The 144,179-nt window shown below is 39.5% G+C and overlaps 2 protein-coding genes and 1 long non-coding RNA gene across 5 annotated transcripts; 1 reads left to right on the top strand and 2 right to left on the bottom strand.

Annotated features, from left to right (window-relative positions):
- Nucleotides 1-34,708: 34,708 nt before the first annotated feature.
- On the bottom strand, nt 34,709-37,319 carry LOC143100917 (uncharacterized). Its single transcript, XM_076264509.1, has 3 exons — nt 37,299-37,319; nt 37,041-37,204; nt 34,709-34,943 (listed from the first exon to the last, which is right to left on the bottom strand). The coding sequence occupies exons 1-3, from the start codon at nt 37,317-37,319 to the stop codon at nt 34,709-34,711; spliced, it is 420 nt and encodes a 139-aa protein (XP_076120624.1).
- Nucleotides 37,320-44,492: 7,173 nt separating this feature from the next.
- On the top strand, nt 44,493-139,279 carry LOC143100765 (uncharacterized). 3 transcript variants are annotated; one of them, XR_012981935.1, is made up of 13 exons: nt 44,493-44,665; nt 96,386-96,627; nt 103,866-103,980; nt 109,216-109,355; nt 109,880-110,516; nt 111,661-112,037; nt 112,861-112,910; nt 113,086-113,241; nt 117,981-118,110; nt 121,984-122,092; nt 122,204-122,306; nt 135,089-135,161; nt 138,951-139,279. XR_012981935.1 is itself a non-coding variant. In XM_076264223.1 (12 exons), exons 2-12 carry the CDS (start codon nt 96,425-96,427, stop codon nt 135,109-135,111), a joined length of 2,043 nt encoding a protein of 680 aa, XP_076120338.1. In that variant the 5' UTR covers nt 44,493-44,665; nt 96,386-96,424; the 3' UTR covers nt 135,112-138,937. The 3 variants fall into 3 exon arrangements, 2 of the variants coding, with proteins under 2 accessions (XP_076120338.1, XP_076120339.1); XM_076264223.1 differs by lacking the exon at nt 138,951-139,279 and having other exon boundaries at nt 135,089-138,937; XM_076264224.1 differs by lacking the exons at nt 113,086-113,241; nt 138,951-139,279 and having other exon boundaries at nt 135,089-138,937.
- On the bottom strand, nt 69,061-78,680 carry LOC143099769 (uncharacterized). Its single transcript, XR_012981745.1, has 4 exons — nt 78,316-78,680; nt 78,142-78,213; nt 69,321-69,437; nt 69,061-69,210 (listed from the first exon to the last, which is right to left on the bottom strand). It is a non-coding gene; the product is annotated as an uncharacterized LOC143099769 (long non-coding RNA).
- Nucleotides 139,280-144,179: the final 4,900 nt, after the last annotated feature.

The raw sequence follows: 144,179 nt of genomic DNA, 5'->3' as shown, positions 1-144,179 counted from the left end.
AAATGAATGGTCTGAAATTTATCAGGTTAACCCTTAGAACCCTAAGCTGTTTTTAGGGCATTTTCACTACCTTTATTCATAAGGATTTATTCTGGTCATTGTAAGTGCCACACACATATATTATATATTGTTTTTTTCAGGAGAGTTTAGGCTATTCAGATCTCCCATCATTTCATGTATTAATACTAGCATTGATTTTATTTTGATTTTTAAAGAATTAAAATATAAAAAGTGTATTATAAAAATTCTTATATTTCGACATGTATCTCACCACAGCAAGCTCACAGCTCTACATGCATTTCATGTGTGTGTAGGGCAGACTGTCCTGAATCGGGCAATATAATTGCCATGTTGGAGGGATACTCTGGGGCTGAGCAATTTACAGAAATATTTGCTATGTGATTTACGGAAATAAATGCCATTTTTTATTTAGTGATGAAAAATGACCTTTCTGCGCTCCATATCTGTGACACGAACTGATCTGACCTGACTTGACCCGAGGTTGCGTGTTAGCCTGCGTGCCTGTGTGTATGCAGTCATAATAATTCTCAACTCTTTACTGCATTGCCATGAACAAAGTAAAGGCAAAAAAGGAGTTTATTTGTTGAAATTGGGATGCAATGTGAGCCTTGAATTGGATGCCATGCAGGAATTTGCTAGGATCTCAAAACCGGAATATGAACATGCTTTGCCATAGAGAAACACATGATAGCATTGGATTATAAACATGCTTTGCCACAAGAACAGACAAAAACGTGGGGTAAGTCCAGCTATATGAAGTTATTATTTTGCTGTCACTTCGTCTGTTTTATAACCCAGAAGGATGTACTTGGTATCAAATGATAGCTCTGAGTCTCCTCTTTCATCTGACATGCGTGGCATATCTATGCGATCACGGGTCCGCGAGTAATTCAAACGAGAGTAATGAGTGTGCAGCGTTGGTTTGTGTACATGACGTTATTATTTTGCAGTCACTTCGTCTGGTTTTATAAGCCAGAAGGATCGATAAACATGGTACCAATGGATAGCCCTGTGCCCCCTCTTTCATCTGATATGCTTGCCATATCGATGCGATCACGGGTTCGCGAGTAATTCAAACTAGAGTAATGTGTGTGCAGGTGAATGCAGAGAAGTATAGACTGTAAATATGATGCAATTTGATTTAATTTCATGATTTTTTTTAATTTTCATACTTGATCGTACAGACAAGTGTGTAGTCTCGTTGGAAAGCCCCACTTCTGCTCTGTCGTGCAATAAAGGTTTCATCTCGCTGCGATGAACCGTTCCGGAGCAATGTAACAGAGAAGAAAGGGTGTGTTTTTTGACGCACTTTGCGTCAATCGGGTTCTAAGGGTTAATATATATTATGATTATGATGACACCCAATGGGCCTGCCTTGCATTACGCCCCCACCTGGCCAAGCGAGTAAATGTGGCAGAAAATAAAATACAAAAGCAAATAGCCCACGCATCAAATATGTACATTTCACACACGCACCACGTCGGTGCTTTGTTGGATTCCGACATGTCACGGGTTGCGGCCCGCAGGTGCTCGGGCCCGCCATTGCCGCTTGCGGCTATATTTATTATTAGGGCCCGAGCACCGAAGGGCGCAAGGCCCTATTGTTTTTGTAAGGATTATTATTATTATTATTATTATTATTATTATTATTGAGTATTATTATTGTTATTCTACTTTTTTGCTTTCCTGTTTTTGAGGTGGTTAACATGGTCGAAATCTCTTGAAATTTGGCACACACGTCAGGTGTAACACATCGCAGTTAGGTACAAGAGCTTGACCCCGGGCGTGGCCCAGGGCCTCGCTAGCGCCCCCTTAGGTGACTGATCCCGTGGTTGGCAAATATTTTGAGGTGGTTAACATAATCGAAAAGTCTTGAAATTTGGCACACACAGCTAGTGATACAGTGAATAGACAGGGATAAAAGCTTGGCACTGGGCGTTGCCCAGCAACTCCATAGCGCCCCCTTATGTCACTGTGACTTGTGGTTGGCATATAGTTTTAGATACACACACCAAATTTGGGGGGTGTATGTAACTCCCAAAAACAAACAACTTTTGTATTAACATGCCATTAGCCACGCCCACAGGAAGTGAGGTAATTGAGATTTTGTGCGTTGTGGACATGATCAATTTTAACGTACTCCTCCTAGACGGTTGATCCGATTCATGTCAAAGTTGGTATACATGACGCCGAGATGTTGCTGATGATAAATTGTGAAGCGTTTTTTTGATATGTTGTAATTTGACGAAATGGCGAAATTATTAATTTTAATACCCTTCCACATAAACAATAAATGTGTCATAATTCACCATGCATGGCTTGAAATGTTGAAATTTCACAGGTCATGGAAGACCATGTTAATGATAATATTCACATGCCCATAATGCATGTTTGGCATAGCGCCACCAACTGGCAACAGAAAGAATGACAATTATACTGATGTCATATGATCAATTTGAACATACTCCTTCTAGACGGTTTGTCAGATTCATTTGAAATTTGGCAAACATTATGCCAAGATGTCGCTGATGTTAAATTGTGAAGGTATTTTTGAATGTTGTAATATATTTGATATGATTTTAATATCTCACCACATAAACAGGAAATGTGTCATAAATCACAGTGCATTGAATGAATGCTCTGAAACTTCTCAGGTTAATAGATATCATGATTATGATGATATCCAGACACCCAATAGGCCTGCCTGGCATAGCGCCACCACCTGGCCAAGCAGGAAATGTGCCAGAAATGGACAATGCCTTAAGTGATTGATCTGAAACTTTATAACATATCAGATATCATTATTGTGATGATATTCACATTCGTAATTCACAGGCCTAGCATAGCGCCACCATCTGGCCAAGCAGGAAATGTGCCAGAAATGCTCTATGCCTTGAATAAATGGTCTGAAACTTCTCATGTTAATAGATATTATGATTATGATGATATCCAGACACCCAATGGGCCTGCCTGGCATAGCGCCACCACCTGGTCAAGCAGGAAATGTGCCAGGAATGGACAATGCCTTAAGTGATTGATCTGAAAGTTTAGAAAAAAGTTGGATATCATTATTGTGATGATATTCACATGTGTAATTTCCATGCCTAACATAGCGCCACCATCTGGCCATCCAAAAAGTGTATCAGAAATGTTCTTTGCTTAAAATGAATGGTCTGAAATTTCTCAGGTTAATATATATTATGATTATGATGACAACCAATGGGCCTGCCTTGCATTGCGCCCCCACCTGGCCAAGCAAGTACATGTGGCAGAAAATAAAGTACAAAAACAAATAGCACACGTATCAAATATGTACATTTCACAAATGCACCACGTCGGTGCTTTGTTGGATTCCGACATGTAACGGGTTGCGGCCCACAGGTGCTCGGGCCCGCCATTGCCGCTTGCGGCTATATTTAGGGCCCGAGCACCGAAGGGCGCAAGGCCCTATTGTTTTTGTAAGGATTATTATTATTATTATTATTATTATTATTATTATTTATTATTGTTATTCTACTTTTTTGCTTTCCTGTTTTTGAGGTGGTTAACATGGTCGAAAATTCTTGAAATTTGGCACACACCTCAGGTGTCACGCAACGCAGTGAGGTACAAGAGCTTGACCCCGGGCGTGGCCCAGGGACTCGCTAGCGCCCCCTTAGGTGACTGATCCCGTGGTTGACATATATTTTGAGGTGGTTAACATGGTTGAAAAGTCTAGAAATTTGACACACACATCAGGTGTCACAGTGAATAGACAGTGATAAAAGCTTGGCACCGGGCGTTGCCCAGGAACTCCATAGCGCCCCCTTATGTCACTGTGACTTGTGGTTGGCATATAGTTTTAGATACACACACCAAATTTGGTGGGTGTATGTAACTCCCAAAAACAAACAACTTTTGTATTAACATGCCATTAGCCACGCCCACAGGAAGTGAGGTAATTGAGATTTTGTGCGTTGTGGACATGATCAATTTTAACGTACTCCTCCTAGACGGTTGATCCGATTCATGTCAAAGTTGGTATACATGAGGCCGAGATGTTCCTGATTATAAATTGTGAAGCCTTTTTTTGATATGTTGTAATTTGACGAAATGGCGAAATTATTAATTTTAATACCCTTCCACATGAACAATAAATGTGTCATAATTCACCATGCATGGCTTGAAATGTTTTAAATTTCACAGGTCATTAAAGACCATGTTAATGATAATATTCACATGCCCATAATGCATGTTTGGCATAGCGCCACCACCTGGCAACAGAAAGAATGACAATTATACTGATGTCACATGATCAATTTGAACATACTCCTCCTAGACGGTTTGTCAGATTCATTTGAAATTTGGCAAACATTATGCCAAGATGTCGCTGATGTTAAATTGTGAATGGATTTTTGAATGTTGTAATATATTTGATATGATTTTAATATCTCACCACATAAACAGGAAATGTGTCATAAATCACAGTGCATTGAATGAATGGTCTGAAACTTCTCAGGTTAATAGATATCATGATTATGATGATATCCAGACACCCAATGGGCCTGCCTGGCATAGCGCCACCACCTGGCCAAGCAGGAAATGTGCCAGAAATGGACAATGCCTTAAGTGATTGATCTGAAACTTTATAAAATATTGGATATCATTATTGTGATGATATTCACATGCGTAATTCACAGGCCTAGCATAGCGCCACCATCTGGCCAAGCAGGAAATGTGCCAGAAATGCTCTATGCTTTGAATAAATGGTCTGAAACTTTTCAGGTTAATAGATATTATGATTATGATGATATCCAGACACCCAATGGGCCTGCCTGGCATAGCGCCACCACCTGGTCAAGCAGTAAATGTGCCAGGAATGGACAATGCCTTAAGTGATTGCTCTGAAAGTTTACAAACATTTTGGATATCATTATTGTGATGATATTCACATGTGTAATTTTCATGCCTAACATAGCGCCACCATCTGGCCAACCAAAAAGTGTATCAGAAATGTTCTTTGCTTAAAATGAATGGTCTGACATTTTTCAGGTTAATATATATTATGATTATGATGACACCCAATGTCAAAGTTACTATACATGACGCCAAGATGTTTCTGATTCTAAATTGTGAATATTTTTTTAATATGTTGTAATTTAACGAAATGGCAAAATTATTAATTTTAATACCGTTCAAACAATAAATGTGACATAATTCACCATGCATGGCTTGAAATGTTTTGAATTTCACAGGTCATTGAATACCATGTTAATGATAATATTCACATGCCCATAATGCATGTTTGGCATAGCGCCACCAACTGGCAACAGAAAGATCGACAATTACACTGATGTCACATGATCAATTTTAACATACTGCTCCTAGACGGTTTGTCAGATTCATGTGAAATTTGGCAAACATTATGCCAAGATGCTGCTGATGTTAAATTGTGAAGGGATTTTTGATATGCTGAAATATATTATGATTTTCATATCTCACCACATAAACAGGAAATGTATCATAAAGTCAAAGTGCATTGAATGCACAGTCTGAAATATCTCAGGTTAACAGATATTATGATTATGAGAATATCCAGAACCTTTGGCAATATCCAGAGCCTTGCAAAGCGCCACCAGCTGGCCAAGCAGGAAATGAGCCAGAAATGGGCAATGTTTTAACTGATTCCTCTGAAACTTGGTAGTTATCATTATTGTGATGATATTCATATGTAATTTAGATGCCTAGCATAGCGCCACCATCTGGCCAAGCATGAAATGTGCCTGAAATGTTCTATGCTTTCACTGAATGCTCTGAAACTTAACAGGTTAATAGATATGATTACGATGATATCCAGACACCCAATGGGCCTGCCTGGCATAGCGCCACCACCTGGCCAAGCAGGAAACATGCCAGAAATTGGTAATGCCTCAACTGATTCATCTGAAACTTTACAAAACATTAGATATCATTATTGTGATGTTATTAACATGTATCACAAACACACACACAGATATACACACACACTTACAGAATTTGACACACAAAAAAGACATTGTTATTAACATGACCAGTCAAATAACACAGTCTCACTACAAACCACACACACGCTGTTGCTCTCTGTGTCTCACACACTCACACGCACACACACACACATTCACACAGACATACACACAAATACACACACACACACACACAAAGAGACAGACACACATGAACACAACAGTAGAAAAAATACCAAGTTGTTAAAGAGAGAACACAGATGTAGTAGGATTGTCAGTATTCTTGTGAAGTTGGGCAGAGTGGTTCACAGTCACATTTACAGCAAGGACAATGCAGGGAGTTGAACCCTATTCCACTAATGTGGAAGTACCACTACCAGTGCCTTTTGCTTTTTTGTGACTATGGGCATTGGGCAAAACGAAACCATCAATAACAACAGTATGGCATATGCTTAGAATGATGTGAGAAGTGGTTACTTTTGATAGGGAAACTATTTACAACAATGAAGTAGCCATACTGTTGAAATTATGGAAACACAAACCCATTGATGATGTAAGAGTGGTTTAATTCAGCACGGAATACTCTATAGTATCAGTGTTGCTGTCAGTGTCTACATGTCAATGTTTGCCTGCTTGTTGTCCCTGTACTGTCAAGAGTGCCAGAGCTTGGACCGCTCAACAGGCACAGGCAAGGAGGCATGGACATTGACATGGAATATTACACAATCAACTAAATAAAATAGCAATGATCTAAAGCAGCAGACACACAATTTCCCATGATGAAGTAATGGTTTACTTTAGCACAAAATACTCTACACTATCAATGTTGTTGTGAGCAGAACACAACAACAAGATCTACCACCAGTTAACAAGGATAATATCAATTGTAAACTGATACTCCTTGTCTATCCCAGTGTAAAGACCATACTAAGTAGGGTACAAATGCAATGATATCCCTATAGCAGATTACTGTTTGTTAAAAGCATACCAGTTTAGTCCAATTTGTCTTCAAAACTTTTCAGTCATTGTGAACAAAACACAGACCAACACAAAACACAGATCAACAAAGAAAACAGAATATGGGTTAACTGAAACACTAAAGAGTCTTCATGCAGTACCTTGTGTTTCTCTGACCAGAACACCAGTTTCATGGCCAGAGGCACCATTGAGAGCAACCATTGAGAGCATCCTCTCCAGCTGTATCGCTGTGTGGGGCGGAAGCTGCACTGAATACAACAGGAAAGCCCTGCAGCGCATAGTGAACACAGCTGGAAGGATTATTGGTGCTTCACTCCCCTCCCTGAAGGACATTTACACCACCCACCTCACCCGCAAGGCGACCAAAATTGTGAGTGATGCAAGTCACCCCGCTAACAATCTGTTTGATCTACTGCCCTCTGGGAAGAGGTACAGAAGCCTGCGCTCCCGCACTACCAGACTCACCAACAGCTTCATACACCAAGCTGTTAGGATGCTGAACTCTCTCCCTCCTCTCCCCCCTCCACCCTCAGCTACATAACATCCTGGACATTGGACCCACAATGGCCGCCTGCACCACTCCACTTGCACACTTGTACACTTTGCAACTTGTTGCTGTTGTCCTGAAAACACAACACTTCTGCTGCTCTTACATAACTTGCACCACTATGCCACTTTATTTCTTACTACCTCAGCCTCTTATTGGCCTGACTTTGCACTAGTATTTTATTTTATTGACTGTCTATGCACAATTTCAACCAAATTTTGCTGCTCTTATTTTTTCATTATATGTGCCCTCTTATTTACTTATTTACTTACTTTTTTGTTTACTTGAATGTTATGTTTGTCGGTGGACTTAAAATTGGTAAAATATGTCTTGTCTCCACCGTGGGATAGTGAGAAACGTAATTTCGATCTCTTTGTATGTCTGGAACATGTGAAGAAATTGACAATAAAGCTGACTTTGACTTTGACTTTGACTTTGAGTTTAACAGGAATATGTTTAGCTTGAAAATGTGCACAGAATAGCTTCATGTGTACTGAAGTACACTGGCATTACTTTAGCTATTACAGTGTGCATGCATGTATGTTTTACATATACATGGTCTATTAATGTGCCTGCTTCAGTTGTAGGCTCTGAAACGATCTGTGTGAACTGTTTCATTGTCATAAAGTTAATAAGTGAGTTAGACTTCAGGCTATCTTCATTAAAATCCCCCATAACAACTATGTTATCACCCATTTTTGATAACAAATCAAGCAAATTTCCCAAATGATGTTTAAACACTGTCATAGGATATGATGGAGGCCTGTAAATTACCACTAAAGTAATATCCAAATCACTATAGTGGAGTACAGAACATTCTAAATTCAGATTTGGAATGTTTTGCCTACTGTACACTGATCCACATTTGGTGTATACACCAACTCCACCATGCTGCTGTTTGCGTATGACATTTAATTGGCAGTTGTCTTCTGAGTAAGCTAAACTACGTGGGCTGCTGTGAAAATCATAGTTAGGGATATTTACTCTGTCATTGATGAAACTATGAGGTAGCCATGTTTCTGTAACAGCAACACAACTAGGACTCAGAGTTTCAACACAAGTTGTGAGATCTTCTATATGTGCTTGTAAACTTTGAACATTTAGTAAGTATAAGGAGAATGTGTTGGGCATAGTTTTCACCAAATCTGTGTTGCACAAGAACTTTGGCATTTCATTGATTGTGTTCTGAATTTTGTCCTTGCAGTAAATGGATTTCTCATTGAAGTCTTGAATAATTAGTCCTGTTAGAGTTTTGACACGACTCAGAGCTACATAAGCTTGTCCGGCAGCAAACACTTTGTTAAGTGACACAACAGCTTGGTCTATTGTCAGAGATTGTACCTTGTGTACAGTTAGTGCCCACGCCAACTTTAGAGGAAATTGCCTGCGTATTCCACCTTTGTTGTCTACCCTTTCTTCTTCAGGGAATATGGGTGTGGAATTCTGTAAGTTTGCATTTTCATTAACATATTGTTTTCTTTTGTGATTACCCACTTGAGCATCATCAAACTGAACGTACACAGTTAGAGGAAATGGATTTTGTTCGTGTTTAACTATATGCGTTACAGTTCCGCATACACCATTAACTAGACCATCTTCCACGTCAATGTTTTTGATAAGCATGACACGAGCATTGTCAGCCAAGTATAAATGATCTGGTAGACTTGAATTGTGCACTCTACAGTGTTGGCCACTTTTCAGTAACACTTTACCTGTTTTGTGATCCTTTTTATAATCCTGTGCTTTAACACACAGATAGTCATCACAAGATTCAATCAAGCGTTGAGTGTTGTGTTCCTGTACTTGATCGTTAGTGGGAAATATGTGTAAAGCTGAGCTTTGTTCACCTGTTTCGCGTTCTTTCAAAAGAGCAATGTCACTTTGAAGAAGGGGACTTTCTCTGGTGCGTGTTCTCAGACGATTCAGCATATGGGCAAATTCAGTGTCTTTCTGTCTAACTATGGTACACAACTCAACAACTGAAAAGTGGCTTTTCCACAAGTTTATTCCTTGATTATCAACATATAATGGGGTACCTCTTACGGGTCCAAGCTGGAAGTGGTCCCCGACCGCAATTACACTGACATTGCCAAACGAAGAAAAGTTGCCTGTTTGTTTGATTTGTCTGAGTCTACCATGGATATATGCTAGCAATTTGTGGTCAACCATTGAGATTTCATCAATTATCAATATCTGCAAATTCCCTAGTGTTGAGCGCAAAGTGTTGAGCTTTTCCTCACCGAGAGGAGAGTATGGCAGCTTAATGTTAGTTCCTATGCAAAGTGCACTGTGAATTGTAGCAGCTCTCACATTGTGAGCAGCAATACCAGTTGGTGCAGTTAACAGCACACAAAGATCATCTGGGTTATGGCTGGTTCTACACAGAAGTCTATTTGCCTCATACTGTATGGCTTTAATTAAATGACTTTTGCCAGTTCCAGCACCGCCTGTGATAAACACATGAAATGGTGGCGGCCCTTTTCCTTGAATTTTGTGCAAACACCACTGTCTGATTTTGTTAAATACTGACATTTGGGTGACATTTAATGACCTTAGCAAAGCCAAGCCTTCAGCTCTACACATTGAATTTTTTTGCTTCTCTAAATGCAAGTTCTGTTTGTCACCATCTGCCAAATCTGGTATGTTTTCAGCAGGATCATCCACTAACTGAGCCTGTTCAATGCGTACTTGCTCACATTCTAAGCGTTCCAGCTGTTGTTCAGGACAAAGTTGACACCATGCATCTTCCAATATACCGTTATTCACTTCCTGCTCAGCTGCCTGCAATAAATCAGCATCCACCTCAAACCTATTCCTATTCTGGTCCACAATCACTTTAACAGACTGTAAATTTCCATCTGCATAACAAACGTGTCCATTGTTATAAAAGTCTTCAAATCTATCATATCCAGGTGGTTTCAACTGAACATCCATCCTATAGGGCAAAAACAATTGCAACATGCTATGGTAGAAATTCTCTGGGCTTTTTGTTGCGGAAAAACCAGCGTAACGTACAACAGCTGGTGCTGATCGTGTTCTGCGCAAAACAAATCCCATATTATTTTTCAATTGAACTCGATTGCCACTTTTCTCACTGGCTGAAAGGATGCGGAACTCAGACGCAAAAGTGGCCAAACACATCTCATTAAACTCATCTTCATCTGGTCTGTTCTTATACCTGTCAACAGTATTGACCATCCACATGTCATCTGTGGACAGATCTTGGCTTTCAGCCTGCCCTCTAAGGACAGACAATGGCAGGCTCATTTTTACAATGTTATCGCCTGTAGGTATAAACACCACTTTCCGTGAACACTGTTTTAAGTGCATGCTTGTCAATCTATAGACTGCTTCCTGTGCACACACATCTCGATTGTGCAAATACACACTGCCTAATTTTTTCAAAGCACCTTTAGCATCAAGATTTTTTTCTTTAGATGCTTCTTTTTGTGCATTACTTAGAAGTAGTCCCATTTCTCTTTCTGCCTTGGAAATGTATGAAATAATGTAAACAATGCAAGCATATGCATCAACAACATATTGAATATCCATGTTTGCATTCCAACATTTGAGAAGAGGCTTGCTGTACTGATTGACCCATACATCAGCTGGCTGTCTTTTCAACACAATCTGTGTTTTCTTTCCCAGTGTGTCATAGGCCATCTCATAACTTTCTTGGCTAATGCCTAAAGTATCAAACAAGTCTTGTACAGATTCATACAGTTTATCCACATCTGCAATAGCTGTCTTCACCTTACTCAAAATGTCCTCAGCTACATCCTTTCGCATGTTACTCTTCTTGGGTTTGGGACACTCACATACCTGTAATAATGGACACTCGCATTCTTTTTCATCCTCACATGTTTCCTCATCATCACTCTCTTCCTTCTTATGACATATAAATGTTTGGCCAGATGGGGGACGAGGAAAATTGAATCGACAAACTGTGCTTTTCTTTTTGCATGTTTTAGAGTGCCTCTTGCTATGTTGTTGCACAGTTGAGACTATGTCCAATAGAACACTGTCATCAGATGGTGTCTCGCATGTTACATATCTGTCAACAAATTCAACTACTTCTTCATCTGTGTTTTTATCTATCTGAGGAGCATTCTCAACCCAAAATAGACAATGCACGTGTGGTGATCCTCTCTGCTGAAACTCTACTCTGTAAAAGTAATCAACAATCTTACCAATTGGATGAGAAGGAGACATGAGCACGTCCTTCAGAAAACAATGCCACCTAAAATCAAACATGCGTGCTGCAGTGACAGGATTCCGTCGTAACATCTCACACTTGTCAGCCCACTCCAAAGTGTCAACATTTTCATTTCTACCTTCCTGTTGTAAAATGCTGGACAACAAGTTTGTCCAACGCATGTCAGCTGATGAAAACGAACAGAACCAAGTGGGAATGCCCAACTGCCTAATCATAGCAAATAAGTCTTTTTGGACACCCTGCCAAAAAGCAGGACTCCCACGTACAGGTTTCAAAAATCTGTAACCTTCGTCATGTTGAAGTAATTTGGTCAAAGACTCTCTGTCTTTTAGCATGTCAACGTCTACAGCCTTTGCTTTAGCTTGTCCTTTCCCTTTCCTTAAAGCTATGGACACATTTGATACTACCTGATCAATTTCAGACAAATACTGAGCGTAAAAAATGTACTCAACATTCTCAGCAAATCTACCATCTGCATTCAAAATCCGCATGTTGAAATACCTACACAGTGTCAGCCTTTGCTCCCTGGAATCACTATAAGTATTACATCCTTCAGGAAACAACGCAGGAAAACATTTGGCCTCGTTAGATTTATCTAAAAGCATTTTCACAGGAGTGTTTCCCTCAGCTGGAGCAACATTCACAATGCTATCAAAATGATGGTCCAACACTTCTTGCCCAATATCTACTGGCTGAAGACAAGTGTCCATGTACATGCAATGCTGCTGCCTGTCATGTAGAAGCTCATCATCATTGTTGCTGGCACATTGTTCTGTACTATCATTTTCATGAATTAGCTCATCATCATCATCTTTTGAAAAAACATTCAGCCAAGCATCATTAAACTCTATATCTGTGTAGTACTTATTGTTTTTTTTCAGATATGCCAATGCTTGGTGTACATGTTGCATATTCACATATTCATATTTGTAATGCCCTTTGTATGTCAATTTCCTCTTGAGTTTTACACGCAAAAGGGAATGGTCAACATCTGAACGTGGCAAAACATTTGTGGTGTCAACAATGTTTGCAGGTACACACGTCACTGGACCATGAACTCCATTTTGGCCGCCTTTTGGTAATGCCAACATTTTCATAAATGGAATATGTAAAGCAATTAAATGTTCTTCCAAATTATTTAAACAACTCAATTCCATAGGAATGGTTGACAATGACAAATTGTTATGTACACTCTCTGGAGGCATTTGACCTCTATTCAGCTTAGAATGACAAGTATGACAAATCCACAACTGTCTTCTACATGAATTTAACCATTGACACTGATCAGCACACGATTCCCCACACTTATGTAAATAGTCTTCAGTTATGCACTTTTCAGCAAGTGAACGCATATTTGGTGTCTTTGTATATGCACCTTTGCTACAGTGTTTGACTTGATGATTGAAAAACAAGCGATGACACACACAACAGACATAATTGGGGCCATCTTTCACTTTATTTAAAAATGCTGACATAACTGTCTCAAATTGTTTCTGATTTGCCAAATATTGTTGCCTTTTATCTCGATTATGTCTTTTCAGGCGTTTACGGTGTTGGGCATTAGTACTGTACTTTACTTTACTTGCTTTCTTCACAGCTGTTTGGTGCTCAAGATTAGTTTTATATTTTAGAACACTTGCTTTCTGCACAGCCAACCTATGATTCAAATTATTTTTATATTTCAAAACACTCGCTTTCTGCACAGCCAACCTTTGATTCGGATTGTTTTTATATTTCAAAACACTCGCTTTCTTCACAGCCAACCTATGATTCGGATTGTTTTTATATTTCAAAACACTCGCTTTCTTCACAGCCAACCTATGATTCGGATTGTTTTTATATTTCAAAACACTCGCTTTCTTCACAGCCAACCTATGATTCGGATTGTTTTTATATTTCAAAACACTCGCTTTCTGCACAGCCAACCTTTGATTCGGATTGTTTTTATATTTCAAAACACTCGCTTTCTTCACAGCCAACCTATGATTCGGATTGTTTTTATATTTCAAAACACTCGCTTTCTTCACAGCCAACCTATGATTCGGATTGTTTTTATATTTCAAAACACTCGCTTTCTTCACAGCCAACCTATGATTCGGATTGTTTTTATATTTCAAAACATTCGCTTTCTTCACAGCCAAGTTATGATTTGGGTCATTTCTATATTTCCTTTTACTGGCACATTTCATTGCAGATCTGTATTGAAAATCATTTCGATACTTTAGATAACTACTTCGCCTCAAAGCCATTCTGTGTTTGGGATCATTTTGGTACTTTAATTTACTTGCTTCTCTGGCTGCAGATCTATATTGTGTATTTTGTCTATATCTCACCTTGTTGTACTCCTTTTTAGCTAATCTATATTGCTCAGTTTGGTTATATTTCAGCTTACTATTACGTCTCACTGCAGATCTTTGTTGTGCATTCTCATGGTACCTCGCCTTCTTACAGTTTTCCTTTTGTTGTCTATATTCATTGTCTGATTCCATGTGACTACGCTTCCTAGCTCTTTGTCTTGTTTGCACACCTTGCATTTGTGCCAAAGTCTCAATTTTACACCTGCCAATACACTGTTGCATATTAAGATCTTTTACACAAACCACAACATTATAATGTTTTTCATTACAATGATCCAAATATAAGCCTTGTGTTGACTCTGTACTCTCTGCACATCTATATGACAACCATTTGCCACCACTATATGTATGCACATCGACTTCCAAAAGATTGGCCATCATCTGAATTTCAACTTCTGTTGCCCAATTACTAACATATCCCATTCTCGACTTGTCAATATATTCAGAAACACCACTATACTCCTTCCTTAAATATGGCGCACACTGTGCTTGATTACGCTCCATATATTTTACCACGGCAAGCCGAAACAATCTGTGATTTGCTTGTGAACCACTCACAGCATGACTAACAGCTCGAAAAAAACAGTCACCACCTTTATCTATGGGCCTAGTTTGACACACAGCTCCTAATGACATAACACTGTGGACAAATGTATCCTCCTTGTCTTCCATTTCACCTTTATGCTCTACTTTTAATTTCCTACACATTTCCACAGCGCAGGCTTTAGATATAGGATTAAAATATGCCACAGTTGCAGGCAAATCTGCTGTAAACTCCACATCAACATCATGTCCTGAATTGCTAGTAATATCATGTGTAACATTAAAATCCATTTCAACAGAATTTCCATAATTCCTTGTACTTGTACATGTAATTCCACTTTGTCTTGTTTGAATATGTTTTGTTTGTGTAATAACCTGAGCTTTACATTGACCAGAACACTGCATGTCAACATCTTTTACACAAACTACAACATTATAATGATTTCCATTACAGTGATCCAAATATATGCCTCCTGTGCTATCTGTACTATTCATACATTTGTATGACAACCACTTGCCAACACTAAAGGTATGCACATCAACTTGCAAAAAATTGGCCATCATCTGAATTTCGACTTCTGTCGCCCAATTACCAACATATCTCATTCCTGACTTCTTAAGGTATTCAGAAACAGATCTGTACTCCGTCCTTAAATAAGGTTTACACTGCACTCGATTACGTTCCATATATTTCACCAAAGCAAACCGAAACTTTTCATGGCGTTCTTCTGAACCACTCACAGCATGGCTGATTGCTCGAAAAAAACAATTACCATCTCCATTCATGACAATAGGTTGACATGGAGGACCTAATGGTATATCTCTATGGGCCAAGTCATTAGTATCACCTTCAAACTGCACATTCAATTTCTTACACATTTCCACTGCAACTAATTTAGATATAGGATTGAAAAGTTTCACATCTGCAGGCAAATCTGCAGCAAACACCACATCTGAATCACAGTCTTCCACGACACTGTTATGGTTTGCTATAAGCTCCAACTCTCTGTTAAACATTCCTGTGTTTGCATAACTTTCATTCTCTGCAAGATTACAACTATATCGCTCTTCTGATTCAACATCCAATTCCGGCGCTACACCTACACCTGAATCCATCTCTTTCTCTTCATCACTACTAATAACCGTTATGCCAAGGTTGGAGTCAGACATTTCTGTGTTTGAATTAGAGTCACCATGTGCAAAAGTAAGTAGTTGCTGTGGATCAACACTGAACTTGTTCAATGTGTTTACACTCTGTGGTAGACCACCTACTCTCAACAAATTCACACCACAAAGCTCAAATTGCCTGTTCTTAGTCATCAAACAAAAGCCAAGGCGCAGAATATGTGTGCACAGATCAGAAAAGCAACTGAAATACAAAACAACGCTCACACCAAAAGAGCTTGGAATGCCTTCAGAATTGCGCGCATGTGAATCAACAAAAGCAAACTGCTCTCTGTCCTTAATTATAGCACAAGTGGTCTCACACATAGTCAGAAAGCATTTGTCATATTTTTCAAAAATGAACTGCAAGCCATCCTGTAAAGACATATGAACACCTACCTTGATGTTCTGCCCATCATCAACGCCAATTTCCCCTGAAACAAAATCATTGCCATACTCACACCGAAATGGACATTGCTTGATCTCAATATGTGCTGGCATGTCTGGTACACAAAGATACTCCCTTTCACCTTGATCAGTGATACAACCAGAGTCTCTTAAACTGCTGTACAGTGCACTGCCTAACACAACAACTTCATTTAGCTGCTCTGAATTCCAAGAAAATACACTACTTAAATTATCAACTGCCATAGCTACAAGACTTACAGCCATGCACTGACTACCACCATTTTCAAAACGTGCATCTCCTTGATGAAAACTGCCACATACAACACCCATGTTACTCACACCTGTATCAGAACCTCTGGTACAATCCATATCAAGTTCGCTCACGTGTGTATCACAACGTCTACCACTATCCACAGCAAGATCACTCACACTTGCATCAGAACCCCTGACACAATCCACAGCAAACTCACTCACACTTGTATCAGAACCTCTGGCACAATCCACATCAAACTGGTTCACAGCTGTATCAGTACTGCTGCCAATCATTGCATCATTGCTATCATCATCAACTCTAACAGGCAAATCTACCTCAACTGCGATACCAACAACACTGTAGCGCTTAGCCTTCAATGATAAAGTCAAGTTATTAATGTGTAACATCAAATCATTCAAGTTGGTGTTAAACACAACTACACTTCTGCCCACATCAGACGCTAATCCCATGGCATCACGCGTGTTTGGATCTACAACCACAAAGTATTCCTTATGATGTATGATCACACACACCTCACCATCAAGGTTAAGCAAACATGCTCCATAACTCAACAACTCTTGTTGTAGAAGTTCGTCCAATGGAGGCCAACCATGAAAAGACTCAAAACTTCCATCGTAAACCACTTTGCCAACAGAAACATTGCAGTTTCTATTAAACAGATTATGTTCACCAGTAAACAAGCTCAAATCTTGTACTTTTGATCGCAGTGTGTTCCTAATGCTACTCAGCTTGTGACTTTCAACACATATGTCATCTACCACCTTGCTGTTCCATGCACAAACAGAATCGATGTGATTTCTAGCAACAGCCACAACACCACAAGCTAAAGCATCCCTAAAGCTTTTCTTTACCTTGTTTACTCTCACTACTCCCCCATGCACAACTCCAGCTGGAGATTGTTCAGAACAAACACACAGCAAGACAGAAGAACCGCTATTCTTAAAAGAACCACTGTTCTTACCTTTGTTGTTTGATGGCGTACGCCGCATTCGGTGTTTCTTTAACCTCGGCATCTAGAATTAAAACAATACATATTAACATGATGGCAAATTAAATTATGCACCTACAAATAATTTTACAAATCAAAATACACACACCTACATTTACATTATTTCATTTGACAAATGCATTCATCCAAAGTATCTTATAGAACAACATGTAACTTACAGTTTAACAATTAAACTACAAATAACTACAATAGAATAGAATAGATTAAAATAACATCTAAGCTACAGTGCAAAAAAGACTTAGCTACCAATTACCAAACATCTCTCAGTACTATTACTTAATGTTAAACATATTAAGTAGGCCTACAACTCAAAAGATGGTATAAAAATAACTTGTCAAAGGAAAGGATGGGGATGTTAAAGAAGAATGATATTATATTAAAGAGAGCAGAGAGGGAAAAGTGTAATAAATGCAGTTGTATTTTTGAAAAAATAAATGTATTTTCAAGGACCTACATAACTATAACACAAATCAAATACATATTCCATGTTTATCATGTTTTTGAAAGTATGTACCAACATTTACACTTTTTCTTATTTCCTCCTTAATTAAATATGATTAAAATTATTCTCAGCTTCACGCAAGCACATGCTAAAATTGCAATGATTGTTAGCCTAGCTTACTTTTTCTGATTTTCTCGTTAATTAAATATGATTAATATTATTCTCAGCTTCATGCAAGCACATGCTAAAATTGAAATGATTGTTAGCCTAGCTTATGGTAGCTCATTTATAAGTCAAAACAAACTATCCTGTACCTCCAAAAAATGACAACAAATCAAAACATTGTCCCAATTATATGTTTAAAAAACTGTAAATACATATAGAATATAAATACCAATTTAAATTGAAACATTGCAATTGTACAGTATCATAATTAGAACTATGCCTTAGTTCAGACAAAGCACCGCTACCTGGGCAAAATGAAACATAACTTAACAATTTCAGCAATAAGCCTATTTCACTCAAATGACAATGTTGGTCCAAGCATGCTAAAACATGTTTGAGAATAAGAGAATCTTCATTAAAATATACACATTTTTATTAAACTAAACATTTTTATTAAACTAAAACTTAAGCCTAGCCTAAATGCTAAACCACCATGAAATCCAACAATAACAACCAAAGCTCAAAACCACATAACCTAACTATTGCCAATATAAATAATAGTAACCTACAAATAAGCAGTCAACAAACAATATTTCTACCACTCCAAGTCATGCCCACTGAAGATAACAGACACAGGATATATAGGCTTTGCAATCTATAGGCTTTGCATATTAAGCTAGTTCTGACAAAATACATGCATCTCCTCAAGTAACATGTTAGCTAACCTACAAACAAAAAGTTATACTAAACTTACTCAGGCTTACTGACTAAACTTAACTTCTCCAAACCCCCACAAATTTACCAGGGCATCAACACCACCAAAAAATCATATTCCACCATAGCATTGTTAGGCAACTAGGCATACTCTGTACAATGGATACCTGCATTGTGGCTTGATGACCACCACACTGATGTTAATGAGATACACATTATAGCTGTGACCAACTACTAGCGTAGCGTATCATAAAGTACAGGTTAAATAGGCCACTCTATGGAATGTCACACCTGCATTGTGACTTAACAACCTGCAAAATGCCAATACTATCAATGTGCCATATCGTTAAACCCGCTATTCAAACACAAATGGCTTCACCAGAAACATACCAGATATCCTTAATTAGCCTACCAACTAGACTACTTCTCTTTAAAATGACCAATAAATAAACACAGCATATTACAACCACAAAATATAGACTACCTCCGTTTATCTGCATGGTCAATCAATCAGTGTAGGCTATTATGATAACACAACTAATTTCAAACAAAACTCCAAACTATGATAGCCTAGCCTAGCATAGACCTAACTGCCCACTAACAAAACAGTGATTCAAAACGTTAGACAGGGACTCCTATAAATAAAAAAAATACACCTTCAACAAAATGGTAGGCTAACCTACACAACAAATACCTTAACCTCACAATGCAGCATGCATTAACAACCAACACTTGATAATACAGTAGGCTATCAAAACCTACATTGCTAACAAAACTATTCAAAATAAACTCCATTTACTGTCTATTTATCTGTAATGTTTTAAAGAATTCAACTAAAAACATACACTGACTAATATAACCATTGAAACATCATCACCCCAGGCACTACCCTAACTCTCTCCCCCCCACACACCTCTAATTCTCCCTTCACACAAAGAAAAGCATACAATATCAAAGACAATGCACTACTGTAAATTCATACAAATTCACCTCACTAAAATTCCACTTTACATACAAAACCTACACCTACTTACAAGAAACATCTAAAAGTAACTCATTATATCCACTTAACAAATATATAATTAATCAAATGCAACTATCCTCAACCCTAACCCAACCCTATTTTTCACACAATCCCTCTCTCCACTCACACACAAACAAATATTTGAAAATTTCTGTATTTCTGTGCTAAAATAAACTGAACATACAAAACTCTATGGCAATCAACTTTAAATACTTATAAATCCAAAAAGTTTTGCCTTAATTCCTTAAAATACAAGACAACAAAATAACTCTTACTAACAGCACTTTAAACATATATAGGCTTAAAACTAGTTTCAGTAAAACCCCTACTTTGAAACCACAAGCAACAACAAAATACCAGCAGACTTACCTTAACGTTGCAGAGAAACTAAAAGATCCATCTGATTATCCCTGCTTTTATACATCTATTCCAACATTACTATGCACGCCCATCACAGCCGTACTCCACCTCTTTTTAACACCTTTAATTGTCTTTCCTGTCTTCCTTCCCACAGACCACACCCTATTTCCCTTACCACACCCCTAGAAATACTATACCATGGATACTGCCACTTATGAATAAAGTATCAAAACACTAAAACCATTACAAACCAAATTAACAAAAATAACACAACTAATTTATTAAGCTTTATCTCTTGGATTAAGCCTTTTTGAAGTGGTTTCCATTCCAAAAACTCATGACATTTGGCACAGACAGTGAGAGAGAAATACAGACAGACAGACACACAAACAAAAAGAGAAATACACAAATACACACACAAACACACACACACACAGACATAAACACACACACACACATAATAACACTGACCTACCTATACATTGTAAAAGATCTGCACACATACACATGCATGCACACACACACACACATGCACCTAACACATGTACACACACACACACACACACACAGAGAGAGAAAGAAAGACACACACTCACCCTTATGTATACACACACACACACATACACCGTGAGAGGCACACAGACAGACAGAAATACACACAGAGAGACACACACACAAAGAGAGAGATAGATAAACACACACACACCAACACACACAAAGAAAGAGAGAGAGAGACAGAGAGAGAGAGAGAGAGAGACAGAGACACAAACATATATATTATAATTATGAGGTCTGCCTTATAATAATGACCCTGCCTTGCATTGCGCCCCCACCTGACCAGGCAAGCAAGTGTGCCAGAAAATAACATACACTCTAATTATCCCGCACATCAGATTTGTACATTCCACAAACGCACCACAACAGTGCTTTGTTGGCTTCCGAAATGTCACGGGTTGCGGACCGGAGGTGCTCGGGCCCGTCATTGCCGCTTGCGGCTATATTTTATTATTGTTATTCTACTTTTTTGCTTTCCTGTTTTTGAGGTAGTTAACATGGTCGAAAACTCTTGAAATTTGGCACACACGTCAGGTGTCACGCAACGCAGTTAGGTACAAGAGCGTGACCCCGGGCGTGGCCCAGGGACTCGCTATCGCCCCCTTAGGTGACTGATCCCGTGGTTGGCAAATATTTTGAGGTGGTTAACATGGTGGAAAAGTCTTGAAATTTGGCACACACATCAGGTGTCACACAAAGCAGCTAGGTAAAAAAGCTTGGCCCCGGGCGTGGCCCAGAGACTCGCTAGCGCCCCCTTATGTCACTGTGACTTGTGGTTGGCATATAGTTTTAGATACACACAGCAAATTTGGTAGGTGTATGTAACTCCCAAAAACAAACAACTTTTGCATTAACATGCCATTAGCCACGCCCACAGGAAGTGAGGTAATTGAGAATTTGTGGGTTGTGGACATGATCAATTTTAACGTACTCCTCCTAGACGGTTGATCCGATTCATGTCAAAGTTGGTATACATGACGCTGAGATGTTCCTGATTCTAAATTGTGAAGCCTTTTTTTGATATGTTGTAATTTGACAAAATGGCGAAATTGTTAATTTTAATACCGTTCCACACAAACAATAAATGTGTCATAATTCACCATGCATGGCTTGAAATGTTTTAAATTTCACAGGTCATTAAAGACCATGTTAATGATAATATTCACATGCCCATAATGCATGTTTGGCATAGCGCCACCAACTGGCAACAGAAAGAATGGCAATTATGCTGATTTCACATGATCAATTTGAACATACTCCTCCTAGACGGTTTGTCAGATTCATTTGAAATTTGGTAAACATTATGCCAAGATGTCGCTGATGTTAAATTGTGAATGGATTTTTGAATGTTGTAATGTATTTGATATGATTTTAATATCTCACCACATAAAAAGGAAATTTGTCATAAATCACAGTGCATTGAATGAATTATCTGAAACTTTTCAGGTTAATAGATATCATGATTATGATGATATCCAGACACCCAATGGGCCTGCCTGGCATAGCGCCACCACCTGGCCAAGCAGGAAATGTGCCAGAAATGGACAATGCCTTAAGTGATTGATCTGAAACTTTATAACATATCAGATATCATTATTGTGATGATATTCACATGCGTAATTCACAGGCCTAGCATAGCGCCACCATCTGGCCAAGCAGGAAATGTGCCAGAAATGCTCTATGCTTTGAATAAATGGTCTGAAACTTCTCATGTTAATAGATATTATGATTATGATGATATCCAGACACCCAATGGGCCTGCCTGGCATAGCACCACCACCTGGTCAAGCAGGAAATGTGCCAGAAATGGACAATGCCTTAAGTGATTGATCTGAAACTTGGCAAAATATTGGATATCATTATTGTGATGATATTCACATGTGTAATTTTCATGCCTAACATAGCGCCACCATCTGGCCAACCAAAAAGTGTATCAGAAAAGTTCTTTGCTTAAAATGAATGGTCTGAAATTTCTCAGGTTAATATATATTATGATTATGATGACACTCAATGGGCCTGCCTTGCATTACGCCCCCACCTGGCCAAGCGAGTAAATGTGGCAGAAAATAAAATACAAAACCAAATAACCCACGCATCAAAAATGTACATTTCACAAACGCACCACGTCGGTGCTTTGTTGGATTCCGACATGTCACGGGTTGCGGCCCGCAGGTGCTCGGGCCCGCCATTGCCGCTTGCGGCTATATTTCATTATTGTTATTCTACTTTTTTGCTTTCCTGTTTTTGAGGTGGTTAACATGGTCGAAAACGCTTGAAATTTGGCACACACGTCAGGTGTCACGCATCGCAGTTAGGTACAAGTGCTTGACCCTGGGCGTGGCCCAGGGACTCGCTAGCGCCCCCTTAGGTGACTGATCCCGTGGTTGGCAAATATTTAGAGGTGGTTAACATAATCGAAAAGTCTTGAAATTTGGCACACACATCAGGTGTCACACAAAGTAGCTAGGTAAAAAAGTTTGGCCCCGGGTATGGCCCATAGACTCGCTAGCGCCCCCTTACGCCCCCTTAGATGACTGATCCCGTGGTGGGCATATACTTTCAGTTACAAACACCAAATTTGGTAGGTGTGTGTATCTCCCCAAGATGAACAACTTTCGTATGTACAATGCATTAGCCACGCCCACAGGAAGTGAGGTAATTGAGATTTTGTGCGTTGTGGACATGATAAATTTTAACGTACTCCTCCTAGACGGTTGATCCGATTCATGTCAAAGTTGGTATACATGACGCCGAGATGTTCCTGATTCTAAATTGTGAAGCTTTTTTTTGATATGTTGTAATTTGATGAAATGGTGAAATTATTAAATTTAATCCCGTTTCACATAAACAATAAATGTGTCATAATTCACCATGCATGGCTTGAAATGTTTTAAATTTCACAGGTCATTGAAGGCCATGTTAATGATTATAGTCACATGGCAATAATGCATGTTTGGCATGGCGCCACCAACTGGCAACAGAAAGAATGACAATTACACTGATGTGACATGATCAATTTTAACATACTGCTCCTAGACGGTTTGTCAGATTCATGTGAAATTTGGCAAAGATTATGCCAAGATGTCGCTGATGTTAAATTGTGAAGGGATTTTTGATATGTTATATATTTGATATGATTTTAATATCTCACCACATAAAGAGGAAATGTGTCATAAATCACAGTGCATTGAATGAATGGTCTGAAACTTCTCAGGTTAATAGATATCATGATTATGATGATATCCAGACACCCAATGGGCCTGCCTGGCATAGCGCCACCACCTGGCCAAGCAGGAAATGTGCCAGAAATGGACAATGCCTTAAGTTATTGATCTAAAACTTTATAAAATATTGGATGTCATTATTGTGATGATATTCACATGCATAATTCACAGGCCTAGCATAGCGCCACCATCTGGCCAAGCCGGAAATATGCCAGAAATGCTCTATGTTTTGAATGAATGGTCTGAAACTTCTCAGGTTAATAGATATTATAATTATGATGATATCCAGAGACCCTATGGACCTGCTTGGCCAGGTTTTTTTTTGATATGTTGTAATTTGACGAAATGGTGAAATTATTAAATTTAATCCCCTTTCACATAAACAATAAATGTGTCATAATTCACCATGCATGGCTTGAAATGTTTTAAATTTCACAGGTCATTGAAGGCCATGTTAATGATAATAGTCACATGGCAATAATGCATGTTTGGCATGGCGCCACCAACTGGCAACAGAAAGAATGACAATTACACTGATGTGACATGATCAATTTTAACATACTGCTCCTAGACGGTTTGTCAGATTCATGTGAAATTTGGCAAAGATTATGCCAAGATGTCGCTGATGTTAAATTGTGAAGGGATTTTTGATATGTTATATATTTGATATGATTTTAATATCTCACCACATAAAGAGGAAATGTGTCATAAATCACAGTGCATTGAATGAATGGTCTGAAACTTCTCAGGTTAATAGATATCATGATTATGATGATATCCAGACACCCAATGGGCCTGCCTGGCATAGCGCCACCACCTGGCCAAGCAGGAAATGTGCCAGAAATGGACAATGCCTTAAGTTATTGATCTAAAACTTTATAAAATATTGGATGTCATTATTGTGATGATATTCACATGCATAATTCACAGGCCTAGCATAGCGCCACCATCTGGCCAAGCCGGAAATATGCCAGAAATGCTCTATGTTTTGAATGAATGGTCTGAAACTTCTCAGGTTAATAGATATTATAATTATGATGATATCCAGAGACCCTATGGACCTGCTTGGCCAGGTTTTTTTTTGATATGTTGTAATTTGACGAAATGGTGAAATTATTAAATTTAATCCCCTTTCACATAAACAATAAATGTGTCATAATTCACCATGCATGGCTTGAAATGTTTTAAATTTCACAGGTCATTGAAGGCCATGTTAATGATAATAGTCACATGGCAATAATGCATGTTTGGCATGGCGCCACCAACTGGCAACAGAAAGAATGACAATTACACTGATGTGACATGATCAATTTTAACATACTGCTCCTAGACGGTTTGTCAGATTCATGTGAAATTTGGCAAAGATTATGCCAAGATGTCGCTGATGTTAAATTGTGAAGGGATTTTTGATATGTTATATATTTGATATGATTTTAATATCTCACCACATAAAGAGGAAATGTGTCATAAATCACAGTGCATTGAATGAATGGTCTGAAACTTCTCAGGTTAATAGATATCATGATTATGATGATATCCAGACACCCAATGGGCCTGCCTGGCATAGCGCCACCACCTGGCCAAGCAGGAAATGTGCCAGAAATGGACAATGCCTTAAGTTATTGATCTAAAACTTTATAAAATATTGGATGTCATTATTGTGATGATATTCACATGCATAATTCACAGGCCTAGCATAGCGCCACCATCTGGCCAAGCCGGAAATATGCCAGAAATGCTCTATGCTTTGAATGAATGGTCTGAAACTTCTCAGGTTAATAGATATTATAATTATGATGATATCCAGAGACCCTATGGACCTGCCTGGCATAGCACCACCACCTGGCCAAGCAGGAAAATGTGCCAGAAATTGGTAATATTGGTTGATCTGAAACTTTGCAAAATATTGGATATCATTATTGTGATGATATTCACATGTGTAATTCAAATGCCTAATATAGCGCCACTATCTGGCCAAAAAGTGTATCAGAAATTTTCTTTCATTCGCAAATAAATGTGCCCTAAAATAACATGCAAAAACAAATAGCACACACATCAAATATGTACATTTTACAAATGCACCACGTCGGTGCTTTGTTGGATTCTGACATGTCACGGGTTGCGGCCCGCAGGTGCTCGGGCCCGCCATTGCCGCTTGCGGCTATATTTCATTATTGTTATTCTACTTTTTTGCTTTCCTGTTTTTGAGGTGGTTAACATGGTCGGAAACGCTTGAAATTTGGCACACACGTCAGGTGTCACGCATCGCAGTTAGGTACAAGAGCTTGACCCCGGGCGTGGCCCAGGGACTCGCTAGCGCCCCCTTAGGTGACTGATCGATCCCGTGGTTGGCAAATATTTAGAGGTGGTTAACATAATCGAAAAGTCTTGAAATTTGGCACACACATCAGGTGTCACACAAAGCAGCTAGGTAAAAAAGCTTGGCCCCGGGTATGGCCCATAGACTCGCTAGCGCCCCCTTACGCCCCCTTAGATGACAGATCCCGTGGTGGGCATATACTTTCAGTTACAAACACCAAATTTGGTAAGTGTGTGTATTTCCCCAAGATGAACAACTTTCGTATGTACAATGCATTAGCCACGCCCACAGGAAGTGAGGTAATTGAGAATTTGTGCGTTGTGGACATGATCGATCCATTTTAACATACTCCTCCTAGACGGTTGATCCGATTCATGTCAAAGTTGGTATACATGACGCCGAGATGTTCCTGATTCTAAATTGTGAAGCCTTTTTTTGATATGTTGTAATTTGACAAAATTGCGAAATTGTTAATTTTAATACCGTTCCACACAAACAATAAATGTGTCATAATTCACCATGCATGGCTTGAAATGTTTTAAATTTCACAGGTCATTAAAGACCATGTTAATGATAATATTCACATGCCCATAATGCATGTTTGGCATAGCGCCACCAACTGGCAACAGAAAGAATGGCAATTATGCTGATTTCACATGATCAATTTGAACATACTCCTCCTAGACGGTTTGTCAGATTCATTTGAAATTTGGCAAACATTATGCCAAGATGTCGCTGATGTTAAATTGTGAAGGGATTTTTGAATGTTGTAATGTATTTGATATGATTTTAATATCTCACCACATAAACAGGAAATGTGTCATAAATCACAGTGCATTGAATGAATGGTCTGAAACTTCTCAGGTTAATAGATATCATGATTATGATGATGTCCAGATACCCAATGGGCCTGCCTGGCATAGCGCCACCACCTGGCCAAGCAGGAAATGTGCCTGAAATGTGCAATGCCTTAAGTGATTGATCTGAAACTTTATAAAATATTGGATATCATTATTGTGATGATATTCACATTCTTTATTCACAAGCCTAGCATAGCGCCACCATCTGGCCAAGCAGGAAATGTGCCAGAAATGCTCTATGCTTTGAATAAATGTGCTGAAACTTCTCAGATTAATAGATATTATGATTATGATGATATCCAGACACCCAATGGGCCTGCCTGGCATAGCGCCACCACCTGGTCAAGCAGGAAATGTGCCAGAAATGGACAATGCCTTAAGTGATTGATCTGAAAGTTTATAAAAATGATGGATATCATTATTGTGATGATATTCACATGTGTAATTTTCATGCCTAATATAACGCCACCATCTGGCCAACCAAAAAGTGTATCAGAAATGTTCTTTGCTTAAAATGAATGATCTGAAATTTCTCAGGTTAATATATATTATGATTATGATGACACCCAATGGGCCTGCCTTACATTGCGCCCCCACCTGGCCAAGCAAGTAAATGTGGCAGAAAATAAAATACAAAAACAAATAGCACACACATCAAATATATGTACATTTCACAAACGCACCATGTTGGTGCTTTGTTGGATTCCGACATGTCACGGGTTGCGGCCCGCAGGTGCTCGGGCCCGCCATTGCCGCTTGCGGCTATATTTTACATTTGTGATTGTATGATGTAGAATAATAATAAAATGCAGCTTAAATTGGATAGACTGGAGTTAGATTTAGCTAGTAGTAGCTGCTAGCTTGCTATGCAGCTTTAAAGTTTGATAGCTTGCTAGCTAAACAGACGTGTTTGTGTTTTATTTTTGCAGGCGAGATGTCATTGGACTCTAGTAGTCCTGATTTTGTGCCATCTGTGTTTACATACACAAAACAAAGCCAGAACCCAGGTGCAAAGATGGACAGGTAGGATTAGAGTTGCCCTCCTCGGTCGTTTTTTGTATTGTTTGTTTTCCCCTAAGCCATACCTGTCAACCCTGTGACTTAACCTCGAATTCCCTTCAGTTAACTGATGTGTCCGAAGTAGAAACGCTAGATAATCTTCCAATCTTTTGCTTTGTTCATGGTGCATTCACCGACTGATTTGGCGACTTCTGGATTAGCGAAAACATTTGTAACGTTAGATCTAGCTTTGCTGCTCCACCTCGTTTAGGTGCTGCATTTTGTTTTTAATAAGCTTACAGCTGCTGTTTTGAGACATGTGGCTGAGTCTACCTGTATATTTCTGCTGTTACTGTAGGTACCATAGGAAAAGGAGGAGAGAAGACGGACCTAGTACTGCAGCAAACCAACGTGCTCCTTCTGAAACTCCAGAACCTCCAGAACAAGAATGCAGCATGGATCATTGTCCTGGTATGAATATATTAATTATCATCTTACAATTAACTGATTGATTGTCACAGTTCCCACCCTCACTGAAAGAGTCAGTTTGCTCCTAGTGTGTGTGTGTGTGTGTGTGTGTGTGTGTGTGTGTGTGTGTGTGTGTGAGCGTGCGCGTGCTCCTGCAAGGCCCACTGTCCCCTGGATGGGTTAAATGCAGAGGAGAAATCTCTCCCTGGGATCAATAATGTATCTTCTTTTTACCAATTACTTTTTCTACATGGATCCTCACACGAGAAAGTTGTCTAGTTCTGTCCACTTCCTGTGCAGAAAGCGGCTTCTTTCCTTTTGTGAAATGAGGGATACGTTGCACCATAGGCCGCAAGCTCGTCTCTGATGAGAAATCAATAATGTATCTTCTTTTCTGTCATGTTTGGAAAATTCATTGTGTGGAACTGTGAAATACCCTGGATTGTGAACTTGTTTTCATTGGTTACCGCACATGTTAATTTTTCATTTTTCTATATTAAAGCTGAAGAGGACATCCCAGTTCCAAGGAGAGAATATGATGATCTGAACCTGAAATACTGTCAACTTCAGGAGGACTATGTCAACCTGCGACAGGAATTGGAGACACTACGAGCAGAAAATGTAAAGCTGAAAGAGGATCTACACAAATCTACATTCTCCTACACCACTGTTAAATGCAACATTACACAATTGCTTTTTCTCACAGGACTGACCTCTGTGGTCTTTGAGTGGCTGATTACAAAAATAATGGGCAGCGTAGAGAGAATTCACAACAAACTTACAGTAGAGGACCACCTATTGATTATATTGATGAAATTAAGGTTGGGCCTATGCAATACTGACTTGGCTTATAGATTTCAGGTATCAAAAACCACCATATCAAATATTTTGCGGAGCTGGGTCCCTGCTATGGCTTTCATCCTCAAGCCACTCATTAAATGGCCAAGTAAGGGTGCAATACTGAAAAATATGCCAAAAATATTCAAGCGCAACTTTAAAAGATGCAGGTGCATAATAGATTGCACCGAAATTTTCATAGCTAGACCTAGTAGTCTGACTGCCAGGGCCCAGACATGGTCAAACTATAAACACAACAACACCATTAAATATTTGATCGCCATCAGTCCAGCTGGTGCAATTTCATTTCTGTCTCCTGGGTGGGGAGGAAGGGTCTCAGACAAGCAGATCACTAATGAGTCAGGTTTCCTCAAACTTTTGGAGCCTAGGGATGAGGTTTTAGCTGACAGAGGATTTCTCATCAGAGACGAGCTTGCGGCCTATGGTGCAACCCTACGTATCCCTCATTTCACAAAAGGAAAGAAGCAGCTTTCTGCACAGGAAGTGGACACAGCTAGACAACTTTCTCGTGTAAGGATCCATGTAGAAAGAGTAATTGGTCGGTGGAAAAACTTTAAGATTTTGCAGACAGTTATTCCAGTGTCGCAGGTTAACATACTAGATTATGTTGTTATTGTATGTGGTGCCCTCACAAACCTCTGTAAGAGTGTTGTTCCCAAATGAGTTACACATAAACATGTATGACATGTAAAGGGATTTTACTTTTTGTAAAACATGTATTTAGGCTTACTGTTCTTTAGACTTACAGTTCTTCTCTGTTACTTAATGAATTTTAATAAACCTCCCCACATTGGCTGATACTTGTGTGTGTAATGGTCCTTCCCCTCCACCCAGATTATTTCAACAATTCCGAGTGTAGTTTAACTTTTTTATTTGTAATGTTGTTACTAATGAGTTTCATTCCATTTTAATTTCATTAAACAATAACAACATGGATAGTAGGAGTATGTACAATATATTATAATCAAACTGGTTTTGTATGTTGTAAACAATAAACAATAATACTTTTAGGTCTAAATTATATCTATTGATACATACATTGAATTAAAGAGTACAACTTTTAAATATCTTGTTGCACTGAAGTGCATAGACACAGCAGTCAATAACACAAAACATTTACACAATGGGATGTTTAATCTATATATATGATCTGGAATAGTCATTACTGTAGATAGTCAGTACATCATTTAACTGTTATCTAACTTCAAAAACAAAGGAAAAACATTCCATAACCAACATCTAACACCATATCTGGTCTTTTATCACAATAAATCATATTGCCCACTCGTACATGAAGGCATTCAAGCCTCTACCCTCACACATTTCCTACACAACCATGTTGCCCGCTTCCTTTTTATTTGTGCACAACTGTAGTGAATGTGGTTGTTGCATTTGGCACAGATTATCATTTTACCAAAATCTGGTCTTTCACAGTATTCACAGGCTCTCTGTGACACCAAGACAGGATCATGTCTTCTTGTTAGTAATTCAGGCAACACATTTGAGATAAAGAAGTCATGTGCTTTTGGCAAAGCCTCCTGGAGAAACTCTTCATTTCTTATGATGCGTTGCACAATGAACTTCTCCTTCGTCCACAACACAAAGTCACAATAGCTTACATCACAGACAAAGATGTGAAGTTGAGTTTGATAGTATGTGTGCGAATGTTTCAACGAAAATGACTTGTCCAGACAAAACTGCTTGTCTTCTGTACATCCTTGAAGGCTATTCCTATATTTGTAGGGACACTTTATCTCTACCACCCCTTTGCCACAGCAGGAACATCTTACAATCCCATCTGGCGATGATCCAAGGTGTGGCTCAGAAGGTTGTACTACTAAGCCACATGAGCTGATGCTGAAATCTGGATGGCTTTGGGACATAAATGCAGTGTAGGCTTGTCTTGCTGTTTCCTCCATGTTTTGACCCCAGAGCACAGATGGGACATTTAACTCTGTTTTGTTGTACTGCATTATATCATTTAGGTATGTTTTGCTTATCTTGTCAGTTGTGGTTGCATGGTGAAATTTGGTGCTTGTGATCCGACCAGCCCTATAGGTGTGCCACTCATTTGACTTTGACTGTTGCCGTGTCACAAATTCCAGTTTCTCACATTGCTGAGGTTGTAGTGTAGTTTTTAGTTTATGAAATGTATCTTCACATGTCCTGTGGTGAGAGCTCCCTTAGTGTTGCATCCCATAAAGCTGTCAAGGGCTCAGGTAAGTCTGGATGTTCCTCTGAATCAGTGTCAGATGATGCTGTGTCCGTGTCACTGTTTTCAAGGCTTGTCAGCACTGCAGCACCTGGGTCCACATCCCGCAGTTCCCGAATGTCATCATCTGTCAACACTGACAATAGAGCAACAAAAAGACACAATCAGTGTGCTTTATAAGAATATTTCTAAAAACAAGACCAGTTAAGCTGTAGATAACAATCTAATTTCTAGAATCAGTAATCTGAAGACATTCAAACTAACATAATAGTGAAACTATTCAAACTGAGTGTGTTAATGAAAAATCAGCCATGTTGGTCTGTCAGCCTGTTCATTTTTGCATTATCAACACCTTTCTCAGGCTATTATTGTGTCAAAACACTGAAAAGAAATCCTAAGAATTAATTAAACGCACAATGGCAAAAGGAAACTTATCTAGGCTCTGTCCACTATTATACACTACATGCCTCTGGGTGTGATACTATTCTTCCTAGTAGATGTTGAAGCTGCTGAAAGTTGCCTGCCTAGCCTTTTTGGTTTCTGGAAGCAGATATCCCTCAATGGAGCCGGTGTGACTTCTTTCCTGCTGACATCTTTCCACATGCACACTCCAGAAGTAACCGCTTCTTTCTCTGTCCTTCCCATCCTACCATATAACTCAACTTTGAATAATATTGCAGCTGCATGGCTGCAGCATGACCCAAGCCTGAAATTTCACAAAAACATACAGTAGGCTAATAAACATACATTCTGATCCATAATGTTATGACCAGGGCTTGAAAGTAACACTCAAACAGATCTCAACTCTGGCTATGAGGAAGGTACACATCTAACTTACTAGATGGTAATAAACATCTAACTTACTAGACATATGACTAGCGGTAAGTATCCTAAACATAATCAGGTTATAACTGAATGATATTGGTTGCTGACATGTTGAACCCTGTTGTCTGTGTTCATGAAAATGTTAGTTTCAAACCCTGGTTATTTCATAGCAAAAATAAGATAGCTTTACCGCACACTGTTGACGTTTGAGCTATCTTATTTTTGCTATTTAAGTATGTTCCTACAATCTACCTGCACCTAACCAGCTTCACGTGGATCTTGGTATCACCTGGTTATTTCATCTTTGCATAACAACTAGATCAAAGAGCTCTCGATGCTTTCCCAAAACCATAGCAACAGCAATATGCTATGTTATGCTACCTTTTAGTAACTTAGTTGGAAATTGCATTAACCAACAACGTTGCTGACTTACGTTTGTTAATATAGGGTAGTTCATCTATGTTTTTTGGGAAACGCACCTCTGAACTGTTATCTAAAAGTCTACAACACCAAATAATAATACTACTTACCCTGCCATACAGGTGCAATTAGCTGTGAGGACGTAGGTTTCTCGTTTGTTGATAATAACCCAAGCATCGTACATCGTTGTCTTGTGTCCTTGTCGTTGACTAGGGAGAACTTCTGCTCTTAAAACACAAAACTCTGAGTCTATGTCATGGTATTTGACATCCTGTACATGTCCACAGACAACGTATTCATAAGCATCCAGTGACTTATAGGCTCGTAATTTCTCTCTGGTGTACACACTTGGTTTCTCAATTAAATAGGTATATATATCCGGCCACTGTATATTTGGCCACTTTCTAACATCTTCAACCCACGTATTAATAGAAGACGGATCTGTAAGTCGGACACCATTTGTTAAAGTTAACTTGTTAAAGTAACATTCGCGATCTTTAGCTGATAATCCTCTTGCATAGCTTGACAAGCTGTGTATCTCCTCCATACTTCTGTTGCCAAAACGCGCGCGCAAACGTTCTACGTCATCATTGTGTACAAACAGAAAACGGGTCTATACACATGAATGTAATGACCAAGATAGGTGAAATAAGAATTATCAGTGTAAAGCAGACTTTGCAACAATGGAATCAACTGTAAACAAGCTAACCACCCGCCGCTATCACTGTCAGGACCACAGAAAGTAGTACAACAAAATGAACAAGTCGGCTTCTTTTTAAACTGAACCGCTTGTTTTCGTTGCATGCTATAAAAGCATGACTATTGCCTATATACATAGTGGCAAACGGGGGATAAGCGGGATAACGGCCTTCGAGGTGTCCCAAGATACTCTGCTATGCATCGTAGAATTATTTGCCTCCGTTTATCAGGACACCTTGTTCTGGTGTGTAGTAAATGGCACTACATAACTACTAAATAAGAAATATTACCACATTTTATTCTTAGCAAACTTTTATTTTAAGAATAAAATATATTTTCCTGACGACATTAGACAGAATAAAATAAAGTTTTTTGGTAAATATTTTATTATGTTTTTGTGTCCCCTGGTTTGACTTGCCACCCTGTCACATTAACTTGTTTTCTCTGTAAATAGTATACTGTTACTTGAAATTAAAGACAATTTTTAATAATGTCTGTCTCTAGCGCACCAAGGAAACTATGCAGAAAAAATCTGACATTCTTTTAACTTGTTTATTTGTTGCTTTTTCATTACTATGAGGGGGTCCATCTAGCTTAATCCAACCACCCCTTCACCCCTTCATGCAAATTTGACAGGAATAACAGTTTTAATTACAGTTTTAACACTATCAATGCTAAGCAAATTACATTTCTAATAGAAGGCATGTATGCTAAGTCAATATCTTGACCGTTATTGGATAGCTAAAGCCATTTTATCATGAAATTTACCACCCTGTCATATGTATTTTATTTCAATCCATTACATTTCAATGGGGGGAAAAAATGCCTGAGGTGGGCAAATAAGATTTTTTGGAGGGTGACCATGTCTTTAATGCTGTGGATAAAATTAAAAGAAGTTTACTTTTGATGAAAATGTTATAGTGGGAAAAGGCACCTGTTTCATAGAATGACCCAAATCACATACTAGAGAAATCCTAAGATCACTTACAGCATCTTTAACAATATCTTCTTAAATTTCAGTCATTAAAACCAGCAGAAAACCCTCATAAATTGATATATTCAAAGTTAACTGTAACTCTGGTTGAGATCATTAATTCGACGCAAACCCTCTTTGTTCTTTATGGTCTTATGGACAGTAATGATATAAGGAAATGCAGAAGGAAGCTCCACTTTGTGGCTTAGTTTCTGATGTCCCCAGTGAAGGCAGCGCAGATGCTCAGCCAGGTCACGACGGCCAGCCCGCTCTAGTCCATCTTGCAGTAACTTTGTTTTATTGCTCTTGTCCCAGGATCTCTTGTACCTTAGAATTATATATGGACATAAGGGTATGAAGAAATAGGTTATACATTATATGCACATTGGTTAATTGGAAGAAACTTGTTTCTGTCAATCAGTCACATTTGACTTAGATATTCATGAAATATTTACAAAGGCTGGAGAGAAAAACGGCAATGCTGCCTAGCGATTGTTGGACTTTTATTTTGACATGTTGTCATCGTTCTGTCTTCCACATTCATGAAAGGTTTGGTATGAATGTTGAGTCATGTCTCATGAAACAGTCATGAATGCTTTATGTGCAGTTTATGACAGCTGCTATGAATGTGTTATGAACTCACCCGTCAAGTAAAGTGTTACCAAAATTTCTTTAGCATATACCTTCCCTCATGGACTACACTTGCAAAGTTTTGAGATTGTAAGCACTCCGCATTTAAATCACTTAAGGACCTCAACTGAGCTGCTGCACAGTTACAACAGAGAGGGTTAAAGGGACACCAGGCAACATTTTCGTGTTAATTAATCATCTTCGTAAGTCGGTGTATGGTTAAATGACTGCAGAGATCTCGCAAAAGTTTTCTGAGATCCGGCAAAACTTGCGAGATCTCACAAAAGTACACCAAAAAAAGAAATTCTCCTTCTAGGGGCTTGGTATTTTTTTTCCCTTCATGTCACTTCAGGGGCTCCGTAGCAGACAGCTAAGGTATATGATCAATATTACTGTATGCCTAGGCGGAACCCATTAAATACAGAAGCTGTGCTAATGATGTCTAATTCCATTCAAAAGATTGTTGAAGGAGTAAACTGTTGTTAATTTTGTACAGGGACAGTGGGGCTAGGGCCTAAGACTGCCAGTGGGCTTCCAAGGCTCAGGCCATGCACAATGTGCCCCCCAAGGTACAAAGTCAAATGTCAGGGCCCTCACTGCTCACAATCCAAGCTGACCACAAGGCACCTGGGTGCCTATAGAGTGAGCTAAACACAAGAGCCGACCAGACCCCTCGGTGCTTACAATGTGAAAGCCTCTGAGGCCCTTGCTGTTTAATATGTGTGCTAGGCCCCCTCAGTGTTGTTAGCATTCCTAGACCTCTTGGTTTAACATAAGATGATGACTAGGGCTCCTGGGCACCACAGTGCTAGCAGCGTTAGGGTCCCACAGGCCCCTTGGGATTTTAATAGCGAGTAGACGTCAAGGTTTACCAGTATTTGGACACAGTGGTATTTATGTTGGTGAAACATTAATGTGATCATGTTGAATGCAAAGAAAGAATTTAAAGCAGTGAAGCTCACAATAGAAAATGTAGCTTGCTCACAGAAAATGCATAGGCAAGCAGTGAGTTAAGACAACAGAATTAAAATATAAGTCCATTCATTCATTCTACTTTGTATTTAGAAAAATTCTGCATGAATAGCAAACCAGAAGCTGGTGCTTAAAAACAGTGAAAGATCATCAGGCTTTATAGTGTTAAATGTTGGTAGGGTAGAATTATTGCTGGAGAGCCAATGAATAGGGAACTTTGGGGCATGCTTATCCCCACCTACTCATTAGCATCCTGTCTTTTGGCATTCACTGGTAAACATGGTCAACATTTTTGAGCCTCACAAGATTGGAAAAAAACTTACGAGAATGGCTTACTAGAAAATGGCAGTGACGCCTGATATCAAAATAAATGCTCACTCGGCTTGCCTTCCCAAGTGAATGATAGTTAAGATAAGACCCATTCCCAACACACATACACAAACCGAATAGATACAGTACATACTTAGAGCATGTTTTGACCTCTTTTGACTCAATGTATTTGGTCCTGCTACTAGCCCCTACTCAGTCTGGTTTCAAGAGTGGCCATTCTTTGCTTTACTATATCTGGTAGGCATATCTATCAATAATCAAATATCAGCAATTGTGAACTGTACCTTTAAGTATATGAATGCATCCAAGGATACCAGACATGAGACAACAACTTCATTCTTCTGGTTACAGAATAATCAGATAATATACAAAACGGTATGGGGATCAAGATGTTTGAGGTGAGAAAAGTAAAACTACAGTACAATTTGCATCACACTACAATCTCATCAGTGTAAAATGACAATAATTTTCTTGGTAAGAAAGCACTCATACCAGCACTCCAGCATGGTTTTTGCTTGGGCTCCTTTCTGCTGCACCTTCACATGGAACTCCCTTACCTCCTCTCGAGTAAAACCCAACTCATAGGCTACAACAGTCCATTCAAATCCCAGCTGCTTGGAAATGTGTTGTACTGTTTTCATATTAGTAACAGCATCCTAAGAGGATAATTTAGGCAGTTCATACCATGTCCATGAAATGATTTTGCAAGCTTTGCATGCTATTTTCAAATTCTATATGTCTTGGTCATACCTCTTGTGCTTTTTGTGGCATTTTCACATCATTTGCATACAGCTCAATATGCCTGTGGAGAATTCAACCAAATATATCATTATTGTTAGCTATTATAAGTTCATAATAGGGGTTTGTCCTTCTCATGTTGAGGCTATTTTTTAGGCTATCATCAGTTACAGTTACAGCATATTTTCAAAATGAGAAGCTCAAATACTCACTATTTTCAGGGACAGATTCTGTTTCCAGGTAGAGTTAAATGTTACCATAGAGATTCATCTAGCAAAACACTGTCTTGTTAAAAATTAACCTTTTGGCTTTACTTTGTTGAGTGCCTCTGGAGAGTGGTTAAAGACCCATGTCCGCCTCAGCAGAGCATTCAGTAGATGGCTCTTGAATTTGCAATAAAAACAAGTAATTCCTTTTTAAAGGAAATACCAAGGTGTGCAAATAAGATAATAATAACAATTCAATACGAAGGTCTATGGCTTACACTTAATGCAATTCCTTGAGACAAAACAAAAGAAAGATAGAGAAAGAAAGAAAAAGCAAGAGAGACATTGGGCCCTTGGCGATCTAAAACGCATGGTCACTGGCGAATGGCTTAAATACATCTAGGGGTTTGTCCAGTCCACATTTGGGATTTTGTTATCAAACTTTGGGCGCTTGGCGCAAAAAGGCAGTTCTTAAAGGAACCATATGTAAGATTGTGGCCAAAACTGGTACTGCAATCACTTTCAAATTACTGTAGAGCGGTGTATCCCCTCCCCCTCCCCCTCCCCCCTGACTGGCAGAGCTGGCAACCCGGATGCCGAAACACTACTGACTTTGTGATTAGTAGATAAGTGGAGGGTGGCGCATCAGGTCAAAACACAATATGACAACATCAACATCAGTTGACAATATCCTGGCCGGACTACTGTTGTCAGTAATATAAGTATTTGAAATGAACATTATTCTTAATGTCTAGTGACATATCAGGGCCATTTTATGATTAATTGAAATACATTTCTTACATACGGTTCCTTTAAGTTTCTTAATCAGTCATGGGCAGGGCCTGAAGTTAACTTTTTTGGCCACCAGCCACTGTGGCAGGTGGATTTTGAAATCCACCTGCCACAGTGTTTTTTTATCAGCCAAAATTGTTTTGTGCCCAAAATAAAGGTGAACGACTCAAAAAATGCATAAGAATGGTTCTTGAACTTGTACAGAATACACATTAAAGTGCTGTCGAGTTATTAACCAACTTAATCTCATTTATGACTAGACATACATAATTACTTTTTTTGTCCCGATTACAAATGGGCAGGGGTGGGTAGAGTACTGAAAATCTATACTCAAGTAAAAGTACAATTACTCCCCTCAAAAATTACTTGGGTAAAAGTAAATATTCCCAACTGAGAAATCTACTCAAGTAAAAGTAAAATAGTACTTTGTTAATAAATTACTCAAGTAATTTGAGTAAGATGTGGGCAAGTTTTTATATTTTGATGGCCCTTTAAAGGATACAAAAGTATCCTTTATGCCTATTTGTTTTTCTCCTCCTCTGTAGGCTAATCATATAGTCAAACATATTTTAAAAGCCCAATTCAAATAGATTTTATTCTTTATTTCTTTATTCTTTATTTCAGACTTTATTTCAGACAGTGATGGGCAAGCTACTTGATATGTGTAGTAAGCTAAGCTACCAGCTACTCTACAATAAATTAAGCTTCACTACACAGAAGCTACCACCCATACAAATGTAGCAAGCTAAGTTACAAACTGTCAAAAGTTGTTTGATAAGCTACATTAGCTACTTTCAGTTAATCAAACTGCATGCCAAGTCAATGCAATTTTAGTGATCAACACAACTGTCAGTCAGATACAGGCTAAAATATGATTGGCATGAGTTATCTAACTGTTTGAACTTCAGCAATTATTCCATTCTCCCACCTCTTTCCTACTTAATTCGTATGTTTGTTGGATGTCGTTGACGTCGACAGGAACATTTTTCTTTGGATTACACAGAAGGCATCTGAAAAATGTGACTGTTTTTTTTTTTTAAATAGAGGGTTGTGGTTACCGTAATTCCCAAAACCATACAAGCAATCATGGCAGAAAGCCGCAACTGCAGTTACTGTTCTTTGGCTTTGCTCTTCGACGCACAAGTCCAGTTACCATACTCTGCCTTTGGTAGCAAATATCGATTATATGTCAGTTACTGCCTTTTGCCTTTGCACGACTCCTTATTTTTAGTACATAATACAAAGGCAGAGTACAGTATCTGACAAATAAGGGTCAAAGGTCAACTTTGAGCACAAGTTTTTTTATATACACACATTTCTTCATCAGGGCAACAATTCACCAGATTACTTGCTCTACCTATATACATTTGTGTAGACAAAACAAAAAACTTTAAAGTCATTTTTCTCAGTTTGACACTCTGGTCAGTTACTGCCTTCTGCCTTTGTAGGGCAGTATGGCCATGGTGTAACATGTTCATGTTCTTCAACAGATCTTGGGCTCTCTGCCATTCTGTCTTTTCCCTCCAGTGTCTGTATGTGTGTGTGTGTGTGTGTGTGTCTGTCTATGGTGTGTGTGTGTCTCTGTCTATGGTGTGTCGTCACCGTGAACATTTGTCTGTATGCCTACGCATGCGCTTGTACCCGGCGTGTTGTCGTTGACACAGAAACATCCTGTTTTCCTAATTTATGTGTTTGATGCAGGGAAACGCTGATATGTGTGAAATGTCAGAAATGTCCAGGAGAAATTAGCTTTCAAGGACGCTACTGCGCTTTTTGATCAATAAAAGAGCTTAGCTACTGAAAAGTTGCTTGGTTTTGTAAATAGCGACGTTACTGCCAAGCTACTGACAAGTAGTTAAGCTAGTAACTTCTAGTAACTACTTGTAGCGACGCTACTGCCCATCACTGCATACAGACATGTTCGCCAATGGTTCCACAGTCTGGAAGAAAATCTGACAGAACTGGGTACAGGGTTAGCCAACACAGTGATTAAGTGGTTTTCTGACTCCAATACCCTACACATAAATCTATACATCAGGTTACGTAAAACAGCAGAGCAAGTCGATACCCCATCACTGACAAACAAATGGCTTGCACTGGAGCTTCTTGGAGCTCTCAGTAGCAGCCTCATGCTGTCATTATATGCCACTGTGAGTTTTCTAATGCTGCCTTATTTATAACGACACCATAGGTGGGCAGTATACAAAGGTGTACAGTACGCTCTAAAGGGTGGCCTAAAGACTGGCTGGGGCACCTACACCGTACAACCCGGCGACCCGGCGACCCGGGTTCGATTCCCGCCCCGTGTTCCTTTCTGAATCCCGACTCTCTCACATTCGCTTCATGTCATTCTCCATTATCCTTTCTCATTAAAAAGTCATCTTCACCGATACAGAGCACATGCTAAACTTATGACCCAACATGTTCGCTTGAGCATACAGCTCCCCTTATTGGGCTTATCTCTGGTGGCGATGAGTCTGCCTACAGGGAGATTGACCATCTCATTGTCTCGTGTCCCTAACATGTTGTATATTTATTTATTCCAACATAATATGACAGGAATAGTGGTAATAGTTTCATTACATTTATATTTACATTTCTACTAACTAATATTCTTATGACAATTTATTTTGGGTGTGGTTAGCCATTCCCTGACAGGTCCCGTGTCAGGTAGAAAGCATAGACGCTTCTCTGACGCCGTGTCCTACCCCTCTACACCGACACAGACACAGTGACACCAACCGCCGTTGCATTTACACCCCGCCGTCCATTAGGCTTAGATGTAGGAAGCGTGCAGTGAGCTGGTTTTTGCGACATCCGCATGACCAGTGGGAACCCTGCTTTACTTGAGGTCGGCTACTACAGCGGCTCAGGCAGCTCCGATGACGATGTAGCCTACTTTCTTCGTGCATGGTGTTGTAGTGTTGACTTAAGTTCATGGCTGATTTCATTTTTAAGCATAGCCTACTAAACACATACGTTGACTTTGAATTCTGTGTTAAGATCAGTTTCCCACCTTGTCTGAACCTTTCCCACCTTGTCTACGATTCTGAGTTCTTTATAAACAGCTCTCTGTATCTCTTCCTTGCTCGCTGGCTGTAGTGAAGAAAGCTCGATTCCGCTGAATTTTTTATATAGGAAGCGCCCCAACCGTATCATTACAATAAGGATCCTGATCAGATGTGGTAAAAACACGTGAAACGAACATTTTAATGACATTTCAAAATTGATCCGCGGGCCGCACTGAGTGAGGAGGAGGGCCGCATGTGGCCCGCAGGCTGCCAGTTGCCCATCCCTGCTGTAGATACAGTGCTGCAGTCACAGTCTTCAAAGCAATGCAAATGCAAGGATACATTAAATTGTAATGAAACCAAGATCAGACTGTTGCCCACATTAAAAGTATTATTTCAAGACCAAACATGAGTGTATTATTCACAGCATACATTTATAGACCAATACTGTATTATAATGAGTAGTAGGCCCAGGACTGAGTTAACCTCTCAGCAGAGGGGCCAGAACAAAGAGCAAATGGCCACTTTATGTATGAGCGGGTGCTGGGAATCTTTGGCCATGGCCAGCTAAGACAATACAGATCGAACACAGGTATCCACACATGTAAATTGAATGCAAAAGGCATTCTTTAGAAATTTAAAAGAGTTGGACAAAAGACGGGGCTTACAACGGTTTATTTAGTGAGCGGAATTGTTTTGTGGAGTATCATTCGGCTGAAGGCGATAAGTTTCGAGATTAGGTCTCTTGTGTCTAGTCATAGCACACCCAACCCTCTCTGTGTGTCTGTATGTCTCTCTCTGTCTATTCAGGCTACTGGCCTGTTCCTGTTGTACATAGTTCTTTGTGATTCATTCTTTCTTTCTTCACAGCTTTGTTGTTCTGTTTATGAATTCAGCATAAATGTAATATAATATAATTAGATATTTTGTATATAAGTGTTGTCAAATGATTCAATTACTTGTACAGTTTTAAATATGAATATATGTATATGTATATTCCAATATAAATGTCTGTGAATATTAAGTTGAATTGCCTTAAGATAATTGAATTATGCAATCTTGTTATCCATGTCCTGAACTTTGTTATTGTGTTGTCTTCTTACTCTTGTAGTTCTAATAGTTACTGCTTGTTTGTAAATGTTTACGTGATATACTTGGGTTCCTGGTGATTTAATGAAATTGATAAATTTCTTAATAAAATGAAAAAGATTTTTTTCCCCTTTAGAAAATCTAACATGTGTCAGTGTCTTTTCTCTATTCTTGTTTTCGAAGCAGAATGATACACAGGGAGAAGCACTCACCATCAATTAGTCTTTCACATTTAGTCTTTCCTCCCTCTCAAATGTTATTGGTTCTTAAGACTATAGTATAACATACCATATGCAATATACTTAGATGGTTAAATAAACTTGACACACAACATGACACACAACATTCAAATGTGTGTGTTTGTGTGTGTGGGGGGGGGGGTCGTGTACAGTATGTATTCATAGGCCTATAGACCCTTTCAACTGCAGAAACAAACAATCCTATGCGTTCCTAAGACATTTCTGGAGGCACAGAAAAATGTATTGAGTTACAGTAAAACAATGTGTGTTACACTCAAAGTTATTAACTATGATGTATATTATTTTAAAGGGCTAGTTCTCCTGATTACAATGGTGGGTATATTACAGTATATCTCTGCCATGTAGCATGGCCACACAATAAGCCTTTTTATGTCACGAGGGCATCAAGAATGAAAAAACTGAATGTTTTGTGCCATCTGCAAAGATCTAATAAATTTATCATAACTTTTGAACAAAAGGTGACAAATTGATTCTGGTCTCTGTCATGTAGCATAATCATACAAACAGTTGGTTGGAAGGTGCCTTGTATTCTTGTTGAATAGAAAGAGACACAGAGAGGATTGGAGCCTGGTTCAGCAGATGGCAGTTGGAACAGGTGCAAATCAGATTGGCAAACAGTGGCAAACGTTTGTGGTGAACATTGCTTTCTTTGAACAGTTAAATTTGAACGATTTAGTGTTCACATTCCATTGTAACGGTAATTGCATTGTTTCATTCATCAAGCTCATGTCCAGTTCCACAGTATGTTGGCGGAGAACTACTTCCGCAGACTGTTTAAACGTTCGCCGAAAACTCAAGCCAAACGGAAAACTGTTCGCCAATGTTCGCCTATGTTTGTGAATTTGAACGCACCTCAGTGTTAGCGGCCCTTTATGATGTCATAATCGTCAGTGCAAAGTCTATGGGTGAAAATAAGCTTGTTTTTTGTTAATATCTCAAAAAGTGTAAAGTTTACAAAAATGAAAAGCTATAGCAACCTCCATTAGAAGACCTACATTACAAAGTTTGAACAAAGTTTCTAAGTTAAACGGTTCAAGTGAAATAGCGTATGGAAAAAGTGGTCAGCGGAATAATAATAAGAAGAAGCCTAGAAAGAACAGTACAGTGCATTTTCATACACTGTAATAATAATAATAAGAAGCCTAGTAATGACTTACTACATATTCTCCATGTAAAATAACCTCATTTGTATGTAAAATAGAGCAATAACCCACTCAAAAAATTGGGGTATTATTACTTTGTTTTCGTAACTTTTTTTCTTCAAAGAGAAGATGCTGTGAAATTACATGTGTGTACACACTGTTATAGATAAATTATACATTTGTTCTCTACTCTTCAATAAGGTCGTCACTGCAGACATTAAAAGTCTAGACAGGGTTTATACATCTTGCAGGGCATAACAGGTAAAACTGGTTCTTACTGGTCCTGCATTGGAGCTGCTGTATCGTGCATGGTTGATCACTCACAATGTTGCCTCCATATAATGCCTTCAGCATCAGAGTGCCTGAACTGTCTGAAACTTGAATCAAAATATATTTCAGTTTTGAGATACTGTACCTAGTTTTACAGGATTCTTTTTGAGGAACAGTGTACAATTTACCCATTTGACTCCCCTACATATTTGCGCACCCTAAGGATACCTACCTTCTAATTATAGATTTAGGGTGTGTGATTGTTTTTTTAAGGCAGGCCTATTTCTTCTCACTTCCTATTAGGCAGAATTTTAAATGTCATAGGTGGAAGGGGTAGAACCTGAATCAATGCAGTCTGAAAACAGGACTGCCTACACATAGTTTTGTATGAGTCAGCTTCACACACCCATGCATACACTCTTCCATTTATCCCCACCCCTGTCACTTCACAGGAGGATTGAACTTTGGATCCAGTGAAGTTCAAACTGTTCAACATAGAGGACTGATTTCTCATATCAGCAGAACAACGTCAAGGACTTCCTAAACTTTTCAAAAAAAGGATTAACAGAAGCCCAACTTTTATTTTTCAAGTCGGATTCGTACACACAGGTGACTAACAATAAACCTTTTCATTATATGTTTGGTCTATCCCAGTCTGAATGAAAGTTGTAGCCACTTGGTTTAAATGTAACTAAAAGACAGCAAATATCAGTAGCTTGCCTTGGATCTTCCTGTAAAATGAGCAGATGACAGGACAACCACCAATAGCTGAAATCCATGTGTGTGTTTTATTGTTGAAATGATGATGAAATGCTTAAGAAAGTTGTACATATGTGTGTGTGTGCATATTTTACATTATTTGTGTTCACCTCTCCCATACATAATAGACAGTGTGTGTTGCTGCCTTGTACGTGTATGTACAAGGGCAATTCACATGGCATCTTGAATAACCTGTTCAGTTTTCGCACAGGTGTGTCTTTGAGAGGTATTGTGTTAAATCAAAACCACAATGGTTCTGACATTATTTCACCCTACATGCAGTTAGATTATAAACAGCCTACATGCAGATTATTTCACCCTACATGCAGTTAGAATATTAACAGCCACACCTGACCATGTCATTTTGTAGTGCCTAATGTCTTTGGATTTTCTCTAAAGTAATCAACAAAACATAAGAAAGAATATTGTCAAAAAGAAAAAAAAATAAGGCATGATATGAATGACAGTAGTGATACAACTGTTCTTATTGGGGACCAAGCAGCGAAGCTAGCAACCACCTCAAGTACCATAGCAACAGCCTAGCAACCATGTCAAATACCCTAGCAACAGCCTAGCAACCACTTCCACAAGCAACCAATTTAACAACCAATGAGTTTAACCTAGCAACAGCATAGCAACCACCATTACTACCCTAGCAACAGCCTAGGAACCACCTGAAGTACCCTAGCAACAGCCTAGCAACCATGTCAAATACCCTAGCAACGGCCTAGCAACCACCACAACTTCAACCTAGCAACCACCATAGCAACCAACAGGATTACCTAATCAACCAGCATAGCAACCACTTAATTCTGCATCATTCCAACTATATTAAACCTCATCTACCTAGCAACCAATATAGTTTGTTTTTACTCTGTATGATATTTTACATCATATTTTTGGCATTTTCATGCACTGTATTTCCTTCAGGAAATGCTTTTCTAGTTACAGTGCATGAAAATGCACTGTACTGTTCTTCCTAGGCTTCTTCTTTTTATTACAGTGCATGAAAATGCACTGTACTGTTCTTCCTAGGCTTCTTCTTCTTATTAAGTCTGGAGATAACGTGAACGTTAGGCCTTGTTAGTCTGGAGATCACTGGAAGCATACCAGTCCGAAAGTCGTGGGCGATCTTGTAGATCAGCAACTCGGTGGACTTAGCTGCTATAACAGCGACAGTTTGTTGGTCCGTAATGCAGAGTTCTTCAACGTTAACGTTAACATTAGTCTGCTCAATCCAGACTCCAGTTGGCATGGCAGCTCACAGGTCAGAAACAGCTCGGCGGCCTCGGCAGATCTTTCGCAGAGTAGCTCCAGCTGCTGTCCCGAGAAATCCCCTCGACCAGACAGCGAAGTGCAGCACCGGCTCACAGATGGATGGGAAGGATGTAAGAGACCCAGGGATACAAACAAGCATACAAACTGGCTCTATTAAGACTACACATCCTGTTGAACTGCTTCCTCTGCCAAAAACTGTTTCAAAATAAAAGTCCTCACTACAATATTTCGCTGTTAAACAATTTAACACATTAAACTACTGAACTTTTTAACTGTTCAGCCATTGTAACTGTTACTTGTCATCAACTATGACTACTACCCACTGTAGCTAGTTAGCATGTTAGCATTGCTAACATTGTTAGCATTTTTAGCAAAACTGCTAAAAATAGTTAGCTAAGTTATATGGTTAGCATAGTTAGCATGTTACCATTGCTACCATTGTTAGCATTTTTAGCAAACTGCTAAAAATGATTAGCTAGGTTAGCTAAGTCACATGGTTAGCATTGTTAGCATGCTAGTTAGCATAACTACTAAAAATGATTAGCTAGGTTAGCTAAGTCACATGGTTAGCATAGTTAGCATTTTTAGCATTCTAGTTAGCATTGTTAGCATAGTTATCATTTTTGACAAGACTATTAGTAAACATTAGCTAAGTTAGCTAAGTAATATGGTTAGCATAGTTAACATAGTTAGCATAACTGCTAAAAATGAATAGCTAAGTTAGCTAAGTCACATGGTTAGCATGTTAGCATTCTTAATATTTTAGCATAACTACTATAAATTATTAGCTAAGTTAGCTAAGTCACATAGTTAACATTGTTAACATAGTTAACAGCATTAGCATTATTAACATTTAAAAAAAACTGCTAGAACATTAGCTAAATTAACTAAGTTAAGTAACTTGGTTACCATTATTATCTTTGTTAACATAGTTAGCATAACTACTAGCAAACATTAGAGCCATTCTAACTGTCAGTTATCGTCAACTATCTACCTAAATAATTTAACCATTTAAACTATCCACTTATTTAACTATTCAATCATTCCAACTATATTAAACCTCATCTACCTAGCAACCAATATAGTTTGTTTTTACTCTATATGATATTTTACATCATATTTTTGCATTTTCATGCACTATATTTCCTTCAGGAAATGCTTAATTATAGTGCATGAAAATGCACTGTACTGTTCTTCCAAGGCATTTTATTAGAGTGCATGAAAACGCACTCTACTGTTATCCGAATTCTTCTTATTACAGTGCATGAAAATGTACTGTACTGTTCTTCCTAGGCTTCTTATTAGAGTGCATGAAAATGTACTCTACTGTTATCCGAATTATTCTTATTATTAGAGTGCATGAAAATGCACTCTATTGTTATCCGATTTATTAGAGTGCATGAAAATGCACTCTACTGTTATCCGAATTATTCTTAATATTATTACAGTGCATGAAAATGCACTGTTCTGTTCTTCCTAGGCTTCTTCTGATTCTTATTCTTCTTCTTCTTCTAACGCACTTAACATGTTAGCATGCTAGTTAGCATTTTTAGAAAAACTGCTAAAAATGATTAGCTAAGTTAGCTAAGTCACATGGTTAGCATATTTAGCATGCTAGCATGTTAATTAGCATTTTTAACAAAACGGCAAAAAATTATTAGCTAAGTTAGCTAAGTCACATGGTTAGCATAGTTAGCATGCTAGCATGTTAACATGCTAGTTAGCATTTTTAGCAGGACATGCCTGTTATGTATTTTTCAGCTTTGTAACTTTTATACTTTTTAAACTATTAATTAAAAACTGTTCAAAATTTCCCCATAGACTTAACATGGGCTGATGACATCACAATAGAGCCGTTAAGCAATTAGAATCCTATGGCAGGTGTTCGGGCCAGCTGCATCAACTGCCAGTCTCAGGCTTTAGGCATACAAACTGGACCTATTAAGACTACACATCCTGTTCAACTGCTTCCTCTGCCAAAATCTGTTTCAAAATAAAAGTCCTCACTACAATATTTCACTGTTAAACAATTTAACCCTTTAAACTACTGAACTTTTTAACTGTTCAGCCATTGTAACTGTTACTTGTCATCAACTATGACTCCTACCCACTGTAGCTAGTTAGCTAAGTTAGCTAAGTAACATGGTTAGCATAGTTAGCATGCTAGCATGTTAGCATGCTAGTTAGCATTTTTAGCAAAACTGCTAAAAATGATTAGCTAAGTTAGCTAAGTCACATGGTTAGCATAATTAGCATGCTAGCATGCTAATTAGCATTTTTAGCAAAACTGCTAAAAGTCATTAGCTAAGTTAGCTAAGTCACATGGTTAGCATAGTTAGCATGTTAGCATGCTAGTTAGCATAGTTAACAAAACTGCTAAAAATGATTAGCTAAGTAAGCTAAGTCACATGGTTAGCATAGTTAGCATGCTAACATGTTAGCATGCTAGTTAGCATTTTTTATAAAACTGCTAAAAATGATTAGCTAAGTTAGCTAAGTCACATGGTTAACATAGTTAGCATGCTAGCATGTTAGCATGCTAGTTAGCATTTTTAGCAAAACTGCTAAAAATAATTAACTAAGTTAGCTAAGTAAAATGGTTAGCATAGTTAGCATGCTAACATGTTAGCATGCTAGTTACCATTTTTAGCAAAACTACTAAAAATGATTAGCTAAGTTAGCTAAGTAAAATGGTTAGCATAGTTAGCATGTTAGCATGCTAGTTAGCATAGTTAACAAAACTGCTAAAAATGATTAGCTAGGTTATCTAAGTCACATGGTTAACATAGTTAGCATTGCTAACATGCTAGTTAGCATAACTACTAAAAATGAAAACATTAGCTAAGTTAACTATGTTAAGTATTATCCATCTATCCAACTATATTAAACCTTATCTACCAAGCAAATCATTTAACCATATAAACTATCCACCTATTTAACTGTTCAGTCACTCCAACTATATTAAACCTCATCTACCTAGCAACCAATATAGTTTGTTTTTATTAGAGTGCATGAAAATGCACTCTACTGTTCTTCCTAGGCTTCTTCTTCTTCTTCTTCTTCTTCTTATTCTTCTTCTTCTAACGCAGTTAATGCAGCTTCAACCGTTTAACGTAGAAACTTCATTCAAACTGCGTTGCGTAGGTCTTACTTATGACATGTGGGCTTTGTATTTTTCATCTTTGTAACTTTTATACTTTTTAAACTATTAATTAAAAACTGCTCAAAATTTCCCCATAGACTTAACATGGGCTGATGACATCACAATGGACTAATTAACTTGATTTGCACCTGGTATCATCTTCCAGCTGCTCATCTAGGCCCCATCAAAGAATCAGTTCAACTGATTGCACCTGTATCAACTGCTTTCTACTGAACTAGACCAACTCTCTCTGTCTCTCCATTCTACAAGGATATAAGACACATTTCCTCCAACTTTCTATCCATTCATCCTCTTCAAACCATTCACTCATCCACCCATTAAACTATCCATCAACATCCATTAAACAATCTGCCTATCAACATCCATTCAACTTTCTGTCTATCAACATCCATTACACTATCTACATTTAACTTTTAAACTATATACTCTGTCTCAGGCTTTACGCATACAATATGGCTCTATTAAGACTGCCGTTAAGCAATTAGAATCCTATGGCAGGTGTTCGGGCCAGCTGCATCAACTGCCAGTCTCAGGCTTTAAGCATACAAACTGGCCCTATTAAGACTACACATCCTGTCCAACTGCTTCCTCTGCCAAAAACTGTTTCAAAATAAAAGTCCTCACTACAATATTTCACTGTTAAACAATTTAACCCTTTAAACTACTGAACTTTTTAACTGTTCAGCCATTGTAACTGTTACTTGTCATCAACTATGACTCCTACCCACTGTAGCTAGTTAGCATGGTTAGCATAGTTAAGATAGTTAGCATGCTAGCATGTTAGCATGCTAGTTAGCATTTTTAGCAAAACTGCTAAAAATGATTAGCTAAGTTAGCTAAGTCACATGGTTAGCATAGTTAGCATGCTACCATGTTAGCATGCTAGTTAGCATTTTTTATAAAACTGCTAAAATTAATTAGCTAAGTTAGCTAAGTCACATGGTTAGCATAGTTAGCATGCTAACATGTTAGCATGCTAGTTAGCATTTTTTATAAAACTGCTAAAAATGATTAGCTAAGTTAGCTAAGTCACATGGTTAGCATAGTTAGCATGCTAGCCTGTTAGCATGCTAACATGTTAGCATGCTAGTTACCATTTTTTGCAAAACTGCTAAAAATGATTAGCTAAGTTAGCTAAGTCATATGGTTAGCATAGTTAGCATGCTAGCATGCTAGTTAGCATTTTTAGCAAAACTGCTAAAAACGATTAGTTAAGTTAGCTAAGTCACATGGCTAACATAGTTAACATGTTAGCATTGCTAACATGCTAATTGGCATAACTACTAAAGTTAAGTATTATCGACCTATTTAACCGTTCAATCATTCCAACTATATTAAACCTTATCTACCAAGCAAATCATTTAACCATATAAACTATCCACCTATTTAACTGTTCAGTCACTCTAACTATATTAAACCTTATCTACCTAGCAACCAATATAGTTTGTTTTTACTCTGTATGATATTTTACATCATATTTTTTGCATTTTCATGCACTGTATTTCCTTCAGGAAATGCTTTTCTAGTTCTTATTATTCCTCTTCTTCTAACGCAGTTAATGCAGCTTCAACCGTTTAACGTAGAAACTTCATTCAAACATTGACGCGTAGGTCTTATTTAGGACATGTGGGCTTTGTATTTTTCAACTTTGTAACTTTTATACTTTTTAAACTATTAATTAAAAACTATCAAAATTTCCCCATTGACTTAACATTGCCCTTTATGACATCACAGCAAATAGAATCCTGTGGCAGGTGTTCGGCCATCTGTTTCAACTGCCATTCTCAGGCTTTAAGCATACAAACTGGCCCTATTAAGACTACACATCCTGTTCAACTGCTTCCTCTGCCAAAAACTGTTTCAAAATAAAAGTCCTCACTACAATATTTCACTGTTAAACAATTCAACCCTTTAAACTACTGAACTTTTTAACTGTTCAGCCATTGTAACTGTTACTTGTCATCAACTATGACTCCTACCCACTGTAGCTAGTTAGCTAAGTTAGCTAAGTAACTTGGTTAGCATAGTTAGCATGCTAGCATGCTAGTTAGCATGCTAGTTAGCATTTTTTACAAAACTGCTAAAAATGATTAGCTAAGTTAGCTAAGTCACATGGTTAGCATAGTTAGCATGCTAACATGTTAGCATGCTAGTTAGCATTTTTTATAAAACTGCTAAAAATGATCAGCTAAGTTAGCTAAGTCACGTGGTTAGCATAGTTAGCATGCTAACATGTTAGCATGCTAGTTAGCATTTTTAACATAACTGCTAAAAATGATTAGTTAAGTTAGCTAAGTCACATAGTTAGCATGCTAGCATGTTAGCATAACTGCTAAAAATGATTAGTGAAGTTAGCTAAGTCATATGGTTAGCATAGTTAACATTTTAACATTGTTAGCATGCTAGTTAGCATAGTAACTTGGTTAACATTATTATCTTTGTTAACATAGTTAACATAACTGCTAGCAAAAATTGGAGCCATTCCAACTGTTAGTTATCGTCAACTATCTGCCTAAATAATTTAACCATTTCAATTATCAACCTATTTAACTGTTCAGTCATTCCAACTATATTAAACCTTATCTACCAAGCAAATAATTTAACCATATGAACTCATCATATTTTTGCATTTTCATGCACTGTATTTCCTTCAGGAAATGCTTTTCTAGTTATTATTATTCTTCTTCTAACGCAGCTAATGCAGCTTCAACCGTTTAACGTAGAAACTTCATTCAAACTATGTTACGTAGGTCTTACTTAGGACATGTGAGCTTTGTATTTTTCAACTTTGTAACTTTTATACTTTTTAAACTATTAATTAAAAACTAATCAAAATTTCCCCATTGACTTAACATTATGATTATGACATCACAATACGGAATTACAATCCTATGGCAGGTGTTCGGGCCAGCTGCATCAACTGCCAGTCTCAGGCTTTAAGCATACAAACTGGACCTATTAAGACTACACATCCTGTTCAACTGCTTGCTCTGCCAAAATCTGTTTCAAAATAAAAGTCCTCACTACAATATTTCACTGTTTAACAATTTAACCCTTTAAACTACTGAACTTTTTAACTGTTCAGCCATTGTAACTGTTACTTGTCATCAACTATGAGTCCTACCCACTGTAACTAGTTAGCTAAGTTAGCTAAGTAACTTGGTTAGCATAGTTAGCATGCTAGCATGCTAGTTAACATTTTTAGCAAAACTGCTAAAAATGATTAGCTAAGTTAGCTAAGTCACATGGTTAGCATAGTTAACATGCTAGCATGTTAGCATGCTAATTAACATTTTTTATAAAACTGCTAAAAATGATTAGCTAAGTTAGCTAAGTCACATGGTTAACATAGTTAGCATGTTAGCATGTTAGTTAGCATTTTTAGTAAAACTGCTAAAAATTATTAGCTAAGTTAGCTAAGTCACATGGTTAGCATGTTAGCATGCTAGTTAGCATTTTTAGCAAAACTGCTAAAAATGATTAGCTAAGTTAGCTAAGTCATATGGTTAGCATAGTTAGCATGTTAGCATGCTAGTTAGCATTTTTAGCAAAACTGCTAAAAATGATTAGCTAAGTTAGCTAAGTCACATGGTTTACATAGTTAGCATGCTAGCATGTTAGCATGCTAGTTAGCATTTTTAGCAAAACTACTAAAAATGATTAGCTAAGTTAGCTAAGTCACATGGTTAGCATAGTTAGCATTGCTAACATGCTAGTTAGCATAACTACTAAAAATGAAAACATTAGCTAAGTTAACTAAGTTAAGTATTATCCACCTATTTAACCGTTCAATCATTTTAACTATATTAAACCTTATCTACCAAGCAAATCATTTAACCATATAAACTATCCACCTATTTAACTGTTCAGTCACTCCAACTATATTAAACCTCATCTACCTAGCAACCAATATAGTTTGTTTTTACTCTGTATGATATTTTACATCATATTTTTTGCATTTTCATGCACTGTATTTCCTTCAGGAAATGCTTTTCTAGTTATTATTCTTCTTCTAACGCAGCTAATGCAGCTTCAACCGTTTAACATAGAAACTTCATTCAAACTATGTTACGTAGGTCTTACTTAGGACATGTGGGCTTTGTATTTTTTGAACTTTGTAACTTTTATACTTTTTAAACTATTAATTATTATTAACTTTTTAAAAATCCCCATTGACTTAACATTGGGCCTTTATGACATCACAGCAATTAGAATCTTCTGCCAGGTGGCCAGGCCACCTGTTTCAACTGTCAGTTTCTACTCCTTACATTTTACAAAACTGGCTCGTTACTTTAGTTTCAAATAATTTCAGCCTACCGTTATTATTTTTCTCGTTATCAATAGCGGATTGAAATATAAGCTACGTTGCACTTGACGCATCACTACAAGATGACTCGATTTGGGCGGCATTCATTCGTGGCAAATCATTGCAGCTTGATGCCAGTAACGTTAACGTTAGCACGTAGCAGTAGCCTATGTCTCAACTAAATTTAGTCAATAGCCTAATGCCCTCCTCTCCTCGCCTTTAACTTCTAGCTGCAGTGTAGCCTATATCCTTTGCAATAAGTAGGCTAGATGCAGCCTTGGGTCTTGAACAGGGATGTAGGCTAGTGGAGGCCGCTAAACGCAAGCAGACTAAACACAGTTTACCCACCACTAAAATTTCAGAAATAGTTTCTCCACCTCTTATTAGAGTTTATCCACCTCTCAAAAGAGTTTATTCACCGATTACAACTGTTAGCATTTAAAAATCACACTGTATTATCCACAATAACAATATGTACACTCATAAACACTATGAACCACTTAATGCCACTTGTATTGTTATCATACCTGTCAACACTCCCGTTTTTCCCGGGTTTCTCCCGTATTTCAAGGTCATCTCCCAGCACCCTCCCGTTTTGTTATTTCTCCCGGAAAACTCCCGTAATTTGCATGGCCATCAAACTTCATTTTAAAATCATTGATCCATTCAGGTTGCCAGGTTGTGTATGAAATACACCCTACACATACACGACCACTTAGTTTCAATTTCAACTGTTTTGTCATAGGCTAAAACCTGGCAACCCAAAACCCAAATAAGGAAGCGGGTGCCAACTGCGCAGCCTGAGTCTCGTCGTAAGCAAGCGGGCTAGTTGAATGGCCTACTCCAGAACTAGCTGTTGTGAAATTGTTGGGAATGTAATTGATTAACACATCACATCTGACAGCAAGCAGCTTTGGAGTTTTAGAAGTAGGCTGCAGGCAGGCAGCTGGTGGATACATAACTGGCATGCGTAAGGTAATGGTAAGGTAAAAGCAACGACCGAAATGCAGTGATGAAACACGTGTATGAAACGTATTACATATGCAAACACAGATCCGGTATAAACACAAGCTAAATGTTGACAGGTATGATTGTTATAAACATTTGACAATAACTGCACCATCATCAAACATGTTCTGAATGCCTTTTCTAAAAATCTGATACCTTACTGTGATCACAGAATTCATAATTTACCCACCTCTTATTTTACCACTACATTCCTGGTCTTGAAATATTCACAGGAATCCATAGGAATTAAATATTCATGTTGTTTTATCCAATATTAGCTGTGCAGATCCATCTTATACAAACACATGAAGCCAACAAAGAAAATGCAAAAATAGAGCCTTTTGTGTAATTTTTCCATTTTGTGTAGTCATTCAATATCAGAACCTGATACACCACCCAAATCGTCTACAAGAAACCTCAGAAATGCAGACTTTTATTGTCAGTATGCATTTTGGGTAACCAAAAGTCCTATGAGGAGTTTCCATAAGGCATTACAAAATGCATAAGCATACCTTGGCAAATAATGGTCTAAAATACTGATTTTTCCTTTTATATTGATCTACTTTTGCACACAGCTTCGCAAGACCTGGTGCTAGGGCTCAATTGTGTTTCTAAAATCATATCAAGTCACCTAGAGGGCTGAAATGTAGTCAGTTCAGAGATGCTTGTTATCTCGCAGAAAGAAAAAAAAAACAATATTCTAGGCTCTGTAACTCTGTGCCAGTGCTTCCTAAGAAACTACAGGATCTTAGCTTTCTAAAGATGTCCAGCATTTGATGGTAGGCCAAAATAACACACTGCCCTCTGAAGTAGGCAGTGCAATGTTGGGGGAGAAAGCCAATGAATGGCCAAACAGGTTATGGGAAGATTTAAAAAGAGAGACTGGCACTCTTGCACTCTGGTAACATTTGTGTGGTCCAGGTGCTGTTGCATAAAACATGGTTGTCATTCACAAGACTACTTTTACTTTTATACTTTAAGTAAATTTCCAAGCCTGTACTTTGTTACTTTTACTTGAGTAAAGAAGTTAAACCAGTACTTCTACTTTTACCAGAGTATTTTTTAACACAAGTATTTGTACTTCTACTTGAGTATGGAAAGTGAGTACTTTTGCCATCTCTGCTCATCGGGCACAGTCTTTGGGTCGAAATGCGCGTGCGCAAGGCTTCACGATTCCAATCTTGCTCCAGCGGCGAGATCACAACACATGATTGGCACGATGTCTTCACAACACACCATATGATTGGCTCAATGTATTCACATCACACCACATGATTGGCTCAATGTATTCACATGTCAATGTTTTGCCGAGGAAGGGGTGGGATATGTGTAGACAACGGCCATATTGGTGTGACAAACTAGCCCCATGCATTTCTATGGAGTATTTTTTGAGTGCTGTGTCTCTACATTAGAAAGTCTCTGGCCCAACTCAATCAAGGAGCATGGTTGTTTCATCTTAGTAATTGAACACTCCAATTGCTGATGGATTGCCTCAATTTTTGTGTGAAAAAAGTTCAAGAAGGCTGAGCAGCGTTCAACAGATGCATTCTGATAGATGGTACTATCAGGTGGCTTGAGGAGGCCATTCACAGTGGAAAAGAGAGCCCTGGTGTTTCCTTCTCCCTCATTGATGATCCTTGCATAGTATGAGCTCTTTGCAGCAGAGAGTGCTTTTTTGTACTGAAGAATGTGCTCCGAGTACATCCCTTGGTGGACAGCAAGACCAGTCTTTTTTGATAGTCGCTCTAGGCGCCGACCCATTGACTTCATTTGGCGTAGTTCAGGAGTGAACCAAGGTGCGGAGTGCACAAACGAAACAGTCCGTGTCTTTAAGGGGGCAAGACTGTTGAGTGCTGCAGACATGCAGTTGTTGTAATTGCCAACCAGATCCACTACTGAAGCATTGGGAGAAGGGCAAGGATAGGAGGTAACTAGTGAAGTAAGTTCCTCTGGCCCTACCTTTTTTATGTTACGATATGACATGACACGCTGAACTTTGGATTTCCTGATGGACAGATGGGTGTCAAATAGCACAACTTTGTGGTCTGATATGGGTAATTCAGCAGAACTGAAATTGGTAGGTGTTATACCAGAACAACAGACCAGATCTAAAATATGGCCTTTGTTGTGAGTTGGAAAGTCAATGTATTGAGTGATGTCAAAGCAATCAAGCATGTCCATAAAGTCTTTTGTGCATGTTTTAGTAGAATTATCCAGGTGTAAATTAAAATCACCCACCAAAATAATGTTAGGAGACATTGCATTAAGTTCAGTGAGGACAGTTGAAAGTTCAGAAAAAAGCACACTTGATGGTTTAGGAGGTCTGTACAATACCGCAACAATGGTAGGTGTAGATCCTTGGAGTTTGACAGCCAGCAGTTCAAAAGAGGATTGATCAGGCAAAGTGAGCGGTGTCAACTTGACGTTCTCGCGATAGAGCAGGGCAAGACCGCCCCCTCTCCCGGAAGAGCGTGGCTTGCAGATGAAAACATATCCAGACGGAACAGCCTGATTCATATGGAAGAAGTCGTTGCTTTGCTGCCAAGTCTCAGTGAGACACAAAAAGTCAATTGTATGGTCTGTAATAAAGTCGCTGATCAAAGGAGCTTTGTTGGAGATAGATCTGAAGTTGTAAAGTCCAACTTTTACTCGGTTGAAGTGGGTGTGTACACCTGACCTGGGCAGAGAGGCAAGTACACGGTGATCAACTCGTCGATCATGCTTCACTTTGCAGCGGTTAACAGACCAGAGAGAGGGAATCTCCTTGTTGTCCTTTTTGATGTATATTTTGTCACAACGGGATCCTCGGTGGATATACTTCGGACGCCGGAGGATGTCACGTTGGCATAGGAGTTCAGAATTGAAAGTAAAATCAAGTTATTTTCATCTTTTTACCATGTTGCCAGGGATGGGCAGTATTTCTAATGCATGTATTTAAAATACGTATTTCAAATACAAAATACTATTTTGTCATTGAAACACTTGAAGCGAAAACTATCATTAACTTGTTCAGAAAATTTAAATAGTCTGGCGAGGTGGGGCCACGGGTTGGCACATTCCCGGGATGGACCTGCTGCGTCTTCATCCATTATTTTATCCATGGTTTCATCTCCTATCTAAATCTGACCATGGAGTTGACTTTGGCGGAAAGCTGAAGGTGATTGCTGATAGGCTGTCCCAATCAGTGACGCCTGCACAATCCAATCACGTTTGAGGGAAACAACAAATTGAGGGTTTCCGAGATTTCTCTTTTTTCCTTTTTTTTTAGAAGAAGTAACGGGTACTCACGGTTATGGATAGAAATGTAGTGGAGTAAATAGTACAATATTTGCCTCTCAAATGTACTTGAGTAAAGTCATGAGTACTCCCCAAAAATGATACTCGAGTAAAGTACAGATCCCTCAAAATTTTACTCAAGTACTGTACTCAAGTAAATGTACTTAGTTACCAGTGGCGTGCACAGACATTTTGGGGGGCAGATGCTCAGGAGGGGGGGCATTTTTTAGCGCACGTGGAACACTTAATTATAAAAAAATTACACGCACATGTTGAATGAAATTTGACTTGTGCTGCAATTAGTAAATCAATATACAATTAAGACAATAAAGAAACCAAAATGTGTTAATTTATGTTGCCTAACAAAACCTATACAACAGAAAACGTTCGTCTTAACACATAGATTTGCAATTGCAAACTCTACCGGAATTATTTGTAGCCTATGTGGTCGTCCTCACGTTATCTGTCATTGACTTGGGCTACTTTATCAGGTGACCAGTCGGCTAAAAATGCTTAGTTGTTTGATGCTGTATGAGACATTTTACTGCACAACAAAATGATTACACGTTGGGCTTAGAGGGCAAACTGTACGATTTTACTTGATCTGTAAGACAATAAAGAGACCAAACAGTACGAGAAGGAGTTATAGTGGGCTACTGACTGTTGTCATTACATGAATGCAGATGGGCATTTTTCACAGGTAATGGGGAACTTCCCGTTTCTTCTGTCACAAATGAATGTGTTAATACATGTTGCCTAACAAAACATATACAACAGAAAACGTTCTTCTTAACACATACATTTGCAAAATCTACCGAAATTATTTGTATGTGGTCGTCACGTTATCTGTCATTGATTTGGGCTACAGCGTAAAACTTTATCTAGCTTCATCGGTAACGCTTTAGAATAACATGTGCTTATTAGGTATTAACAGTGCATAATAAGCAGTTAACAATTCATTACTAACAGTTAGTTAACTGTTGTTATCCTTTAATAACATTAACTAACTGTTAACATGCAGCTTGTAAGTGATAATAAGCAGTCTTTTAAGTTACTTACAAGCATATTTGTTAACAGTTGTAAGTGTTAACAAGCAGCTTGTTAATGCTTGTTAATGGTGTATAAGACAAAGAGGTGGATAACTAATACGCTTATAAGACCTTTCTTACCTATTTGTAGTAAATTTTGCAGCCCCCCAATCTAAAGCGAGGACCATGTAGACTAAAGTTCCACAAGCCCAACCTTCTATCTCTCTATCGAGCTTGGTTTAGCTGTGAGAAATACACCTTCAAAATTGTTGTAGTGAGCAGGAATCGAACCCCGGTCTCCCGCGTCAAAGAGTGCATCGCTACTTGTTGAGCTACACTACTGTTCCTAATTGGCTGATGGAAAATATTCCAATGTTCTATATCATACTAGCTTTTTACAAATATGTTTCTGATGGAAAAGTGGTGTTTAATTTCCATAATCTTTGTTCAGTGAACGCATAAAACAGTTTGTCAGTTTGTCAGCAGTCTAAAGATATGCCAGCTTTGTATATAGTTTGGTTACCTAGCAACCGAGGCTTAAAGACGATAAGTGGGTGCGTTCAAAGCTCTGGTTTAAAGTTGCAAACATAGGCGAACGTTCGTGATCGATTTGAAACATGTTTCAGTTTGCCTTGAACAGAGGCGAACATTCGTGGTCTGTTTCTGCATTAATTAAACACCACTTTTCCATCAGAAACATATTTGTAAAAAGCATAGCTAGTGTGATATAGCACTTCGGAATATAGAATCAAAATAAACAATTTCATCAGCAGTACAAGAAAAGTAGTGTAGCTCAGTACGTAGCGATGTACTCTTTGAAGCAGGAGACCAGGGTTCGATTCCTGCTCACTGCAACAATTTTAAAGGTGCATTTCTCACAGCTAAACCAAGCTAGATAGAGATATAGTATAGAGAGATAGAAGGTTGGGCTTGTGGAACTATAGGCTACATGGTCCTAGCTTTAGATTGGGGGGCTGCAAAATGTACTACAAATAGGTAAGAAAGGTCTTATAAGCGTATTAGTTATCCACCTTTTTGTCTTATACACCATTAACAAGCATTAACAAGCTGCTTGTTAACACTTACAACTGTTAACAAATATGCTTGTAAGTAACCTAAAAGGCTGCTTATTAACACTTACAAGCTGCATGTTAACAGTTAGTTAATGTTATTAAAGGATAACAACAGTTAACTAACTGTTAGTAATGAATTGTTAACTGCTTATTATGCACTGTTAATACCTAATAAGCACATGTTATTCTAAAGCGTTACCGCTTCATCTAACTAGTTTATCAGGTGACCAGTCGGCAAAAATGCTTGTATTGGCTGAATGAGACATTTTACTGTACAACAAAATTATTACATGTTGGGCTTAGAGGGCAAACTGTAAGATTTTGCTTGATCTGTATGTTAGGCTACCTGGCTGATGGGGCACGGGAGAAGCAGCCTGTCAGCGACCATGCCTGCTATCTGAAGAACTGAACTGCTATGGTGCTGTGCATCTGGCGTGCTCTGCGCGCGATCGCGCGAGTTCACGTGACAAATGAAGAAAGATAGGCTGGTCGGGTGTGCGCAAGGAGGTGGCTCATTTCGGGGCATTGTTTCAGTCGTTTTTAATGGCTCAGGTTTTCAAAAGATAATTTCGAAACCGACCTCAGTAAAATCTTAATAATATTAATAATTTAAAAAAAAAAAAGTTTCAAAAGGGCATTTTCGTTAATTAAGGGCAAACTTCCTAGTGCTTTAGCACCACCTAGTGTCTATTTATGCACGCCTATGTTGGTTACTGTCCGGCTCTGATAGCAGCCCATAGAACCGTCTGGTGAAAAGTTGATTGAGGACAGTCCCATGATTAATTTCACCAAGTTTCATACCGGCACCTCGAGCGCTCTAGCGCCACCAACAGGCCAAAGTTGGACGTGCGTTCACGCACGTAACTTTTGACCCGTTGACCCGATTGTCAAAATTGAGGTATCATTGGAATCCTTGGACCAAGCCGAGTTCAACTATGACGCACGTCATTTTCCGCCATGATGGATTTCATCAAAATCACTTAAAATGTATCAGAGGTCACACATTTTGTCCGATCGACACCAAACTTCACAGATATTATCTACAGACCATGCCTCATTAATGCATTGCTTTTTGTCTTCGGAACTAAAACCGTTCGCGCGTAACAGCCAATCGAAGTTTGCGGCGAAGCTGCCAAACAGGAAGTGAGCTCATATCTCAGCAACCCATTCATAACCAAACTTAGTACATGGACTCAGGACCCAATCAGGGGGACGCTCAAGAAATCTGGTGACCTTTGACCTCTAGGGGGCGCTGTAATTTAGAAACATGCCTTTTGGCCTGTAGCTGTTGTTGTGCTTAAAACTAAAACGCAGTAGTTCTGTCTAGTAATACTGTTGGAGGTCCTTAGGCCGACCCAAGCCAACTTGTGATGTCATCCTAATTGATTCGGCCGCCATATTGGATTTAATCAAAAACACGTACAAGTTTTCGCAGGTCACAAATGTCAGCGGATCCTCACCAAAATTGGCAGCGACCATCTTCAGACCATGCCTTATCAGTGCATTTCTTTCTGGAACAATTGACAGAAGCATTCGCCCATAACAGCCAATCGAAATTGGTGGCGAAGCCGCCAAACAGGAAGTGAGCTCATATCTCAGCAACCCTGCCATGTATCATAACCAAACTTACTACATAGATTCATGACCCCATTAGGAGGAAGCTCAAAAAATGTGGTGACCTTTGACCTGTAGGGAGTGCTGCAATTAGCAATATTGCATTTTGATCTGTAGTTGCTTGTGTTTTATCGATCTTTTATTTTTTGATGTGAAACTGATGACAACATTTCCATCCAGTTAATTCTAATGCGTGCGTGCAACGGCGGGGTGGGACGGACAGGGGTGATTAGGTGGGGGGGAGCTGGCTGGCGGAGGCGGCAATACTCAGCCCTGTTATAACCCTACAAAGTCAGTTATGTTTTGATGTGAAAGTTGTTGAAAGTGTTAATCGCGGGTGCCTGCTGAGTTCTATCTTGTCACCGTAGCTATTCCGGCCTAAACTGCTTGGCCCCCTCATTGCTGCTTGCAGCTATATTTGGGGGCCAAGCAGCGAAGCTGTGAGGCAACCCATAGTGATTCTATGTTTTCTTCCCTATTATTATTACGCTTCCGCCACTGAAGTCTATGGCAGCCTATAGAACCGACTGGTCAAAAGTTGTGAAATTTGGCACATTGATTGGGGACAGTCCAATAATTAATTGCACCAAGTTTCATGCCGGCACCTCCAGCGCTCTAGCGCCACCAACAGGTCAATTTCCGCCATGATGGATTTTCCGCCATTTTGGATTTTGTCAAAAACCTTTAAAAAGTTTCACGCCTCACATAGTTTGTCCGATTTTCACGAAACTTAGCACATAACATCTTCAGTTTAAGCCGCACAAAAGTTATCGATTTTCATCTTCGGAACTAAAACCGTTTGCCCGTAACAGCCAAACGAAATATGCGGCGAAGCCGCCAAACAGGAAGTGAGCTCATATCTCAGCAACCCTTTCATCTGTCATAACCAAACTTAGTACATGGACTTATAACCCCATCAGTAGGGCACTCAAAAAATCTGGTGACCTTTGACCTCTAGGGGGCGCTGTAATTAGCGAAAATGCATTTTGGCCTGTAGCTGTTGATGTGTTTGGAATTAAAACATACTAGTGGTGTCTGGTAGTACTTTTGGATGTCCTCAGGCTGACCCAGGCCAACTTGTGATGTCAACATAATTGATTCGGCCGCCATATTGGATTTAATCAAAAACACTAAAAAGTTTTCACAAGTCACAAATTTCATCTGATTTTCACCAAAATTGGCACAGACCATCTTCAGACCATGCCTTATCAGTGTTTAATTTTCTGGAACGATTGACAAAAGCATTCGCCCGTAACAGCCAATCGAAATTGGTGGCTAAGCCAATCTTGGGTTGTTTGGCATGGAACTTGCTGTGACTGCTTAATGCTATATACCTGATGCAACCGCATTGAGTTACATGGCAAATTTGGACTGCTAAACTGACTGCTTGGCCCCCTCATTGCTGCTTGCAGCTATATTTATAATATGTTATCGCATATAAATAGGCCAATCTGGCTATCATACAAAATTTTAACATTAATCACTGACCCCAACTAAAGCTGCCTCAACATTAGGATTAATGACCAATTTAGTTTATCTAAGCATGAGGCTTCGATCTTAAGGTCAAGTAGAAAAGCTACCAACATTCATAGGAACAAAGTGGTTGAGAAGGTGAGTAGTTCTGAATAATAGAATAAAAACATGCAGGTGTACATTTGATGTTGATTCATATTTCGTAGAGGAATTACATGTGTCCTATTTGGCTTGTAAAAGACCAGATGTGCTACCGTGCTGTGGATCATAAATCACCATGCAGACAATGGCATTGAGTAGCATACTAGATGAGAAGTTGGGTGTCTATGTTTACCTAATTCCACCATGGACAATGATATATTAGCTCTGTGGAATATTGGACTGTTACAACATGAGGAGCCAGATTATAATGCAATAAATTGGGTTTACGGTAAACAAAGCTGTATTGTTTGGTGGTTGCTACACCACTCCCCTCAAACCCGCCTTTAGTCTCATATTTGTGTCTAAGCACTTGTGAAGATGCTTACGCGTATGCTTATGTGAGTCTGTTTGTTTATGTCCTTTCAGTCATATTCAAGGATAAAGGTTTGGTCTCAGCTATGATGGGGAAGCCCCCCCCCCCCCACCACACACACACAGACAACTGAAGTTACACTGACTTTTTCTAAGAAGAAATGTGTGCAGACAAACATAATTATGTAGTACGCCTACTGGCCTTTTTTGGGTTTTGTATTGGTAGACAGTAGGGCTGTCAAACGATTATGTTTTTTAATTGTGATTAATCGCTGCAGTTCTATAGTTAATCACGATTAATTGCATATTTTATCACATGATTAAAATTCTATTATTTTGCATTTCTGAACTTTCCAGAAGTCCATATTAACAATATAAAGCAATTATTACCAGTGTATCTTGATTGGTATTCAAATGAAAGGCCTATGTGTAGGTCTATTTGATTATTTCAAATCAAATTTTAAATGATGTGCAGCAGATCTGAGGCAACACAATGTATTCTTCAGATACATAGATAGGCCTATAAACTGAAATAAATGCTACAGCAGAAGTGCATGCACAAAATGTACACACATTATAAAGGGCATAACAAACAAAAAATACTCCATATAGCCTATATTCATTATCTTTGGGTTCAGTTGAAAATAAGGAACTTTTCATAAAAAAATATGCACAAGTGAATGCACAACAGAAATAGCCTTGTCCATATTATCTCCATGTTCAGTTCACGTGTAACAGTGTGAGTGTAATACCAATGTTTAGCTTGTAGGCTAGGCTAGATTAAACTTGAAGTGCTTCGGTGATATTTTAATTCCATGTCGACTAAACCAACACCGACATGAGTGCATTGCTATTTTATAGGCTACAGTCTATGGTGTACTGTCACTTGCCACACACATTAGCGCCGAAGTTTTTAACTGGCAAACACTGGATGAACAATGGATTTAATGGAGCGGCGCCGACCAAATAGAACTGAATCGTGATTATAGGGCGGCAAAGTGTGATGCTGGTGTGCAGAGTTGTATTGAGGAGAATGGAATCTAATGTTATTGAATATCGAAAGTAGAGTGCACCGCACTCATGTCGGCATCGGTGTCCACATCGCTTTATCACCCGGAGAGAAGAAGTACTCTTTTCTGATTGGCTGGCGGGGTGGCTTTTAATTCTGAATAACGGGACACCTATGAAGTAGATCTGGTAAAAAAAAGGTGAATCGCCGTTCCATATCAATGCTTATGAATGGTAACTATAACAACGATAGTAGGACGACGGTTGAGCCTGGAGGCAGGCTTCGCAACAATGGAATCAACTGTAAACAAGCTAACTGTCCATGCTATCGCTGTTATAGGGCCAATGAAAGTTGTACAACAAGCTGAACTAGTGAGCTTCTTTTTAAACGGAACCGTGTGTTTCCTTTGCTTTACAGTGGCAACCGGGTGATAAGCGGGATAACGGCCTTCGAGGTGTGTCCAGTTATACGGAATTAATGGACTCGGGCGGAGGCAACTCCCCTCCGCTGCGCGTCGGGGGGTTCTTTGCCCCTCGCCCTCGTCCATTAATTCCGTATAACAGGACACCTCGGCGGCCGTTATCCCTTACTTAAAGCACCATTCAGCCGACCGGGAGTTCAGAACTGTGTTGGTGTTTATTATCTCCATGACTACAGGAGGAGGACTAGACAGAAGCCTACCAGGAAGCAAAGCTCTTATAATCTTTGCTTGGAAGTATCTGCCGTTTGAGGACAAGAAACGGTGCATCAAAGGGTCAAAATAGTAGCAGCCAAAGAGGATTGTTGATAACAGAATAAGTGACAGTGAAAAATCTTTGGCACCAATTAATGTGTTAGCCTTAATTAGCCCTGGCAGCCTTGCAAGCCCAAACAAGTGTGTGCTGCGTGCCTGTTTTGTTTCCGGTCTAGCTAGATGTGTGTGGGGTTGTAGTTTTTCTAACGTTACTAGTTGTTGCAACAGCATGTGAAAAAACTACAAAGTTTGCTAGGCCAAAAAGAATGTTAATCTCGCGATAAAAAAATTGACGCCAATCAAATGACAGTGTTTCTTTTACTGTCGTCCTGGCCGTCGGAATCGGTCCAAATAGCACAAAAGAGTTTTAAAATTTCCCCAAATGGTGGCATATCCCTTTAATGCTAGCCTACTGTATAGTCTAGGCCTACATACTGTACCAGTAGGCTATTTGCAACCTGTGTGTCTTTCTATGACAACAGGGAAAAGAGACACTTCACCTACTTTGGCATATAGAGCAGTTGTCCATGCATAATATAAATTAATTCGCACAACCAAAGAAATTGTAGGAAATGAATAGCATACAAGCTTGCCAATGGACTATATGCCACAAAAGGTTGTTTCAGCCAGCACATTTATTTTCGGTGGAGCGTCAGCAATGTACGGAGCCCGGGAGAGCTCACTTTAAGTGATATTTTTTCTGGTCGTGATAATTTGTGAGCACGTTTTCCTTTAATTGAGCCCTCGAATTAATAAAACGTGAGCATGTTTTCCTTTAATTGAGCCCTCGAATTAATACAACGTGACCCCGTTGTAGGCCTAAATTGAGCTCTCGAAATATGTATTTCGTGCTCACATTTAGTAGGCTAATTCCCGACATTTTCTCACCGCTCGCTGTGCTGTGGTGGCAACTTCGTGTTACCTTGACATGGACCTACAGCTGTCTGTAACAGTTCATATTGGGAATGTCATGATAACAGTAGGCAGCTAATTAAAGACTTTAGGTGGTCATGGTTTATAGCGGACTTCTACTCTTTGTAGCAGGGGCACCAGTGGTGTCAACCGCCAGCTATGGAGACCCATAATGGGGAAATTCTACTAGGCTACAAAGGCTACTCGGGCTCTGTTGTAATGACCGGTTTCCACTATCTCCTGGATTTTTGACTTAACTGTGAGGTCTAGAATCGAAGCACATCACAGCGACAAGCTCCCAAACAATTACAACACGTAGACCTACTGTTGGTACAAATAGGCTACTGCGTATTAGTAGTAGCCTAATACCCACCCAATACAATAAGGTTCCCTCTAGCGCCCGATGGGCCTCACCATATAACCCACCCGCACACCAATGATGCACACAACGAGGTAAGCTTTGATACGGACTATGAAACGGGAGACATAAACAGTGGCGTTCACGATGCTCAGCTTCTCAGGCTATGTAGGCCAGCTCACACCGTTCGCGATAAACACCACAGCTCTGCACACTTGGACCTCAAAAAACACTCAAAACTTCGGCAAACATTCAGCTGGACGATGATGGCAAGGGGCCTGTGCAAACACACACAATCATCTGCTCTCCCACCTACAGCCTAACGGGGCTATATCCAGGTGCACTGCAATCAATGAGATTCCCCCTACGTCACTACAAGCGACACACCTCCCGACGTCATTCCCGGGGATACCCCCTTGACACCACACTACGTTTTTGTGCACACCATTTAATTTCTTCAAGCCCACGTTTTAATTATTCGTGGGTGCGTTTTAATAGATCGAGATCTCGAATATACTATAACGTGCTCATGTTTACATGTGTCAAGACAATATTGAGTGCACGTTTTACAAATTGTGGCCACGTTTAAGTAGATCGTGCACACAATGTTCTATAACCATGTTCACAAATTGTGCTCTCGCTTTAATAAATCGTGCCCTCATTTTAGTAAATCGTGCGCTCGTTTTAGTAAATAGTGCACTCGTTTAATAAATTGTGCCCTCGTTTTACTATGCTTAAAATGAGAGCTCAATTTAGTAAAATGAGCTCACACTATAGTAAAACGAGAGCACAATATAGTAAATTGTACACACGATTTAGTAAACCGAGCGCACAATTTAGTTAAACGAGAGCACAATTTAGTAAAACGAGCGCACAATGTAGTAAAACGAGCGCACATTCTCTCAACATGCAAAACATTTTGCGATGACCCCTCTAGGGCTCCGTAGCAATGGCATCTGTTATATTCTGCTCCTTTCGTGTTCACTCCAACACTACACATCTTGTGTATGCCCAACAGTCCAGTCAAGTCAAGTCAAGTCAGGTCAACTTTATTTATATAGCACATTTCATGTGACAAGCACAGACCCAATGTTCTCCAAAAGAAATAGAATAACACAACAAACATGACAAAATAGACAAAATAGATAAACATTAAAAGATAGAAATTAAAATACATACAATAACAAGTGAATATAAGTGAGTAATAAATAATCATTAAAAATAATTAAATGATCAACAATACTAAATAATAAAAAATAAACAATTCAATTACTTAAATAGTGTTAAAAGCCTAATTAAAACCTTACGAGAATAAATATGTTTTTAGGCTGATTTTAAAAGTCAGAGCAGTCCTTAGTTCAGGAGGCAGGGAAATCCAGGGAGTGGGGGCATAGTGACTAAAGTCACCATGTACTGAATTTCAGTTAATTCTGGGTATTGCAAGGAGCCCTTTACCTGAGGATCTGACTGGTGTATATGCAATGAGCATGTCAGAAAAGTAGGAGGGAGCTACGCCCATCAATGATTTAAAAATAGTCAGAAGTATTTTAAAATCAATTCTTTGCTTTACTGTGAGCCAGTGGAGTGATTTTAATACTGGAGGGATGTGATGAGATCGATGTTCTGGTAAGTACTCTGGCTGCGGCATTTTGGATAAGCTAGAATTTGTTTAGGGTCTGTTTTGTTAGTCCAGCAAAAATTGTGTTACAATAGTCTAGATATAAAAGCATGAACCACCTTTTCAGAGTTTACTTGAGTTAAAAAGAATCTAACCTTAGATATATTTCTGAGACGATAAAACACAGTCTTGGAAATGTTAGATATGTGCTTCTGAAAGTTAAGATCAGTTAAGATCATCTAAGATCATGCCTACATTTCTGACATTCTCACACGGTTTTATAGACAGGGGAGTTAGCAATGAATGAAATTGATGTCTCAAGACCTTAGAACCTACTAAAAGAATCTGTTTTATTATCATTAAGTTTTTAGAAGTTTTGGGTCATCCAAATTTTAAGAAATTAGAAATGCATTGCACTGCATGAATAGTGTGATTTTCGTCCCCGTAAACGCCCAGAAATCACCCTAATTTTCGGCAGTTAATGACAATTTACAGCCTGCGAACGTTGCGTTTGTCTGTGCCACATATTGTCGGAAACGAACTATGACGTATGTGGAGAACTGGCGGAGTGCTAATGGCTCTAATTAGCATATGAATAGCAGCAAAACTGCGTCTGGCTTGAATTTCCTTACTCAGTATTGGATGAAACCACTACGTTTAAACAAGAAAAATCACTTGTGATTGGTTGGCAGATATGTCACCATTGGTCACCCTGGGTCATAATGAATGGAAACGCCATATATATATATTCCTATGATATTATATTGTAGCCTATTATTATCCTATGTAGGCTACTAGGCTACACTATTATTACCAAAAGGAAAGGAAAAGGAAAATTTGCCAGGAACATGTTTATTCACAGAAAGAGTTTTATTAGCAGACACACAAATACAAAGCGAAATCTGCCCTCACAACAAATGCCGCCTTGGAGCAGTAGGTAACTGACAGCATTCTGTCTGCATTCGGTCCGTTTTGCAGATGTCTGTGGTGCGTTTCCCTGTAGCTACTTCAGAGTCTGTCTCGTTTCCAGCAGCTGTAAAAACAATCAATAAAGACGATCAGTACGGCACAATGCACTGTGTAGTCTATGGAAACACCACATCTAATGCACCTGAAAAATAGTCCCAAAAAAACGTATCTTACCCTCTTTCTTCTCAATCGACTCCCGAGCTCTGAACTCTTCACAGCTTCCGCCTGAGATGCAAGGTCTGGTTGTTTAGGCTACCTGAAGCTCCTGTGTACTGTCTGGTAATAGGTCAGCTGGAAAACAATTAGACACAAGTGGTATGAATTAATTATTATTATTATTATTTATTTAAAGAGGAATGCCTCTTGAGATGTGACATCTCATTTTCGAGAGGGTCCTCGATAGGACTGGACAAAGACAAAGGTACAAGGACAAGATACTACAGTACAGTACAATACAACACACACATTCACTCACATACAGTCTTCTACATACATATCTGTGAGAGTACGTGTCTATATTTTCGTATATGTGTATGTATGTACTGTGCACATGCATATATGTGTCTCTGTATGTATATATGTGGATATGTAGATGTATGCTTGTTGTATATATGTGTATATGTATGTATTATTAGGGAATGGGAGCTGTTTTGTGTGTCTTTGATCTGTCAATATGCTCTGTTATAGATCTATAACAGAGCATATTGACAGATCAAAGACACACAAAAAAGCATTAATGAAAACAATTACAACGGTTACTTGCTTTCAAATATGTGAACAAAGATGTCTTGAATGACCATCTAAGTCTCTACCACTGCCTGTCTTTAGTTCAGATATAGCTCTCTGTACATCGACGGGACTAATAATTGAAAAAGAAAAAGAGGTAGGCCTATCACAAGAGTATTGAGCCATATTTAAGATGTTGTTGGAATTAGGAGACTGGGTTTTGCAGATGGAAGCAAAATGCTGATTGAAAGCATTAGCTATTGCAAGTGGATCAGAAAGAGTATCATTTTTTAATCTAATTTTAGCTGGAGCACTTGGATTAGATTTGTTAAATAACTCATTAAGATTTCTCCAAAATTTCTTGGGATTATTGTAGTTATTTGATAGTGAACTTTTAAAATACTCAGATTTAGCATTCCTTGTTTTTGTAGTACATATGTTCCTTAAATGTTTATATGTTTCCCAATCTACAAGGTCCTTAGTCGAACGATATTTACCCCATGCCTTATCCCTTTGTTTACATAGTGTAAGTAGTTCACCACCAATCCAGGGTAGATGTCTTCCTTTTACCCTTACTGACCTCCATGGAGCATGCTTATCAATAATTCCAAGCATCCTCAACAGCGGGAATTAGGTTAAGCCTGTCCCATTTAATATTCAATAGGTCTTGAATGAAATGCTCATCATTAAAGTTTTTCAATTGTCTTACTTTAATAATTTTAGGTGGTAATCTTGGTAGTCTCATTTTCCATATGCAAGACACAATAAAGTGGTCACTAAAACAGTCAGGAAGTACTCCAGATTCAATTATCCTATCAGGGTGGGTGACCAAGATCCAGTCTAATAGGGTTTTGGATCTATTATCAACGCGAGTAGGTTCTTTGACTAACTGAGTTAAGTTAAGGCCTAGCCAATTGCGATTAAAGTCACCAAGGATGATCATCTCTTTTGAACAGTTTAAGGAGCTAATGGTATTGGCAATACATTTTATAGACTCAGAGGGGGAGCTTGGTGGTCTGTAAATATTACCTATAGTCAAATGTTTGTTTTCATGGAGACATAATTGTATAAAAAGACATTGAAAGGACTCAGGAATTTCATTAGGTTTGACAACCTATGAGGATAAGTGTGATAAGACATAGGTGGCTACACCACCACCTCGCGCACCCCTATCAGATCTATACAGTGTATATTTATCGAGCTTCATTTCATCATCTGATATATTACTATTAAGCCAGGTCTCAGACAAAGTAATAACATCTGGCTTGTTGTAGACCAGCCAGGCTCTTAGAAGGTCTATTTTATTTGTCAGACTCCTAATATTTAAATGAATTACATGTAAACCTTTACCCATAATTAACTAGCTGTTTTAGTAAAGTAGAGGGATAGGAGGTGGAGGGAAGAGGCAGGGAGCAACATACAGACGCGCGCGCACACACACACACACACGCGCACGCACGCACGCACACACACAAACACAACCACAGGTATATGTCCAGGAGCATAAACTAGAGGCTATTCAGGTGTTGCCTGCCTAAATTCAATAAATGGGAAACATAAAGTCATTGTGCTAATGATTACATTTACTTTGTAAAGCAAATAAGATATTTACAACCATACTATAATGGAGAGGGGTCAACATAGTATTAAGTCTAAATTAAATATGCCAGCATCATCATTGATTATTGTAGGTTGACCACCATTCACACTGGCAAATTCACTTTAGGTATTTAGACTAAGGTAATATGGTCAAATAAGTTAACATAAAGCACAAAGTGCTCAAAAGGATAAAGTTCCTGTGCACAGCCTTCCAGGTGCTGGTGAGGTGCAGTCGTCAATAGATAAAAAGGAAAATAAAGTATCACCGCACACTGGTGGGATTTCTTTGCTTTTTTATTTTTAGTGAACAACGCATTGTTCACTAAAAATAAAAAAGCAAAGAAATCCCACCAGTGTGCGGTGATACTTTATAAAGCACAAAGTGATTAGGTACTGTAAGTATAGGCCTAAATGAACAAATAGCAATTAGGGACCGTTCGTTATTTATAAACGGGGTCACCGGAGGGATTTTGAGTGCTTCGATCAAAAGTTGCATGACCCTCCCCTGACTGCTATATAATTTTCAACGACCCTCCAACAGCATTTTCAAAAATGATATGACCCTCCCCAGCCAATTGTCTACGTCTTGTGCCGACGCTCTTACGCGCTATGAAAACACATCAACATGTATGCTACCGCCCTAAAACCAACCTCTGCTTTCTGATCTTACACATCACACTTCACCAAGATGGTGGCCATTTCAGTAGATTTACTCACTAACATTGTTGTGGAAACACAATAAGCATGGAAACTAAATGCACACTTCCTGCAACTGCATTAGCCTACTTGAAAAGTTACTCCTCTAGTAAGTATTCACATGAAATAAAACAATAAAGCGAGACCATTCAACAAAGCACACTGGAACAAATTCAACACATGAACTTATTGCTATGGACTCGTCTCTAGGCTTCCTCAGTCATTGTAAAGCTACCGAAGCTGAACATTATCCAAAACTCAATTTCTCAGACGAGCGTCAATTTGGGAGCTTGCTACACTCCTTCCTTCTCAAATGACTTGAAAAGGCCGTTTGCACAATTTCACAAACTAGATGTACCGCGTAGCGGTACAAAATATGACCGCCGCTCAGTCCTGCACATCCATTCCGCGAAAATAAATCATATTAATGAATTTGTCTCCATCTTCTACTCCATTCCCCACTCTTGAAACTTTTGTGTATGCTTGTTTGAAATGTGTGTTTGCACACATTCCGCACACAAAGTAGCCTACTGGCGCTGCAAAGGTGAATAGATTTGTTTCTGGGCCAAAAAATCTGTAACATTGTTATAAAACCTTTAAAATCTCTAAACAATCACAAGTAGGGCAGTTCATCACAGTCCATCCATTCCACTGGACTGATGAAAGGTACACCTGTAGGCTACATTGTATTTGGGAAAAGCAGAAGGTAGCAGCATAATGTATTTATTTATTTATTATTAAACAAAACAATCCCTGTCAGTTCCATGCAGTTTTCAACAGCTATCAAGAAGAGAGGTCATGTCATGGATTTTTGTGAATGTTTCTTCTTCTACATATGCATAAGTTTAGTCATCTAGTTCAAATGATATTCAGCTTTATTGTCAATGCACAAATGAAATACCAGTAGTCTAAAACAAAATGCCGTTTTTCCCAGTGGTGCAAATAACTGACATGTCCAAAGGGCCTTCATGAAATGCGTTGCGAGACTGTTCATACACATTTTAACGGGCAAAGTTGAAGAGCTACTCTCCGTTATTGTTTGTGCAAATAATATGCTGATTCATGTTCCCTTGCATTTTGCAACCATGAGGTCAATGGTTAAGCTCAATCTTTTGACGCAATCTTTTGATTTTCACCCAGCCTAGTCCATGGTAGGCGCCCGATAGAAATATTGTTTAATTTTGCGATTGAGATATCCACGCACTGGCGCCCCCCCTGCGACGTGTTCGCCCCCCGGTTTTAGAGCTATTCTAAATGCAAAAAGGCATAGAGGGAGTTATGACAAAACCGTGACTGTTAACAAACTATAAGCTATATAAGGTAGGCCCTATGCTAGGCCTATTACACAACACAAATTGTCGCTGGGCTATGCTGGCGACCCAAATAAAATCTCCGTTGGAACCAATGGCTTACACCTTACAGTATCAAGCTGCCACCTCTTGGCGAAAAAGTTAATAGTTTTGCATATCAGTAGTAATACATTTCACGTAGCTGTGAATCACGGAAAGGGCGAATGAAGTGGACACTTCTAAACGGAACCCAACCCACTGTACAGTAGCTCAAGGTCTGTGGCTAAAGCAGCCATAATGAAAGCGTTATCATTGTTTGGATACTTCACACACACGTGTTTTTTTAATCGCATAGACTACAACTACCAAGCTGGAATCAAAGCACATCGACTCCCCTCTCACACCCTAAACACGCACTTCGAACAAACAAAAAGCGCCTCAGTCTCACGGAATAGCCATAGGCAAAACTGTATCTGACCCTTGTAACGTTGGTACTAAATCATTCATCGCAAAGAATGATTTTTGTAGCACGTGCAACAAATATGTGTAGGTACAGCCCTGCCCTGAATACATCTCAACGTGCGCTCTAAAACATCTGGTTTAAATGGAGATTGTAGATCATCACGGGATCATAGACAGGTTATCTTTCAGGTAGCCTATATATTTTCCATTAAAAACCATCACGTAGCGAACGTGTTGTGGCTAACTCACTTAGCTCCTGTTAGTAGCCTAGGTTATGGTCATAAGCAAATGAGATGACAGTCGAAAGATACAATTAGTGCTGTTATCGATTTGCTTGGTAGCTTATAAACGCATTTATGGTTTTCTACAAATACATCAATAATCAAATTGGCCTCCATCACTCAACCATGCTAACGGTAACATTATTTTACCTACGTTCTGCTATTGATAGGATTAACGTAGCCTACCTGCAGTAAAAAACAAGCATGTCCGATAAACATTCTCAGATTTATTTCGGCTTCAAGAGGAAATGGGAATTACATGTCATGCAGAAATCATCCTACCCTTAGACGTTCTCTGCGGTAACGTTAAACTACTGTAGCCTACAGTCTTGTCCTTGTAGGAAGCATAGTGTCTTTCCAACCCATTTAAGATTAACTTCCAACAAAATTACGTCTCACTGCAACGATGCGCCATCTAGTGGACAAACGACTACTTATCGCCAATACTGGAAATGCAGCCATGATGATGATGATGAATATTTATTTTGGTTTTCTTTTAATCCTACTGAATTTGTAATTATGTATCGGCCGTTCTAATACCGATAGTATGTGGGTGCCTGTGTGTGTGTGTGCATGTGTATATGTGTGCACCACCATCTACAGGCCAATGAGTGTAGAGTCACTAAATGTACACATAACTTAATTTTTTAGACCCCCCCATGGATGAAATTCTACGAAACTTGGCATACCCCCAGAGAATGTCAGGTTAATCATACACATAAAATTTGGTGCAGTTCTGAACGTCTTTACTGAAGAGAGGGGCGATTAAAGCAGAATGATATTGCATTTTCATTTTTTACCGGGGGGGTGCAAATCACAAATGAGTGATTATGGGCTAAGTTGATGTGGGCCCTTGAGACCAACATACCATAAAAATTTCTTCATCCTCGGTGCCACGGTTCAGGTAGTTATTGAGGAAAAACTGCATTTTTTGGGTTTCGGGGGGCCCAGCGCGGAGGGGGAGTGGCCCCCGGGGACCAAACGAAATTTTTCCGTAAAAGTCTAGTGGGGCTACATACCCACCAAATTTCATGTGCCCTGGTGTTTCGGTGCCCCGGGTATCGTTGACCAAAATTTCAGGAAGTAGATGACGGGAAAAAAAAAAAAAAAAAAAGAAAAAAAAAAAAAAAAAAAAACTTTGACAATCCCTATATGACCGCTTCGCTAGCTTCGCTAGCGGCGGTCATAATAATCACAGGCACCGAAAAATACCTAACATGCCAACTTTTTCCGGGTTTATCATTTGAACGTTTCCCCGCTGTCTTGCCGTTTTAATATTTTCCCGTAGAATATCCCATATTACTGTGATACTCTCATAACATTAGTCCTGCATTCTGGCCTGTCTCTGTGTTGTCCTGTTGTTACCCCTTGCCCTTCTATTCAAATCATCGTTTTGCTTGCTTGAATGCGAACTCAGAGTGACATTAACCTAGGCCTATTTAAGTTAACGACGTGGTTGTCGTGAGAGCATGATTCATTAGCGCTTGCAGTGTTCGGCCGTAGGCTATGCCTACGTGCGCACCTGCCAGGCTACTCAGCTAGACAAAGAATTCCCCCTGTATATTCACTCCAAGTTGGCCTACCATAACTTACCAACTACACTGTAGACCATAAACTGGCTATTTATATGACCAAATGTATTTGTTCAACTTTTATGAAGCAGAATTACGCACTGCTACTTGGAACGTAACACATTTTTGTTGGCAGGAGAGAGAATGACAGCGAATAACAAATTGCACTTGTTGCTGGTTACCAATAAATACTATATATTTTTTTGCAAACAACAAAAAAAAGAAAGGATGGACATAGCAAAGCTAGATATGGGCAGGAACAAGGTAAATTGGTAGAAATGCTTGTCAAAACGTTAGGAGCTGGATGTGTGGATGAATGAAGCACAAGTATGCTTTATGTTAAGCATGCACACTGTTTAAAGTTAGGCTACACGGTAAACTACAAGTAAACCAAAGTTAAATTTAGCTTTTTTAGGGCTGGATAAAGTTGACCAAATGGATATAGGCTGTTAGGCGTGAATAAAGTAGGCTACTTTGTTGCTCCAACCCTTCCAACGTTAATGGGGACGAATGTTGACATTTTCCGTATTTTGCGTGAGAAACCCGGGAAATTCCCTTATTTTCATTGTTCAATGTTGACAGAGCTATGGAACGAAAGAGAACGTTATATGGCGACAGAAATCAACAATCAAACAAGCCACTTTGATTTTTTGCTGTTTTCATTAATACAAAAGATGGGTGACCCTCCCTCCTAGACAAAAAAAAGTTAGGTGACCCTCCCCTCAACAAAGAATAAAAAGACATGACCCTCCCCTATTTTCCTCCGGTGACCCCGTTTATAAATAACGAACGGTCCCTTAGATTAGATTTTTAGAATTAGATTTCCCTGGCTTCTCAACCATAAAGAGAAGCTGCATTAGGCTACTCCCAAAATCATTGCAGGGCCTTCAACCATTAGAAAATTACAAAGCAACAATAACAGTAGACCTGACAGTTCATTCACTTCAAACAATAATAATTAAAACATTTAAATCACAGTAAAACCTGCGATGCAAGGTCTGGTTGTTTACTTTCTGGTAATAGTAGGCCTTACAGGCAGCTGGAAAACAATTAAACGAGAGTGGTATGAATAATAAAAAATGTATATCACAGTAAAATTAAACAAGGAATCCCTGCTGAAAAAAACAGCTAGAAACCAGCTTATGCTGGTAGCTGGTTTTAGCTGGTCTTTGCTGGTTTTCTTCCAGCTCTTGCTGGTCTTTGCTGGTGTATCTGTTTAGGCCACCAGCTGGATATGCTGGCGTGACCAACTGAGGAAGCTGGTCATGCTGGTGTGACCAGCCTGCCATGTTGGATACAGCTGGTGTAAGATGGTCATGCTGGTTTGCTAGAATGACCAACATAAGCCGGCATGGCCAGTTAAACCAGCAGTGTAGACCAGCAACACCAGCTAAAATTACCAGCTTGAGGTGGTGCGAAAAGCAAAACCAACTGAATTACCATCATAAGCTGGGTAAACCAGCTGAAGGTATGTTTTCGCAAGAGTTTTGCTGGTCTAGCAGGTCAACCATAATAGGGTGGTCAAACAAGCTGGGGCCTATTGCACAAAACTAGGATAAGGGATTAAGCCGGGATATCTTGGTTATCCTGGCTCAATTTAGCGGTGATCCAGTTGCACAAAAGCGGGATAGGGGGCAGCAGGATATGTTATGGTATAAGTTACCATGGCGATTTATTCTGTGGAGCTAGCCTGCTCCAGACCAGGCTAAGTTCCAGGATCTATTTAATCTCATCCCTTAACTCAGTCAGCAGTCACCACAAACGGAAACCAATAATTTTTCCACTGCCCACTACACATTGTTATCACATATACCTAGACCCACTGTCATTATTGAAACGTTTGTGATCATTAATTAACTTTTACATACTCGCCATTCCCGACCTGTCATGCGACAATGAGATGTCACGGGAGTGCCTAACCATTTCACGCATGGTGGTCGTGGAACTAGTTGCAATATTCTCCCAAACAGAGGTGTTGCTGTTTGTTGCTGTTGTGAGAAGGCTATCTACCTACTTCACACCGTAGAAGAAGCAATGAAGACGCTCTAGTTGCCATGGTGAATCAGTGAATCTGTGATCGGTGGCGGGGTCTATTTGAGGGAGCCGTGAGCGCGCACTTATCCAGGATAGGTTTCACCTGGCTTGATGAATCCGTGTCTGCTCATCCTGGCTTGCTCGTTGTGCAACCAATTAAGCCTGTACGCTCTTGTTTTGGATTCATTGAGCGCAGCTCAGTAACTTATCCCGGATGTCTTAATTCTGCTTTTGTGCAACAGGCCCCAGGTTAACAAGCTGGTCAACCAGCAAACCACCTTAAGCTGGCCAGGCTGTTTTTTTCAGCAGGGATGAGAAAACAGTAAAAGTTACTTACAAGCAATGGCGTCATGACTTGCAGACAGCTCCGAGCAAAGAGGTCACAGCCTCATTATGAGGCAAGGTTAGTCTGTGAAAACAAAATGCACGGTTAAGTTCGGTATCTATTAAGGTAGCCTATCTATTTCCTTATAGCCTACAGCAGAATGAAAGTATATTCTTTAAATCTTACCATTGCTCCGGTTTGTAGCGCCGACCACTGATGTCTATTCTCCTGGCGCGATCTGAGGAAGTAACCACTCGTCTGGCACTAGATGATCCAACGCTCACCATTCCTCCAAGCAAAGGGAAGTGCTCGTTTCAAGGTTCCCTCTTCTAGAGGAAATGAGCACCGACGATCACTGGTGCTTTGTTTATGAACCACATTCTTACATCCAAGTAACGTGAAGTAGCCTAACCAAACTGTAGGCTAGCCTTTTTGTTTGAATTTGCCACCGGTGCTGGGCAAGCCGCATACTGACTGTTTATCCTATCAGCTGTTCTACTGGCGGAAGCGTGACGGGCGGGTCTTCCACTGCTCACTAGAGGAATTAGGCGTGTTCGTCTTCATGCAGATCTGTGCAGATCTGACTTGATGTGATGCATGCTGGGTTTAACACAATGGAGCTTTCCATTGTGTTCAACCCAGCATGCATCACATCAAGTCAGATCTGCACAGATCTGCATGAAGACAAACACGCCTATTGTCTCCCCTGCTGGTGTAGGCTATAGGTTGGACTTAGTTTATTGAAGTGACGTTCTCTCTGCTGTGGCGTATGGACTGAGAATGTTTTGGACTGTGTGAAAGTCTACTAACGGGGAAATATTTATTTTTTTATATATATATATAAAAATAGATATTTTCATTCAACAAAAATATATGCAGTTCAATTGAAGACAATCATTTATATATATGCCTCTGAAATTCTCATTGTGTTGGTGTGAAGGGAAAATCTGAATCTAAACTTGAGTCTATCGACTGTTTTAAGTCAGGTTACATCAGGTTTGCATTTGTATAGCTCCCCTAGAATTAGGAGGAGGGGGGTCATGGGGGGACGACTGCCAAGTAAGGCCTGCATCAATTTCTGACAATTCACGGCAGTTTTCGGTGTTGCCTGCAAATTGTCGTATCCAGTCGTAAACCTGAACTTCCACGTCAATCTACAGTGCCGCTTACTGACGAAAATTCCACTTTTCATGAAGTGTTGGATGAGGTCATTCACTGGACTAGAATTATTTGAAGAAACAGAAATATATTTAATAATTGTGTGTCTTTGGCATATGAATGATAAACAATATTGTACTGCTGAATGATAAGCCCAAGTGGGAGCATATACAGATTGAAAAGCAGAGGACCAATAATTGATCCCTGAGGTACCCCATATAAAAAGTCAACTACATCAGATGTAAAATTGCCAATAGAGACTTGGTGCAAAGCTCAGAAACGTGGCTTAAGAAATGATTGATCAATCCTAAGAAATGATTCTTATTCTTAAATCTGAACATCAAGTCATATAGAGGCAATCTTACTGTGAGGAACAGCTATCACACGCAAGCAGATTCCTTCAAATGCGCCGGTGACCATCAAAATACTGATGTTTGAAGTTGCGCTGCTTGCTGTTAAAGGGAATGACAGATTTCACTCTCATTGGTTTAAATGATGTTACACCCAACACACCCATGACTGATTAAGAAACATAAGGCCCACCTTCTTGCGCCAAGCACCGGACGTTTGATAAAGTTTCATAACTACACCACACCTAATGTGGACTGGACAACCCACAAAATTTGTTTAAACTTTTCGCTAGTGATCAAGCGTTTTAGACTGTCAAAATATAGCCCAGAGTCGTAATTTTGAAGGCATACTGCATGGTTTTTATGTAAATGAGACGGGGCATGACAGTTGGGGGCAAATTCCTATACATTTCTAGAATTTATGTTTAATTTCATGTTTTTTTTAATATATTGATATGCTCGATAACAACTTAAATTTGTATTTAAAGTAAAAAAAAATATATATATATATAAAAAAATTTAATTGAGATTTAGTCTTATTTTCCTTACTTTGTCATTTAAGGCCAGGGCAATTTTTGTACAACCAACGTTGTGCTCTCAGATGAACTTGACAAAGATGATTTGCAGCAGCGGCGGCCTGAAACTTGTGAGAACTTTCACACTTCCACATCACGCGCAACTAAGGATCTCCCAGGAACATTCATCAAAAAAATATAGCCTAAAACAAATTGTCATTATGCGAAGCTGATGATCATAATTCATGGCATTGTATTCGGGCCAGCAGTTGTTTGCAGATGCACCCTATAGAAAAAAAGTGTAGGAAAATGTCCCTGCAACAGGTCTATGAAATTAGGCTAATTAAAATAAATGGCCCGCTAGTACAAACTAGTCTAAAATCACTTTAATATTTTCGCAATTCATTCGAGGGGATAAATTCATTGGATGAGGATTCCGTCGTTCTGGTTGCCTTTTTGTGGTAGCCTGTCTGCTGTTGTGCACTTGCATTCGGAAATCACGCGCGATCGGTGCACGATGGTCGATTGACAATGAGATTAAGCAGCTGAACAAGAATACGGCCATGTTCCCATTGTTCTCATCTCAGCTGGGCCGAGACAAAATAGACATGCCATTTCAAAAATCTTTCATTTATTGTCAGAAAAATCATGTTTTCAAAAGCATCACTTTCATTAAATTTGATGCGACATATTAATAGTAGCCAACTGACTGCAAACAGGCACATCCGGACACAAACGAGCAGGCTGATCCCCTGAGCCCCAGAAAGCCCCGGCCCAATTTAACCACTATATACATACCAACTATATAGTCATAGAACACACTTCAAAGTTAACATGACAAGTATTTGCTGAGCTTAAACCTGTAAGATTTTTTTATTTGAAAAAATTATGTAATAACTGAAAAATATGTCAACAAACTCGGTAAATTATATATATTTAGCAAATGTGATACATTTTTAAATTATGCCTTCCCAAAGAGAAGTAATTTAGTTAATTGGTGCTGTTATTGGTGCATTGTTATTATAACCAAGGCTTTGAACCGGTTCATGGAACGAAAACGAAAACCAGAAACTTTTGCCATTTTGCTAGGAACAAAAACGAAACCAGAAACTTTATGATTTTTTTATGTTCCGGAACAGAAACAATTTTTTTTTTAAATAGTGGTAAGCGGTTAATACCGGTTCTTTTTGTTCCTGGGAAGGTTTGTGTCTTCAATGAAATGGTGAGGGTCACCTCCTGTCATTCAATAAATGCATGGAGAGTGCAGAGAGACAGAGCTTGCCACTAGCAGGCAATCAAAAGGTCTATTAAGTCTCTAAATCTTAATGATTTCATTTCACCTGTTTTCTCTTTTTACTATGCCGTGACGAACATTGTTGGGAAAAACTAGCATTATATAAGGCTACAGCTTTAATTTATTTGGAAAAACGTAATAGTCCTCATTTTGGCATTTAGACAAAGGGAAGGCATCCAAGAATCCAATATTACAGTACCCACCAAAAATATGTATATATGACAGCATTTTTGGTAACACTTTACTTGATGGGTGAGTTCATAACACATTCATAGCAGCTGTCATAAACTGCACATAAAGCATTCATGACTGTTTCATGAGACATGACTCAACATTCATACCAAACCTTTTATGAATGTGGAAGACAGAACGATGACAACTTGTCAAAATAAAAGTCCAACAATCGCAAAGCAGCATTGCCGTTTTTCTCTCCAGCCTTTGTAAATATTTCATGAATATCTTATGAAGTTTACATCGAATGTCACTTTACTATACAAGATGTGAAGTATTCATAATAACTGAATTTAACACTGGGAGGTAAACTAGCCTACATTCAGCTGCCCCGTATTTTTGTAACCTGGAACGGTTGGACATTCCCAGTAGCAAAAGATGAGAAATCATCTGCAAAGGTATCATAAAACAAATACATTTTTATGAAACAAAAATTATTTGCTTGACCATGTTCAGTCTTTTTGGCACTGGAGTAGCCCATTGACTCAGATGTGACGTGATCAGGTAAGAGGTTTGGAACAAAAACGGCAATGCTGCTTTGCAATTGTTGGACTTTTATTTTGACACATTTTTGTCGTTCTGTCTTCCACATTCATGAAAGGTTTGGTATGAATGTTGAGTCATGTCTCATGAAACAGTCATGAATGCTTTATGTGCAGTTTATGACAGCTGCTATGAATGTGTTATGAACTCACCCGTCAAGTAAAGTGTTACCGCATTTTTTGTTTGTCCATGAAATTATTCAGGCTAAAGGCTATAGGAAGACAATGGTGCAGCTTGTATAAAGCAGAGGCCTAGTGTTTTATTATGTTTGCCGTAGGATAGAGTCTAAAAGACAATATTGTGACTATTAATAGCCAGCGTGAAGGCATACATATATTTTTGTCCAACAGCTGACGTTGGAACGTTATTAACCGGTACAGGAACAATATTTTTTTGTCCTAACCGGTTCGGGAACGTCCATTTTAGGGTGGCAACCAAAACCGGAAATGATAAAATACTGTTTCTGTTCAGAACGAACTAATTGGCAAAAAATTCTGGTTCAAAACCCTGATTATAACTAAATCTTTATCATGGAGATGCGAAATGTACCCCAAATTTTAGAATATATATATATATAGTATAATATATATATATGAATTTATAAAGATTATCATAATCTTTACGGAGTGTCTATTTACACCCCTGGTACGAATAGCCTTGGCCACACAGCTGAGCTATTCACACCCTGTGACATAACAACAAAAAGACGTTGCTCACGTGCACAAAAAACATGGCGGACGTTCGTTTTTTCGTCAGCAGAAAGTGAAGAATTCTGAAAGGTTTCGGCACTAATATCTGTTCAGATTAAGTTTTAGATTGAAAAGTTGTGTTTCATTTTCATAATCTTGGTTCAGCGAACACATACAACCGTCAGTTTGTTAGTTAACAGAAATTTTGTGAATATGACGTTCAGGCCTATAAACTATAAGTTTACCTGCAAACACCATTTCCCTGTGGAAGAAGATAGTGCAGTGGTCACAGACAAGGGTTAGCATGTGGGAGACCTGGGTTTGATTCCCGTGTGATGTGTTTTGCCAGAGTGAGTGTGCATGTGTACCAACGTCTCTGGAGAGAAGGCGTGCAATTTGAACAAGAAATCGGCTCTCAAACGGAAGTTTTGATTGCAACAATTAGCTAGTTCATGCACCAGGGTGTAAATAGCATGCAGTACTATAAACACCAGGGTACGAATAGCATCCACTTCTAACTGTACATTGATGCAAACAGCATACCTTATTCAGAGTGTCTATTACACAGCTGAGCTATTCACACCCTGTTACGTAACAACAAAAAACCATGTTGTTTATATTTTTTTTATTATTATTACATTGTGTGATCAATATGCCAGAATAAATGCACAGGGGTGCAAATAGCATACACTGATATTTGTACCAGACGGGGTACTAATAGAACACATTGCTGTGTGCACCGGGGTACGAATAGAATTCACTTCTTATTGCACCAGGGTACGAATAGCATACACTGCTAATTGTACCAGGGGTGCAAATAGCCTTACCCTAATCTTTATCAGTGTTTTGTAAGTGCTTTTAATAAAAGAAAAAGAAAAAAAACATCTGAGAGCCTAATGAATTACATATCCTTTTACAGAACAACTCCTACAGTAGAGATCAATCATCTACATTACATTACATTACATTAAAAACGGTAGAGTAGGCCTACAGTAAGAATAAGTGCATCAGTGAGTGCTGTTTTTAAACAGTTGAGTGTCAGTTCAAGACGGCTGGTAAGTGCTAGGATCAGCAAGACTTGTTGTAAGTGGTGCTATGAGAGGAGATGTTCTCTAAAGAGCTGGGTCTTCGGGGGTTTTTTGAAAATGGAGAGGGATGTCCCTGCCTTTGTAGGAACTGGCAGTGTGTTCCACCAACAAGGGACAACAGATGAGAAAAGTTTGGTTTTGCCTGAGCGTACCGGTGGTAGAGCTAGACGTCGTTCATCTGAGGAGCGCAGCGGTCTAGAGGTAGCGTATGAGGGCATTCAAGTAGGTGGGAGCAGAACCGGAGACTACTTTGTAGGCAAGCGTTAGAGCCGTGAATTTGATGCGGGCCGCCATAGGTAGCCAGTGTAGCTGGATGAGCAGCGGGGTAACATGTGCCCTTTTGGGTTGGTTGTAGACCAGGCGCACCGCCGCGTTCTGTATCATCTGAAAGGGTTTCACTGCGCAGGCTGGGAGACCTGTCAGGAGGGCGTTGCAGTCGTGAGATGACTATTGCCTGAACCAGAAGTTGGGTAGCATCTTGAGTGAAGTAAGTCCTGATTTTCCGTATGTTGTAGAGCAGGGGTGTGCAGAGACCTTTGAAGGGGCAGGGGCTCAAATTTAAAAAAAGGGCACGTGGAACAAAATTTTCTTGTCTACACAGAGATCATAGGCTATAAGGCTACATCTTATTGATTAAATTCAAAGCTAATTTTAATAGCCTAGAAATCTAGACGCACCCTAGCGGCAGCAAATATGTTATTGCCTAGTCTGGCTTGTCAGGCTATAATTTTAATGTTTATCACAGTGAACTACTACCATTAGCAAGCTGGTGTCTTGCAGATTCACGTGCTGTGCGTGTGGCCACTGAGTGAAATGACGCGTAATGTAGCCTACTGTAAACAACGACGTGTGGAGTTGGGTTAGTCAAACAACTACAGTAGCCTATGTCGTCGGCTTATGACGATTTAGAAAAGGTTTGTCTACTCTGTTTTATGAACTAGATCTACTAACCTAAGCTACTATAACATAGTAACCTAAACAGAATATGTTATGAACGTTCAGCCTTAGATTTTCAAAGCTGCCAGGTTATTGAAATGGATGGACCATGACATGGTTAAAACGGGGTTGATAGCCTACTTCATTAAACATGAAACAACTCTCTAAGCTGAATACTATTGCATGTTCAGATAGGCTAACTGCCAAGTGACCTTACCGTGCTGCCAAATGTCTCCTGCAGCACTGTGCCTGCGTGCACCTTTCTTTTACTGTCTATGGCGTGCACCTTCTGAGAGTTCACTGAATGTATGACATCACGGATTGGTGGCCGCAAGGCATTTCAATTAACACAGAAATTTTTTGTACATTTCTAATTTCACAAACTATTAATGAGACATTTTAGCGAATATTCACGTTGGAACTAGCGGAAGTATTACAAATTTTAAAAAGTAAAAAACGGGTCTTGTCAAAAGGGCACTTGGACATCAAAGGGGCAAAAGGGCAGGTGCTAGAGCCCCTGTAGCCCCCCTTCTCTGCACGTGCCTGTTGTAGAGTGTGAAACGGCATGACCAGGCGACTGAGGCAACATGATCTGAGAAGGTGGTTGTCGAGAACAACTAGATTTCTTGCAGTCCTGGTAGGTGAAACAGACAGGGAGTCAAATTTGATGTTGATGTCGTGGTGTATGGTAGGTCGTGGTGTATGGTAGGTTTATCCAAAGTCCTTTTAGGCAAGTCCCTCCACTCGGCGGCCATATTGCAACACTTTTTGGGCACTCATCAGGCATCCGTTTCGTCAGAAATGCGCGTGCGCAAGGCTTCACGACACCAATCTTGCTCCAGTGGCGAGATCACAACACATGATTGGCACATGTCTTCACAACACACCACATTATTGGCTCAATGTATTCACAGCACAGCACATGATTGGCTGAATGTATTCACATGTCGACGTTTTGCCGCGGAAGGGGTGGGATATGTGTAGACAACTGCCATATTGGCGTTACAAACTAACCCCATGCATTTCTATGGAGGATTTTTTGAGTGCTGTGTCTCCTCATTAGAAAGTCTCTGGTTTATCTAGTCAGTTTATGACATTTTTGGATTATACAAGTTTAATTCTATGAATAGAATTATTCTTATTAGCCTGTGCTGCTGAGCTGGGGGAGCCACTGAAGCACATCTTCAATCTAAGTCTACGCCTTGGACACTGTGGAAGACATCATGTCTCACCCCAGTCCCTAAAAAGCCACATCCTAGTGAGCTTAATGACTACAGACCTGTGGCTCTAACATCACATGTGATGAAGACAGTAGAGCGACTGGTCTTAGGTATGCTCAGACCCCAGGTACGCCATGCACTAGACCCGTTACAGTTTGCATACCAGGAGAAAGTGGGCGTGGACGATGCCATCACTTATCTTCTACACAGGACACATTCTCACCTGGACAAGGGGAAAAGTGCTGTGAGAATCATGTTCTTTGATTTCTCAAGTGCTTTTAACACCATCCAACCCCTCAGACTGGGAGACAAGCTCTTGCAGATGGGTGTGGACGCTCACCTGGTAACCTGGATCACAGATTACCTGACGGAGCGACCACAGTTCGTCAGACTGAAGAACTGTCTCTCTGACACTGTGATCAGCAGCACCGGAGCGCCACAGGGAACTGTGCTCTCTCCAGTCCTGTTCACCTTGTACACATCTGACTTCTGCTACAACACTGAGTCATGCCACATGCAGAAGTTTTCTGACGATACTGCAATTGTGGGGTGTATCAGGAACGGGCAGGAGGAGGAGTATAGGAGCCTGGTGGAGGACTTTGTGCAATGGTGCAAACTCACTCATCTCCAACTCAACACTTCAAAGACCAAGGAGATGGTGGTGGATTTCCACAGGTCTAAGCCCACTCTGCTACCAGTCTCCATTGATGGGGTCAATGTCGAGGTGGTAAGCACCTACAAGTACCTGGGTCTCCACTGGACTGGTCAGCCAACACTGACGCACTCTACAAGAAAGGGCAGAGCAGGCTGTACTTCCTGAGGAGGCTGTGCTCCTTCAATGTGTGCAGCAAGCTCCTCAGGATGTCCTACCAGTCTGTTTTTGCCAGCGTCCTCTTCTATGCAGTGGTATGTTGGGGAGGAAGCACAAAGAAGATAGATAGATAGATAGATAGATACTTTATTGATCCCCATGGGGAAATTCAAGAAGAATCAAGAAGAAGAAGGATGCGGGGCAACTTGACAGGCTGGTAAGGAAAGCTGGCTCTGTAGTGGGAGCTGAACTGGAGTGCATCACTTCAATATCTGACAAAAGGACCCTGAACAAACTGATCAACATCTTGGACAATGATTGTCATCCACTCCACAGCACTATTGTTAAGCAGAAGAGCCTGATCAGCTGGAGACTTCGCTCACTGCCTTGTACAACAGAAGTCATTCATCCCCAGGGCCATTAAACTGTTCAATGCATCACTTAAGGGAAGAGGAGAAATAGACTTCTCCGCATAGTCTGTCTGCCTCTTCACCACCTCCATGTCTTGAACTGTCTGTCCACTAGCCACTTTACCATTGTCTTCTGCCTCACTGTTTGCGTGCTTTATTAGCACATATGCACAACCCCTCCCTCCATGCCACAGCCGAACTGTGACCAAACGTATACCTTTCTTAATATAGTTATTTATGCATAGATATATAGACTTTATTCTTGCACTGTTGCACTGTTTGACTTACTCATTTGCACCATCACCATGACACTCATTCACAAAGAGCACCTTACCTTACCTTATGCACAGAGGACCACAGGCTCAGTCCCTGCTTCAGTCATTGCAAGCGCACCTGATTGATTAATCACCCACTATGTGGATACTGTTTTTTAGAATTGATTTAGATTAAATTTTATTTAGTATAATTTGTATTTTAGTATATTTAGTATATTCTTTATCTTCTATAGTCCTTATTGCTTAGTTGTGTTTTTTTTATATTATATACTTTTAATTACTTTTTCTGCTGTTAGTGAATGTGTGTGTGTATGTCTGTATGCTACTGTAACCTTGAATTTCCCCTAGGGATCAATAAAGTATCTATCTATCTATATGGTAGAATGTCCAAAAAAGAGGCTAAACTATTAGCCTCCATACTCTGCATGTTCTTGAAAAGTTTCTTAGCCTTTATTCTAACCAAGTAAACCTTGGGCAGAAACCTCATCACTCAGGCTTACATAGGGCTGTTGGCTTACATAATCAGGGCTGTTATCTATGGTCCCTTACACACCTGAATTTTATTACCCCACATGGACCTTTCCCCTTCCTTTTATTTGCCTCATAAAACTAGCTTTATGATGGTCATGTGCTGTTAACCTAGTGTTGCTAACTGTTTGCTACACATTTTAACAAATACATAAAGAATTAGCAGTGAATGTGTATTCAGTTAACACTGTCAATGCTTGACAGGGAGTTGATGCAGGTGTTGCTGCACACCCAGGGGAAGTTTCTCATATGGGCAATATGGGCAGCCGCCCAGGGCACAGGGTCATGGAATTTCTGGAATATCATGACATTTTTGAAAGTCTATTCCAGACATGGAAAGTAAAGGAATTTAATAATTTTTGGTGCAAAGTCATAGTCTAGCAACCAGGGGCGCAGGAGATATTTTGAAAGAGGGGGATCAAATTGTGAACACAAACCCATAGTGAGATCAGATTTCCAGATATCGGATCGCCACCTCTGGCCCACTTTCGACCATCATATTTTAAACTTGCCAGAATATTAAGATAACACCATTGATTGTTTTCAAAATATTTTTTTGATAAAAATGGTGAAAACTGTGTGATGAGCACAACGCCAGATCTGCCCTCAGACCAGCTTCTTCTTGCTATGTGCAATTCTACTTTTATTTATTTTTTTAGATTTATTTCACACTACTTGGGCCAATGGTAGAATACTGGTCACTACTTGGGCCAATGGTAGAAAAAAGAAACATGGGATGTTGATATTTTATGAAGCCATGAATGAATCATCATGCCTATGATCCAAACATAGACTACTGTACATGATCAAATAGCCTAGTTAGGCCTACTTAAATTGTCTGGAATAAACCAAATCAACTCTCCACTGTGTGTTTGCAGTTAATATTTATGCAACGTTAGAATTTAACAAGTGTTGGCTTAACAAGTTACCAGTCCAGAACACAAAGAAAATTGCAACAGAAAGTTGCCTTTATAATCAACTATTTGTTCCAACAGCATTTAAACAAAGCATTTATAAAATTGAAAAAATGAAATGAAATAACACCTCTTCTTAATATTTTATTATATGTTGTATTGTATTGTATTATGTTGGTTGGATTAATAGCCTACGGTTGGCAAAGAAAAGTCGTTTTCCTACCATGGGTCTCCAACACACGTTCTCAAGCTCATTCTCTTGCCGCCCCTTTCGAGCTAATTGCCAGAGGCTGAAGCCTACTACATTTAAAAAAAAGTACTAAATCATGCATAATTAAACAATAACTCAATTTAGACTACTTGGCTACGCAAAAAGGTTTCCATTACAGCACAACCCCTATTCAATGAAGGGCTACCTTGTCTCGCAATAAACAGCAGTGGAAATCCAGACACTTTTTCAACTGCATGAAACTTAACAGTGAACCATCAAATATCTCCCAGATTTCAGTGCCCATCAGTCCCAACATTTAGCAATATAATCAAACAGTCCAAAAGTCAATTAAATCCCAAACCAAACCGAAAATGCTTTTGATAGCCTACCGGTATGCCGCTCCAAACGAAACGCATGTTTAAATGCAGGTTAAAAATATTTTAAAAAGCCTGCCTCGAATACCAGCCTGCCTCAAATAAAGATGATGATGAATGATGTATGCTAAGCAAGTAGCCTGGATTATTTTATGATTGTTAGTAGACAAACTGGCTTTAGATATCCAACAGAGTGAATATGAGATTGTGCAGTCTTACAGTACTTTAGATGGCTGTGGTTAGTGATGTGATGCTGTTAATGGGGAGTTTTACAGTTAGCGCAAATCCTATGTTATTATTTATTTAGCGTACCTATAAGGCTTTTTTTCCTTATCAAAAGTGAGGGGGACGACGGCTGTCTCTTCAGCACTCCGGGGGACATATCCCCCACATCCTCCATGCCTCCTGCGCCCCTGCTAGCAACTCTTCGTTGGCTTGCGAGCTGGAAAAATAAAATTTCGATCAGGCCAATCACATTGTGTATAGAGTCGGTGGACGGGCTTAACATAATGACAGTAGAGTTACGACGGTTCTGCGAGAATCCCCTTCTACTTGAAAACAACGAAGGTGGATGCTGCTGCTGGCGAACAGCGCGACTCAAGTTAAGCTTTTTTTAAATTGGCAAAAGTTTGATCTACTAGCCAACTAGCTCCGCTGGTGGAAAAACGCATGGGACTCATGAGTTGTAGTGCTATCCTATTGCGTGCAGAGGGAATTTGAAAGACAACCGTTTATCCCGCCCCTCGGATTGAGCACTGCCAACGGTGAGTTCACAGGCCTTTCATCTTGATGTGGGTCTGGCTCGTCAGGCTAGCAAAGTAAATGGAATATCAAAGAACTTTGTTGTAGCAGTTTAAAACGTACTTACCAAAATATATTAATACAAATATATTTCCATGCAGAATTGGTGTATATCTGGTTATTAGCTTTACTGCTTGCTTGAGTAGCCCAACTTTGTTTATTCAATGCCCATTTATTCATATCCCGCTCTAAAGAAGTAAAAGATTCTTGAACATGATGTGGCAGCTCTGAAATTTGATTATTGTACCATTCATTATATAGTAAGTCATGGAAATTTGCATTTGATTTATTTACTTTTTTGTCAGGGAAAAGTCATGGAATTTTATATTTGACTTAGAGTGGGACCCCTGCCAAGGGCAGCATCTTGCGGAGGGCGGCACAAATGCTAGCAAAATCATTTTATGCGTTTTGAAATTATGTTTGAAATAAATGTCTTAGAACAAAAACGTTGATAGACTTATTATTTTATAGTTAGGCTAGGTAAAACGAGTTGATAAGTAGGCTAGTTGAGTTTGTTATCATAAACATAACAGCTAACGTCATGTTGAGCAGGAGGAGTTGAGCACTAGGCTACCATAAATCCTCAAATTATGCCCGGGATTGATTCTATTTATAGCAGGACAAATAAAGGCAGGTTCCCATATAGGCTACAAGACGGGGTAACAATTGCCTACCATAGGCAAGGGCAGCATCTTGCTGAGGGCGGCACAAATGCTAGCAAAATCATTTTATGCGTTTTTATTGCTAATTTGCACATCGAGTCAATATACCATCACCGAGTGGGGAGTGGGCACCCTATATTCTTTGCAGGCGCATGTGCTTGCTGCTGTGAAGGTCTCACACACTGAAGTTGAGAAAGATAAGGAGGAAGGGGTGGCCGGGGGATTCCCCTTTGGACCATATCTCCCTACTGGAGCAGGGGAGCGGGGAATAATGCACAACTAACGCAATTAGTAAATTAGTCACACTATGAATTGCCTCCAAAAAAGCACATTTCATTCATAACATTATGTACACAGGGCTATAGTTTCACAATTCGAAGCTGGTGACACGCTCCACCTCAGTCCCGTTGATGAGAATGGGGGTGTGTGTGGTAGCTTTTGACTCCCTGAAGTCCACAATGAGCTCTTTGGTCTTCTTGATGTTGAGAGCCAGGTTGTTGTCGGTGCACCACAATGTTAGGTGCTGAACCTCCATAGGTGTGTTCAAATTCGCAAACAGTTTCTGTTTGTCTTGAGTTGTTGACGAACGTTTGAAAACACTCACAAACAGTCTGGGGAGATTCTCTGCCAACATACAGTGAGTGGAGCTGGACAAAGTATTACGTTACAATGGACTGTTTACTGTTTTGCTGCTGCAATAGTCTATCTAGTTAAAGGCGCTCTAAGTGATTAGATCAGTGGTCTCCAACACGGTGCCCGCGGGCACCAGGTAGCCCGCGGGACGGCTATGAGGCGCCCCCAGCGCACTTTCTAAAAAATAGCCAACAGGTCACCTGCAGATCACGCTCTAAAAACACGCTCCATTGTGAAGTTTTCAATAGATATTTAAGTCTAGACCAGAACCATTTTAAGAATGTATGTAGCCATACATCTGTAACAATAAATTGATATTGGTGATACCTTATAAATTGTAGCTGCGTTAAAATGTAGCCTTTGGCTTCAAATCCGTTTCCCATTCAATCTTTAAACAACAACGGAAGCGGAGCGCACACGCTGCTCGCACGCATAGACAGTAAAGGGGGAAAAAACTTGCTTGTCTGTTGTAGCCAATGAAAGCATATCTTTGCAAAAGTTCTGTGGCCATTCCATGTTCGTCAAATACGGTTCTTGCATGATTGTTCAAGGACTGAAAAACAATTGCTTTAGCTCACAGGCCTTTTCTCCTCCGTAGGCAACTGCCGTATAATAGCGCTAAAAATGTTATAGCATGCATGACTGAGCAGGACTGTGCATTACCCTTTTTTGTCAGATCATGGATCATGTCAGGTGTGCAATAACTTTAAAAGGAGTTTTCATATGTTAGGGTGGTGTGGGCGATTACTATTGAAATGTTAAAACCGAATTGTCCACTGAAATCAGAACTTAAACATCCCCTGAATTCATAATGGTGGGTTGGTATAAATTGGGTACAAATTGTAACCCAAATTATTAATTGCACAAAAAGAAAGTTTTTTTGTAAAAAAAAAAAAAAAAATAGATTAGATTCCCCATGCAAACTTTGAAATGAACAAACTGAACAAAAATGTTGGTAGTGTTGCATAGGTTATTGATATTAAATTTGAAAATACAGTTGCTTAATATATAAAGACGTATAGGCCTGCACAAATAATGATCATTTAAAAGTAAAAATCACATAGGCCTATTATTTAGGAGGACTACCCTCGCAAAAAAGGGGTGAGGGTATGTTTGTTTTAAATGAGTAGCCCTCCATATGATTTCGGGTCTTCAGGTAGCCCTCATTCCCAAAAAGGTTGGAGACCCCTGGATTAGATTATGTCACTTCTGTTGACGTTCAAACTAAAAAGAGAGTTTGCTTGCTACTCCCTCCCTCTCCCTCCCGTGCAATTGAAACTCTCCTAATTTGCTGGAACAGTTCGTTATGTTTTTATTGTCCAGGTTGGACCAAGTTGTTTTTGTTGCCGTTTTTGGAGCCTGGGCTGTCCACAGATGCCGCGTTTTTTTACAGTGTATTTAGGGCACAGGCAGCCAGCAGATGGTGAGGTGATCTTTGCTGTTTGTGACATGTGGCTTAGAAACCGTGTAACATCACTTTAAACCTTCTGAGCACCTTTAAAGTCTTTGACAAATATGCCGTCATCCACAGAAAACTTCAGTTTTCAGTCCTCTGACGAAGGTATTGCAATTTTTTTTTCAATTATTTAACAAAGTGCCTTGCTGACATCTATATATAATTAAGGTAACACTTTATTTTAAGGTTCATATGTTAGCCACTAATACATACCTAATTAATGCCTGTATTAGTGACTTGTAAGGCATGTGTTTGGCAACATTAATCATTAGGCGTGTATTCACAAATTTCTTGTTCATGACGAATTAGGCCTTTATTCTTGACATAATCTTAATAATGACCTAGTAAGCCTTGATCTCTACTTACTAATTAGTAGTAAGTACCAAAAGAGAATATGCATAAGTATACTGTCTGAATAAATCCCGAATAGTGGGAGAATAAGTAAGTATATGGCTCAACCTCATTGCTGTATTTCACTTCCCAGGTTGCTGTGTCAAACAGCACTTAACAACTGGGAGATTGGCTCCCATTGTAAAGTGGAAACTGGTTCCTTAGCAGCAAGGACATTATCATCAGTACCTATGCAGTATGTACTTACTAGTCATGAATTGGTTCCATATTCTAAAGTCAGGCATTACTCTCCCTCTGATAAAAATTACATGGTGGGAGGGTGGCCTTGCCCCTAAAATGATGAAATTCCAGGCTTGGTTATATTACTGCTGTAATGGTAGCCAGCTGATATGTAGCAGTGCAGTATTGTGTAAACATCCTTCCAGGTGCCTTAACAGATGTGCTAGTAAGACAGTTAGCAGCCTGGGCTTTTAGCTTAATTGCTAGCATGTTGGAGTCCCGATCCGAGGTGCTGCAGTTGCTTCATTCAGTATAGGCGCACAGTATTTTCGTATTTTGAGTTCTGTCTGTTTGACAGGCGGGCAGCTTGATGATTCTACTCTGAAGGGCTGAGAACAGCACCTTAGCTTAGTAGAAGGACCGTGTAGTCCTGACAGGCTGGGATTAGTGCAATCAGCACAAACACAATGATTAACTATTATGACTTTCCAAAAAACTGACAAACTCTATCTCTTACCACTGCTCAGGCTAGTATCTACACCCACAATGACAGCAAAGCTAAAGCGCCAAGACGTTTACCTTCTCCATGATGCGTTGTGGGCGGAAGAGGCATATCTAGGAGCATGCTTAAAATGGGCACACTTTTTTTACTTGAATTACTGTCCATAGGTTTTGTTAAACCAGTGTTTCTCAAACTTTTTCAGACCAAGGACCACTTAACCAATAGAAAAAAACTCACAGACCACCTAGCTAAAAAAAGAGTAGACCTACTTCAACACAATATCACAAATATATTACACAATAGGCCTACTCACTGAACCACCTTGCTTATTGTCTTTGCACCTTGCTTATTGTGTCAGAGGATTCATATGTTTTAAACTGGCATAGGCTTACATAGTGTTGCAGAACTGTTTGGATTTACATACAAGTTGGTTCAATATTGCAAACAACTCATCTATATTATATTTTACCACGGGGTCATCGCTGGGTTTCAAAGCGAGTTGGTTGTGCTTTGGGGTAGGGTTTAGTGAGTCTAGGCAAGTGGCACTCCCATCAAGTCTTACCTGCTGATGCAACATATTTCTTCACATTTAGTTTCGCCACTGCTTGAAAAGTGTCTCATATGCATAGCATGTTAGCCTTATAATATTGTAAGCTATTCAGTACTGCTGAAGCATGTTTAATATATATTTAGGTCCTGCTCCATTTACTGATATATAAACAAGCAAAGTTAATTCTGTGACTTACTGGAAGCTAGTGCAGGGAATTGGAGTAATGTGGGCAGTTATTTTATTTTTCATGAGAACCCTAGCTGCTGCGTTTTGTATCACCTGAAGCTGTATGATAGTCTTTTTAGGAAGGCCTGTGAAAAGTCCATTGCAGTAATCAACCCTGCTGGAGATAAAGGCATGAATGAGATAAAAATCATGTTTTATCATTAGCCCTCTAAGTTTGGCAATGTTTTTGAGGTGGTAAAAAGCTGATTTAGTTATCGCTTTCATGTGGCTGTTGAAATTTAGATCAATGACAATTAGTATTTGTGCATGAATAATAGCACACAGAGACACAGAGCCAAAGCAAGTGCTGTTTACTTCGAAGTTCAGTTTTGATACAGATATGCTCAAGGCGACCATTACCTTATTTACTCTAGTACTGATACTATCATTCCCGTACAGTAAAAAATACTACATAATACACCAAGATTTTTAACAGTATCCTTTTCTTTGAACCCTTTTGTGTCAAGGAGAGTGACAACCCTAAGTCTTTCCTTCTTTTTCCCCAAATATAATTACCTCAGTTTTTTCTTTGTTCATCTGAAGAAGATTTTGAGACATCCAGTTGTTCATTTGGTCAATACACTGACAAAGAGATTCAAGGGGACCATAGTCATTTGGTGACAGAGCTAAGTAAATGTGGATGTCATCTGCATAGCTATGACATGAAATCAAACTAGATGTACCACAAAGACCACCGCTCAGTCCTGCCCATTCTCTCCGCAAAAATAAATCACACTTTTCAATTTGTCTGCATCTCTTACTCCATCCCCTACTCTTGTAACTTTGTGTGTGTGTGTCTGTGTGCGCATGTGTCTGCTTGCCTGCATGTGTGTGTTTTATATGTCTGTGCGTGTGTGTGTGAATGTTTGCTTGTGAGTGTGTGTGTGGGGGTAATGGGGTGTGTGTGTGTGTGTGTGCCTGCATGGATCTATTTTTATGTGTGTGCGTGTTTGTGTGTGTGTGTGTGTGTGTAGCCCATCAGTGGGCTAAAGTCTATCAGACAACGAATTGCCTCCATAAAGCACATTCCATTCATAATATTCATAAGAGGCCTGCAGTTTCACTACATGTTATTTATGCACTCACACAGACAGATAGGCTTCACCCACGCACTATCCTTTCAATTTTTAGACAATGTCTTATTTAGGCCTATAACTTTAGAGCAGGAAGGATTACTGTTCATTTTATCATCTCCACGATCAGAAATTAATCATGACAGTTCCCCTGTGTGTGTGTGTGACAAGTCACTTTCAGTTATCCCGGTGTCATGATGTCCAGCTTACTTCTACCTGCTACTTTGTCTTCAACAGGTATTGGCAGTGACCTAGGTCGAATTTGGCTTCACAGTTATGGAGAATAAAGACACAAGTTATCATCGTTCTTCGGTCATCACACCAAGGGTAACCACTCAGTTCAATCAGTTCCTGCCTTCCAAAGACAAAACAACAGGGTATGTTCCAGCTCCTCTGCGAAAAAAGCGTGCTGAGCGAAATGAAGACAACAGAAGAAGCTGGGTCCGCCCTGGGTTTACAGAAGAGCAAACGATGTTCAGGTAGAGACATTAGATGTATTGCATATCCAAGCCTCCATTTCCCAACATAACAAGATAATGCGGTATTTTCCTGGGCCACACTGGATTATATACAGAAGTTGGAAGGTAGCAAAATACTAACTCCAATGAATAGCAACAAAGAAAAAATGTTAAGTTCACTTTTGTTCCAAATGAGGAGGCACTTAAAGATGATGATAAATAATTTCAGGGCTGGCACCTATAGTTATCAGATATTCTGACTGCTGAGGAAACTCTGCATTTCACATTTCACAAGGTATCTAGTGGCAACCCTTCTTTTACAGTTCAGGTATTGAAACTGTACGTCAGCATCAGCTACTGAGTTTTTAATATATGATTTATATATATATATATATATATATATATATATATATATATATTAGGGCTGCACAATTATCCCAATCGTAGACACAGTCGCAATATGAACCAACACAATTACCCAATTGCAAAAGCTACAAATAATAGTGCAGTTCATTTTGTCACATTTCTTACTTTTATATTAATTTCATTCTCATTGACTATGCCGCTTCTGGTTGGTGGGTATGTGTAATGAGTGAGGGACACAGAAACTCTGATTGGTGAACTTCGCAGTCGGTCAGGTGCTTCTTGTGCACCGGGCATGCTCATCAATCAGGGGTAGCACAAATAAGAGAAAAATGGAATATTGAACTGTATTTTTCATTTATTGACATTCAAAAATCGCAATATCTGTCCGAAAAAAAATATATTTTCCCCAAATCGTGCAGCCAAATATAAATTTGATGACTGGAACATCTCGTCAGTTTTATACCTCCACAGTGAGATCCTTCCACTGGTCTGCAAGACATGGCACATCTTAGGTAGCTTATCAGGAAGTACTGCTTTTTCCCCCTAAGTGCATGGTTAGCCTCATAATTAGGACTATACCGCAGCAAAATTATATAATTTCAATTTCAATTTATTGTGCTTATAGAGCGCCAAAACATAACACATGTATCATGGCGCTTTACAGAATGTAGGTAATCAGAGAAAGAAGGAAAGAAAGGAAGAAAAGGAAAGCAAGAGAGAGGCCCGTGGGTAACAGGGGCGAGGAAAAACTCCCTAGAATTGGAGATATATATAGGAAGAAACCTCGAGCAGATCCACGACTCAAGGGCCTGACCCATCTGCCTAGGGTCAGTACATGACAGTAAGGTCTGTATACATGACAAATGCATATGATAGTCGGGTGTAGAGAATAAGACATGGTGTTAAGCACTTGAGCTGAAAGTTACAAGAGGTGGGATGATTACGTATCCGTTATGGTAATTCGTTATTCCTGATTTAGTGACAGAAAGTTCAATAGTCCAGCGTTGGGATTGTCCAGGGGAAGGGAGTTAACGGTACACCTAGGTAGCGAACTTATCTTAAATCTGTAATTCAATTCCAAACCACCTGCACTGTATTTAGCAGGTGAATATAAATTACTTGAAATAACACACATACAGCCAACAACTATGGCAAGCCGATTGAGCATTTATTCTGATATCTTGATATCAGACATAATTGTCATGTACATGTAAGCCATTTTTGTCAACTAGTTAACTAGTGAGGGCCAAGATATGCACACTAGTTAATTAGTGGGAGCCAAAATGCTCACTAGTTAACTAGTGAACACATTTTTGGCTTCACTAGTTAACTAGAGGCAGAAATGTCCACTAGTTAACTAGTGAGGGCAAAATGCATACTAGATAGCTAGATGAAGGCTTTTGGGCCACACTAGTTAACTAGTGACAGCCAAAAATGTGCACAAGTTTACTAGTGAAAGCATAACTCCTCACTAGTTAACTAGTTGGAGTAGGTCAATGTCACTAGTTAACTAGTGAACCATAAATGGCTTACTAGCTAGCTAGATGATGGCAGCAGGCTCACTAGTTAACTAGTGAGGTCATAAATGTATACTAGTAAACTAGTTCAAGACAAAATTCATACTAGGCAACTAGTGGCGCAGAATTCAAATTAGGAGGCGGTGAATTCTGGAAATTGAGGCTTTTTATTGGCTCCCTATGTCCAAATAGATCCGAAATCCCACCCACAACATTTGCATGTCGCACACAAGTTAACATGCTGGCCAAAGGAACTTTAGCTAGTAAACTAGTGGCTTCAGTGTGACACTTACATGTAAACTAGTGAACGCACAAATGCCCACTAGTTAACTAGTGAGGTCTAAAAAGTGTCACTAGTTTACTAGTGTGCCCCAAAATGCCCACTAGTTAACTAGTGAAGGACATTTCAGCCCCACTAGTTAACTAGTGAGGTGCCAAAATGGTCACTTGTTAACATGTAAAGGCCAAAATACCCCCTAGTTTACTAGTGAGGGTGTTGTGGGCCTTACTAGTTAAAGGAGAATTCCGGTGTGATATTGACCTAAAGTGTGTTGAAACATGATACCGAGTGTGAACGTATGTCTCATAGCCCATCTCGGCTTGTCCCCTGCACTCCAAAATCTGGCGCTAGTTAGCCGATGCTACCAACAGCTTTTTCAATGGTGGTGCTTCGGCATCGGGTTAGCCATGCAAATAAATCACTGTTTTACACCATTTACGAGGCTCAATGTATCTCCACACTTCATTGGTAGACTACCGAAGGCCCTGACATTTAAAACGAGACATTGAGAACTTTGAAAAAGCACTGGTAGTTTACTTACAAGACGATTTATACAGACAGTTATGGCAAGCCGATTGAGCATTTATTCAGATATCTTGATATCAGGCATAATTGTCATGTACATGCAAGCCATTTCTGTCCACTAGTTAACTAGTGAGCCATTTCTGTGTGAACTAGTTAACTAGTGACAGCCAAAATGCTCACTAGTTAACTAGTAAGGCCCAAATTCTCTCTAGTTAACTAGTTCATATGTTTCATATCTTACTAGTTAACTAGTAATGCTCAGCATGTTCACTAGTTATCTAGTGGACACTGAAATGTGCACTAGTTAACTAGTTTAAAGACTTCTATATTTTACTAGTCAACTAGTAAGGTACAAAAATATTTACTAGCTGACTACTGAATGTCAAATTCCCACTTCTATGTAATTTGGCCAGCCGCTTGGGCATTTATTCTGATATCTTGATAACAGGCCAACATGCAAGCCCTTTTTGTCAACTAGTTAACTAGTGAGCCATGTTTGTGCACACTAGTTAACTAGTGACAGCATAAATGCCCACTAGTTAACTAGTGAACACATATTAGCTTCACTAGTTAACTAGTGAGAGCCAGAAATGTCCACTAGTTAACTAGTAAAGGCCAAAATGCATACCAGTCAGCTAGTTGAAGGCTTTTGGGTCTCACTAGTTAACTAGTGACAGCCAAAAATGTGCACATGTTTACTAGTGAAGGCAAAACACCTCACTAGTTAACTAGTTGCAGTAGGTCAATGTCACTAGTTAACTAGTGAACCATACATGGCTTACTAGCTAGCTAGGTGATGGCAGCAGGCTCACTAGTTAACTAGTTGATGCATCCTTTGTCCAAATTAGTTAACTAGTGAGGTCATAAATGTATACTAGTAAACTTGTTCAAGACAAAATTCACACTAGTCAACTAGTGGCGCAGAATTCAAATTAGGAGGCGGAGAATTCTGGAAATTGAGGCTTTCTATTGGCTCCCTATGTCCAAATAGAACATGACAACCAATCACAGTGCTGAATTTCACGAAATCCCACCCACAACATTTGCATGTGGCACACAAGTTAACATGCTGGCCAAAGGAACTCTAGCTAGTAAACTAGTGGCTTCAGTGTGACACTTACATGTAAACTAGTGAAGGCAGAACTGCTCACTAGTTAACTAGTGAAGACACAAATGCCCACTAGTTAACTAGTGAGGTCTAAAAAGTGTCACTAGTTTACTAGTGTGCACCAAAACACCCACTAGTGAACTAGTCATGGCAATTTCCATTCGACTAGTTAACTAGTGAGGTGCAAAAAGTGTCACTAGTTTACTAGTGTGCCCCAAAATGCCCACTAGTTAACTAGTGAAGGCCATTGCAGCCCCACTAGTTAACTAGTGAGATGCCAAAACGCTCACATGTTAACATGTAAAGGCCAAAAGGCCCACTAGTTTACTAGTGAGGGTGTTGTGGGCCTTACTAGTTAACTAGTGGCATGCATATTTTGTTCACTAGTTAACTAGTTACACCTAAAAACACAAACAAGCTGACCGTTTTTGTCCACTAGTTAACTAGTGGAACAATTTAAGTCTTGAGCCTTACATGTTAACTAGTGAGGACAAAACACTGTCCATAATGAACTAGCAGGAGAAAAATGCCCCTCACACTAGTAAACTAGTGGAATTTGAATAAATACACAAACGGCTGGCATTTTGTGCAACTAGTTAACTAGTGGGACGTAACATTGGCCACTAGTTTACTAGTGCGCAATGTCGCACTTGCATGCAAATGAAGAAGGTGGAACAAGGATTTTGATTGGTCCATTTAGGACTCAGAAACCTAGAAAACATGGCTGACTTCGTCCAGGCTGTTCTAAGAGCAAACTTTTATAAACTAAGATCGTTTGAGCATAAAAATATGTTTTGATAACACGTCTAGTGACAAAGTTGTGGTGTATTGCTGTAATCTTCGTTCAGTTAATGTCTACAATCTTTAGTTTTTCAGTTATTAGTCTGAAAATCACGATAAAACTGGAGGCATTTGTAAAAGTAACATGAACATTGATGATAGCATTGCTGATGTGGCAAGACTAGCTCAAGTGGTTAAGCAGCAGGACCTCATGTGGGAGACCAGGGTTCAATTCCTTACAAGTGCATGGAGTTTTTTTTCTTGATCTTTGAGCTTTTAATTACTTTTGAAACTATGTGCAGTTAATGTGTACAATCTTTTGTTTTTCAGTTATTAATCAGAAAAGCGTGACTGAATGGATACATTTATGTCTGTGGTTGCCTAGCAACAATAAACAAAGAATAGGCCTAATATTAAAATCGATCCCTTGAATCTTTGGTGTGGATCACTAAGAGCTCACTTGTTAAAGCATGGGGTTTCCCTGTTATTATTAAAAACCATTTTGACAGAATATGAGATACTGCATACTGCAGGCTCTGCTTTACTATCTATACTGAAGTACCGTTGCAGAGCATTGTGTCACTTTAGCCACTAGGGGCAACCATCAGGACCTGATCGCGAGGCTATGAACAGTAAATTTACATTTAGACTGGGTGGGATTCTTACATAATATCCAATAGGAGTCTTCTACCCACCCTCTCATTAGAATTTGCATAATAGCCGTTTCAGGCACTAGTTAACTAGCTGCTTCACTGCCACACATGCAAACTAGTGAGACTTCAATTGTTCCAAGTTCACTAGTGGACAAAAATGGTCAGCTTGTTTCTCTTTTTAGGTGTAACTAGTTAACTAGTGAACAAAATATACATGCCACTAGTTAACTAGTAAGGCCCACAACACCCTCACTAGTAAACTAGTGGGTATTTTGGCCTTTACATGTTAACAAGTGACAATTTTGGCATCTCACTAGTTAACTAGTGGGGCTGAAATGGCCTTCACTAGTTAACTAGTGGGCATTTTGGGGCACACTAGTAAACTAGTGACACTTTTTGCACCTCACTAGTTAACTAGTTGAATGGAAATTGCCATCACTAGTTCACTAGTGGGTGTTTTGGTGCACACTAGTAAACTAGTGACACTTTTTAGACCTCGCTAGTTAACTAGTGGGCATTTGTGTCTTCACTAGTTAACTAGTGAGCAGTTCTGCCTTCACTAGTTTACATGTAAGTGTCACACTGAAGCCACTAGTTTACTAGTTAAAGTTCCTTTGGCCAGCATGTTAACTTGTGTGCCACATGCAAATGTTGTGGGTGGGATTTTGTGAAATTCTGCGCTGTGATTGGTTGTCATCTTCTATTTGGACATAGGGAGCCAATAGAAAGCCTCAATTTCGAGAGTTCTCCGCCTCCTAATTTTAATTCTGCGCCACTAGCTGACTAGTGTGAATTTAGGCTTCAACTAGTTTACTAGTATACATTTATGACCTCACTAGTTAACTAGTTTGGACAAAGGATGCATCAACTAGTTAACTAGTGAGCCTGCTGCCATCACCTAGCTAGCTAGTAAGCCATTTATGGTTCACTAGTTAACTAGTGACATTGACCTACTCCAACTAGTTAACTAGTGAGAAGTTTTGCCTTCACTAGTAAACATGTGCACATTTTTGGCTGTCACTAGTTAACTAGTGAGACCCAAAAGCCTTCAACTAGCTGACTGGTATGCATTTTGGCCTTTACTAGTTAACTAGTGGACATTTCTGGCTCTCACTAGTTAACTAGTGAAGCTAATATGTGTTCACTAGTTAACTAGTGGGCATTTATGCTGTCACTAGTTAACTAGTGTGCACAAACATGGCTCACTAGTTAACTAGTTGACAAAAATAGCTTGCAAAATAGCTTGCATGTTGGCCTGATATCAAGATATCAGAATGCCCAAGCGGCTGGCCAAATTACATAGAAGTTAACAAGTGGGAATTTGACATTCAGTAGTCAGCTAGTAAACATTTTTGTACCTTACTAGTTGACTAGTAAAATATAGAAGTCTTTAAACTAGTTAACTAGTGCACATTTCAGTGTCCACTAGTTAACTAGTAAGATATGAAACATATGAACTAGTTAACTAGAGAGAATTTGGGCCTTACTAGTTAACTAGTGAGCATTTTGGCTGTCACTAGTTAACTAGTTCACACAGAAATGGCTCACTAGTTAACTAGTGGACAGAAATGGCTTGCATGTACATGACAATTATGCCTGATATCAAGATATCTGAATAAATGCTCAATCGGCTTTCCATATGCATGTACATGACAATTATGCCTGATATCAAGATATCTGAATAAATGCTCAATCGGCTTGCCATAAACAACAATCAGCAAATTCAGCAGTTACAAATCAATTATGTCAAACCATGTTCACCATGTACACCCCCAAATTGTAATTTTCTTAATTTAGGTTGAGGATAGAATTGGCCAACAAAGCAGTATAACTTGTTTAATTTGGTGAAAAATGAACCATGTAAGCCTATTTGAAGTTTCAGGTTGAAATACAGTTGTTATCTTTCTTTCTGTGATTGCATTGCACTGTGATATTGACTGCACTGAGCTGTGAAAATTAAAATATCATTCAAACTATAAAACATTTGGTTTGTACCACTAAAAATATTTCTTCCTATATTCATGGTATAGGAGTAAATCAATGACTGACATCCCAGTGAACCAGAATGCAACAACAGCAACAAGGTATGAGGAGCTACAGAGTATCCGGCAAAAAATGAAGGAAAGTGAGAATCACTGGCAAGACGTAAGTATGTCCTCATCAGTGACAAATACAAGTAGACCAAAATAATATATTGACCCCTAAGGGTTTTTTGATAAAAACCGAACATGAAGGGATTATACAGTACCCTCCAGAATTATTGGCACCTCTGCTAAAGTTGACTAAAAACCAGTATAAAAAATAATCTGTTGGTGATTTATTGTAATCTCACAATGGAATGGAAAAAAATAGGAAAACCCCAACCTTGAAACAAAGTAAATTTATTTTTAACAAAAACACGTTGCTCACAATTATTGGCACCCCTGCTTGTAATGCCTTCTTAAGCCTCCCTTTGCCAATAAAACAGCTTGTAATATTCTCCTGTGACACCCCATAAAGTTGGAGAATACAAAGCAAGGGATTTAAGACTGTTCGTCTTCACAAAATCTCCCCAGATCGTCCAGATTTCTAGGTCCACACTTGTGCATTCTCCTCTTTGACTCACCCCACTGTTTTTCTATGGAGTTTACATCAGGGGACTGAGATGGCAATGTCCGAAGCTTGATTTTGTGTTCAGCAAACCATATTTTCTTTGATCTGGACATTTGTTTTGGTTCATTGACCTGATGAATGATCCAATCATGACTAAGTTTTAGTGTCTTGGCAGAGATTTCCTTTGAAAAGGTTTTTCTTGGTGTTCATGATACCATGAACCTTAATTAGGTTCCCAAGGCCTTTGGGAATAAAAACAGCCCCACAATAGCACAGCCCCTCCACCATGATTCTCATTAGGCATGGGGTTCTTTTCAGTGTAGTCATTCTTCTATGTACGCCAAACACACCTAAAGTGTTACGAGTCAAAGAGCGCAATTTTCATTTGATTTGACAATAGACCACACTTCCAGACAAAGTCACTGTACCATTCAGTAACTCCTGCTGTTAACATTGGTAATTAAATGACTGGACAGGCTTTTACCTGGCATGCCCTCTAAATAATCTATTAGCAGTGAGGTCACTTTTGAAGATTGTTTGGGGGACTTGGTGACCCCAAGATGATACCTGGGGTCTGTAACTCTCCAACAGTGGTTCTTATGGAATTGTTTGCCTATCTTATCATCCTCCATGGGGGCAAGATAACCATGGGTATTTGTCCAAGCATGTTTGTCACATTTCCAGATGATTAAAACCTTTTAATCATTGTTTTTCTTAGTCATGACTGTCAAAACAATTTCAACGATGACGTTGGCTGTTGTGCTTTTACAGTGTAGGCCTTAATGTTGTGACATTGCTGATTATGTGAAAATTTTGCAGTGGCACTGAAAATCCAGCGGCGGCTTGGCTTGGCACTTATTGGGGGCCTAGCAGCGAAGCTGCGAAGGCACCCATTGTTTTACTAGTTTTTCCTATTATTGGGGGCCAAGCAGAAAAGCTGCAGGACCCCATTGAGTTAATAGCTTTTCCTATTATTATTCTGCCATTGGAGTCTATGGCAGCCCATAGAACGCCTGGCTAAAAAGTGCAGATTTTTTGGCAGAAAGTTTCGGGACACTCCACTGACCACTCAATCTCATTTACGGACCTCTAAACCCAGCCATCTAGCGCCACCAACAGGTCAAAATCTGACCGAAAATTTTGGCATTTTTGGCACACTGATTCAGCACTGTCCCATGATCACTCTCACCAATTTCCAGAACTCTATGCCCAACACTCTAGCGCCACCAATGGGTCGAACCTGGATTGCATTCACGCATGTGACCATTGAACGGTGCGTCCGATTTTTACATATCAGGAACCGCTGGAATCCCTGGACCAACCTCAGTTCAATGACCCCTATTATGTCACTTTCCGCCATATTGGACCTCCGCCATATTGGATTTAGTCCAAACTCTACGAAAAGTTTCAGCGGTCAGAAATTTCATCCGATTTTCACAGAACTTGGCGGAGATGATCTTCTGCCCGAGCCGCACAAAAGATACTTGTCAGATTTTTCAATTTAATTTTTGTTTGCCCGTGACAGCCAATCAAATATGGCGATGAAGCCGCCAAACAGGAAGTGGACTAACATCTCTGTGGTACTTTGAATTAACATAACAAAACTTGATACCATTAGTCAGGATACTGTCCCAATCACTCACAGCAATTTTTATGCATATACATTGAACACTCTAGCGCCACCACCAGTTCAATGTTGGACATGCGTTCATGCGCGTGATTCTTGACTCTTTTGTCTGATTTTCACAATTGAGGTAGCGTCTGAATCCTTGGACTATCCCGAGTTCACCGACTCCTATCCCGTCACTTTCCCCCATATTGGACTTCCGCCATATTGAATTTAGTCCAAACTCTACGAAAAGTTTCAGCAGTTACAAATTTCATCCGATTTTCACGGAACTTGGCGGAGATGATCTTCAGACCGAGCCGCACAAACGATACTTGTCAGATATTTCAAATTCCACATTATTGGCCCATGACAGCCAAACAAATATGGTGATGAAGCCACAAAACAGGAAGTGGGCTAACATCTCGGTGACACTTTGAGTTAACATAGTAAATCTTGATACCATTAGTCAGGACACTGTCCCAATCACTCACAGCAATTTTCATGGATATACATTGAATACACTAGCGCCACCACCAGTTCAATGCTGCACATGCATTCATGCGCATGATCCTTGACTCTTTTGTCTGTTTTTCACAATTGAGGTAGCGTCTGAATCCTTGGACCATCCCGAGTTCATCGACCCCTATCCCGTCACTTTCCGCCATATTGGATCTCCGCCATATTGGATTTAATACAAACTCTACGAAAAGTTTCAGCGGTTACAAATTTCATCCAATTTTCACAGAACTTGTCGGAGATGATCTTCAGACCGAGCCGCACAAACGATACTTATCAGATCTTTTAATTTGAGTTTGCCCGTGACAGCCAATCAAATATGGCGATGAAGCCACCAAACAGGAAGTGGGCTAACATCTCGGCTATGCTTTAATGTATGAAGTCCAAACTTGGTACAGGGACTTGGTATCTGATTGTGAGGACGCACTAGGAAATTGGCATCATGTGGCCTCTATAGGGGGCGCTGTAATACAGGAAGTGAGCTTGTATCTCAGCAACGCTTTGGTGTACAAAGTCCAAACTTGGTATAATGACCTGTTACCTTATTATGATGACGCACTAGGAAATTGGAATCATTTGGCCTCTATAGGGGGCGCTGCAATACAGGAAGTGAGCTCCTATCTTAGCAGCGCTTTGATGTATGAAGTCCAAACTTGGTACAGGGACTTGGAACCTGATTGTGAGGACACAGTAGGAAATTGGCATCATTTGGCCTCTATAGGGGGCGCTGTAATACAGGAAGTGGGCTCATATCTCAGCAACGCTTCATTGTATGAAGTCCAAACTTGATACATGGACATATTAGCTGATTGTGAGGACATGCAAGGAAAGTGGTCTCATTTGGCCTCTAGGGGTGCTGTAATAAAGAAAGTGAGCTCACATCTCAGCAACACTTTGGTGTATGAAGTCCAAACTTGGTAGAGGGACATGGTAGCTGATTGTGAGAACACACAAGGACATTGGTGCAATTTGGCCTCTTGCTGTGAGTGCTTGCTCATGCCATGGCAACGCCATTCCTGCTATAGCGCACTGCTAGGCCCCCGCATTGCTGCTTGCAGCTATATTTCTTATTGTACTCTTTACTTTTTTTAAATTGTCCTAAAATTGTTAAGAGAATTGCTTTAAAAAGCTTAAACTGTTTACCATGTTGTAAGTCGCTTTGGTTAAAAATGTGTCAGCCAAATGTAATGTAATGTAATGTAAATCATTTACTACAAATTTTGCTAATTTGTTTTCAGAGGTGCAGTTAATTCAAATGTTTTTGGTCAGAGTCAGATATAGAAATATGCGATGGTTTTCCATTTTTAAATGTTTGAGGGTGTATGCGTGTTTAGTCCTGAATGCTTTGGCCCTTGGTTTGGTTTGATTGACATAATTTGGCCCTTGGGCCTAACTATTTGGGGACCCCTGTTCTACAGAGTGACGAAGGTGCTAATTACGCTTCCTTTGTACATCTGCCCCTTTGGGATAATAGCTAGGGGAGAGCCGGGATGAATGAAACGCGGGACGAATGAAACATTCCAGTTTTCTCCGAGTGCAATGATGATAGACAGACGTCCTTTTGTCAAAACATAGAGCATGTTAACCTCCTTCTATCAGCCAAATATCTTCCTGCTATGTCTTTTAATCATGGAGTTACAGGCGATAAACGAGTTTTGATGGTCGAAAGTAAACTTAATTAAATTTAAAGTTAAATTTTTTTCGATTATTAATGAATGTTTTTCATGTAAAGGTTCAACTTCATGCTTATTCAGTAGAATATTTTGTGTTCTCCACAATCCCAGATTTTCATATTGCGTGCTTGTTTACATGGAAAGCAAAACAGGCTATAGTGGCATATGTCTTTGTGGAGGTACAGCCTGGTCGGGACGATTGAAATACTTGTTTCAATCGTCCCGACCAGGCTGTACCTCCATGTAAAATGCACAAATATACAAATATACTTATGTGTTTATACAATAATTTATGGAGGTGACACATGGAAAAAAATTTTTTTAGAAAGATGAAAATATATTTGGGCCCACCAGGTAGGCGGTTGAGTTTCCCCATGGGCTGTGGGTCGTTAAGGGCACTTATTTGGATGTGCAGTGGCCTAACCCACGTAAAAACCTAGTGAAACAACATTTTTCATGATAGAAACATGATATAAATGGGATATGTTACTGTTCTTGCTATAAAAATGGCAGAATCATCCACAGTGCATGATTTTTCAATAACTGCTTCATACACGCTTCACGATGATGAGTTGTTAACAGACATTCACAAAGACGTATAGTCCAGCAACAATCTATCTAAAGTAACACCTTTTGGGAGTACCATTCATGATGTAGTGTACAATTTTATGATGTAGTAACAATTTGAAGTTGTGGGAAGTTTATATGGCTTAAACTGTATGTTTCATTCGTCCCCTTATGGTGTTTCAACCGTCCGGACCAGGAGGGACGAATGAAACATTACGCACGTCCCACTTTTGCTGTAATAATTCCTGAATGGTTTTGTTCAAAGCTCACTTTGTATATTATGTTTAATTAAAAAGTGTTTCAACTGTCTCCCCTATAGCTATGAATATGATAACAGATAAAAGCTTCACTAAACACATGTTTTCTCTCTGCTTTCATTCTTTGTTGAACTCTTTGACAGTTTTGTTTTGTATCCATAAACAGGATCTCACCAAGTGGAAGAATCGGCGGAAAAGTGTGAATTCTGACATTGTGAGGAAGAAAGAGGAAAGAGAGAAGATTGAGCTGATCACCAGTGGCAGAGGAACCGAGACATCCACAACATTTGAGATGCAGGAGAAGAGGTAGGGCTGCATGTCTGTACCTCTGTGTGTATGCATTTAATAAACATTTAATTATGGCATGTGTAATTGTATCAGCATTATTAGGGGTCCAAGCAGAGAAGCTGCGGGAATCCTATTGTGTTTGCTCTGATTGGTGCTCTGCAGCAAAATTGAATCCACAGCCCAAACTGTAATACTGTAGGTCCAGACACCAAATATTCACCATATCTCTGGAATTGAATGGAATTTTGTTTGAAATACATTTTTCCCTTTAGTTCCCTCAGAGTTCCGGCATCCAAAGATCCAAAGAAACAGCCAATCAGAATCTATCAAATTTTAGCCATCACATTCATCAACACGAGGAGAGACTTTCCTTATCGTTGGTCAATGTGGACGCTTTCTTCGTTACAGTTATAGTTATCTTTATAGTTATCGTTCCCGGCCCTTTATTGTTTTTGTTTTTTTTTGGGGGGGGGGTTGCGGCTCAGCTGTAGCGAATAACACAATCACATGGCACAGTCATTTCCTCCATTGTTTTGTTACAGAGAGAAGGAACTGAAGGGCCCTTTCAACAAAGGACTCAGACGCTCGGCCACTCAGTCATCAGAGGAAACAAAGCCAGTGTCAAAGGGCAGACCTGTATCAGTCTACAAAGAGACAGTCAATGATGTATTTGCCCAGGACACACCAGTCTCCCATTCTGATCCAGCCATAACAACGGATTTATCCAGCTCTTCAGAATCAGAATCAGAATCAGAACCACCTACCCAGGACAGCTTTTCCCTGCCCTCTCAAAGGTTAATTAGATCCCAGACACTGTCAAGCCTACCAAGTAACAACAGTCCCAAAGCACAAGACCACTTCGATTTCAGCAGTAACAGACCCAAATCTAGTATCACATCTATTCCTAGCCACTTCAAAAGTGTGGCAGTCCAAAGTGTTCGGGAAGATCCAGGGTCGAACAAAAGTTCTGATAGCACCATTTTGCCAGAACAGCCCACTTATCTTTTTGGGAGAGCAGCACAAGATCCCAGTTTAGCCTATTTCAACAAGACTGCGGTGTCAACCTCTCTTCCCACAAATGCTCAAAGATCCAACAGTGCACGACTAACATCCGTGGTTACTCCCCGCCCATATGGAACTCAGTCTACAAGACTCACTTCCTTACCTAGGAAATTTACTGTAAGTACTGGTAGCCTTATTTGTTCTTTGGAATTCTTTAACATGTTACTGGTTACTCATGTCCCCCATTTGGAATTTTGGAAAATTATTTTCCCCCTGATTCTGTGACAGCTCCCAAATCCAAAGCACCCAGCCATTTCCATCTGAAATATTCCCACCATTTTCGAACAAACTAAGTTGAAAGTAAACTGAACTAGTCTGAGGTCTTTCTTTTGATTCTCATGAAATTGTATCTACAGACCGTTCTGACATAATGTGTTTTTACAAATTTTTGATTCATTGCTCTGTTATAAAATGTAAGGCATGGTTCGTAATTATTTGATTATTCACATCTTGTGATGTAAAAGTCGAATCATAACTAAACTTATACAATCACTTGGAGGAATGCCAAATTTTGTGAAATTTGACGCTACAACTGCAAATGTGAAATCTGAAAATGTGAAATTTGCTACACTTATACATTACAATTAAATTTCAGCAGTCAATACAGGCCCCAAACATTCCTCGACCACTTTCCAAATTCCACTATTTTACAAAGCATTAAGGTATTTTAACATAAATAAACACAACAAATAACACTTTTTCACTTTTTATACTAACTACTAAATATAACGACTATTTACTGTTCAATTCCTGCAGCAGTGCTTTTATTTTAAAGCATGTGTCATATGCGGTAATCAAATTGTCTTGCTCGTAGTGTACAACATATGGTCAGATGAAAGCTGGTGCCTTGGCCTCAATTATTGTGCCTTGGCCTATGCTAATTAAGAGCAATCAACTTAAGAAGCCTTGTCAACTTAAGAAGAAATGGGATTCAGCATGATAAGAACAAAACTGTGAACGATTCTGAAGTTTAAGAACACCTTCATGAATCTGCCTAAGAGTTTTTGTAGGACCTTCTTAAGAACAGTTAACAAAATTCTTAGGAAGATATTGGTGAATGAGGCCCATTGTCTTCTTCGCATGTGAAGACATTATTATTGCAATACTAAATACATTATTATTGCAATACAAAATGGTATGCACAACTAGTAATAAGGAGAAAACACTTGTTTTAAAATGGTGATAAGTAAATATGAAAATAATGCCTGTAGAATTTACTGCAAGCCAGGTGAAAGAGATTTTCTGATTTTATGTTCACCAGGAGGTGAAAACACTGGACCAGAACAGCTTTGGTATCAAGCAGGACAGCTTTGGTATCACTCATGTCCCCCAATTGAACCAACCCATAGTTCCAAGTGATGGGAAATACCAGGAGGAGATGGATAGGAGGATGACACAAGAGGAGTGTAACCCGTGTCTAACAGGAGACCAGGAAAGGCAAAGGACAGAGCAGAAGAAGTATCTTGCAGAACAGTTGAGCTCGAAGAATAAAGATGATTTGATTCAAACGAACAAGGAAGATGAGAGCACTACAGAGAGGAAGCATGTGGACGAGATGGAGAAATGTTGGCTGGAAAAGGAAGATGAGGCTACAACACATCAAGATAGGAAAGAAATGCTACAACCGCAGCCGCAGTGGTTAGACAGCTGTATTATGTATTCCTGGGCTATCAAAAATGTGTCATTCCATTATTGTCTTAATGCTTTCTATGTGTTTATGCGTACGTTCTTATGTGTGTATGGTATGTATGCACTACTGATTTTAAAATTCAGTTATTTAAACAGCAACCCACACAAATTGATGTCATTGAAGGCCAGGCAGTATGCCATTCATACAGTGACGGACTGGGAACAAAAAACGGCCCTGGCATTTCCACCCACCAGCGCAACTCACAGATAGAACTTTTTACGCACGGAAAGAACACACACTTTTGATAGCCCCAGTGATGGTGAACATAAACTTCCATGCCATAAAAAACAGCACCAAAACATGGACATATCAATGCACAACCCCAATTCATAAAAAAATAATAAACCATCAGAGCCAGCCGCTCGATAATAAAAACATGTTTTACCGTCATGCAGTTAAACAAAGTACGGAGGAGTTTGCTTTTCTCTGCAACCCTGTCTATTGCGTCATCTGAATCCAAGTTCATTAGGACCTCTTTCTCTGTCGCCAACAGAGAAATTTGGCTATCAGTTGGCTTAAATTGACGCCTGAAAGGTGGGGCCGAGAGAAATGATCTTGGGTCCGCCGTTTACAATCAAGGGGTCGCATGCCGCTCTCTGATTGGCCTGCTGGCCCACGAGGGCCCGCACCGCCTCTGGCATCTGGCCAAATTCCAGATTACCAGTCCGTCACTGCATGCATATGTGATCCATACCTGGTAAGGCTGTGAGAGGGGCTCTTATAACTGACCAAGCTAAGCATTATGAAATCTAAAGTTTGATTTTATTTTAGGGCAAAGTCCGAATCCATGCTGGCAATCGATGAAGTTGAAAAACCCAAAGGTTGGTTTATTTCATATCTGTCTGATTTCTTCTGTTCTAATATGCCAATGAGAACTCAACAAAGTAACATGAGATGACTAACATTTTAGAGTCTGATAATCATTTGATTATCACACTTAATGATTTGTACTTTGTGTGTGGCTGTAATATGACTTCTGTTTTTGCTGGTACTTAGCTCAGGTTAAAAATAGGGGAATGACTGAATGGCTTCTTGGAGAGGAAATGAAGAGAAAGAGGAATACTGAGGTCCGCAGACAGCAGGCTGCTGCAGAACTGGAGGCTGAAAGGAGAAACATTGTTAACGCTATGAGATTTAGAGAACCAGAGAGAGGTGTGCCACTGACCATGCCTACAATGCAAAGAAATCAGTTGACTTGAACTCAAATCTAAATATAACGATCAACTTGAACTCAAATCTAAGTTGTCTATGTACTTGAATCAATCAATAGGAATGCACCAAATCCTGATTAAGATTCTGCCGAATACCAAATCCATTATATTTAAGATTTGGCCGAATCCAAAACCGAACAATTCCCAATAATTCCTGTGATGCATGCATGAAATGCATCACCAAAAACTGTGAAATTGTGGGAAAAGGATGACATTTACAAAGCATGATTATTTCAGCACTTGAACTGGTCACATTATAGACAAGATTATTCATGTTTTTTTCTGTTTTTAATTTGAACCTTTTTCATTTACATTATTGGTAGAAATGAATATGAAAAAAACACAAAAAAGGACATGATGTGAGTTGGATAGTTAGCTAGAAAGAACTATCTCCAAATGTAAATGGTTGCATAGCCCATTAATCAAATGTAATTAACCCAACAGTAGGCATTAATTTTACAGCCTAGGAAGGTTAGCAACATAGGCTTGAGAGATGCAAGCCAGTAAATCAACATTAGCCTACTATGTGTTGACATCTGTTCCTGCAGTTCAATTCAATTTCAATTCAATTTCAATTTATTGTGCTTATAGAGCGCCAAAACATAACACATGTATCATGGCGCTTTACAGAATGTAGGCAATCAGAGAAAGAAGGAAAGAAAGGAAGAAAAGGAAAGCAAGAGAGAGGCCCATGGGTAACAGGGGCGAGGAAAAACTCCCTAGAATTGGAGATATATATAGGAAGAAACCTCGAGCAGATCCACGACTCAAGGGCCTGACCAATCTGCCTAGGGTCAGTACATGACAGTAAGGTCTGTATACATGACAAATGCATATGATAGTCGGGTGTAGAGAATAAGACATGGTGTTAAGCACTTGAGCTGAAAGTTACAAGAGGTGGGATGATTACGTATCCGTTATGGTAATTCGTTATTCCTGATTTAGTGACAGAAAGTTCAATAGTCCAGCGTTGGGATTGTCCAGGGGAAGGGAGTTTTCGAGGGGCATGTGGTGGGTTGGCGGATGGGCCAGTAATCCGGGCAGAGTTGTCATAGGCTGGTGGTGGGTCGCTAGGCTGTACGGGCCAGGAGTCCAGATAGGGGGCAGTAATAGGGCAGTCGAGGATGGGACTTCAGGTGAGATGGGTGAGAGGAGGGCCAACACACGGATGGTTGATGACTGGTGATGATATACCTCACAAGTGAGGTACAGTAAGGGGGAAGAAAGAGAGTTAAAGTAACTCTCATGGATTTTTTTCTCTTATTACTGATCACATACTGTAGCAGCGGCAGAAACACTGCATAGGATTTGGCTAGGTTTGGTAGAATATGAACCCCATCAAAAGCCTTCGGCCGAATTCAAAACCGAACCTTGGATTCGGTGCAGCCCTTCCAATCAAATAATTGTTCTCTACATATTTACCGCTTCTCTGAGTTTCCATTTTTTGAGTTGTGATTTATTTGTTATTACATTTCTCATTAATCTGAAGTGAGTATAAGAATTTCGGTAACACTTTACTTGACGGGTGAGTTCATAACACATTCATAGCAGCTGTCATAAACTGCACATAAAGCATTCATGACTGTTTCATGAGACATGACTTCACATTCATACCAAACCTTTCATGAATGTGGAAGACAGAACGATGACAACTTGTCAAAATAAAAGTCCAACAATCGCAAAGCAGCATTGCCGTTTTTGTTCCAAACCTCTTACCTGATCACGTCACATCTGAGTCAATGGGCTAATCCAGTGCCAAAAAGACAGAACAGGGTCAAGCAAATCATTTTTGTTTCATAAAAATGTATTTGTTTTAACCTTTGCAGATGATTTCTCATCTTTTGCCACTGGGAATGTCCAACCATTCCAGGTTACACAAATACGAGTCAGCTGAATGTAGGCTAGTTTACCTCCCAGTGTTAAACTCAGTGATTACAAATACTTCACAACTTGTATAGTAAAGTGACATTCGATGTAGATTTCATAAGATATTCATGAAAACGGCAATGCTGCTTTGCGATTTTTGGACTTTTATTTTGACAAGTTGTTGTCGTTCTGTCTTCCACATTCATGAAAGGTGAATGTGGAAGAACCTGATGAACCTAATGTGGTGTAGTCATTCTGCCTGTGTAAATAGCACAAGGAATGAGGGGCAGCCGTGGCCTACTGGTTAAGGCTTCGGGCTTGTAACCAAAGGGTTGCCGGTTCGATCCCCAACCCAGTTGGAAAAATGTGGGCGGGGGAAGTGGTTGAGCACTGCTCTCCCATGCCCACATCCATGGCTGAAGTCAAGGCACCTAACCCCTCACTGCTCCCTGAGCGCCGCTGTTGTCAGTTACTGAAGCCTTTGTGTAAAGAGCTAAATTACCTACAGTAGATTGTCGTAGACGTTAATCACTGTAGGACAACTGAAACAACACAAAATAAACAGGGCTGTTGCTGGAAATATTTTATTCCTGTAGGCTATACTACACCAGGCTTATACTGGTACATTTTGGAACATTATAGCTACATTAACTAATTATCTTTAATGTCTTCCAGTAGCCTATCGTATAGGTTACTGTATATTAGTTGGCTTGTGCATGAATATGACTTGATGTTTTGTAGCCTACATTTCCGTCAGTCTACAGTCTTTTAGCCCATCTTTACCATGATAATTAACCCTTCCAAGATAGAACCCTTTCGACGCTCTACTTTGAGAGACCAACCACCACTCATGCCATCGATGTTGAATTTCGGGCGTCTGACGGAAACTGATCAATCTGACCAACAATTAACATCGATTTGACACTCTTTTGCTGTCCGGGGTTGCAAATCATTCATTTAGAACATTTAATTTGCACTATTTGTTATTATAATCACAGCACGGCCTTACGTTATCATAACCACGTCATTACATTATCGCAATTAATAAGTCATCATAATCATCAGCATGGCATGTCACACACAGTCTACCTGCTCAACCACTGAGTTCTTATCATGTAGCCTCAACTAGGCTCCACCACCTGCTCACTGTCCCTCTGTAGCTATGCTTGCTTACAGTACATCCTTGTTCAAACTCAACGAACTTCAACATGTTGCTGACATATGCTAGCCTACTTGCAATATTGTATTTTTGAAGCTTCTGCATTGGTGTTACTTTTGCACTATTGTCACTACCGGCACCCGCCATAATTTCGTGCAACTTCGATTAACTTCTGATGGCTCACAAAATCCTGGCTCTGGGCCAAAATGCGAGGCGTGGGGCCTGACGTGAGCTGTTATTGGATCAGTCGAGTGTCAATATGGAAATGTAACCAATGGGCCGCTGATTGTCCTTCCTTTGGGCCGATCGTTGGCCAAAATTATTAAATTATAGCCTATTCTATCGGCCCAAAAGGTGCGTCGGCCCACCGGAAAAATGCCCGGTATGCCAGATATGGCCAGTCCGCCCATGAAAGACACAAAGAAACAGCAGCCATATTGGATTTCATCAAAACAAGGCACCAACAAGGAGCACCCAAGAGCAACAGGGGCAAGGGAAAAACCCCTTACTAAGCAAGAAACTTTGGGCAGATCCACGGCTCAAGGGGCTAACCCAACTGCCAGGGGTCTTGGTGTGTGTGTTGGGGGGATGACAAGGGAGATGGGATAGTGTGCTGTGTATGTGGGAAGAGGGCAGTGTGCAATATGTGTGTTGGAGAAGCTTCCTCATGAGACAATGTGCTGTGTATATAGGGGAGAGGGGGGGGCAGTGTACTGCAAGTATGGTGAAGGGACTATTGCAAGCAGAGTACTGTATGTATGATGTATGTTAATGATGACAGTGAAGATGTGTGTGTGGGCGGAAGGGGAGTGGATCAGTGACTGTGTGTGTAGTGTGTGTGTGGGTAGGTGGGGGCAGTGTGTTGTAAGTATGTAGAGGATGTGTGTTGGAGAAGATCCTGAAGACAATGTGCTGTGTATGTAGGGGGGGGTGGGGGGCAGTGTGCAGCAAGTATGTAGAGGGGGCTTGCTGTAGCAAGCAGTGTGCTGTATGTATGTGAGGTGATGACAGTGATGATGTAAGTGTGTGTGTTTTTTGTGTGTGTGTTGAGGATGGGGATGGGGGGGGGGGCAGAAAGGCTAGGCAATCAAGGACATGGGTAGATAGATGGAGGAGAAATCAAAAATAATAAATAAAAAATTACTAACAATGAAAACATCAAAATTGTTACATGAAGAAAAGAAAAAAACACTAAAAGAGATTTTAATTTCAAACTGTCCAAGTCTTGTTTGTAGCAGGAAGTATTTAGAAGCATGGGACATCGAACCACATGATGTAAGCTTATTTGACAACAGCCTTATTACCTTTGTTTCAAGGTTGGTTGTTTCATGAGTGAAGTGTGAACCTGTACTTTAGCTGGTGCAGTTACCATCCAGTTCAGCAATCCAATTTAATGACTTTGAGGGGCACATACAAAATAAACCTGCAATTCATAATCCCATTTGATTTTTCTTTTTAAATTACAATTTGTGTTCTTTTCTATAATATCATTTTTCTATCTAATTGTTATTGGCTGAAATCAGAGCACAACTAAAATCTCCATATTTAAGATAATGATGTAGGATTTTAGTGGATGTTTCTGTAATGTGGCATGGTAATAAGTTTCCATGTCATTTTTGGTAATTTCTTCTCACTTTCACTCTTTTAAATTCCAGTGGTGAACAGTGGCAGAAACTCTTGGAATAACGATCCAACAAATGAATTTTCATCGGGCACCTTGCAGGACAGCTGGATGCAGCAACAAGCCAGCAGTGCCAGCAAGGAAGCTGTGGACCAAAATAGGAGGTTAGTTTGTTCTGATCTGTATTTTTAAATGTATTATTGTATTGGGGTTTTGGTTTTTTGCCCCTGCTCACTTGCACCCCGATCATAAGTTACATTTGGAATGCTTAGTAAATGGGCCGATGCAACTTGGAGTTTTTAAAGGGACACCAGGCAACGTTTTTGTGTTAATTACTCATCTTCGTAAGTCAGTATATGGTTAAATGACTCATTACAGGGCGAATGAAGACTCTCTTGCCCGCCCCTACTGCCTGTAGGAAGAATATCCCGCTTGCAAGTTCAGTGTATCGTACCCGCCGACCGAAGCAGGATCAGTTTACATCCTGCATACAGCACAGAGGCAGGCTAACGAAACGCTAGCGATTGTTGCAAACGTGTATAATGGCAGAGCCAGCGAAGAAGCAGCGAAAACCCTTGATGGAAGATGCAAAGAAAAGGAAAAGAGCTTCAGACCAAGCGAGGGGGAGTTTCATAGAGAAAAAGCATCAAGTTTGCCTGGTGTCCCTTTAATTAAGAAAAAATATATCAGGTTTTTATTTGTGTTGGCATTGCAGCAGTGACATGCAATGAGGTCAAAGGTAGGTGAGACACCAGACAGTATCAGAGCCAGATTTACATGTTTACAGTACAGCTTCAATTCTCAATGACTCTGCAATAACACTACTGTAGAATGGTAGTAATTGTGAAACATGATCCTTAAATTCACCATGTCAGTACTGCCCATCATGACATGGTCAGCTACACTACCAGTCAAAAGTTTGGAGACACTTAGACATTTCCATTCCACTCCATTATAGACCGAATACCAGAGATCATTTGCATTGTTTTTTAATCAGGTCAGCAGTTTTCAGACACACATTACATTATGTGTCTACATAATTGCAAAAGAGTTCTCGACTGTTGTAGAAAGAAATGGCTGATCTTTAATGCAATATCTACATTGCCCATTATCAGCAACCATTCATCCAATGTTGCAAATAGTCTAGTTACATCCCCCATAGGGCCAATAGTAAATCCAGAAATGTTGAGTACCCTAAAGTTTTATTGCAAAAATGTCATCTACAAGGATGGAATTCAACTTGGTTGCTAAAAGTTGCACTTTGGGCAATTTGCATAAGTAGCATAATAAGATCATTAAGGGGAGACACTACTGGTGAATAGGGTAAAAAACATTTTTTATAGCTATCACCATGAAACTTGCTCAGTTGATTACTTATGTTAAGATGAGAAAAAATGTATTGCATGTTTTTACTATTTTAATGTTTAAACTATCTCATTAATTAGTTTAAACATGATAATATGTGCTCATTTGCTAACAAACAAAATCAGATCGTGTGATAAAGCCAGGCTCAAAATTATTTTTCCAAGGGAAAACACGTATACTTGGGGGTCTGAGTTGGCGAAAACCTTTAAGGAACCTGGTCAAGAGGCAGTGTTGACCTATTATACCATTCCGGCCTTCATCGTGCCCATATGAAGAAAAGGATTGATTTTATTGAAGCGTGAAGCATTTTTTTCTCATCTTAACATAAGTAATCAACTGAGAAAGTTTCATGATGATAGCTATAAAAACATGTTTTACCCTATTCACCTGTAGTGTCTCACCGTAATTAGGTGCGCGGTAGATTCAACAAGTCAACAAGGCACAGCGTTGACATTATTAGGTTACTTCAGACACGAAGTTGAAAGTCACCTCTACCTATTCCCATTAGCATATGTTACAAGTAAAATTCAGGATGTAAAGTCAGATAGATAACTGGTTGTTATGTCACACATTCTTTAAGCCACTGAAAGCTAGTGACAAGCTCCCTTAGTCAGCTAGTTAATGTTAGGCTATAATAATATTAACCAACCACGGGAAACCATGCTTGCGATATAGCCTGAAATAAAGTTAGCTCACCAATGAAATATACAATCTTGGGTTCAAAGTCATCACAACTTATTGTTGAAGTTGCTACATGGCTTCACATCCCAGATATTAAAGTCCTTCTCTGCATAGTCTGTCTGCCTCTTCACCCCCTCCATGTTTGGTACTGTCTGTCCACTAGCCACTTGTACCACTGTCTTTATGCCTCACTGTTTGCGTGCTATATTAGCACATTAGCACATATGCACAACCCCCCCCCCTCCCAGTCGAACTGTGGCCACATTTTCTTAAATATTTAAATATATAGATATATAGACTTTACTTTACTTTATTTCTGCATTGTTGCACTGTTGACTTACTCATTTGCACTATCACCATGACCACCATCACCATTGCACTACCACCATGACACTCATTCACACTCATTCACACAGAGCACCTTAGAGCACCTTACCATACCTTACTATGCACAGAGAATCACAGGCTCAGTCCCTGCCTCAGTCATTGCAAGCGCCTCTGATTTATTAATCACCACTATGTGGATACTGTTTTTAGAATTGATTTAGATTAAGTGTAAGTATAATTTGTATTTTAGTATATTTGTATATATTGTATTAAGTGTTAGTATAAATTGTATTTTAGTATATTTAGCATATTCTTTATCTTCTACTGTCCTTACTGCTTAGTTGTGTTTTTATATTATATACTTTAATTACTCTTTCTGCTGTTAAAGAATGTGTTTGTGTTGTATGTATGCTGCTGAGACCTTGAATTTCCCCTGGGGATTAATAAAGTATCTATCTATCTATCTATCTATCTATCTATCTTAGAGAAACAACTGTGACAGAGGATTCCCCCATCCCCTTTAACCTTTTCAAAATGCTACTGGCACAGAGACCAGTACAGTATTAGGTCAATTAACTTAAAGGTTTAGGTAGGCTATACTATATAGCATTCATACTAGACTCCTACAAACCTAATGCGTGCTAAATAAATTGTTATATATTATTGAATTATATAATTACTTTTTTTTTTGTTATTCTTGGCGATTTGGCCATTCTGACATACTGACTACATCCTGACATTTTTGTTTTCTCTTTATTGTGATTTAATAAACTTTAGACTTCAATCATATTTATTCCTTCTCGAGTTAACAATGAACTTAGATTAATGTAGGAATTGAATAGCGATTGTGTGGCTTATGAGGAAACACCCAGCGATACCCTTGGTACCATTAAATGGTAGCCTATAGCAATGTGGTCAGGATACACACTGATATACCGTGGTCCGCCTTACCGGTGACTGGGTCGTGGTCCGCCTGATCACAGAATTCATAGTTTACCCACCTCTTTTTTTACCACTACACCCCTGTGTGTGTGTGTGTGTGTGTGTGTGTGTGATTGTGTACAGTACCCCCGGATGGGTTAAATGCGGAGGACAAATCTCCTTCAGGACAAACACAGTAACTTAACTTAATTAAATTAAATTGAACTAAAAGCGAAAAGTAAGAGGAAGGTCAGATTATCACTTTCCACTAACAAACCTCTGCCATTTCTAAAATTGTGCTCCAAATGGCTCAGTTTCAGCATTGCAGGGAGATACTAGCGCATATTTCTAAGATCTAAATCATTTATCAAACAACACCTGCAGGAATAATTGTGGGCTATCACAAACTGGGCTATTTACATTTATTTTGTCAGACATAATGGCAGGGTTAAGATTATGAGATTTACAATAATTTCAAACTTCAACCGGATTTGTTACTTATGTACACATTACGAGAACAACCGACTTGTATGTTAAGAAGTGTCTTTTAATTGTTATACATGAGTTCATGCTACAAAAGTTTCAGACATGATTCAACTGTCTGTAAGAGTAATTTTTTTCAAGGGTAGTGTCTGCACCTTACCAGATATTAATAGGTAAATACTGGTCATCAGCCATGGACTTAAGCTTAATGTTTTTTCCCTCATCAACACTCTTCTTATTTCTTAATATTTGTGACACAGGTCAGTCAGTGGCAAGAAAATCTGTTCATCCTGTCACAAACCCCTTGGCAAAGGAGCAGCCATGATCATAGAGTCACTGGTGCTGTGTTATCATTTGACTTGTTTCAAGGTGAGAGGTCAGACTGCTTTGAACACATTTTCACATACATATTTCTCAGAGATGTATTGCCATTCACCACTGATGCCCCACTGACTTTCACACTCCCCTCTTTCATCATAGTGCAACAATTGCCAGTCTGAACTTGGTGGATCAGAAGCTGGGACTGAGGTCAGAATAAAAAATGGACAGCTCTACTGTAGCTCATGCTATGTGCAACTAAAAAGTAAGCCTCTTGTTGATTATTTGAGAACCTCTGCTTGTATCCCTTTCTTACTGTTCTTATGTTTTAAGTGTTTTTGCGACTTTGTGACCAATGGAGATATAATTTTCCGACTGGCGCACACATTGTTTATATAGCAAATGTACCTGTACCCATATAAGCAAATGTAGGTGTGATGAACAAAATTATGTGTCCAGCTTAGGGCTGGGTACCTTTCACATTTAAACCAATATTGGTTTCTGGTGTTCACTACCGGTAAACAACTGTAGTCCTACTTTTTTCATTGTTTTTTTCTGTCTGAATGTATAACAATAGTAGGTGGTAGGAGACTAAAGTGGAGCTAGGTAGTTCAGCCCAATCATTTTTCAATAGACCTACTTTACAAATATACAAATATGCTGCTTAACAGAATGCTGTGATCTGGCTTATTTTCTTCAGGTGTTACTCAAATACGGAATCACAATTACATCATGGCAAAAAAGACTGTAATGTTACCCAGGACTGCCAAACCAATGGTATGGGTATCAGTTAAGTTTGGACTGTTTCCTGCATGAATCGCGCACGAATCACGCATGAATCGCGCACCATATTCTCGGCAGAAATGGCACAAACTGCAGTTGACACAAACAACCTCAAGGTGGCACTTGGGAGTTCTGCCACTACTATTTTTGATGCAACTTGACTTACTGCTTCCATGACGCAGTTTCCAAGTCAGTCCAAGTCCGTAGAACAATCAGAGACAGTTGAGCCATTACCAAACATATATGATAATACAATAGCGTGAGTTTATATATCTTATACCCTATTTGTCACGGTTACTTATAGATTTGATAGTGTAACGATAGCGCATGAGACACTTGGAGACTGGACACCAGAGAGACGGACACGTTAAGTCAAAGACGTACCCTATTTTCTGCTATAATCAATGGAACTGGCGCAGCGAAGATTCTGAAAAAAATGCCTTTTCATTTTGTTTAACCCAAACAACAGCACACCTGCTTGCAGACGTTCAAACGACAACGAAAAAGATATCAAAGCACCAAGCAAGCAACAAGAGGGTTGAGTCTGAACGACACTGAGTTTTAGACACTGAGTTTTTTAAGTTTTAGAAATATTTTCAGAATAAAAATGGTAATTTAACCAATAAAGGCTGAAAACATGTAGGCTACATGCAACCCAGCAGAAGACTATTATATTGGCAAATCATTGAACACCATTCACACATTGTATTCTGCAGTCTCTACACGTGGAGCGCTAATGTATCTACTGTAAATCATTCAAATCATGTGTGAAAGTCATTAGGCTGGAAGCGTTAATGTGTCTATTAAGCTCATTAGCCTACTTTCAATAGGCCTACTGTACAGCCTGAGAGGGAGAACATAGCCTACTGTAGAGTAAACAATCAGTTTACTTAGTTACATTTGTTTAGTTAAATCTAGTTTAATACCCCATCTCCATAATATGTATAGAAAGACGAAGTCGGGAAAGTGCTTCAGAGAAAACGTGTTTATTGAAATAATGAACATTCTACATTCTACTGTCTCATGGCCGCCGTCACCAGTATTGCCACGGCAATACTACTTTTCAAAGTAGTATTGCCTGACAAATACTAGTTTTCATACATGAGGTTACACTAATAAACAACATCACAAACTGCTGCTGCGCTGCGCTTATCCTCAAAGTGTTTTTCCCGATGCATATAGGTCTATTCTAGCCTACTGTCAGTGACTGATGCGAGAATCGGGTTCTGTGTTCCGTTCATTTAAGTGACTGACGCGAGAGAAGCCGGGTCTGTGTTGTGTTGCGTTGCGTTAATTTATTTTCATTGCGTGTGCCATGGGTGTGCCCTGCCACACAGCATGACTGGCTAGTCTAATCCAAAAATGGAAATAACAGGTCTTTCAATTGACATGCGAAATTAGACTGCTGTAGGCTATAGCCTAAGTTAAAAGTTGAATGCAGACTTGTTGTAACAGAGGTAGCCTAAATATCGTAGCAAATAGCCTATGACACAGCGGAGTACGGAGCTCCAGGATTGGCCACTCCTTCACTGTTCTCTCGGTTTGTGCTCGCATGCATTTTTCCGACACTTGGCTGCAAGCTCCCCTACCCCACCCCCTTCTTTCACAAGCAGTGCAGCTTTCTGAAGCGGTGCTTTCTGAAGCTAATGTAACAACAAATACCACCAATATTGTTGTGTGGCAATAAAAGTATCCAGGGTTTGCGCAAGTAGCCTAAATATATAAATAAATTAAGGGCATAAAATTCTTAACATGAAAAAGCTTAACGTAGCTTAGGCCTAATGTCCCAAAATGGCAACAAGTCGTTCTACTCCCCGTATGCGCTCATTATAAAGAAAGTTTAACGTGTCCCAAAAACAGCTATTAATCACCAAACGTCTTATAAACAAGTCTTGCCAGGAGCAACACCTTGCAAAAAAAAAAAATGATAAAAATAGGCCTAGGCCTAATAATGGTTGGAATGGAAAGATGCAAGTTATGTTTTAAAAACAAATGCTCCCGTTACCCCGCAGAAGTTTCAAAGTAGCCTACACCCAGCCTAAGCCTAGGCTACTTCAGAACACCTCATCGACTGTCTGTAGTAGGCTACAACTTCGATTCAATAAAAAGATTTCTAAAGAAAAACATTGCATCATTACTCCTGCCTGGATTCGAACTCAGGACTGCCTGAAAGTTGCAGACCTGCTCTTGAAATATGTGCATTAACCCACTTGAACGTCAGACAACGCTAGCTGCTTTGAGTAGGCTTATTGGGTAGGACTGTACACTGGTTGCTCTACAGCCTTGAGTGACCGAATTCATTTTCCTTTGTCATATGAATGCTGTCATTTTGTTAACATTACTGTTAAGGAGATGCTGTAGGCAAAGGCTATATTTCAACCTCGTTAGTGTAGTAAAAAAATTCAGAACTATTCACAAGGTTTCTGGGCAGCATTATGTTCTGTTAGCAAGCGAACTTCTCATGACTGCCGACAAAGTAGACTACTGCCAGCTGACGAAGCTCTCATTTTAAAACATTACTGAGAGACAGGCACTGTACAATCAAGAAATCCTGCCACTGAATCTAATACTATGTCTGACATTATGTACAAAACTTATAGGCTACAGTGGACTAGCATGTTGCAGGGGCTGCTAAAAACACACTGACAAACAACACACTGAAAACTCGGCCAATCACAGCCCTTGCTGTCGAACGCTCCGTCCGGTTTGACCGCGGAACGCCACAGTGGACTTATGCTGCCCCCAATGTACTTACATTTCACGCAGCTGCGTGAGTCACGTTTTTCGTGAATGAAGTGTCCATTTTTAACTAGTACCCACTGTAGCAAACCACCATTTATTGATATGATGCACTTTCTACAAATTGCTTACTACTATATAGCTGAATTCTTAGACAGAGAGCTGAATAAGATTACCATTTTACAATTATGCTTATCACATGAAATAAGCCAACTCTCTGTCTTTGCACAAACACACTCAGTGCATGCACACAATACATTTTTTCATGATTTTTTAAACATTAGGACCTTTCAGGAAAGTTTCACGTCACAAATTTTGTCCGATCTTCATGAAACTTGACGTACATGATTTTCAGACCATGCCTCACGAAAGTTACAGAAAGGATTTTTGATTTTCGAAAGTGTTCACCCATCACAGCCAATCGAAATCAGTCACGAAGCCGCCAAACAGGAAGTGAATTAATATCTCAGCAAGGCTTTGATGTATGATGTCCAACCTTGGTACATGGACTCGGGACCCTCTCCTGAGGACGCACAATACATTTGGTATCTTTTGACCACTAGGGTGCGCTATAATCACAGGAAGTAGGCTCATATATCAGCAACGCTTTCATGTATAGAAATCAAACTTGGTACATGGACTCAGGACCCCATTCCGAGGACGCACAATACATTTGGTGTCTTTTGACCACTGGGGGGGGGGCTATAATCACAGATTACACATGTATAGAAACCAAACTTGGTATATGGATTCGGGACCCCATTGTGAGGGCACACATATAATTTGGTGCCCTTTGACCTAGGGGTCGCTGCAACTAGCAAAAAGGTGTTTTGCCATTACGGATTTTCTCGGAAAAACAAAAATATTTTCACTGGTCACAAATTCCAGTCCTCGCCAAATTTGACTCAGCCCAAGCATCACAAATATCTTGCTTTTTGAAGCCATATAAAAGCATTCGCCCATCACAGGAATTCGAAATCGGCCAAGACGCAAAACAGGAACTGAATTTATATCTTATATTTGGACCCTATCCTGAGGACGCATATAGTGGGCATCGCTTTCAAATGACCACTTCAAGTCGCGCATTACGAGGCGTGAAGCTGCGTGAAGCTTTAGTACCACTTTCAGCCACTGTGCGTCGCTCTGCCACTGTACATCGCTCTGCCTGCCGCCCCTTCTGAAAAAGCAGGAGGCTACCATTAAACATAATTGTTGCCGAGAGTAATCCCAGCCTACGAATTCAATAACAAAATAAATCATGCATAATTAAACATTACCTCGATTTAGGCTACTTGGGTATGGCTTAAGGCTTGACTACACGGTGGTAACGAAAATCGAAATCGAAATTTGCTGTCTACATTATTGTCAGTGTTGGGGGTAACGCAACTACGCAAATCAAAACAGTGCTGTGATAATTGAGCCAGTAGAGAAATAACTGCTCAGAATTAATCTGTAGCCTTGGGTAGGCTTCTGCAGAAAACAATGTTGTTGCCGATTTAATACTATCTGGCGACGTTTTTAACATGCTACGCAATAGAGGCTTAGACAACTATGACCCATGTTTTGGTTTCGTAAATTAATTTGCCCTACTTCTTGACTGCAATGTAGTCAATTGACTGCTTGACATGTCATTTTTATTTTTCTGTACAATAAACAAATACATCTGCTTTATGCCGCAGAATTACATTCATATTTGGAACTTCCATAGTCCAATGCATCGTTACACTACGTTAGTGTTTCCCAAAACCATAGTAGCAACGAACATTCGCAACCACTATCGTAAAGTTGTGTAGTTACAACTACACCTCTCGATCTGTGGTAGAATGCTAGTAGAAGAATAGTTACGGGGATCTTCATGTCAAAGACGTCACTGACGCCAGTTATTTGTTTGCAAATTAATAATTATAAATATATTTATGTTTCTAATTGATATTTACACTTCTAACCACCATACATCCATATTTTATGGATGTATGCCCAAGGCAGAAAATACATAAATTAAAAGTCAATTTGCTGCCATGTGCACGTAAGTAAAAGTCACACACCTGCAGATAATTTGACGAGTCAGTTGAGAATTTGTAGCCTTTGATTTTCATGGAGGGGGGGGGGGGGGGGTTCGTTAGTTTACGCAAACCAGGCCAAGAAGGCTGATTCTGATTTTGATAATATGATCTGCACAAAAGATAAACTTAGGTAACCAACGATGTGAATATTGGGTAACGCTTTAGAATAACATGTGCTTATTAGGTATTAACAGTGCATAATAAGCAGTTAACAATTCATTACTAACAGTTAGTTAACTGTTGTTATCCTTTAATAACATTAACTAACTGTTAACATGCAGCTTGTAAGTGTTAATAAGCAGCCTTTTAAGTTACTTACAAGCATATTTGTTAACAGTTGTAAGTGTTAACAAGCAGCTTGTTAATGCTTGTTAATGGTGTATAAGACAAAGAGGTGGATAACTAATACGCTTATAAGACCTTTCTTACCTATTTGTAGTACATTTTGCAGCCCCCCAATCTAAAGCGAGGACCATGTAGCCTATAGTGCCACAAGCCCAACCTTCTATCTCTCTATCTAGCTTGGTTTAGCTGTGAGAAATGCACCTTCAAAATTGTTGCAGTGAGCAGGAATCAAACCCCGGTCTCCTGCATCAGAGAGTGCATCACTACCTATTGAGCTACACTACTTTCCTTATACTGCTGATGAAGTTGTTTATGTTAATTCTATATTCCGATGTGCTATATCACACTAGCTATGCTTTTTACAAATATGTTTCTGATGGAAAAGTGGTGTTTAATTAATGCAGAAACAGACCACGAATGTTCGCCTCTGTTCAAAGCAAACTGAAACATGTTTCAAATCGATCACGAACGTTCGCCTATGTTTGCAACTTTGAACCAGAGCTTTGAACGCACCCACTTATCGCCTCGGTTGCTAGGTAACCAAACTATATACAAAGCTGGCATATCTTTAGACTGCTGACAAACTGTTTTATGCGTTCACTGAACAAAGATTATGGAAATTAAACACCACTTTTCCATCAGAAACATATTTGTAAAAAGCATAGCTAGTATGATATAGAACATCGAAATATAGAATCAAAATGACCATTTTCATCAGTGAATTATGAACAGTAGTATAGCTTAACAAGTAGCGATGCAGTCTTTCACGTGGGAGACCGGGGTTCGATTCCTGCTCACTGCATCTATTTTGAAGGTGCATTTCTCACAGCTAAACCAAGTTAGATGGAGAGATAGAAGGTTGGGCTTGTGGAACTATAGGCTACATGGTCCTCGCTTTAGATTGGGGGGCTGCAAAATTTACTACAAATAGGTAAGAAAGGTCTTATAAGCGTATTAGTTATCCACCTCTTTGTCTTATACACCATTAACAAGCATTAACAAGCTGCTTGTTAACACTTACAACTGTTAACAAATATGCTTGTAAGTAACTTAAAAGGCTGCTTATTAACACTTACAAGCTGCATGCTAACAGTTAGTTAATGTTATTAAAGGATAACAACAGTTAACTAACTGTTAGTAATGAATTGTTAACTGCTTATTATGCACTGTTAATACCTAATAAGCACATGTTATTCTAAAGCGTTACCAAATATTGTTGTCAAAATCTTAACCCATATTCGAACTCTTGGACAGGGGACTGATAACTGCTGCACAACGGCGGCTGTCATCTGCCAGCCTTAACGCAATGCGGCACAGAATTATGTGCAGGTGCCCGTTCACGTGCTACTAAACGTCATTAACCACCTTAGTTCAGACTACTGAAGTTTGGAAATAATGGTCCAAACTTACAAAGTACTATGTAAGTACGACAGTTTTGGGAAACAGTCGTAACTTACATGTTGGTTAGTTGAACGATGCATCCTGTTGGCTTGTAGGCCATTAGCAATCTGTTTATTTTATTTTATGAAGCCTATACAGTAGATCACTTGCCACATTCTCACTTTCAATAGACAGATGCAATAGCCATTGGTCAAGTATTGAGTATAAAGCAATTAAGATAGTAGCCTATACAAAAAGTACTTCATACTATCATAAAAATTCGTTAAAACGAATAAAACTTGAAAAAAACACTGGATTAAATATCGTAGGCACAGGAGAAAACTTGTACATCCATTGGCCCGTGGGGAGATCACATGCCAGTTGTCTCTCCCTTCAGTGCTATGACTCTGTTGAGGACGTTGTCCAGATGGTCTATGTATTTATTGCAACGTTCGGCTGTGAGTTTGTTTAGCCAAAAAAAACTCTATTGCAGATATCAATGCGTCTTTGTTCATGGGTTTGGCCTCACAGCAGAGGCTTAGACAACTATGACCCACGTTTTGGTTTCGTATATTAATTTGCCCTACTTATTGACTGCAATGTAGTCAATTGACTGCTTGACAGGTTATTTTTATTTTTCTGTACAATAAACAAATACATCTGCTTTATGCCGCAGAATTACGCACTTGGCCAGCCTATAGAACGGGCACATTTTGGAGAGAATAGAGAATGTACGCACGCAAGAATCTGTAGGCTATTTGTGGCTGGTTACCAGCAAACAATGTTTAATGCGTTAACTCAAGACGTCAAACGTTTTCTAAACAATACAAACAGAAAGTATGCAGCAGGCAGCAAATGTAGAAGAGTAATTTCCAGTGGAAGAACAAAATGTTGAATGAAGCCCAAAGATATGAAGGCATATCTGGCAAGTCGTTATTTTTTGAAGACGTAAATGGTTGGGCTATAGGCCTAGTTTGCAAGAAGGAGACATAAAGCGTAAGCATGCCACACTATCCACAGCTGTGGTAGCGGGGGGTAGGAGGATTACTGTTAGCGCAGGATTTATATAAAATTCTTCAACAGAAGGCCTGCCTCGAATGCAGGATTGCCCAACAAAAAGGCCTGTGGTTTGCGCAGCCTACAGTAAGTAGGTGAGTTAGCAGTCCTCTCAACTTCTTTTAAGCTGTCTTAAAGGTGGAAAGTTGCGTTCGTTGGGGGCAGGACCGGATTAACAATTCATAGACCCTTGGGAACAAATGTCTGATGGCCCCCCCTGCCCCCCAGCCAACGTGAATCGGGCGGTCAGTTAATAGGCCTATATCGTGAAGATTTTTATTGCCATTTAAGGCACGAGCGCATCTGTGAGGCCAAGCCTCACCAAGTAGCCCGTTTGTTTACAACTAACATTACATTTAATTAAACTGCTAATAGGCTATGCCGAAATAGTTTCAACGTTTTGAATATCAGTATTGGGTGAATTAGGAAATGTTCTCAAAGTAGCCTTATGGCTGAAAGCTGCTTGGGATCCCCCCTGTCAAGCAATAACCATACAAAAAATTTAAAACAGATAACATGATGCGCGTCACTGACATAATGCGCAAATAATATAGCCTAGATATTCCAATATATTCGAATACATTTTAGAGGGGATATTCGAACGTAATTTTTGAGCAATTTTGACAGCCCTAGTCCACTGAAGGCTACGCCGCCAATCGTCTATTAACACCTTCCACCTAACCCCGGTGAGTGGGGGTCGCTATAACGCGTGTGAAATAGCACCATTGAGTAGCCTATGCGAAATAGCCTTAAAATCGTTCCGGTGTTGTGTGCCTTCTGGTTTCTCCACCTACTGGTTTCCTTGCGCGTGCATGCGCTGCAGCAGTTGTCAGACATTCACAAACAAGTTGTTGTAGGCGGTTTGAAGTGGCTTTTCATACGCCATGAGCGCTCGGCTACATTACAGCCACTCGGACAAAAGACATGTAAAAAAATATATGTTTTGAAAACTAGCATTAAACTGGATTCGATCTCGCAAAAGCAACACACGCGTGACTCTCTCCAGCCTGATTCCCTACTCTTTGAGCCAAGTAATATGTTACGCGATACAATTAACTATTGTAGGCTACCATCAATTAATAACGTAGGCAACACAGGTAACATGTTGTCCAGGCTATCTGAAACAAGTGGTTGCCCTTCATCTACAACAACTGGTTACCTTGGGCTGCTACAGTCGTCAGTGCACTGTGCACAGTAGGCCTATGCTACTCTTTGTGGTTGATCAATTAAAAATAAAAGATGTATTTGGTGATGACGTTATTGTAGGCCTAGTAGACCTAAATTCTGAGAAATTAAATGGTACGAGAAACGATCTACATAGCGCACCAGACCGCAATGTCTTCAAGGGTTGAATGAAGGGAGTTTGCAAAAATTAGCGTATTTTTCAAGTCAATAAACATTCTTAATTGTCGAATGTCTTTGTCAGCGAACATCTGACTTTTCAAAAGCATAGGCCTGGTAGTCGCTCAGACAAGGAGTTATAAGATAAAGGCAGTACCATTTGTGTCACCTAATGCAGTTCAGTGAATTAGCAAGATACCATCAGAAGCCAACAATCATAAAGCAGAGTTCTTTCTATCTGCTTTACTTTTGTGAGTTGCGACCACCTAGGCTATGTTATAGACGTTCTATGAGGTACCAGTGTTTAGCTGTGTCACAAAACAATAAGCTTTGTCAGACTACTTTTAAAATGATATTCAGGGCTATATACATTTTAAACATTCGGGGCTGAAGACCCGACAAAGCCTTGCGTTAATTCTTCAGGTGGGAAGTGTCAGGAATTTTCATACGAGAGATGCTCTCATTGGTGGTTAGTATATGGAGTAGGGGATTGACTTTAATTTGTAACTGTTTGATTTTAAATTAATGGAAATTTAGCCGGGACTGTAAGCTGGCACACGTGGGTGCTCGATGTTTTCCGTGGGTGCTCGAGCGACGGACCACGGTATTGGCGCCTATGACAAGCGTATCTCGCGGTTGCATCCATTACAAACAAACATGCAATGTGAACGTCTGGGATCGGGGAGAGCACTAAATGCTCTACTTAATAAGCACGAAGTCAAGCCTTTAAATGAAAAACACTCTTTAATAATCAAAAAAATAAACGCTAATGAAGTAAACTTGTGACCATCAAAAATCGTTTATCGCCTGTAACTCTGTGATAACAGGACGTAACAGGAAGGCATTTGGCTGAGCAACGGAGGTTAATATGCTCTATATTTTGTCCAAATGATGTCTGTCCATCATCATTGCACTCGGAGAAAACCAGAATGTTTAATTTGTCCTGTGTTTCTTCTACGGCTGCAAACGGGATTCACTCGCAGTTAACCAAATATTTCTTTATTAGGGCAGGGCAGGCATATTTCTGGCTATTAAATTATTTCTAAACTAGTCTGCTAAAGTCTGTAGTGAAGTCTGGGTAGGGTTTTCCAGGCTCCATTTCTTTTTACGAGACACCCTGCTCACTTGAGACATCTGCCAGTTGTTTGGGTTGTTGCAGCGTTGTTGCAGCATCACTGGAAAAATACAAATTAAAGTCGCGTGATACCGCGTGATCCCGAGTGCGGACCGCGAGGGAAGCTAGCCAAGTCGAAGCACTGCCCACTGTAATACATTTGGTATCTTTTGACCACTAGGGGGCGCTATAATCACAGGAAGTAGGCTCATATATCAGCAACGCTTTCAAGCTTTCCTTGGTTACACAACCATGTGTTTGATGTTGCCATGCAACTCCAGTGTGCTTGGGCCCCTCATGGCTGCTTGCAGCTATCAGAGCTAGTGAGCGGAGCGCGAACGAGCGAGGAGCGGAGCGGATGGAATTTTGTTGGATTGCGGAGCGCTTTTTAATTTAGAGGCCGGAGATGCTGCTCTGTTCCGCTCCAATTTCGCTCAGATACCGCTCACACCACGAGTCTGAGGCATGCCCAAATCCACCCAGAATTCATGTCTTCCTAATAAAACAGAGACCGTTAAATTTCAAAGATATTGGCCATAGTAAGTTCGTTGATGAGGATGGAGTTCACTAAATATTTTAGAAAGGAAACTGATCATACAAGTCATACAAGCGTACTATTCCTACAAAACAACTAGATACTAACAAAGTAGAGCAAGAACAACCATGTGGTGACCTTGTTCCAGTGACTAAAGATTCATTTTGGAATCTAAGACACATTTCGTGGAAACAAAGAAAAACGTGCGTAGGCTAAATTGAATATGCTTCATGTCAAGTAGAAGGCTAAAGTAAAACGTGGATGCTAAGCCTGTATTCTTTAGGCAATTAATCCCACTGATCCCTTTAGTTTTAGGCTTACTGTATGTGTATTGACGTTAAGATAATCGGTTAGCCGTTCAAGATATACTATTCGAATATGACTATCTCTATTTGGATATTCTAAAATGCACAGAATGTGCTTCCATAGCATGACATGGCATAACATAGCATAGAAGTCTTGCTATTATTGAAGTTCTGCTAGCTCCTCACTGTCAATTAAGTTAGAATTTTGCAGACACAATAAACAATGGATCTGAGACATTTCCCATTTTGCTGTGTTAATGTATTTGATAGTCTACACCAGCGTTTCTCAAACTGTGGGTCGCGAGGAGACATGCCAGGTGACTGACGTGAAAAACAGGAGTTTTTTTAATTTATTTTTTTATCTGTAGCCTAGGCCCAGGTAGCACCCGATGCGCAATGGACGCACTGTGTTATTCATAGGGAAGCGCTCGTGTCAAGGCAGCTTATAGTCCCGACCTGAATGAGATTTTGAACGAGGTTGTGAGATTGGTGAATTTCATCAAGACCCGGCCCTTAAAAGCGTGTCTATTCTCCGCACTTTGAGAGGAGATGGGAGCTGACCAAAAGGCTGTACTGTTTCACAGCGAGGCAAGGTGGCTTTCCCGAGGCTTTTTCTCCTTCTTTTTGGAGGAAGAGCGCATGTTTGAATCTGCAAGCACGTTCACTAATGAACATTTCTTGACGAAGCTGGCCTATCTTAGCGATATATTTGGAAAGCTCAATGAGTTAAATCTCCAGTTACAAGGCAAAGACAAGCACCTAGCAGATAAGATCACTGCATTCAACAAGACGATTGTGTGTGAGATTACGTGCAGATCTATTTAAAATCATTATATTCAGCACATTTGTAGGCCTATCATATGTTGACTATTGATGAGATTTGTATATGTCTATGATCCTATTCACTATTCTCGACAAAATGGATAAAAATAAATATTAATAAAAACAATTAAAAAAAACTTGTTAACAATTGGTGGTGTTGGGGGTACTCCGGAAGATCATAATGTCTCAGGGGGTACATGCCTGTTAAAAGTTTGGGAACCACTGGTCTACACAATGCAGAGAAATTAGAAGAAAATAAAAGGGAGACCACTGAATTCAGTCTAATGAAGTAAAGACTTTCCATTGCATTGCTAGAAACTCATCGTTGCACCCTACCACAAAGACCAGGCGCTATCCACCTTATGTTCTTGATAATGCACTCTCAAAGGATCAGTGTTAGCAGCGCGAATAACACTCGGTTATTCAAATATTTGAAATTATTTGTATGCACACCCCTAATAAGTCCCATGTTTGAAATGTAATAAAATGCCATCATTGTTTCCTGTTAACTGATGAGAGTGTCTGCATTATTCTTTTACAATGGTCACTCTGGATCCCCTGCAGCTGGTCATCCCACTGTCATGTGATGTTCTTCACGGAATGCTGTTTGAGGAGGAACCACTTCAAGAAGAAAAACGTATGAACCCTGGCTTCAACTCCTGTTTAGTATATTGAATATTGATTTTTTTCATAGTTGATAATGGTCATTGGACCAGATGGTGGTACAACAACAATGTGATGCTTATAAAATACTGCAGTTGAACGTTGATCAGCTTTAGGCAATATAATACAATTGAATTAGCCTTCAAGGGATTTGTCGTTAGTTGGGTTTCCATCCAACTCATTCTTAAGCACATTCATTTTTACATACAATTTGGCTACAAAAGGCTAATTAAAAATGGATATTTCATAATTAAGGGTACAATTCTGAACAGCTGTTGGATCAATAAGTAGGACATTCACATTTTAAGCTAATTTAAAATGTTTCCAGTCAGGAGTTCAATTGTAACTAGGTAGTGTCAAAGTAGAAGATTTCAATGGACAGGATTATTTTGATAATTTGATTTATGTTGTCTTACTTGTGCAATGTACCCCTTCTGAATGAGAATGAGGTGTTTATATGAAAGTGTTAAAATTGCTTGTACATAATATTGGACGGGTGCATGCACCTGCAGATATTGTTTTAAGTATAATATGCAGCACAATGTCTGCAAGTTGTATTGCACTGTTGTTATCACACAAATTCATTATTTATGTCTTGACTTATGAAACTGCATTACCCCAGAAATAAGAGGGTCCATAATATTTGCTTTAATATGGGATGAATATGAGGTTTAATTACTGTTTTGTTTGTGACTGATTTGGTCTTCAAAAGCAAGTTGATCCTCCATTCATGTTGGTCATTTTGCATGACCAAAACAGTAGAAAAGCACTTCGACCACAGTCTTCTCTTTCATCTTGCAAATTCCAATATGCTAGTCCATGTGGTGGAGCAGAGTACATAAAGTGGAAACAGTTAGATCTAGATCCAGCTCTGCTTCCTGGATCTTGTGTTCTGCAGTGAGGACCATCTCCAGTTTTTAAAGTACAGATTTGTCCATTTTCATTGTGCCAGATTGAATTTACAAATAGACCAAAGTAAGCAGGGCTACCCTGTAGTTAGTATCAACAAGTGGGGCAGTGGTAGGATAGTGGCTAATGAGCTGGGCTAGCTTGCAGTTATTTGAAAAGTTAAGGGTTCAATTCCCAGCTTCCACGGTTGAACTTTGAGCAAGGCACTTAACCCTGAGTAAGCTTAAATTAAGTCTTACATGGGTCTGTTGGCCCTCTAAGTCAATGTAAATAGAAATTGATGTCCATGGAAATGGCAATGTTAGCCAATATATCTTTTTTGTATACTCCTACAGAGGGAGAGGAGTATGAAATCATTTAACTTATTTTTACTAAACTAATCAGGTTTCTCTCTAGACCCTTTAAAACTATTTTGGGAACCAGTGATATTTATGACATTGACCATTGTTTTTATTTCAGAGCCATTATAGTAGGGGGGCCTATTTGGGGGCTTGTGGGATTCGCATGTTAATTTTTGGAGAGTAGTATATCTTTGTTCTAGAGGTTCTTAAGAGTTAAAAAAAACATGTCTCCATTTTTTTTGAAGGTTTTGAAGGACCCACATCAAAGGTCAAATTCAGAAAAGGTCAGATTTGGTGTTTTGTCCATAAACCTCACATTGCTGGTATTATAGCATAGGGTTTGGTGCCAAAAAGCAAAGATATTCTACAAGGTAGTGTGCAAAAGTGGGCCACATAAACAATATAACATTATAAATCATTTTTAGGCTGATGATTGATCTCTTTAACAAGAAATTGTGCCTAAAATTCTCAAAATTGTCCGCTTAAAAAATAATACTTCAATATCAATACTATCAATTCATGCCTATTAATGTGCTTGAGTGTAGTCATAGCCTGCTTTGTCAGTTCTTGTCTACACCCATTCAGAGCACAAAGTGCAGAGATCTCTGTTAAATCAAGGTTAACAGACTTTTACATAGTACCAGCTGAAGTCTAAAAAAGCCTTCCGTAGCCTATGTAAGTGTGTAGAAAAGAAAGGGTAAAGGATCAGATAGACAAACAGACAGGTGTGTGTGTGTGTGTGTAAGAGAGAGAAAGAGAAAGAGAGACACTACCAGCCTGGATGGATTATGAACTTTCAGGCCCCTGGGCCCAGATGTATTAAGGGCCCCCCACTAATTGTTGCGGGGGACATTTTTTTTTTATTTATTTGATGTGATTTCCTGTATTCTGGTGCATTTTGGGGATGGCCAATACTTTAATTCAATCAGATTCATAGCCTATGTGTTGATATGATGTGTTGTTATTGAGGCAATGATTCCATGCAATGGCTTGGGCCCCCTGACTCCTTGGGCCCCTGGGCTTAGGCCCGGTAGGCCCGTGCAGTAATCCATCCCTGACTACCAGTGACAGTTGGCTGATGATAGGCAGTGATAGAATTTAGAATATCGAATAACCTGAAGCACATAGTGCTCTGTTCTTCATGGTTGGTGATATTAGTGACCTTCTAGCCTTCTACATTTGAGCAAGCACATTTTCATAGTTCATGGTGGCACAGTCTAGTTAGGTTATATTCTGAGTCTTTCTGTTAGTCAGGTGATGGCACACATATTCTAAAAGAAACAGATTTTGGGCTATGTATCCAGTGGCAGATATGTGTGGACTGGTGAATGACCCATCATTAGAGACATATGCCAAATTTCTTGTTTTTGTCCATGAGAGAGTATGGAGATGGGGATCACGGATCAGCCAACGATTACATTGTTACAGTGCAGTTATTTTACAACAGAACAAAGCAGTTTGGCACAGGAACTGCTACAAATCCACCTGTAACAGTGAGCATCTGCAGCATGCAAGATTCCCTACTAGAAATCATGTGAAGCAGGCAGGACTCAGTGTCTTCAGAAAAGACGTGGTAGACCATCTTCTGAACCTGCAGCAACACCTGCAACTGCATCAAGTCCATCTAGAGGGACTTTGCACTTGTTCAGTAGCAGCTGCTGGCAGCATAGAAGTGCTTCTTCTGTTAGAAGCAGACAAAAGAGTGTCTTCATGAGGTGTCCTCTTTCAATGCAGGCAACCAACCAAGAACTCTAAGTAATATTTTGAAGTCAATGACTTTTAACAGGTAGCCAGTGTAAAGATGCTAGGATGGGGGAAGAGCTTAATAACAGATGTCTTAAATGACTGCGGTACATGCCCTGATAGAATTATTTATAATCTAGAGCAAAACATTATCCAGGAAGGGGAGACCAGTCTTAAGAAGGTGAATACAAATAGGGTTTAGTAGACTAGTTGTAGATTATGATGAGGAAATTGTGGAGGTGAGATCTAATATGTTGTGTATATGTAAATGAATTAAAATTGTTTGAAGTCTCATCTGTGATTCTGTGATTTTGCTATCTTTCAGCAATGGAGTATGTGTATTGGGTGAAACTGATTGGTTATTGATCTTATCTCTAATTGTTTGACATACAATCATAATACTGACATACAATCATACAGTTGAAAATAAGAAAATAAGTTTTGTGAACTTTATTCAACATAGCCAGTGATTTAGGCGAAATGTATGGTGTTAATTATAGTGAAATATACAATTTCACCAAAATAGGGTTAAAACAGGTAAAAAAAAAATGGAGACATCATTTTTCTCCATGTTCAATGACCTCTAAAGACAGTCCAACCACTCTCCAAAAATTAACATTTTAATCCCACAGAAACCACATAGGCCCCCTGACTATCGGCTCCCACACACAGCTGCGTTCCGTCAATGCATGCCAGTGGGTGTTCCCGACGGTAGCTATGCAAATGACTTGAAGTAAAACCGTAATGTGATTGGTTGGTGCCGTCCGTAGATTGGCTTGATTGGCCGGTGCCGTCTGTCGGTGCAGCAACAGCTGAACTCCTCAACGCGAGCGGCGGGAGAAACGCGACGCGACGGACCCACAATTCAGTTCGGCAACGGATCACGTGAGCCCATGTAAAGTGAATGGGATGCGTCTCCAGCAACCAGTGTGGGAGCCGTATTAGCTTTATTTTACTTTCATTTACACTCTGTCAAACAGCAGACAAACTTTGGGAGATGGGAAATGGTTATAATCAAAGATGTTCGATTTTGATTTTTCTTTCTTACATGGGAAATGTGTTTATCATTTGACTGCATCAATAAAAAGAGGAAAACTTCTGGTGTTGTCCACTTTTTTTGTTAAGATAATGAGGAAATCCTGAGAGAGAACCACGAAGGAACCATGGGGCATATTCTTGCATGCTCCTAAGTAAGAAGAAAGTGTACAGCTACATGCTTCAGTGTTCAAGTTTGATGTGGATGTCCGCAAACAGTATTCCTATCTTGTAATCTATAAGTATAGTGTATAGATAAACCATCTCAACACATAAATATGGCTAAAATTTAAATGTTATTGGTTAGACTTGCATAATATCACATAACAAGCATCTGTGTGATTTTAGTCCTTACATGCTGAGATTGAGATCATTATAAGAACTTATGGCAGACTTGGAATCCTTCGGGGATCCGAGAATTTTGCCAGGGACATTTTTAAAATTCGGACTGATAAATACACCATTTTAATGCAGTGTGAGACAGAAAATGTAATCCTAAAGCAGGCATCCTCTGACTCTTGAGAGGATGAGCATTACCCAACACACACACACTGCCTGTGTGAAAACATTTACAGACATAGGACATGGGCATCACCATAGGTTACCCATAAATGGGTGGTTGACATTTTAGGCTGAGAAAAAAGTATCAGATATTAGGAGGGAAATCAGTCCTGTTGATTTTGAAAGAATTCACTGTTCCACACCATTCTTTTGTTGTGCAGCCATTTATGTCTCTTAGTCTGTGTTTTGATTATGTGTTTGTGTGTGTATACATGTGCATAATATATTATATATATAGCCACTAATACATACCTAATTAATGCCTGTATTAGTGACATGTAAGGCATGTGTTAAGCAACATTAATCATTTGTTTGGCGTGTATTCACAAATTTCTTGTTCATGACGAATTAGGCCTTTATTCTTGATAAAATCTTTATAATGACCTAGTAAGCCTTGATCTCTAGTAATTAGTAGTAAGTACCAAAAGAGAATATGTATAACCCACTGCATGTATATATATCCTCAGTTTTTTGTTGTGTTAGTATAACAGTTGATAGATAGATAGATAGATAGATAGATAGATAGATACTTTATTGATCCCCAGCGGAAATTCAAGGTCTCAGTAGCAGACAACACACACATTCACTAAAAGCAGAAAAAGTAATTAAAAGTATATAATATAAAAAAAAACACAACTAAGCAATAAGGACAATAGAAGATAAAGAATATACTAAAATACAAATTATACTAAATAACACTTCATCTAAATCAATTCTAAAAAACAGTATCCACATAGTGGGTGATTAATCAATCAAGAGGCGCTTGCAATGACTGAGGCAGGGACTGAGCCTGTGATTAGGTAAGGTAAGGTGCTCTGTGTGAATGAGTGTCATGGTGATGGTGCAAATGAGTAAGTCAAACAGTGCAACAGTGCAAGAATAAAGTCTATATATCTATATATATAACTATATTAAGAAAAGGTATAAGTGTGGCCACAGTTTGGCTGTGGCATGGAGGGAGGGGTTATGCATATGTGCATATAGCACACAAACAGTGAGGCAGAAGACAGTGGTAAAAAATTGGCTAGTGGACAGACAGTTCAAAACATGGAGGGGGTGAAGAGGCAGACAAACTATGCGGATAAGTCTATTTCTCCTCTTCCCTTAAGTGAAGCATTGAACAGTTCAATGGCCCTGGGGACAAATGACTTCCTCAGTCTGTCTGTTGTGCAAGGCAGTGAGCGAAGTCAATGAGTGGATGGCACTCATTGTCCAAGATGTTGATCAGTTTTTGTCCTTTGGTCCTTTTGTCAGATATTGAAGTGATGCACTCCAGTTCAGCTCCCACTACAGAGCCAGCTTTCCTTACCAGCCTGTCAAGTCACCCGCATCCTTCTTCTTTGTGCTTCCTCCCCAACATACCACTGCATAGAAGAGGACGCTGGCAACAACGGACTGGTAGAACAGGAGGAGGAGCTTGCTGCACACATTGAAGGACCGCAGCCTCCTCAGGAAGTACAGCCTGCTCTGCCCTTTCTTGTAGAGTGCGTCAGTGTTGGTTGACCAGTCCAGTTTATTGTCCAGGTGGAGACCCAGATACTTGTAGGTGCTTACCACCTCCATTGACCCCATCAATGGAGACTGGTAGCAGAGTGGGCTTAGACCTGCGGAAATCCACCACCATCTCCTTGGTCTTTGAAGTGTTGAGTTGAAGATGATTGAGTTTGCACCATTGCACATTGGTATGATGCAAGCTGAGCAGTAGTTTTACGTAGTGTCCTCTTAAAATTAATTTTGAGTAAAATACACATTGTTATACTGCTGTCAGTTTTTATCAATTAAGACATCGAATTTGGTTTATCACATAATGCATCATATTACACAATATTACATTTTCATTTAAACATTTTTGCAACTCCTGTATTTTGTAATAGCCGCTGCAATATTACTGTCAATATTACTAACCGGAGGAATTTTGAGTGCTTCAGTCAAAAGTTGCATGACCCTCCCTTGCCTGCTAGAAATTGTTCAATGACCCTCCGACAGAATTGTCAAAAAAGACATGACTCTCCCCTGCCAATTGTCGCTGTCTTCCGCCCGCGCTGCTTTGCGCCACGAAGACACACTGTGATAACGTTCTTAAATCAATCTTTCCTGGGAGCTTGCATGCTTAGGGTGACCAGACGTCCTCTTTTGCCCGGACATGACCAAAAAATGTGTCCGGGCGGAATTTCAAAGTCGTCCGGGATTTTGTTATTCTAGCCTCAAACATGTTTACAGCGAATTTGCATTGCTCTCTCTTTCATTCATGGATATATCTATGTCTTTCGTTCACATACTAGTCACGGCCTCCCCCTACAGTTCGCTTTGCATTGAGTGGAAAGTGTAGGGTGTAGAGCCTGACCTTAGCTACCGTCATTGGTCGATAGTAATCTCAAACATTTAAATGGTCACCTCAATAACGCAAACTTCCTTGTTTAGTGTAAGTTCACTGACGTAAATGTCCATGTTTTTGTCTCGGTCGATATCAACATGAAGCTGAGTGCCGGACCTGCAAAGCAGGCACTTACGCGTCGGTCGCAAATAAAGGTGCCAACGACCTACAGGTAGGCTACACAATGTTCAGCAAAGCATCGAACGGCAGCGAGGTGTGAGAGCTCATCAGCTAAAGTGACAGAGTTTTTCGACCTTAACATTACGTCTCCAAAATCATGTTGATGGCACATAACCTCATAACCATAGACTGTAAATATAACATTTCTGCCATTGTCTGAGCTATTTATTTAGCTGAACCTTTAAACTGCCTTTAAGGGATAGCCTGCGCACTGACAACAGCAGATGTCAATAATCCTCCATCTACTGCAGCCTATATTCAGGTGAATTAAATATGTTGGCATAACATGAGGGATATATGTAGGCCTATTTCTTTACAAAAGAAATATCTAATAATAATGGATTGAAAAGAGGTAGGCCTAATAATAGACCTGACATGATTGAATAGATATAAGAAAATGGACAACATATCCACATCAGTCCCCATCAACACAACTGTTTTCATAGGTCAGGACTAATTAAGCTCTAAAACAGATTGTTCAAAATTATAGAGCTACTGTAAAAGATTCATGTATTTTCAGAAACACCTTGGATCAAATTTAGAGATAGGCTATGCAACATTAAAGATGGGTCGCCATCCAAATGTATCTTGCGAGTATAGAGCTCAACAGCCCCGCTGTTATTGTAATTATTGTTTTTGCACATTTAAAACTTTCATGTTTTCAAAATAGTCTTTTGAGGCCAGCGAAACAGATGTCTTCAAATCATCGTTTTACTTGCCTGAAGGCGAATTTAAGAGTGATGTTAACCTATTTAAGTTTAACGGCGTGATTGTCGTGAGAACATGATTCATTGGCGCTTGCATGTTCGGCCGTATGTCTACAAGCGCACCTGCCTACCATCAGGCTACTCAGCTACTAGAGAAAGAATTTCCCATGTTTGTATGTTCACTCCAAGTTGGACTACCATAACTTACCAACTCTGCACTGTAGACCCTAAACTGGCTATTTATATTTTTCTGTGAAATAAGCAAATGTATTTGTTTAACTGAAGCAGAATTATGCACTAGGCTACTTGGAACGTAAGACATTTGACAAAGGACAGATGTATGTTGCTAGTGACAAAATATTAACTTTCAGTGTTTTACGATGTCTTTGTCATGGGGAAGTGTTTTCCCCCATGCATTTATTATAGGCTACTGTCAGTGACTGCCGCGAGAGAAGCAGGTTCTGTGTTTCGTTCATTTCAGTGACTGACGCGAGAGAAGCGGGGTCTGTGTTGTGTTGCGTTGCGTTTATTTGCCGTACCATCCACAGCTCTTCAGTTCCGACAAAGCCGAAATTACTCCTTTTGAAACAATGAGTGCCGCGCGTTTTGTATGGTTATATTGCTTGACAGGGGGGGATCCCAAGCAGCTTTCAGCCATAAGGCTACTTTGAGAACATTTCCTAATTCACCCAACACTAATATTCTAAATGTTGAAAACTATTTCGGCATAGCCTATAAGCAGTTTAATTAAATGTAATGTTAGTTGTAAACAAACGGGCTACTTGGTGAGGCTTGGCCTCACAGATGCGCTCGTGCCTTAGATGGCAAGAAAAATTTTCACGATATAGGCCACTGACCAGCCGATTCACGTTGGCTGGGGGGCAGGGGGGGCCATCAGACATTTGTGCCCAGTTAATCCGGCCCTGCCCCCAACAAATCACACCTTCCCACCAGCTGTGACAGCTTAAAAGAAGTCAAGAGGACTCCTAACTCACAGACCTATTCACAAACCGGTTTTGTGGCATTTCGCCTGTTTTGAAATCCTATGCGGCTACAGGAGCTTCCAATCGTGAGGAAGCAATTTTGCATTGTAGGCATAACTAACATGCAATAACGCCACCAACAACAACCAATACTATAGG

This window comes from Alosa pseudoharengus, unplaced genomic scaffold, assembly GCF_046254945.1.
Source record: "Alosa pseudoharengus isolate Yale_2024_CS ecotype anadromous, Long Island Sound unplaced genomic scaffold, YU_APseudo_1.1 YU_APseudo_1.1_scf_3, whole genome shotgun sequence".
Lineage (NCBI taxonomy): Eukaryota > Metazoa > Chordata > Actinopteri > Clupeiformes > Clupeidae > Alosa > Alosa pseudoharengus.
This window is presented reverse-complemented; position numbering and strand designations above follow the sequence as displayed.

Excerpts from the sequence above, each read along its gene's own strand:
- LOC143100917 (XM_076264509.1), bottom strand. The coding sequence starts at position 37,319 with ATGCCACAAAAAGCACAAGAG. Across the intron at positions 37,205-37,298 it reads TGCCACAAAAAGCACAAGAG|GATGCTGTTACTAATATGAA; the intron begins GTATGACCAAGA and ends TTATCCTCTTAG. Across the intron at positions 34,944-37,040 it reads AAAACCATGCTGGAGTGCTG|GTACAAGAGATCCTGGGACA; the intron begins GTATGAGTGCTT and ends TATAATTCTAAG.
- LOC143100765 (XM_076264223.1), top strand. The coding sequence starts at position 96,425 with ATGGAGAATAAAGACACAAGTTATCATCGTTCTTCGGTCATCACACCA. Across the intron at positions 96,628-103,865 it reads GAAGAGCAAACGATGTTCAG|GAGTAAATCAATGACTGACA; the intron begins GTAGAGACATTA and ends TTCATGGTATAG. Across the intron at positions 112,038-112,860 it reads CTACAACCGCAGCCGCAGTG|GGCAAAGTCCGAATCCATGC; the intron begins GTTAGACAGCTG and ends ATTTTATTTTAG.